Here is a 121896-nt window from a genome sequence, read left to right on the forward strand (position 1 = left end):
GAAGAGGAAGAGGAAGAGGTAGAGGTAGAGGAGGAGGAGGAAGAGGAGGAGGAGGCCGAAGAGGCCATGCACGGACCCATATTTCTGATGAAATAAGAGCAACTTTGGTGGACCATGTCATCAACCATGGCCTGACTATGAGGGAAGCTGGGCAGAGAGTCCACCCACATCTAAGCCGCTTCACAGTGGCATCTGTAATACGAACATTCCGACTAGAAAACAGGTATGTCTTCACCTCCATACCTTCTGCTCTACTCAGATGGTTTTATAGCACTGTTCTACAGTATATCACATTACCATATCAAGTGTACGGGGTGCTAATGCTCCTTTTGCAGCCAAAGTGGCTGATTCCTTATATTGAAGTACAGTGTTGTACAGTGGATGACACAGTACATACAGTAAAGTACTGTAAGAAAAATAAGCAAACCGATGACAATATGTCGTTGTATTTCTCCAGAATGACTCGAAGACCTTCTGGGGGAGGACGGCAATGCCTGTTCACACAACAGCAGGAACTTGCCGTTGTGGACCTAGTGAGGGTAGACAATGCCATCCGTCTCCACCAGCTACGACGGAAAATACTTGCAGACAGGCGAGTGTTCAGCAACATAGACCATGTGAGCATCACCACCATCAGACGCATCTTGGGTAAACACAGCATCACCATGAAGCAGCTCTACAGAGTCCCATTCGAGAGGAACAGTGACAGGGTCAAAGGACTTCGAGCTGAATATGTACGGGTACGTGTAACTGTCCCTTACATTTACAATAGAGTATTGGTGAAGTCCAGTAGCAGCTGAATATGTACCATATCAGTACCACTTGGATCTATTCTGAGAGCTACACAGGTACCTGTGTGATGGGGTGAGGGTGCTGTATGTGTAGCACTGTAGTACAGTGATATAAGATCAATCTCGGAGCTGCGGACGGTGACCTGGAGCTGGCAGAGGAGCTGAATATCTTCTTTGCCCGCTTTGAGACCAGGGTACCGGAGGTATTGGAGCCACAGCAGCAACACGCCACCCATAGCAGCACCACCCTCACCCTGGAAGAGCACGAGGTGAGGCGCATGCTGCAGGCTGTTAACCCGAGGAAGGCGGCGGGTCCTGATGGTGTGCCAGGTCGAATATTGAGGGATTGTGCAGGACAGCTGGCTGGGATCTTCACCAGGATTTTCAACAAATCCCTCGCACAGGCGACTGTCCCACTCTGCCTGAAGTCCTCCACCATAGTCCCCTTGCCTAAGAAGCCCCACATCACCGGCCTGAATGACTACAGACCAGTGGCACTCACCCCAGTGGTAATGAAATGCTTTGAGAAGCTGGTCCGCAGACACATCACAGCAGCCCTGCCCCGCAGCCTGGATCCACACCAGTTTGCCTACAGAGCAAACCGATCCACGGAAGACGCTGTAGCCACAGCACTCCATGCTGCATTAACTCACCTGGAAGAGCATGGTAGCTATGTGCGGATGCTCTTCGTGGATTACTGCTCAGCTTTTAACACCATCCTTCCACACAAACTGGTGGCCAAGCTACAAGACCTGGGGCTTCCATACAGCACCTGCATGTGGATCAATAGCTTCCTCTCGGGCCGTAGACAGAGAGTCAGAGTTGGCCATCACACATCCTCAGCCCTGAGTCTCAGCACTGGCTCACCCCAGGGCTGTGTGCTCAGTCCACTGCTCTACTCTCTCTACACACACGACTGCACTCCTCGCCACCACAGCAACATCTTTGTGAAATTTGCAGATGACACCACAGTGGTGGGGCTCATTTCCAAGGGAGACGAGTCTACGTACAGAGACGAGGTGGAGCAGCTGACGTCATGGTGTAAGGCCAATAACCTCCTCCTCAACACTTCAAAAACCAAAGAACTCATAATAGACTTCAGAAGGAAAAAGGCAGAGATCCAACCACTATTCATAAATGGGGACTGTGTAGAAAGGGTGGCAAGCTTCCGCTTCCTGGGAGTCAATATAGAGGAGAACCTTTCCTGGAGTGTGAACACCTCCGAGCTGCTGAAAAAGGCCCAACAGAGACTGTACTTCCTGAGAATTCTCAGGAGGAATAACATCACACAGAGACTGCTGGTGTCCTTCTACAGAGCCACCATTGAGAGTGTTCTAACTTACTGCATATGCATCTGGTACACTAGCTGCACAGGGGCTCAGAGGAAAGCACTCCAAGGGATCATTAACACCGCCCAAAAGATCACTGGCTGCCCTCTCCCCACACTGGAAGTTCTACACAACGCCCACTGTTTTAAAAAGGCCCAAAACATCATAAAAGACACCTCACATCCTGGCCACTCCCTGTTCGAACTGTTGCCCTCAGGCAGACGGTACAGGGCAATCAGAGCAAGGACTAATAGACTCAAACACAGCTGTTATCCAACTGCAATAACACATCTGAATACTACAAAAAAATGTCCATCACGCCACTCTTGTGTTAATCTATGCACGGTCTGAAGCATGTGTGTGGGAATGTATGTGAATGTTTTACTGTTATATCTTATTAGTATTTTAAGTATTCTATCTATTTTATTTATTGAATTTTATTGTTTTATTTATATTTTGATATTGCTAGGGATGATGCAATGATCGGGGACCATTCTTAATTTCGTTGTTCTCATGACAATGACAATAAAGTTTCTGATTCTGATTCTGATTCTGATATGATCCCCTTTTTTTCAGAGAATCTTGGCCATGGATGGAGCTGCACAGCCTCATGAATACATTTTCATTGATGAAGCTGGATTCGACCTGAGCAAAACAAGACGACGGGGTCGTAATGTAATTGGCCAAAGGGCAATTGTGCACGTCCCAGGGCAGCGCGGGGGAAACATCACATTATGTGCCGCCATATGCCTTCGAGGGCTTCTGCACCATCATGCAATACTAGGTCCATACAATAGCCAGCACATACTCACATTTCTAGATGCTCTCCATGATATAGTTGTACAGAACAGACCAGATCAGCCCAGGTTTGTGGTGATATGGGATAATGTCAGTTTCCATCGGGCTGCTCTGGTCCAGGCCTGGTTCTCCAACCACAATCAATTTGAAGTGGTATACTTGCCCCCTTACTCACCATTTTTAAACCCTATAGAGGAATTTTTTTCGGCTTGGAGATGGCGTGTATATGACCGCCAACTACATTTCTCCCACAAAACGCTACGTCCAGATGAACAGAATCAACTTTTGGAGATGTGTCTTGTCATGTTTTCCTGTTTATTTTGAAAGTCCAGTTTTCATGTCGTTGTGTTTTAGTTTACATTTCCTGTGCATCGTTATGTTCATCCTAGTCAGCTGTTTCCTCATGTGTCTCCACTCCCCCTGATCACCTCATGTGTGTATTTAAGTCCTTTGTCTCTTACTGTTCATTGTCAGGATGTCTGCGAATTTCCCTCATGTCATCTAGTCACAGTCATAGTTTTACCTTTTGTTATCATGGTCAGTCATAGGTTCGTCATAGTTTATCATAGTTATGCTTGGTGTTTCATAGTTTCATGTTTTCAGCCGAAATAAAGGCTCGCCTTCAGTTTGCAAACCAGCTCCTTGCCTCCAGTGTCTGCTTTTGGGTCCGCTCCAACAAACACACCGACGCACCCCGCCGTGACAAAGATAATTATAGTTATTAATATTTTAGTAGAAGTAGTGGTATTTTTTTCCTAATTAGAGGAAGTGGTGTGAATTCCAGTCCATTTATAGATCTTTTGGGATGTTTTAGCATTATTTATACTCTTTGCTAGTGTTATTACATTCTGGAATTTATTATTTAAATTATGCTACTAGCAACCATTACTAGCCCCAATTTTGTATATCTGAGCTGAGTGTGTCAAAATAGGATAGGTTGTTTATCTCATATTGCTAAGATGTTATTGAAGCCCAGGTCACTTTTGATTTTTGGCTCAGATGTCCTTCCTCTGGACAATGCCCCACAGATTCTCTATGGGCTTCAGGTCATAGAGGCGGATTGGCTGGCCAGTCAAGCACTTGGTAGTAATTTTGACACATTTTTGTCTGTTTTATATTTGTCTATGTTTTACAGTTTTTGCCCGTTGCCTGAACACATTTTGCAAAACTTTGCTCATTGTGCCAAAACCCTAAACACAAGTAAACATGACACAACACTGGGAAATATACCATTCACATCTGCACCAAATTGAAACTCTACTCTCAAAACCTAAACTCTGCTATCAAAACCTAACATTCCTTTGTCAAAATGTAACTCTGTTGACAAAATGACACATACTTGCATCATATGCAAACACTTACAGAGCAGGAGGAACACACTAGTCTACTTTATATAAAGCACTGCAGTCTTTGATTTCCATTGTTCATTCAGAAGGCATATTTTCAGGAGACACATTTGCAAACAACCAAAAAAGCAAATAGACCTACTCAATATTGTACATTGCAGTACTATGAATTCAGATAAAGCAAAAAAAAAAAAACCAAAAAAAAAACCATAATACAGTAATAGAAAAAACACTATACTGTAAACAAAAAATCATGACAATTGTGCATACGTGGGCTCATGGATCCCGCCGTCTGTTGGGGTCTGGCCACAGGACCTCATCAACATCGCAAGCAATGTCTTCTCCCGCTAGGCACCGGGGAAAATATCCTCTTCCATGTCAAAACCATCCATGGATTGCTGTCACCTGAATGTTGCCGCAGGCCTGTTCCATTGCCTGCAGAAGAGGCATGCAGGCATGTAGTTGGCGGTCATATACACGCCATCTCCAAGCCGAAAAAAATTCCTCTATAGGGTTTAAAAATGGTGAGTAAGGGGGCAAAAGCATACCACTTCAAGTTGACTGTGGTTGGAGAACCAGGCCTGGACCAGAGCAGCCCGATGGAAACTGACATTATCCCATATCACCACAAACCTGGGCTGATCTGGTCTGTTCTGTACAACTATATCATGGAGAGCATCTAGAAATGTGAGTATGTGCTGGCTATTGTATGGACCTAGTATTGCATGATGGTGCAGAAGCCCTCGAAGGCATATGGCGGCACATAATGTGATGTTTCCCCCGCGCTGCCCTGGGACGTGCACAATTGCCCTTTGGCCAATTACATTACGACCCCGTCGTCTTGTTTTGCTCAGGTCGAATCCAGCTTCATCAATGAAAATGTATTCATGAGGCTGTGCAGCTCCATCCATGGCCAAGATTCTCTGAAAAAAAGGGGAACATATCACTGTACTACAGTGCTACACATACAGCACCCTCACCCCATCACACAGGTACCTGTGTAGCTCTCAGAATAGATCCAAGTGGTACTGATATGGTACATATTCAGCTGCTACTGGACTTCACCAATACTCTATTGTAAATGTAAGGGACAGTTACACGTACCCGTACATATTCAGCTCGAAGTCCTTTGACCCTGTCACTGTTCCTCTCGAATGGGACTCTGTAGAGCTGCTTCATGGTGATGCTGTGTTTACCCAAGATGCGTCTGATGGTGGTGATGCTCACATGGTCTATGTTGCTGAACACTCGCCTGTCTGCAAGTATTTTCCGTCGTAGCTGGTGGAGACGGATGGCATTGTCTGCCCTCACTAGGTCCACAACAGCAAGTTCCTGCCGTTGTGTGAACAGGTGTTGGCGTCCTCCCCCAGAAGGTCTTCGAGTCATTCTAGAGAAATACAACCACATATTGTCATCGGTTTGCTTATTTTTCTTACAGTACTTCACTGTATATACTGTATCATCCACTGTACAACACTGTACTTCAATATAAGTAATCATGGTATGTTTCACAGAAACTACCACTTTGGCTGCAAAAGCAGCATTAGCACCCTGCAATACCCTGTACACTTGATATGGTAACTTTAGAACAGTACTATGAAAACCATCTGAGTAGAGTAGAAGGCAGTGAGATGAAGACAGACCTGTTTTCTAGTCGGAATTTTCTTACAGTTTTTTCTGATTGCTTAAGCACATTTTTTGTAACTATTGGCTAATTTTGCAAAACTCTTCACACAAATAAGAAAACCTGTCACCCAATCATCAAAACATTGTAGTTCTCTTGCAAAAGCGAACACAGCTAGACTAACTCTTCACACCTTCGTAAAAGTGGTGTTTCCGTATCAAACAGTACACACAAGCCATCATCTACTAAGCACACAATGCGCCAACTGCACACTGATGGTATGAATACAAAACACATCTGGCTTTTGCTTTCTCTGTGCACAAGGTAGGCTATGTCAGTTTGAGCTCATACTTCTGTCATAGATCCATAAGCATAGAGGGATCCAAACTTCAAGTACTGGTGTTTATTCAAACACATCAAAACAAACACAAGTGTTCATTTCCAAGTATAGGATTATTTGCAATCGCCATAATGACTATATGGGTTACTTGGTCTGCAGTGAACATGCTTCCTCTGCCCCCAGCATCTGGTCATCTAGCAATTCTGTAAAGTAACAATTTCAGTATTTTTACATCAATGGTATTGGTGTGTTTCTCATTGGCATATGGCAGTGCTACAAGTCTTTGTGCGAAGTGACTGTACTAACCGATTCTCATTTCAAGATGTCCCTATGGTACTTGCTACAGTGTAGCGGCTCGAGTTAGGCTGGACCCGTTGGCCAGCTACCCTCAGGGTCATTCCACGGTTGATTACATGGTCCACTATTGTAGCTCTGATGTCATCAGTAATTCTATTTCTTACTCTTCCTACCCTTCCTCTCCCCCCTCCTCATTTTCCTCTCCCCCCTCCTCATTTTCCTCTTGCTCCTCCTTGTCCTTGTCATCCTCTTCATCCTACTTCTTCACCTCCACGTCCTCTTCCTCGGCCTCCTCTTCTTCTCACTCTTTCTGCTCCCTCCATTGTACTCCGCACACACAGCTTACCTGTATTATAGTGCTTAGGCAGATTGCAAAGTGAACGAATTATCTAAAAAAGTTTTCACATGTGAAAGTGTGCCAGACAGTTGGCAAATTAGTGTTAATGATAGCCATACATGTGTATACTTTTGCTAGGAGTGTGTTGGAAATTTGGTAATTGAGTGTTGTGCAGTGAATTGTGCCTACAGTTTTGCAAAGTGTGTGTTACAAAATTGCAAACTGAGTGCAAAGCAGTTTTTGTGCTTTTAGTTTTGCAAACTCAGTGAGTGGTTTTGCTATAAGTCTGAATAGTTTTAGAGATTGTGCTACAGGAATCACAGTTAGGGTTTAAGCATTCAGAAAAAACTGTATTACAGATGCCACTGTGAAGCGGCTTAGATGTGGGTGGACTCTCTGCCCAGCTTCCCTCATAGTCAGGCCGTGGTTGATGACATGGTCCACCAAAGTTGCTCTTATATCATCAGAAATATGGGTCCGTGCATGGCCTCTTTGACCCCCTCCTCCTCTTCCTCTTGCTCTCCCTCCATCCATGCTTGCAAAGTTCTTGAAATGGCTAAACTGAGGGCTTTTTGTGGTTGGCTAATTGGTGTTCAGTTTTGCAAGTAAGTGCCTTCAGGTGTATATTTGAGTGGTTGCAATTACCCGATGTGTTTTGTATTTTGGATACATGTGTTTTCCAAATGGCACCCTGAAATTTCATTTTTGAACGAAGTGTCTTATGTATGAAATAGAGTGTAGTATGCAGGACCATGTGTGTTGCATAATTGCAACCAGAGTGCAAAGCAGCACTTTTGTTTAAGGTATGGGTACATGTGTTTGGGGTATGGTAACAAAAGCTTCAAGTTGTGTTACTTTAGTCTAAGCATGGGTTTATAGTGTTCAAGCAATGAGCAAAAACTGTAAAATCTATCAGTTGAGCCCTTGGATCCAGGATTTGCTGAATTACATTATTTTCTGCTTCCACGATTACAACCATATTCTTCAAATTTGTCCCCTTGTTTCATGATGGTCCATCAGCCATCAGTGAATAACGGAAACATTTAATTATCCCAAACTGATGATCAGCATGCCAGTAGCAGAGTAGCAATTACAGTTTTTTCTGAATGCTTAAACCCTAACTGTGATTCCTGTAGCACAATCTCGAAAACTATTCAGACTTATAGCAAAACCACTCACTGAGTTTGCAAAACTAAAAGCACAAAAACTGCTTTGCACTCAGTTTGCAATTTTGTAACACACACTTTGCAAAACTGTAGGCACAATTCACTGCACAACACTCAATTACCAAATTTCCAACACACTCCTAGCAAAAGTATACACATGTATGGCTATCATTAACACTAACTTGCCAACTGTCTGGCACACTTTCACATGTGAAAACTTTTCTAGATAATTAGTTCACTTTGCAATCAGCCTAAGCACTATAATACAGGTAAGCTGTGTGTGCGGAGTACAATGGAGGGAGCAGAAAGAGTGAGAAGTAGAGGAGGCCGAGGAAGAGGACGTGGAGGTGAAGAAGTAGGATGAAGAGGACGACAAGGACAAGGAGGAGCAAGAGGAAGACGAGGAGGGGGGAGAGGAAGATGAGGAGGGGGGAGAGGAAGGGTAGGAAGAGTAAGAAATAGAATTGCTGATGACATCAGAGCTACAATAGTGGACCATGTAATCAACCGTGGAATGATCCTGAGGGTAGCTGGCCAACGGGTCCAGCCTAACTCGAGCCGCTACACTGTAGCAAGTACCATAAGGACATCTTGAAATGAGAATCGGTTAGTACAGTCACTTCGCACAAAGACTTGTAGCACTGCCATATGCCAATGAGAAACACACCAATACCATTGATGTAAAAATACTGAAATTGTTACTTTACAGAATTGCTAGATGACCAGATGCTGGGGCAGAGGAAGCATGTTCACTGCAGACCAAGTAACCCATATAGTCATTATGGCGATTGCAAATAATCCTATACTTGGAAATGAACACTTGTGTTTGTTTTGATGTGTTTGAATAAACACCAGTACTTGAAGTTTGGATCCCTCTATGCTTATGGATCTATGACAGAAGTATGAGCTCAAACTGACATAGCCTACCTTGTGCACAGAGAAAGCAAAAGCCAGATGTGTTTTGTATTCATACCATCAGTGTGCAGTTGGCGCATTGTGTGCTTAGTAGATGTTGGCTTGTGTGTACTGTTTGATACGGAAACACCATTTTTACGAAGGTGTGAAGAGTTAATCTAGCTGTGTTTGCTTTTGCAAGAGAACTACAATGTTTTGATTATTGGGTGACAGGTTTTCTTATTTGTGTGAAGAGTTTTGCAAAATTAGCCAATAGTTACAATAAATGTGCTTAAGCAATCAGAAAAAACTGTAAGTGGAGAAATACTAGATAGACTCTATAGAAATGTATTTCTATACCTTTGTTTCAGGGGTTGTCTAGTGTGCTCAAAGTGCCTTAGTTCCATCGTTTCTCATTGAGATGAATCCAGGTGTGGCATAACTTCAATGAAAAAACATTTTAAGCATGGCACTAACAGCAGACACTAAAGTAGACTTTGGCTAGGATTTACTCAAATTGCAAAACAAAAGGAAAAAAAAAGAAAAGAAAATTGTCCAGTGTAAACTCTTCTGCAAAAACCTTAACACTTTTGATTCTACAGTTTTTGATTGATAATATAATTAAAAAATCACCTGAATTAAAAAGCTTGGCCAGTCTATGACATGGGAAATTGTCCATATCTACAGTGGGGATTAAAATATGAATGAAAAATAAAGGCGGAGTGTTGGAAAAATTGTTGGTTAAACATATTACATTAGGACAATTTTTTAATAGATCCTAATCTGAAAAAAGCTTTGACCTGATCAACTTGCCTACTTAGATAGAATGGTCAGAGCTGCAATCATCTTTCTATTATTGTCACAGATTTTATTGCTAATGTATTATCTTAGTTAATAATAACTTTTTCAGACTCCATTCTCTACATCACACATGTTGTACAAGCTGTTCACGAAGATGAAGCTCCTCTGTTACAGTGATAAATCGCTAAAGCTCTTTCACTTGCTAATGCTAGCTGTGTTTCCACACAAAGGGCATAACGTAACTGACCTCAGAGCAATGAAAGCTGAGCCAGCAGAAGCTTGTCTTGCAGACTGATCTCCCATCAATTAACCGTGAAAGATCAGAAGTTTATCCACAATGTACAAGTGCAATCACCAGAAAATGCTCCTGGACTCAGATTGTCCAGAATTGAGACAGCTGCAGTTTCCTATGAACACAAAACAAGTGCAGCTTTCAGCGCAATAGCCAACTGTGGCTACAAGATGGCAGTAATGTAAAGGATAGATGCAAACAGGCGAGACGTTTTATGACAACACTGTCCAAGATGAGGGAGCGATTGATTTGCTTTGGTACCTTTTATTAATATCTATTTTTAGATTTGTCAAGCCTTTCTTGTCCTGACAGAACACCACTAGCTAGTGCTGTTCCCACAAATGGACAGAAATTATCCAGCCTTCTCTGAAACAAACGTCCTGATTAGAACTGGATTACAAAGTACTCTCACAAACAGGTCTACACCTATTGTAGCCCATGTTACATATGCTGATCAGAAGTTCCTCTTTCTGCTATATTAATGGGTGTCTTAAAGCTTACTACTGTACATTTACATTAAGAGACTCCTTTACCAGCAAGTCAGACTCCACACAAAGTCACACTTGTCATTGAGTGGGGGGTATAGAACCCAATTTGGAATTGTTCCAGTGTGTCTATGGACATAAGCTTAAGTAAAAGGTGTTCTAAATTACCACAGATGTCATCTGCTCCACAGACATAGTGTTACTATTCTTCACACTGTCCATCAATCAGTTAATTAATCTTCTCCAATTCAGGAATACTAGGTGGGGGAGGGGGAAGTGGAGCCTACGCTACTACGCTATATGTGGAGATGTGGAGAACATGTGAATATCACACAGAAAAGCCCCAGTCAGATGCGGATTCAAACCCAGGACCTTCTTGAAATAAGGCAACTGCACTAACCACCACACCACCATGCACATGAACTCTATGCTATGGGTTTGCTGTTACAGAAGTAGACATCATATGCTAAGAGTCATAATCAACAGCCTCCTATTAGTATATATATTCTTTTGTTAATAAACAGCCTTTTGTGTGACTGTGTTTTATATGGAGAGAATAGCAACGATCACATCCACGATCACAACTCTACTCAGGTTCCTGTTACTAGATCTCAAAGATTCATGTTTGTTTGAATAAAAAAAAAAAACCACTTCATATTAATTTTCCCATTTTTGTAGTCTAAGTGCCAGTTGGTGCTGGTAAACTATATAATCCTTTTCTGGTTTGTGTACATTTTGTGGGGGGCAGGATATATTGAAAAATAACTAATGTCACTAAGATCTCTGGACAAGTACTAAGGGAAGGTTTGCAGTATATGCTGACTCATGAGTGCCCATATGCACTTGAAGACTTGAGAGTAGGACAGGCCCCATACATTTGGCAGGAATGAACCTCAGATTCTGTGAGTTTGCAGATTGGGATTGCGCCACTGAAGAGCAGGTGCATTCATTGAAATTTGCTGTGACGAGTTCTAATACTGCGCCAAAAAAAAATAATGCCATGGCACCTGCGTCTCATGATTATACACATGGTTTCCTTTGGCACAGATGTCTTGATGCACCAGCATCTACAATATTAAGTCCTTGAGAGATAACTGTCGCCCTAAGATCTGAGATGGCAGGAACTAGCGCAGGTTATTGGCTGGTTGGAAGGTTGGTGGTTTAATTCCTGGCTGTTGCTCCAGGATGCATGCCAAAGCATCCTTTGGCAAGATACTAAACCATCGATTGTAACTGTGTGTGAATGTTAAATATAAAGCACTTAGGCATAGAAAAAAGTGTTTTTGTGAATGAGGCATGTTGTTTAAAGAGTGCTTCAGTGGAGTAGAAAAGCCCTACACAGGAACCAATTAATTTACCAAGACAACCTGCCATTTGGTCTTGTTGGACCTTTGCTCCCTTTAGCATGTCTATACCAATTCTAAGAAAAGGATGAATCAAGGTCATTTCTGAGAACTGCAGTCCATGTTAGTGTCCATCCAAATATAAAGATATATCAAGAAATATCTTTATGCACTTCTCAAATGTCCATTTAAATTGTGGAGGATTTTGGCAATATGAACGTGAATAACTGGACAACTTACAAAGACATACTTTAAAAAAAAACATCAGGGAGGTCTGTGCTGAATGATCCATTTACACCACCATGCCTGGCCTGCACAAACCACTCAGCGTGAAGCACTGCACAAGTTGGGTTTTCCCCATTCATGAAGCTAACACTGACTCATTTCTCCAAGTGCTGCTGGTCATTCAGCCACCTGCGGGAGCATTTCACAACTATCATGTTGCCTCCCCGGTTCCCAAAAATAACCACGGGTCACCCCTCTCCTCCCTCCCGCCACATCCATCCTTCCTCTTCAACCCCGCCACATGGTTACAGTTAAGTACATAAATCAGGCGCCACCGCTGGTGTGAGAGCTGTAGAGGCAGACAGAAGGCATACACACACATACTCACACACACATGCACATCCCACTGCCGCGGCTCGTCGCTGCTACTGCAGCCGGTGCAGAGCAGGAGACTCGCAGCATTCTCTCCATCACACGCAGGCGGAATGGCTTGAGATCAGACATCGTGGACTCGTCTCGTTCGGCTCACGCACTATGATTTTGTGACTGTCTGAGTATGCGTGCGTGTATGTGCGTGCGCGCGCGCGCGTTAGCCCGCCTTGCCGCGAATTGCTGCAGTGCTGTTTTCCAGGTGTGCGAGTGCGTGTGTGTGAGAGTGTGTAAGCGTGTGTGCATGTAAGAGTGTGTGCATGGTGTTGTAGCCTGGTGTAATTCTCTTACGAATTGTACTAAGCCGGGGAACGGAGTCTGATGTCACATGTGCTTCATCGGAGGACACGGGGCATCTGCAAGCTGGATTTTGTGGAGGATGCTGCGGCAAGTGATACACAGAGGGCTCAAGGCTTCGTTCTACTGGCTGGGCTTATTCGTTAGCAGACATCCCGTTTTCTTCCTCACCGTCCCTGCGGTGCTCACCATCATTTTCGGATCTACAGTGCTGAGCCGATTCAAGCCGGAGACGGACCTGGAGGTACTGGTCGCCCCGACTCACAGCCTCGCCAAGATCGAGCGGAGTCTCGCTAACAGCTTGTTTCAAATCGACCAGTCAAAGCACAAGCTGTACTCGGATTTGCACACCCCGGGCAGATATGGCAGGCTGATCCTGCTCGCCAAGTCCGGGGGGAACATCCTGGAGCTGGCCGATCAGGTCCTGCAGGTCCACAAGCAGGTGTTGGATCTGCGCGTCAATTACAAGGGATTCAATTTCACGTTCGCGCACCTCTGCGTCTTGAGCCACAGGGACAAGCGCTGCCTACTGGATGATATCATCACCATCTTCGAAGACATCAGGCAGGCTGTGCTTTCCAACAGCACTTTCCACAAGGTGCCCATTAGTTATCCGAACACAACATTAAAGGTGAGGGTTTTTTTTTCTCTCTTTCTCCCTCTCAGCCAGGCCCTTCACGTGCGCATACACGCTCCCCAAACCCATCTCCATCAGAGCAGCAGCCCCAGCAGTCAGCATGTGAAGCTCTGAGGCTGGCCCTCGGAGCTTGCTATAATTTCTGAATGAACAGAAAACACTTGTATACCAGACTGTAATTTGGGGCTGCACAGTGCCTCATATATCAGCCAGCGAAGGGGAAGCCTCTCCATAACACACACACAGCCGGCTTTTCAGTTTTCACCCTCCCTTTTTGGTGCAGGTGAATTGATTGGCTGCATGCCGCTTGCCCTGATCTGCTCCTCCACCTTCACTCACTCACATCACAAACGCACACACACACACACACACACACACACACACACACACACACACACACACACACACAGGGATATCCTGACTATATGACTTTTTTTTTTGATGCAGTGTCTCCCTCCTGGCTGCACAATCATTGGCCACAGTAGCTATGGCCTTACAGGTATCCCATCTTGGTTGCCTGTAGCTTCACCTGTACTGGATCTGCAGCTGTATTTATTACAGGCCACCCACCACAACATAAAAAAAGAATTCTAGATGCAACATGTAGACATTAAGGTATATTGGAGCTCAGAAGGCTCACATATATATGAGCTGTAAATCTGCTGCACTCTTGCATGATTTTCAATAAGGAATATTCATTTCCATTTGTTGTTGATAGAGATTAGCACACTTTGCAGTATTGTCACTCCACAAGGCAGGCAGTGGAGTGCATTGTGGGTTCAAAGTATAGACTGGATATAAAAAATGGACAGATCACTCTGACATCATCTATTAGTTAGCAAATGACTTGTTGTAAACATTCAAGCTGAGCGTTTTGGTTGTCAACATTAGTGACATCTTAGTGTTTTGAAACTGGTAATGTCAAGTCAGCATTAGTATTATGGCCACAACCATGCTAATCAGCTAATGCTAGCTTTGTTAGCAAGCCATATCAATAAACATAACTACCGCGATGCACAGACATAGAAAATGCTAATTAACACTAAATAATAGACTAATTCTGAAATTTCACTCATTAAAACTGCAAACTTTGGCTTTGAGTATTTGTCAGGTATTTCCAATAAAAATCTCTATAACAGCACAAACATGGTGGAGAGGTCTATCTCCCTAAATATTGGACTTCGAATAGATGTGCATATTGGGTCTGTTGGTCCATGATCAATTCTGGACATCTATATGGCGTCCAAACTAGGTTCACAATTTGGACGTCCAACCATGGCCTATCTTGGACGTGAATAAGACGTTCAGCATTTGAACTTTACAACTGGGCAATTCTTTTGGAGGTCATGGGGATGTCTATGGCAGGTGCAAGAAATTTACATTGTTAGTAAATGTTATATTTTTTTATTTACAAATATCAGTATTGTGTTATCAACATGATATGCATGAATACAAATTATTTATAAACAAACACAATCTATTAATCTATTATGTGTTAGTCTATTGATTTATTCAGTACCTTTTTTTGTTATTTTACATATTCCTGTTTTTTTAACTGGTTTATCTGCTTCAATTAAACAATTTAATTGTTTGTAACCAGGTTAAATCTGTCATATCTGTGATTCCTGAGATTAGGGACAAAACAGGTTTTAATTTTCTAAAATATAATTTTTGATTTTTCAAAAACATATTTACATATAATTGTTACACAAAGTTTTGGCTGTCTCACCATGTTTTGGTACAATCTCCCAGGTGTAACATTTTTTAATAATTTATGTTTTTGCTGGAGAAGTGCAAGGTTTTTGTCAACACCGTCAGACACAAAGAAATGCAAAAATATATATTTTAAATTAAGTTGTTTCAGCTATTTTGACTATTAGCAGCTTCTCTGTTCTATTGTTTATGCACATATGTTTTCAAAGTAATTATACCACATTTAAAAGTAAGATTGTTTTGGCTTTTTATTATTAGAGTTACAGTCATACATATTTTCAGAAGCTTGTATTTAATCTGTATAAGAAACAATCATATTAAGCAACATGCAAATTACACATTTATTGAGAAAATTACATATTTTTATTGGAAGATCATGAGGGAGGAAACTATATGGTTCTCCAAAAGAGAAAAATAAACAAAAACTCCATATTATGGAGTTGACAAGGTGCTGACGGTGGTGACACAAATCTGACGGTGGTGACACACTAGTAGAAAACAAGATATTATTTCTTTCAAAATGACAATTAAACCTTAACAACCTTTGTAATATCACAAGACACATCATAACAATTCTGTTTTTGCACATGTCAAGTTCTACATCTTAATAGTTCACCAGCTACCTACTACTCCTTGATTCCTAAAGTTCTCTGTGGTTGTGTGTTTAGACCTTGCTGGACTTTCTCTCCTTTAGACTCTCTGTGCTTGTTTCCAAAACCTTCTCTTCTGACTTTTTTCTCTTCCTTTCAGATCACTGGTGTTCTTTATTTTTCCCTCTTTCACTCTATTTCTCCATCTTTCCCTTTCCTTTATGAAAAACTCTTTCTTCAACTCAGGCTGGCTGTTATTTTTTTCTCTCTTTCTTTTTTGATCATCCCTGTTCCTTCTCTTTCGTTCCTCTGCTGACAGGTTCCCCTTTGCTATTCTAGCCTGAAATGTACCATTTTTTTAATTACTATAATTCTTCTGAACCTTGTGCTTTTTCACAGATTAAGGATGAATATTCACAACACAATTATGCATTAAGCAATAGAAATGCTATCCAGCCATTAAGTTTGATGTCATTAGCCATTTCCAGGTCCAAACTCTGCTGCAGATCCCAAAGCAAAGGAACTCTGCGGCATCACTGAGAGTCACAAACTGTCTAAATTCTTTCATCTTTAATAAAATGATCAGTGTGGCTGCACTAGCAGGTGTAACATCCAGGCATCCATGAAAACAGAATATATGAAATTTAAAGTTAAAGTTAGATTGCTTGTTTCCACCTGAACATGATATACCAGCTCTGCTACCACTTCCAACATAAATGGAGACAGAAAACTAAACAGCAGTGACTATTGTCAGGTTACTGAAGTTGGGCTAGCTGGTATATAGTGATGTGCTACGTGATCGCTAGCGACACAGCTGTGTTAGCATAACATAAACACAGTGAAGCTGGAGGATGAATGCTAACTTTTTTCCACTTGATAAAAGTTAACGTGAGGGTTTCCGATGGTTAGGCTGACAGTGATCACTGGCTGTTTTTAGGGGCTTGTTCAGATGTAATAGAACAAGATAAAAAGCATTAAAACATTTTAACAGCACAACAGGCTTAACAAACACAGAGTAGTTTGGGCCTGGAAGCAGGATTCATACATCATCACTTAAAGAATAGCTCTCGGGGGACAGCTAGCTCAGTAGATGCCACATGATCGAAAGGTTGGGCGTTCAAATCCAACAAACAGAGGCTATCCTGGATTGGTAGCTGCCCACTGCATCACTGAGTGAATGGGTTAAATGCAGAGGACTAAGCATTTTCCTACAGGATTAATAATGTATACATACACAATGAGATTCAAGATAAGGCAAATTTGATAATATTTGACACATCCGTGAAGCAGAAATATCAGTAAAATACACAAGAAGTAATATGACTGAAATATTAGTAAAAAATAACTTAATATAAATGGTGAATAGCACACTTTTGTGACATTTGTCAACATCATTAGAAAAAGGGTCAACACCGTCAGACAAAAATCCTGATGGTGTTGACATCTGATGGTGTTGACAAAATACCCTACTTTCTCTAAAGATTAGATCAGCAGACATCTCCAAGATGTCTGCTGATCTCTGTACAGAAAACATGCCCTCCACCCTCTGGAAACATTAGACTGCAGATACTATAGAAGCAGTATAAAAATGATGTCTAAGTTGTTTGATATTAATAAGACATCCACAATGGCCACGTTTGGATTATAGGTAGCCTGTAACACAGAGGTCAGACAGACGGCAACATAACATTCATAAACAATTCCTTCAGTGGACCAAAATTGTACATCCAAAAACAATTTATAAAAGATGTCACTCCAAGTCACTTTGCGCAGTGGGCATAGACTGCTTTGACTACCTAACTTGAAGTGCTACGAGTATATACCAGAGTCTATGAGGATTGACTTCCTGTTGGAGCCAGCCAAGTAGCTAGTAGAAGAACTAGAGTTTCGTGTTTCGTGTCAGCTCCAAAGTTTGTTGCTTACAGTAGGTAAAGCATATGCTGCTTTACTGTCCTGCTGGACACTAATGTTATCCATAATTTACAAAATGTACTTACTATTGTGTTCAGCGTGGCTTGAAAAAGTGACTAGGCCTGAAATCTAACCAGAAGAGTATTTACAGAGGTAGGACAGCAAAGAAGTTGAGGATCAGTTTCCCATAGAACCACAGGTCTTTGTCAACTACCGTTAACCAGTGATGGGAATAACGGCGTTACAAGTAACGGCTTTACTAACGGCAAGTAATCTAACTAATTACTCTTTCTATCATTACAACGCCGTTACCATTACTAACAAGAAAATGTAGTGCGGTTGCGTTAATATTTTTCAACAAACAGACGGTTGAAGCTGTGTTCAGCTTACCACATCTTATATCAGTTGCACGGAAGTAGCTGTCTACATAAGTAATCTGGGCACTACAGCTTTAAGCAGCTGCGCACGCTCCAGCGGACGGGAATCACTTTCTGGCAGACGATCACTTTTTGGCACACAGAAATAGTCACTCTAATATCCATTTTATACACCACTAGTTAATTTCATTGTGATGTACAGGCCACTTTACACTTTCTCTATCTGCAGCACATGTACAGTGGGCTCAGACTGAACACAAATTCAGAGTATCACATGCTTGGATTCCAGGATGGTGGGTTGTAACTTCCTCCAAGAGCTGCCACAGCAGAGCCATCCGAGCAGCATCAGTGTCTGAGCACAGTGATGAGGCCATCCATCGCGCTGTTACAGACTGTTTGGCTCCTAATATTCAGTTAGATAGACAGACAGTGTATTCTTCTTTTGGATGTCAAGTTGTAGCCCAGCGTGGTTTTAGAATTTGTGTTTTCTCTTCATTGAGCCGTTTTATTCAGCGTCATGTCATTTCCCAAAAAGAATGATAAAGCACTCTTTTAGAAGGTGGAAAACCATGTACCTGCCGATGTGGTACTTTAAAAAAGACATCATTTTGGCATTGAAGATCATCATAATTTGATCTCATTGCTTTGCTGTATTAGAATTTGTGTTGTAGATTGACATAGGCAAGTGCTAAATATCACATAAAGCAACACGTCATATTAGCAATATGTCACCATAAACCTCATGCAGACACTGATTCCTGCTAACTATTGTTTTGTCATATACAAATAAAGTAGTTGGAATTTCATTCACCAAAAACTGAAACACTGACAGGCTGTTACAACAAATAATAATACATGAAGCAATTCTTCAGATAACTGCATCCAAAATGATTCAAAAGGCACCAACAAGAGGCACACAGTCAAAAAGTCAAGGTTCACTTCAATTAGCAGGGGTGACACATAAGCAAACAGCTGCAGCCAGATGTTTCAGAACCCACCACAGATTCAAAGTAACCATGTTTCTAATAATCCATAATTCTTCAAGTCTTAATACGATTAATACAAGTTGTTTTAAGTCTAAAAAAATGGAAGAGAAAAACAAGCTATAACAAATTTTAGTATCAGGCTGTTTGTTTTCTGCTTTAAAGTTTTCCAATCCCCATGAACTTAAAATTTGGCAGTCTATGGGGGTTGACTGCCTTTTTCAGTTAGACTCAAGAGGACACTTTAGGAACTGCACTGGCTTCAGTTTTTAGCCCTGGAGGCTGATTTTTGGATGTTCAATCCCTCTACCCCATGTTTTTCCCTTTGCTGGCCTTCATCTTTTTCCTATTATAGTTCCTACAGCCACAAGAATCTGCTGTTGCACAAAAGTAAATAGAAAAAAAAAGATCTTTTGAGGCTGTTTTCTGAATGACAGCTACTGCTCTACATAAATGATCAATGTAATGCTAAAAGAAAATAAATGGTAGTACTGAAGAGCCACTAAATTAGAATGAGTCATTTCACTGTCATTTGCCACTTCAGAGTGAGGTAGTTTATTACATTCTTTATTACATACATTTTTTTTCAGTGCCATTTCCTACCTTGCCATCGTGCTGTGCCACTTAATATAAACATGTGAACGTGTTAACGTGGGGTACAGCTTCAGTAAAACAGTAATTTAATGTTTTTGTACATTCCTATAGCTGCAAGTTTATACCTTATATGGACAAAAGTACTGGGGCACCTACACATTACACCTCAAGGAGATCCTCAGCCATTAAAGTCCCATGCTGTGAAGCTTCTGGCACACAGTTTTTGTGCTGCTGTTAATGACAGAAGAGGTTTGGAACTGTTAATAACTGAACTGAGCTCTGGCAACTTTTATACACTACCAATCTCAGCACTCTGCCACCCTACTGTTTGGTGTGTTGGAGTGTTGTGCTGTGATGGAGATACCACACTTCCTGGGGAGCTGAACAAGTTCTACACACGGTTTGATGCACTGAACAACACGCAGGTGAAGAAAGCCATGCCCCCCACCACTGACCAGACCATCTCTCTGCCTGCAGCCGACGTGAGGAGAATTTTCACCAAGGTCAACCCACGGAAAGCTGCTGGACCAGACAACATCCCAGGTCGTGTGCTGCGAGACTATGCTGATCAGCTGGCTGATGTCTTCACAGACATCTTCAAGTCTTCACTGAGCCAGATGATCGTCCCAGCGTGCTTCAAGTTCACCACCATCATCATGGTGCCAAAGAAATCCTCAGTACCCCAAAAACTGTTTGACAAACTCAGCAAGTTGGGACTCAGCACCTCTGTTTGAAACTGGATACTAGATTTCCTGTCAGAGAGGCCTCGGTCCGTCCGAATCTGCGACAACATCACCAGCACCATCAGGCTTAGCACAGGAGCTCCTCAGGGCTGTGTTCTCAGCCCACTTTTATTCACCCTCCTGACACACGACTGCACCACACTACACAGCTCTAACCACATCATCAAGTTCGCTGAAAACACAACTGTGGTTGGACTCATCAGCAGCAACGACAAGTCACCATACAGAGATGAGATTCAACAGCTGGCGTCCAGGTGCTGCAAGAACAACGTGTCACTGAATGTGGAGAAAAACCAAGGAGATGATCGTTGACTCGGTCCACCCACACTCAGCATGCGCGGTTCCATGGTAGAGACCATTAACAGCATCAAGTTCCTGAGAGTTCACATCTCAGACGACCTCACCTGGACCACCAACACCTCCACCATCATCAAAAAGGCCCAGCAGCGCCTCCACTTCCTGAGACGCCTGAAACGGGCTAACCTCTCTCCTCCCATTCTCACCACATTCTACAGGGGCACCATAGAGAGCGTTCTGACCAGCTGCATCTCCGTGTGGTTCGGCAACTGCAATTTTGGCGATCTCAGCAAACTACAACGAATTGTTAAAGTAGCTGCCAAGATCATCGGAAATCTCTCCGTTTGCTAAAGGACATCTACCACAACCGCTGATATAATAATAAGGCCTCTGGCATCATGCTTGACCCCTCACACCCCTCACATGGACTCTTTTCTCTCCTTCCATCCAGCAGACGCTATCGCAGCATTGGGGCCCGATCCTCCAGACTGTGGAATATGTTTTTCCCACAAGCCATCAGACTCCTGAACTCACTACCAGACCTCCCCCCCACCACACACACCCACACAAACTGTTAACCAACTCTTTTGCACTTTACATACCACTGCCTCTGTAAGACATGCTGCTCTATGGACAATTTTGTTTTACTCCATTTTATAAGCTGCTACACTGGTCACTTTAAACCACTCCAAACTGTAAATTGTAAATTCTAATTGTAACTTCTCTTGATCCCCTAAGACTTAAGTGTATATTTATTTTCCTCTCTTTTTATATCTATTTATTAGCTTTTTTTTAAACTGATGTAACCGGAGACTTGTCGCCTCATCTCTCTGTATGCTGCAATGGATATAGCAGAGATGACATTAAAGTTTAGTTTGACTTTGACTTTGACTTTGGTGGAATTACCGTGGCTCCTAAACATTTCTACTTTGCCTTAACATCACTTACAACCACTGAATGTGGAATATCTTGGAGGGAAGAAATTTTACGAACTGAGATGGGTTGCAAAGCAGTTTGCAGAACAACAACTACACAACAACTTTGAGCAAGTTAAAACAGCTCAAATAGATAGTGTGCTCTATATGGCCAATTGGATCTGCAGAATGTTGGCTTACTCTACTATGTGGGCTGGGCACTGAGATAAGATAATCTGCTGGGATTGTGGTTGAACTTGACTTCATGCCCTCCTGAACTGTGCTGAATTTTTTCACTTTGTGCTAACACTAGAAAGTACACAGCATTTGAAAGATTTCAGCTTTCTTCAGTATCATAAAATACTTTCTTTAGAGAGCGTCTTCAACTATTTGACTTTTGATAGGAACAACAAAACAAAACCAAATTCAGTGTCAATTATCAAATTTTCTCATCTTGAAAATTCACCATACCATCGTCCAGCCTTGTCTTCAGTCTTGTTTTTAGGTGAAAAGAATATGTAAATTACATACAAGTTTCCAAGTTTTCTTATAATTTCTTATAATATAATGAATTTAATGTAATATATTTTCAGTCTTACTCCCATCACTCTCTCGAACTAAAATATCGAACTACAATATTACCGTCTTGAAGGTTTATGTGACCTCCAGCTCTCCCTGCACTGTGTCAGTCACTCTGCACTCTCCGTGTTCCTGAATCCTCCCCCTTGCTGTTTGCCAGTGTGACGAGCTGTCTGGGCTAATTAATTTTTCGGACTTCTAATGCCTTATCCTACTCTTTGATGTTACAACCAGGGTTATTTCTGTACATACTTGTATACAGAAATAACCTATGAAAAAAACTTTTTGCCAAGTTTTATTCCCAGGAGAAAAAGCTTAAAATAGATGTTGCTATTTTAATCTGTCTGCTATATTTGAATTTTCTAAATAAAAACACAAAATATTATGAAAAAAATGTAGAAATGTAGCCACTGAAACAACAGGAGAAATGTTCATGATACTTAAGTTGTCTATAATAATGTCAGTAGAATTACACTCTCAGTACTTATTCTAATATTTAAAAAAATGATTTTCCCATGTAGTTAAACATAAACTGCTTGATTAGAAACTTGTACTAATTTAAAATGTTAAAATTCTATTTTGTTGACAGGACAGATTAAGATGTTGGGAAGGCTAGAAGGAACTAGGGATGGGAATTGAGAACGGGTTTTTGGAGAGAACCGAATCCTGGTAGTTCAGTTTGAATTGTTAATCTGCTTCAGAACAGCCGCACTAGATGCCATCTTTCATGTTTGCTGTGCTTGTGGGCATCATTCTTCTTTTTTAGCCTAAACTAGAACACCTGTCAGCATATTGTAGCCTTGGCATATATGCTTCCTATGTGCCTGTGGTAAAGAAAAAAAAAGTTTGACAAGTATTGTAAGTATTAGTTCCAGTGACATCCCTTGAAATACATACTTTTCTATTTAACCCCTAACCTTAAGCAATACACCATTACCCAAATACTTGGGTGTACCTAAAACTAAATTTTGTCCAAGGTCATACAGATATTAACTGCTGCTCTCCAGCTCATTAGTAATTATAGGTTAACACTTGTTTATTGGATAAGAAGCATGGAGCAGTAATGACAGTAACAGATTTCACAACTCTTAGAGAAATTATCTTTTGCTCAAGGGTTTACATGGTTAATGTTTTTGAATTATGCACACAATAAAATCACTGCCTCAATAAATCAGTATTTTGTACTTGAAAAATGACCTTGGTATTTAATTATAAAACTGTCAATTCCCATACAATATTTCCCCAAATTCATTATCAAAATAAATAAATAATAGATAAGAAATAATAATAATGGCCTTTTCAATAATGGGCCATTATTGAAAAGGCCCATTATCTTTAATGGGCCTTTTCAATAATGCAATCTGTTGTTATAACAGCTTATGTATAAAATGAAGAATACATTTTATAAAATGAATATTAGCTTGTAATGTTTGAGCAAATACTGACTTCTTCCTAGCAGCACGGCGGTTAGCACTGTTGCCGCACAGCAAGAAGGTCCTGAGTTCAATTCCACCATCAGGCCGGGGTCTTTCTGTGTGGAGTTTGCATGTTCTCCGGCTTCCTCCCACTGTCCAAAGACATGCAACTTGTGGGGATAGGTTAATTGGATAACTAGGTGTGAATGGTTGTCTGTCCCTGTGTGTTGGCCCTGCGACAGACTGGCGACCTGTCCAGGGTGTACCCCGCCTCTCGCCCTATGACAGCTGGGATAGGCTCCAGCGCCCCCCGCGACCCTGAAAAGGATAAGCGGAAGTGAATGAATGAATGGATGGACCTTTTTAAAATTATGTGAAAAATAACTAACTTATGAAATCCTTATGATTTTTCATTATATCATAGGAACATGTAAAAAATAGTATAAATAAAGGTTCAAGGTTCAAGGTTCTTTATTTGTCACATGCATAGTTATACAAGTATAACACACAGTGAAATGTAGCCTGACACGCTCCTCGACATGTGCAAAAATTGGGGGGGGGGGGGGGGGGGGGGTGTAGAGGAAGAACACTATATATATATATACATACATATAGTATATACACTGGGTGAATGTGCAGTAGTAGCAGCAAGCAGGTGAATTCTGTACATTAATATGAATAGACATCTGACTATTTTACAGGATAGACAATATAAACATATTTAAAATTAAAGGAATTGAAATGTACATTGTGCCTTGGTTTAGAGTGTCTGGAAGAGAGTCCTGTCTCAGTCAATTATAGATGATGTGAGAGGGCGGGTGTGTGTGTTTAGGGCACGGATGGCTTGGGGATAGAGGCTCCTCTTGAGTCTCTCTGTCCTTGCCCGGAAGATGCGGAACCTTCTACCAGATTGCAGAAGTTGGAACAGTTTGTTGCCTGGATGGGACGGGTCCTTCAGTATCTGCGCTGCTCTAGTCCGGCATCTCCTGGTGTAGGTGTCCTGAAGCGGGGGGAGAGCAATCCTGAACCTTGAACCTTGAACCTTGAACCTTGAATGTATAAACCACTGCATTACATATACATATATCAGTATAGGGTTGCCTAGAAAACTGATACTAAGCTATTAATTAAGATTAAAATAATAATAATGGATTGCATTTATATAGCACTTTTCGGGGCCCTCAAAGCGCTTTACAATTCTACTATTCATTCACTCTCACATTCACACACTGGTGGAGGCAAGCTACAGTAGTAGCCACAGCTGCCCTGGGACAGACTGACAGAAGCGAGGCTGCCATATTGCGCCATCGGCCCCTCTGGCCATCACCAGTAGGCGGTAGGTCAAGTGTCTTGCTCAAGGACACAACGACTAAGACTGTCCGAGCCAGGGCTCGAACTGGCAACCTTCCGGTTACGAGACGAACACCCAACTCTTGAGCCATGAATAAATAATATTGATTTAGGCACTCATTTCAAAGAATATAATAATAGACAGGTCTGTTTTTGCCTCCTTGAGCTTATACACAACTTAACACAGCACTACTGTGGACAGACGGAAACACAGCTCCTCCTCTCACTGAAGTAGTTAATGTTCATAATGATTATTATGATGACGGTATCATATGAAGGTCAGTAGAGCTCCCATTTAAACCACAGTTATTATAATTTTTTTATTTTCTAATTAGCTTTTAATTTGTCTTGACATTCTGTTTTTATGTCACTTTAGTTTCCACAGTAGATTTTTTTTATTTCAGATTATTATTTTTTATCATTTGAAAATGTTTAGTTTTAATTTAGTTTAAGTTTTTTTCAGTGTACGTTTTATTCATTTCTTTTTTAGTGACAGGCAAGATTTATGAAAATTAGTGCATGTGTTACAATAAAAACACAACTTTTTGGAAACAGTGGACTCGCAGTCTTATAAGCATTCAGACTCAAAAAAGTCTATCAGTGACTCACTAATAGAGAAGTTGTAATGTTTATTTATTTTTACATAGCTAACAGATACCAAAACTAGGGATACTTCCTCTACATTTGTATTTCATTTTGGTTAGTTTTAGAAGTGGACAAAATTGTTTCAGTTAGTTTCAAAAATATTGTAGAAGTATAGTTTTTATTTTAATTTGACTTAACCTCTAGTTCTAGTTTTGTTTTAGAAACTATACTAACCTAAGTTTGAGCAACATTTAAGTAATAAAAATATAATTAATGTTAACCTTTCAGCTTAGACATTTACCATTTAACTGTTAGTTTTCGTGATAGCCACATTACATTGGGTGACATTAACGTAGGAGCTAGCACATTACAGGCTGGGGATATAATATTAAGCTCAGTATTGTATAGTGATGAAATCTGAAAAGTCTTGTACATAATTATAAGCAGTCTGCTTTCCCTGATAGCCTTTTACCATATCTGCAAACATTCCTGTTTTGCTGTTTTCTACCAGAAAACTCTTGTAATTTATATGACTGTTAAATTTTATTATGAATAACTGTAGCATCCCTGAGTTTTAAGTGTTCATTTGCACCAATGGGAACCCCATTGGTGGTTGTGGGGGTTGAGCTGAATGGGGTTAAAAGTGTTTCAGCAGTCAACTTCTGTACAGAAATGAAGACTTTTGCCATCTTAGCTGTTCTTAGCTAAGAACAGCCATCTTAGCTGTTCTTAGCTAAAATGGCAAAAGTTTCTTTAACTCTTATTGCAAAGACACAGTAAAGAGCAAGAGTTAAAGAAACCCCAAACTAGCAAGATGAGCTTTTCAACAGACAAAAGCAAACCATGACAAGAAATATACCGTAGGACCTCCAAAACACAGGTTTAGGATCCAGGAATATGGTTTGGTTTGTTTATGGAACTACACGTCAGGTTGATTCAGTCTGCAACAACTTGAATGGCGTGGAAGGTTGTGGTGTAGGGTTAAGAAGGTTTTCTGGTTACATCGTAAGTTAGAATTCAGAGTTCCCACAGAAGTCTAAATCCAGTCGTATGTTTCACCTCAGAAGGTCACTATGAGTGAAAACATGTTTGGGTCAGGTTTTACTTTCTACTCCTCAGTAATTTTGACTTGGACATCTTTTTGCACGTCCAATCACTTTAATTTCAATAATGACTACTGTTAGGTTTATATTGTTGGATTGTGATGTATGTTTAGAAATATATACTCATATATGCTTATATGAGTATATATAATCGATTGCATATTGATAGGCTGTCTGATCCTTAGTAGTGTGCCTTCCAGAGGGTTCTGGCATGCACACACACCCTAAGGTCATGAGAGAGGTCGTACCTTCTCTTACTGATTTATGGTATAGGAGGACACCTACTCTGTATCTGTTTAATTATAAGAGCCCTTTGTTTAGGTGGACCGCTAGACTCCTGGCACCAGCTCTGGGGAGTCGTTCACAGGGTCACATCTTGACACACACACAAAAACACACACGCATACCTACACATACACACAGATGGTACTCTTTGTTCACGTGTATGCCTATGTAAGATGTCATATGTTAATGAACCTATGCATATTCATGTAACCACAACAAAGAGCAGTGCTACGGGGGAGCTAACTGAGAGTGACTGGGGTTCGAGCGTCAGGAGCAGCGCTCGTCACAGTTCTCTCCCTCGTGCACGAGATCACACAAAGAGCTCTGCCTGGTGTCCAGTGCTTTTTGCCATTGTAGTAGAATTGTCTCTAATTGTTCCAGCGAGGGGTTTGTGCTAAACAAACCTATCAACTACCTGTCTTAGGTGTAGGATTTGGTTTAGGTTACTATCTTAAAATCCACCCGGTCAGTGCCAAACCAGCTACAATTAGGTTTGCCAACAAATATTCTGCATTTTATTCTGCAATCAAATATTTAAAACATTCGCTCGATCACAAAATTTGTGAGTGGGGTGTGGGGGTTATACCCTTGGCAGAACATAATGCAAAGCTGGATTTTCACAACAAACGTTGTTAGAGACTGTGCTGCTGGGGAGCTAACAGAGTACTAGCCACCTTTACTTTTAATACCAGAATAGGTGTGTGGTGTAGGACAAGGTGTAGCTCTCACTGCACCAGTAAGAGGGAAAAGCGAGAGAGTGGTGAGTGATTACTATATCACCTAACACATAAGCTGTGAGAGACATAAGCTATAAGCTGATGTAAGCAGAACAACTGAAGGTAGATGGTTTTCAGAAATCTCATCTGTCTGAGTCTTTTAGAATACAAGTCTTTAGTTCTATTAACTCCTTTAGGCTGTATTTATCATTTATGTAAAACTATCCCAACGTAACAGGTGGCTAATAACAAACCTGGGCTAGCATAATGGTTGTAGCATATGTTTGAAAATTCAAACCTTCCTGATTCTTACTGTAGGTCTTCTTACCCATTTTTTTTTACCTTTTGCTTATTTAATAATGTGTTGGTTTGAACCTAATGTGGACTTATTGAACATAGTGAAAAATTAGGTATTTTAAAGAAAACTCAAATACTAGTAGGGGTTGGACCAGGAAAGCTCTTTCTCCACCTCTTCCACCATCACCACCTCCATCTCACCTCAGACAGCAGTGAGGTGTCACCTCCCTCTTTCACACATCACTCAGCACATTTATCACACACAGTTCCTTTTTTGTCTCTCTGTGCTCACCTGGCCTCACTCTCATACGCAAGTATATTTTGTCTTATAAGGACTGCCACAAAAAAGAATAGAGAACAAAGCTGATAATTCTGCAGGCACAGAAATTGTTGCCCCGATTATGTCTCATTACTCACTTTCTTTAAAGCTTCAAAGGCACGCATGTTTAAGACTGCACACACTCTGAGCATGTATTGGCTCAGTGCAGATATTTATACACAAGTGTGCTGTGACTGTTGAGATTCATTTGAAATGCTTTAGTGAAACCAAGAAGTGAGTGTGATAGAGTAATTTGAGCTTTGCGAAATTACACAAGTGAAATTGGAGCAAAAGCTTTTTGAGCTCCCTCAGCAATGTAATGTGATTACATTACATAAACATGTTCGTACACTGTCACGAAATGACAAATCTGAAGCACCGAGTTGGGATTGTTTTCGAAGAATGATAAAGCTCAAAAATAACATGCAGATCTCGCTCTTATAAATGGATCGATTTGAAGCAGACAGTAATAAAAGTCTCAGACTCTGACAGAAAACCTGACTTTTGAGTTATGGATGAGCTCAATCATGTGACTTCAAAATGCAGTGTCCACCACCAGTTTATTCTGCTGTTCACATAATCCCAGAGTGGAATAACTCCTTTCTCCTCACACTGAAGTAAATTGTTTACTGAAAATGAAGCAAACAATTGCAGGGATTTATTTATCTAGAAGCCTCAGATTTTTATCAAGCTCCCTGCTGTGAAACAGTACATTGCGACTATTTGATTGTGCTGGATTATTGTGTTTGTGACAAGATAAAGCACATCTACAATAAGCTGCAAATTAAAACTGAAACTGTTCTGGTTGCGGAAACCAGGCAGGAGTTTCACAGTTTCACTGGTGCGTGTCTTGATTTAGTGATTAAATAGACCAATACAATATTTGCGCTGCAGCTTTAAATAATTGTATAATTACTTTTGAGGCATAAGCTTATAGCTATAATGTGTGCATTATTAGTTTAATGACTTTACCATACAGTCACAATAAATACACATATTTGGACACATTACCTAAAAATCTAAACCAGGCAAGGGAAATAAATGATGAACAACAAAAACTATACTATTTTTTTATGTCTTTCATATATACTTTCAATGCAGGATCCTCATATAAAAAAGAAAGCCCACCCTCTTTTATGTATCAGGGTAAAATGAGAAATTATCTGGTTCTAAAACAATTTAAAGAGAACATCAGCTGAAGAATAACATGAAATATTTTACTATGTAATTGTTGTGCTGTTTTTCAAAAACTAAACCAAAATCCAGAAACAGGGTGGGCAGTATAGTCTCAAAATTGGAGGAAGATATTTCAAGAAAATCTGCAATAACAATATTTCTGATGATATAGAGAAAAAAATTGTGAACATTTCATGGACTCGAGTTTATAGCCTTTATAAGTGCAAGTAAATGAAGACTATTTTCGATCCATCTTTCCCAAACATCTACTGTCACTGAGGACAGATTTCCTCATTTGAATTTGAATTTCCATTGAAATAAGGTCCCATTGTAGTGCAATATTAGTCGCAATATTAGTTTTAAATAAAAAATGTAGATGGATAACATGAGTGTGTGTAAAACTTTGGTTTAATTATAACTAAAGTAAATACTGTATCTAGTAACTCTGAGCCGACAATATTATGACAGAATACAACTGAAAAATATTTTCTATTTTCTGCTTTTCCACCATTTAACTGCATTATTATTGTCCATCCAGCATTTTTTCTTCGTGTCATCTAGAGTGTCAGTAGCACGTGTAACCAGTGAGGCTGCTAGTTTTTTGTCTTTCACAGCCTGGTTCTATGCAGCAGTATGTTTTTGCCTCAAGTAATGAAACATGTTAGCTAAGTTGTGCTGCCGTGCTCTGTTTAAAGAAAGGACCTTTCAGACCCTTCCAAACAGACTCTACTTGTTCAGTCTTTTTCTAACTGTTCTTTAATCTCCTAGGACCTGGCGTCCACATATGTGGATATCACATTTTGGGTTGTCTAGACCAAAATAGTCAATTTTGCTCTACAAGCCCATATGGAAAAGAAATAGTAAAAACTTATAAAAGACTTGCATAAGATGTGGCCTACTTCATATAGTGAATCATACAAGGCTTTTATGATTTACTCATGAAAGTGGCCAATTTCTCATTACTTTCATATATTGTTTTAGTAAGTATCCAAAACATACAAGTTTCATTTATATAATTTTTCAAGGGATCTTATATCTGTTTTCACTTTTGTATGCTTTTCATACAGGTTTCACACAAGACAGATACAAACTTTATAAGTTTTATATATATCTTTTCCATATGGGAGGACCTGATATCCATTTACGAGGATGTTATACTGCCACTGTTCTGTCAAAATTTACAGTGAATGTCCTCTTATGTGGATCTCGTTTTTTCTCAAAAATAAAATCAGGTAAAAAAAATAAAATCACGCAATTCTTTGTTTTTACATTCATCAGGTCCCAATCAGCCCAAATAGCAAAGAGAAATTAAAAATGCATGCCATGAAAGAGTTTGGGTCTTAGGAGGTTAACAGTGAAGTTTAACATCTGAAAAGTAACTTTTGATTCATTTCCTTTATTCTATTTATTTTTGTGCTTTTTCTTTGATCATTGCACAATCTTACCTTGGGGTGAAAATGCCAGAACACCCTCTTCTGGGAAGATTAATAGCTGTGTTAAATGTTTTCCACTTATGAATAATTAAATAATTAAAATAATTAATCTTAATGTTCTATTAATGAATTTTGTTGTCATTGCCTTTTTTTTCAGAATTGCTTTTAATTTCGTTTTTAGTTTGCTTGACATCATCACTGGTGTGATAACTTTGACCTACCTCAGGATGCCTTCAGCAGCCATTCCTGAAAAGAAAAAAAGTTATAATGTACCAGTGGCATTATAACTTTTTTTTGATGTAGTCTGTGGCGCAGTAATGGCTAATATAACAGGAACAGGTTTAAGGTAATTGTGGAAACCCCATTACCCAGTGACACATCTTTTTATTTCTCATTTGGAACAGTTAAATTTTTCTCAACGAGTCACCTTTTACCTGGGTGAAGCCAAGAGATTGATGCATATTTTTCATGCTTCTGTTTGCATCAGACCCTTATAGCATGTAGCATTATTTGGTCATCCCTTGCCTTTGCTGGGCTGCACTGCTGTATCATTTGGCACCTTATACATCAGTAGTTCTGCCAATACTTTCAACTTAATAATGAATGGTTGTGTAACAACAACCAACAGGCTTCTATTATAATCTGACTTCTGTGTGATAGACTAATGCTTACTCACTTTTATTGTTCCAGCAGGCTTATTGAATTCCTCCTGTGCAATTCTTCTTGGACTTATCTCCATGCTCTTGTCACTGTGACGTCTTGTTTGTGCTGTACAATCTGATTAATGAAAAAATTAGTACAGAGCAGCATCAGTCCTGTCCGCAGCTGTGAGGTGGGTTCATATTAAAAAGTAAAGCAAATAGAACAAAAATGAAAGCTGGTATCAAAGAACGTATAGTGAGAAGCAGGACATTTGCTTTGAAGTTACTGGACTCCTGTGCCTTCCATGGTATGCTACTTTAATTGCAGCTAATATCTAATACCTCTGAATTCTGTGCAGGATGGCCGTGTGGCCTTCATCGGGCACCAGCTGGGCGGTGTGTCCTTCTCACCCAACAGCCGTGACCAGCAGGTCAAGTTTGCTCGTGCTGTCCAAATCACATACTACCTCCGAAATCATGGACCCGTGGTGCAGGATGCTATTGCAGAGCGCTGGGAGAATGAGTTCTGTGCCCTGGCCAGTCGACTGTCCACAGCCGAGGTCCCCCATGCAGCAGACCAGCTCCACATCCAGTCACTCACATCCTTCAGTCTGTGGCGGGACTTCCACCAGACGGGCCTGCTGGCCAAGGGTGAGGTGTTGGTCAGTCTGGTGCTGGTGCTCCTGGCCGCCACCATCTCCAGCTCTATGCGGGACTGCCTAAGGGGGAAACCTTTCCTGGGACTCCTGGGTGTGCTGACCATCTGCATTGCCAATGTGACGGCTGCAGGGATCTTCTTCATATCAGATGGGAAGTTCAACTCTACACTACTGGGGATACCATTCTTTGCAATGGGTGAGTGGCAATATGGGTCATAACAGAAAATGTGTGTTCATGTGTGTGTGTGTATACAGTTGTTTGGGTAAAAATGCTTATCTTAGGTTCACACTGATAGTGAGTTGATTGTGGTTTGCAAATTGTGATGGGCAACACTGCTGCAAAGTAATAAGCATGATATGTGTTTGTTTGGCTGATCTTTATCACCACAACCTTTCTCAAGGCAATCCTATCCTTACTGAACAGAATTTCAGGTTGAACTCCATCAACATCCAAACCAAAATTTACCATGAAGTCACGTCCAATATAATTAAAATCTAAATTTGAATTCAAAGTTATGTTTAACTTATGGCACATTTCAGTCATTTGATAGTCTTGATTCACTGCAGGAACTCCTTTTTGTGTTTTTTAAATTTTTTTTGTCTGAATCATGAATGCCCAAGTCATCAAAATTCACGAGTTTCTACTGCAGTGATGTTGTGGGTTTTTATTTTTAAGTGAATGAGTTATTGTTTGCAAATGTATACATACCACCGTGTACAGTAAAAAAAAAAAAAAAAGACATTTACTCTTTTCTCTGTAGAGATCACACTGAAGTCCCATCCAAACTAGAGGGCAAAGCAAGTTCACTGAAATACTGTGAAGGTGCATCCTTATCTGGTAGCACAAGACTAATTAACGCCTTAAAGCTTTTGTGTGATGAGACTCACTACCAATAAGTTATGCCCATGAGGTCCAAGTCATCCTTGGTGATGACTCTATCCTATGGGATTATGTCTTTATTTTAAAAATTGTGTTCCAGAGTCTTAGCAATGAGACAAAAAACATTCTAACATTCTAACTGAAAATCAAAAATGTATTTCCTTTTATTTTTATTTTTTTACAAAAAAACCCTACAAAAATCAAACAGTTTGCTAACATACTAGCTTGCTGTTCCTGTTAGCTAAGGCCATATACATCTTTCAAATAACAAACTATAGTATAGGATGCCAATGCAGTAAAATGTTAATGCAATGTAAATCTAAGATCTAATCTAAGAAAAACATTTACTCAGTATTTCATGGTATCGTAAGTTACATGTTGTAGAGGAGAATTTTCCCCTCCAGCAGGCTTGTTTTTGTTTTGTATTTTTTATTTGTTTGTTATTTTTTGTTTTTTTAGAAAATTACAGAATATGCCTCGATTGCATAAAGTGTCATAAGATTTTTTTTTCCCCTGTTCAATCCTTTCAATTTTATTAGAAAAATAGAAAGCAGTACAATACAATATCAGTATTTTAATCCTTGACATTGACAACTAAAAATGCAGGTACTGAACATTGCAAATTAACATAAATATTACTTCAAAAAATGACCTGAATCACATTGTTTCTTAATAACCAGTTATCAGTATAAACCTTAAGCTACAGTCCCACACACCAACACAAATCCCTATCCTTATGAAGACACACATATGATCTTTGTTTTCAAACTTACCTATGAACACAAAGTCGACAACACCAAGCAAAGATGAAAACCAGCACAAAGAGACTTCAAAGCGATTGCCACACTGACTCTACTTTAGAAATATGAACAGGTAGAATTGGAGGCTGTGGCCTGACTTCTAATCAGTCTGTTACCTGTTGAAGTTCACTCTGGCTGCTGGCTGTTGGGTATACACTTAGCTTTATCATCACTCATTTTTGGCTAGCTTTGCGTTGGTGTGCAGATAACTAAAGAAACTTTGTAACATGATTAATGATAGAAATGTAAGTGTAATTTTAGTAATGAATTTAGTTCAGTAATGGGTTGCTGTGTTATTGAAAAATGTAGTGTGATTACAATAACTCAACAGTGTTTGCCAGTAGAAAACCTGCTGAATCAGCAACATGCTAGCAGTGAGATGTGCATTTTCAGGTATTCTTGATGCCAAATTGGTTATCAGTTTTGGATGATGTGGCAAAGAAGAAAGATTCTTTTTGGTTTGTAAAGGTAGGAGTAGGGCTGGGCAATATGGCCTAAAATCCATATCACTGTATAATTTGAAGCATGTATCAGGGTCATCAGCATCCTTATGTATGAATTCTGACCTCGAACCGATTTTATGTAGTACAAGGCGCGCAGAAATCTGTCAAAAAATGTTTTAGTACAACTTTAGTAAGCTATGAAGGATCAGTGTTGCCAACTCTTCAGTAAGGAAAATCGCTATTGGTTGTCCTAAAAGTCGCTAGAATTCGCTAAATGACGTCATTGCCTAATTTGCATAATTGGTCATGCTAATGTAATTGCAACCTATGTTGTTGGAGAGAGAAATAAAATAGTGGAAGAGACAAGAAGTGAGTAAAAAACATTGTAAATGCATTTAGAATTTATTTAGAACTATAAATTTAATTTCTTTTAGCAATTATTGTTTTTTAATGTCACAATTCCAACCCTGCTCCTTTACCCGGGCTTGGACCGGCATAAGTGACCCAAAATAGACGCTCTGGTGGAGTTACTTTGTGTGTGTGTGTTTATAAGTAAATGGCCTGTATTTGTATAGCACTTTTCTAGTCCCTAAGGACCCCAAAGCGCTTTACACAACCTGTCATCCACCCATTCACACACACATTCACACACTGGTGATGGCAAGCTACAATGTAGCCACAGCCACCCTGGGGCGCACTGACAGAGGCGAGGCTGCCGGACACTGGCGCCACCGGGCCCTCTGACCACCACCAGTAGGCAACGGGTGAAGTGTCTTGCCCAAGGACACAACGACCGAGACTGTCCAAGCTGGGCCTCGAACCGGCAACCTTCCGATTACAAGGCGAACTCCCAACTCTTGAGCCACGATCACCCCAGTAGTTTTAAACATTGTGATCCACAAAACAGAATCACAGTAAAAGAAAAACTGACTGCGTTACAGTCAGTGCGGAAGCAGCGGCTTCGCTTATACGCGATTCATTTGCAGTTTGGACGCATGGGTGTGAACGTCTCCTGCCCTCAAAAAGTTGTCATAAATAAGTCTCCAATAATACCAGAAAAAGTCACCAGATTTGTCGCTAGTCACTTTTTAGAAAAAAAGTCGCTAAGGGGGTCTGAAAACTCGCTAAATATAGCGACAAAGTCGCTAAGTTGGCAACACTGTGAAGGATGGATTGCCAGAGCATTACGGCTGCCGTAGTCAGAAGCCTTGCAGAGTAATCTGGGTCCAAAACTCCGTCTGCTTCAGGCCCCAAAATCAAACGAACACTGCGGCATCACTGAGAGTTATAAACTGTCTAAATTCTTTCATCTCTATTAAAATAATAAGCATTGCTGCTTTACCAGGTGTAACAATTAAGTTTAACATCCAGGCATCCATGAAAACAGAATTTATTACAGGGAGTGCAGAATTATTAGGCAAATGAGTATTTTGTCCACATCATCCTCTTCATGCATGTTGTCTTACTCCAAGCTGCATAGGCTCGAAAGCCTACTACCAATTAAGCATATTAGGTGATGTGCATCTCTGTAATGAGAAGGGGTCTAATGACATCAACACCCTATATCAGGTGTGCATAATTATTAGGCAACGTCCTTTCCTTTGGCAAAATGGGTCAAAAGAAGGACTTGACAGGCTCAGAAAAGTCAAAAATAGTGAGATACCTTGCAGAGGGATGCAGCAGTCTCAAAATTGCAAAGCTTCTGAAGCGTGATCATCGAACAATCAAGCATTTCATTCAAAATACTCAACAGGGTCGCAAGAAGCGTGTGGAAAAACCAAGGCACAAAATAACTGCCCATGAACTGAGAAAAGTCAAGCGTGCAGCTGCCAAGATGCCACTTGCCACCAGTTTGGCCATATTTCAGAGCTGCAACATCACTGGAGTGCCCAAAAGCACAAGGTGTGCAATACTCAGAGACATGGCCAAGGCAAGAAAGGCTGAAAGACGACCACCACTGAACAAGACACACAAGCTGAAACGTCAAGACTGGGCCAAGAAATATCTCAAGACTGATTTTTCTAAGGTTTTATGGACTGATGAAATGAGAGTGAGTCTTGATGGGCCAGATGGATGGGCCCGTGGCTGAATTGGTAAAGGGCAGAGAGCTCCAGTCCGACTCAGACGCCAGCAAGGTGGAGGTGGAGTACTGGTTTGGGCTGGTATCATCAAAGATGAGCTTGTGGGGCCTTTTCGGGTTGAGGATGGAGTCAAGCTCAACTCCCAGTCCTACTGCCAGTTTCTGGAAGACACCTTCTTCAAGCAGTGGTACAGGAAGAAGTCTGCATCTGATAGGTTTGTAGCTTGAACCTATTCGCTGGAACGTTGAAGGCAATATAATTACACAGCAAGCAAGACACGAAGTAGGCAAAGTTCTTCTTGTTACTCATGCATGAGGGAGACCTGCCTGGAGCCAAGTGTTGTTCCACCACTTGACCTCCATCAGACTCTCAGCCAGGTTCCCCATAGCACTCCTTTTATTGTGGTTACATGAATATGCATAGGGTCATTAACATATAGCATCTTACATAGGTATACATGTGAACAAAGAATACTCTGTGTGTGTGTGTGTGTGTGTGTGTGTGTGTGTGTGTGTGTGTGTGTGTGTGTGTGTGTGTGGGTGGGGTACTGCTGATCAAAGGGTCATATAACATGAAAGCACAAAAGCAAACATCCTTGGTCAGGAAGAGGGTAGTCTCCCCCTCACCCTAGATGGTTCACCCTAGATAACATGGTGAGGAAGTCCAGCAGTTCATCTAAACAAAAAGTACTTAGACTAGAACAGACGTAGCTACGTTAATCCTACTGTAAAACAATAAGACAAGGTACGACCTCTCTCGTGCTCCCAGAGTGCTCTCTAATGCACACAAAGTTTGCAGACTATTAAGGATCAAACCTCTACCAATCTACAACTAATTATAAAACTCTAAGCATATATAAGTAGATATTTCTAAGCATAAATGACAATCAACAATACAAAACCTAACAGCATCCTTCAAGAAAAACACGATTTTCATGCAGAAACAATGCTCCATCACACGCGTCCAAGTACTCCACAGCGTGGCTGGCAAGAAAGGGTATAAAAGAAGAAAAACTAATGACATGCCCACCTTGTTCACCTGATCTGAACCCCATTGAGAACCTGTGGTCCATCAACAAATGTGAGATTTACAAGGAGGGAAAACAGTACACATTTAACACAGCCTCCCAGAACAGTGTCTGGGAGGCTGTGGTTGCTGCTGCATGCAATGTTGATGGTGAACAGATCCAAACACTGACAGAATCCATGGATGGCAGGCTTTTGAGTGTCCTTGCAAAGAAAGGTGGCTATATTGGTTGCTGATTTGTTTTTGTTTTGTTTTTGAATGTCAGAAATGTATATTTGTGAATGTGGAGATTAGGGGTGGGTTTTTATAATCGATTTATCGATTAAAATAGATTCTGGCTTGGATAACGTAAAATCGATTCATTAAAATCCTGAATCGATTTTTTAATATTAATTTATTTTGCCCGAAATGCCAGAATCTCAGGTGAAAGATCACAAAATTTCAACAACCACCAAACAGCTAACACAGTAAATGAGAGCAGGTACACGGCTTCTGCACAAAGACGTAAACACACAGCGCGGACCCGCGGATCAGAATCAGTGAGATGTCGCCTTTCTCAGCTGACGGTCGGGGCTGAAAGCCGACAGCTCGCTGATTCTGATCCGCGGGTCCGCGCTTTTTGTTTATGCCCTTTTTGCACTGATCATATGGCTGTTAGTTTTATCTCTCTCCAAACAATATTGACCGAACCAGCAGCAAAAGAAGATCCAAACTACGCTTCACATAAACATCGTCATGAATTCCCTCTGACTTTTGCTGACTTTTCAGGATAAAAAACAAAAACAAATCACACTTCATGCACAGCTCTCTCTCTCTCTCTCTTTTCTGCATTATTCGCTTGCTTGTTACGCACAAGTCTACCGTTGTTTACAGCGCTGTCGGACGACGTTTTTTTTTCCCTTTTACTTACTTCCGAAAAGTAAACCTAATTTCTGCCGTTCAATATTGAACAAATTTTAATTTTTTAAAATTAAGCAAAATGCAAAACGCTTAGCCGTGTCTCTAATAAAACCGCTGTAACTTCAGAGGTAATGTTCATGTGTTGATTAATGGTTTTCTTTCGTTTTTGATGTACTGCAGATTATTTTTATAAAATCCCAGGCCAGGAAAATCACCTTCATGTTTTTCTGTGTTTTATCTTCAGCTACTTTGACACAAAGGCCTCTGCTGTGATGCTCACACCTCTGATAAAGTCTTGCGTGTGTCAGCTTCCTTTTAATAGATACAAAAATATGTAAACGTACTGATCTGAATTATAATATTTCTGACTGTCAAAATTTCCCAGATTCAAATCGAATCGAATCGAATTAAATTGAATCGTGGATCGAATCGATTCGGGACCTTGTGAATCGGAATTGAATCGATTCTAGAAATCAGTGACGATACCCAGCCCTAGTGGAGATGTTATATTGGTTTCACTGGTAAAAATAAATAATTGAAATGGGTATATATTTGTTTTTTGTTAAGTTGCCTAATAATTATGCACAGTAATAGTCACCTGCACACACAGATATCCCCCTAAAATAGCTAAAAGTAAAAACAAACTAAAAACTACTTCCAAAAACATTCAGCTTTGATATTAATGAGTTTTTTGGGTTCATTGAGAACATGGTTGTTGTTCAATAATAAGATTATTCCTCAAAAATACAACTTGCCTAATAATTCTGCACTCCCTGTAAATTCAACTTTGTTAGAAGTTAGCAGGAAGTTAGCTTGCTAGTTTCCACCTAAACATGATATGCCATGTTCTGACTGAGAGATTTCTGAAAAAATTAAACCATACAGCTCTGCTATCACTTCAAACATAAATGACGACAGAAAACTAAACAGCAGTGACTTTTGTAGGGTTACTGAAGTTGGACTAGCTGGTATGTAATGATGTCCTACGTGATCGCTAGAAAAACAGCTATGTTAGCATAACATTAGCGCATTGAAGCTGAAGGATGGACGCTAACTTTTTTCCACTCAATAAAAGTTAACGTGAGGGTTTCTGGTGGTTAGGGACAAATGCACTTGCATGGCAGGATGCTATAAATGGACCAAACTTCAGTTAGGAGAACAACTGAGATAATCCATCCACAATATGAGGTTAGTCGTTAATATGCTGCAACAACATGGGAATAAAGCAGCTGCGAGAGAATTCAGCATTAAAGAATCAATGGTACAGAAGTGGAGGAAGTGCAGTTTTTGGATTTCCCCATATTCCAAAAATGCTTTGTCTCTTTGCTATTACTGTCACCCGGCATAATTTGCAGATGATGTTGTTTACATACGCTGCAATGCTTTCGACCAAAACAGGCGCAGTCTGATGATATGCGCTATCAACATGCACTATTGCGGTACACTGTAAAACCTGACAAGTTAAGTTAACTCAAATGATTTGGGGAAACCGATTGCACCAATTGATTCAAGTTTTATAACTTAAACAGTTTGGGGTTATTTAAGTACTTTATTAGAGTCCCAAGAACCCAAAGCAAATATGATAATGTAACTCAAATGCATTATGTTTATTTACTCATTGTATTTAGTATGTTTCAACTTAAACCATTAAATTTCTTGTACTAAGATGCTGTATTTATTCAAACTTATTTAAAGTGTTACATGCTCATATTCAAATTAAGTTAAATTAACTTAAATAGTTGTATTTAAACAACTTAATCCAATTGGGGAAACCGATTGCACCAAATGGTTCAAGTACTATTAACACAAAACCAAGCTATTATTCTTTCCATTCAGTTTTTATTAACTTTAACTGCAGAGAAAATACAGAATGAATACAACCATACTTTCAGTCATAACCTATGACTGCTAAAGCCATTATCAAATAACAAATAATTAGGCATTTTAAAACTTGCACTTTTAGGGAATTTTGAATGTTTTTTGTAGCATTTTGAAAATCGATTAAATGTACAAAACACAAATTTAGTCATGTAGACCTGATACATAGGTGTACATCATAAAAAAACAATAGTCTAGAGGCAATTAGAGCCATAACAATCACAATTTTAAGTAACATTTAGTATAATAATGAAATCACATGCACTACAGCAATGCAACTATAGAAAACAGCTGAACTAAGGATGTCACTAACAAAAAGTATTCTCAAAGGTATTTGTGGCTTCGCAACAGTTTTGCCCAGACCTCGAGTGAACTGGCACTCATCACACAATTAAAAAATAAAGCATGAAAGTATACTGTACATATTGACTAATTATCAGTTATCTCGCAAAAGATTTCCATGTAACTAAAATATGTTTTTAGAAATAAGCTTAAGATTACACACTATGTGAAGATTTTTTTCAATCACAAACAAAACGTCAAATATGGATTTTCTCCTTATTCTTAGCTTTCTCCACATTGCCTTTTAGAAAGCTAATTACCCAGAACAAATAAAACTATTGAAGCCATTCACAGATAACTGAAAAAGCACGAATATAGTGACCAGTGAAAAACAAACATCATCTGCACAAGCTCATTTTTTAGTGTCTGCAATTTTGGTTTTAGTTGCTTTCTCTCATCGTCTAGCTTCAGCAACACTACTTGAATGAACTCAAAAAAGCCAGTATACTTCATAGGATAGCTCAGATGCAGAGCATAGATTAGCCCAAACAAAGACACCAGGGCATCAGTCCATGAGTGATGAGTCATAACAAACTGATCTTCAAGTTCTATGAACACTTGGCGTGGTGAGAAAGGAACTCCTCCAGGCACCTCCTCTTCATCGACATCAGCAACCAGAGCAATTCTATGGCTTCATAGAACTCAATTTCACCCTAAGATATAATACAGAGTGCACAATTATTCATCTGTAATATCTCTGTTAAAAGCATAAATACAAATGTTCAGGCACCTTTCTTCAGTTTTTCAAATTCTATATATCATAACATGTTTTAAGTTGACAGTGAAGGTTCATTTTTCATTCATCCAGGTAGTCAAATCAAGGATGAAAGAAGTTTATAAGTCATTCAACTTCACGTCTTCAACTTTCAACCCAAGTCCAGATGACTTATAAACTCCTTTCAACCTTTTTTAAATTCAAATGTGCAAATTATTGTAATACCAAAGTACCTTGCATGTTTTGAAAATCTCTGAGGTACATTGGTAGGCCGGCCAGAACTGCTGTTCTAGTTGCATAGATGTCGTTTGTGTCCTTATACATATATATATATATATATATATATATATATATATATATATATATATATATATATATAGGTTCGGTTCGGTTCGATACTTTGGTGTCACGGTTCGATATTTTTTCCATACAAAAAAATGTTCATGCCTTTTTAATTTGTCATTTATTAAAATTATAAATATATATTTTAACTCAAAAGTACAGTTTTTAAATTTAACCCTAACCCTTGTGCGTGTTTTTTATTTTGACAGCGAATGCGCACCTGCGGACCACTTATGTGCAGCCCTGGTTATTTAGCTCATCATATTGCAGCCACAGAAATTCTTTTGTCCATGAAACCATAAAGCTGCACTTTCTTTTTGCCTTATAGTCTGATTTGTCATAACTTCTCCGTTTTGTGGTAAGCTTTTCTTTGGCTGTCACTTCTTCACCCTGACCTGTCTTATTTGGCTCAGCAGAACTGAAATGCTTTTACACACTCACTCACATAAGCTCAGCGATTCTCTGCGCGATCAACCTCTCACATGTTTAAGCTTGCTGCGGGAGATTTCACTTGTCATGTTTGCATAGTAAGCTAACGATTAATAAGACGATGTCAGAGGAATTGGTGCACAAATTATCATCACTCACAGATCAGTGCTGTCGCTCTCTATACACAGTTCGCGCGATTGCAAAGTGAAAGCAAAAAAACAAGCGCAAATTCAAACGCGACTTCAATATGTCACATATTGACAGTGGCTCACCGACGCCAATGACATAATTACCCAGCTACATTTCTGAAAGAATGCAGAAGCATTGACATATATTTTTCCTACAATAGCCCGACGGGCAGGGAAGAGATAGATTTTGGTAGCCCGACTGAAAAAAATCGCTAGCCCCAGGACGTCGGGCTAGCGATATTGCAAGCCCTGTATCTGATTGAGGAATCACTCATCTTTGGAAAAGAGAGTTTATTACAGAGAAATGTCTCTTTCCAAAATAAAAGCTATACTATCCGCTTCTTCTGGGCTATATTCTCAGCAGCATAAGGAGAATCATGTGCTAACAGCTGTCTAAATGACTCGGCTAAAGTTAGTAGCATGCTTGCTTTTTTTGTCTGCTTCCACTTGTCTTTGCACTAGGATGATGTCGGCGTAAATGTGCAGTCATATTCGTTGTGTTCCCACTAGTGCTTTCAGGTTAATCTCGTTGAAATGACCTTAACGCCACAACACAGCAAATCTCCGTTAACGAGCTACCGCCGATCGCTCCGTGCATGGGGCTAGACAGCTAACACGTTAACGAGCTAACTGCGCTAACACACTAGTTCACACCAATGTAATTGAGCATTGCATGGCACATCCAACATACTGTTTTACTTTAGTCCATGACTCGCTTACCTTCAGGGTCATACGTCACATGAAAACCAAAATAATTCCAAACGCCAGATCTGAATGACGTTCAATTTGCCTGTTGCAAGTAGAGCTTAACTTCTGTCTCGCTAGCTTGCCCTGCGCTCTTCCTTCTGACTATGCTGTCTGTGTTGAGCGCTCAGTGGATCTGCGCTCGACAGTGCAGCCTAGGCGGAGTAGTCGAACACAGATTCACTGAGCGCTCCACACAGACAGCATCGTCAGAAGGAAAATTGATAAAATAAATTACAAATGTTGTATTGTTCGATACATATGCGTACCGAACCGAAAGCACTGTATCGAACGGTTCAATATCGATACGAATATCGTTGCACCCCTAATATATATATATATATATATATATATATATATATATATATATAAAAATAAACAAACACATAACAATGGCAACTGCCAAGCAAGCAGAATAATAATTAGTATCTTTTAAATACCTGTTTTCCATATGCCGACAAAAGCTGCTCCATCCTTTCACCGACCCGTCCAGTTTTCCTCTTTTTGTAAAGTCCAGTCAGCTGAGGAGCATAATCATCCAGCGCAGCATAAAACACATGTGGCAGATTCTGATTGGTGATCCGATGAAATTCAAAGTAGAGCTGAAGAGAATTCCAAAAATATTATAAGCAAAACACAGCATACTATATGAGCAGCAAATGTTATATACGTAGTTGTACTTACCTGTGTCTCATGAAAGAGTGCTGGCCATGGTCCCTCACCTGGCAAAATTTGAGGTTATTGGATGAGGGCGATTAACTTTGTCAGAATGTTGGTATGGAAAGGGCAGAATTGCTCTGTTTAAGTCTTCTAAGTTAAAATATCTCTTAGAAATCAAACCTTTAAACAATGTGCCAACTCCACTGAAATGACACCTTCAAACAGGTCGTGTAGGAAGTCAGGTGGGAAGCCTGTGACAGGATGAAAGAAAGAGAGATGGTCAGAAGGAACACAGGTGTTTTTAACACCATAGTTTTCCTTAATGTCATCATTCTGAAGCTCTTGCACAATAATTATCATGAGCATCTTTTGTTCTCATTACATAATTCCCTGTAACAGCATTTTCTGTTTGCATTTCTGTTTGGGTGGCATGACAAAACCTACAGAAATATGTAGACCTGAAACTCTCATTGAAACCAGCAAGTCCATGGGCAGAAGGTTGTCTGCCACAACAGAGTAGACAGTGCCTTTAAGACATTCACCAAGAGTCTCAATGTAGGCACCTACTTCTTCAAGAGTTTTCAGATCATTTAAGAGTGGTGACAGCATTTCCTTACACCCAAACTGGCGTACATCATTGGAATTGCACAGCAGAGCAAGCTGGGTGCAGTGTAGAGCAGAACAAGATTTAACTGGAAAGTTTTCCAGTGTCCAATAAACTGCAAAGACTTTATGTATTTTCTTTGAGGTACCAAGTGGGTTTGTGATCAAAATCATCCACATAAAGTATCATTGACAATTTCTGTCCCTCTTGTGACAGTAGAACATTTTCCTGGTAGTAGGATCCATCACAAAATGACATGAAATGTCCAGGAATCTGTGTGGGTGCTTGTTTAATTTCTTCAAGCACATCATTTTTTTTCAACAACAATTGCAAAGATGTGAGAATAGGCACATACATATAAGTGTGCTTTGACGATTCAATTAAATACTCCACAGGTTTGACATATGGAAAATTTTCTTCATAATATGATTTCCTCCTCTTTGCTGTAGATAGTGGTCCTTCAGATGTGACACATTTATGTAAAACATTACTATCAGAAACTGCCTGACAAATCTCATCCACCAGTTTGTCCGTATATGTACAGTTGTGCTTTTTCAGTATATCTACAACTGATTTTCTAACCAAAGGTTGTGATAACAAAAACAACTGATCAATATGCTCAATAATCTCCTGTGTTGCTCTCTGGGACACATGGAGAAGGGTCTGCATTTTCAAGAAAAATCCAGCCAGATTGTATTGCAACTGCTCTTCTAAACCCTCAATTCCACTGATTTCACTGGTGGATGCCACTTGATTGTCATCTGATGACTCTATTGAATCAAGCTGCATGTCATCTTTTTGTTCTACATTTATAACACTTTGCACAATGCCTTCATTGTAACTTGTTGAATTTTGGTGGTCTCTGCATTTGTGGGCATTGAAGGTTGAGTAGACATTGGTTTTAAAATTGCAGTTCTTGAAAGGACATGGAACAGTTTCTTTTCGTTTTAAATGCCCCCTCAGATGGATAAACATTTGGCTTTCAATAAATGGCTGCTTAAAATTACACATAGAGCAACAAAATCCATAATTATTCAAATCTGGATAAGAACCGTCTTTTCTTTGCGTGGGAGTGTGCATTGTTGACATGTGTATCTTTAATGAATTAAATGTATTAAATGTACACATGCATGTGTTGTAGAGACAGGGTAAGGGTGAAATTGTGGAGTACTGACCATGGTTGAGCCGATAATGCTTCAACAACATGACTTTTATGGCAGTAGAAAAACTAGACAAACTACACAACTTGCAATTCCACATTTTGATACCAAATCGTTTTAAAATCACCTTTACTGGTTGTCTTTAGTGCAGTGCTGGATGATCTCTCGGCATGCTACTGCTCCTTCAATCGTCAGACTGTAATAACACAAAAGCCATGAGGACAGAAAGCTAGCAGAACAGTTTTTACTTTTACTTCACTTAAAAACAGTCAATCTGAATAACACAAGCTTGGAAAACAGTAAGATTTATTCTTGCACTACAGTTCATTTTCAATTCAGGTTGGTCAACTACTCTATACGTTATAAAATAATAAAGCAATTTTACACAAGTGAAGTACACAATAGGCTAACCCTTGGAAAGTACAGAGTCAGAAACGTTTAGGTTTGGTGCAGTGCAGCTTTGAAAAGGTAAATTATTTCGCGACTAAAATGCCACTAACCATCATATTCAAAATTTGTGAAGGCGAACTTGTCCGTTAAACTCTTAAAATTAACACTAAATAAATTTTCTACTATTTTCACTGTGTCAAAAGTAGGCTACATTTGAACTTGATAAAGGTCAGAGTCAGAAAAGCGTAAACACTGATTTTACCAAAGGTTTTGTGGCATGCAGTTTGCAAAAATCAGACTACTTACCAACTATTGATTGAAACAAGCCACCAACCGTTAATTTTTTAAATTGTGAAGGCAGACTCCATACAGCGCTAGGCGGGAATTGTGTGCTGGCAAGCTAAGTTACGAGCTACTACAACAAAGTAGTCTGATAAATTACAACGAAGTACAACTAAAACAAAGCAGTCTGATAAATGTACGTTTTGTATGCTAGAAGTAAGCATTAACAAAAAAACATAAAAATAACTTTATCTTGTACTTTCCACTCTCTTGACGAGGCTCCTGTCTCATGGCCGACAAGTCCAGGCAAAACACTGGGGGCGGGGCTGTGGATGATGACTAATACAAATGAATTAGCACAACTTAAACAGTTTAAAGCAACAGTACTTAAAACGTTACAAAAACATAATGTGTACTTATTACAATAAAGTTATTATATCATATGTATACTTTTGGGTCTACCTAACACACTTCATGAAAGTTACTTTAACTATTTTTCAGAACTGAGTAAGAACAACTTACTTCTTTTAGTAAGATGCACTGTTGGGTTTTACAGTGTAGAACAATATAGTCAAAATCTCTACCGTTGGCCAAATTTATATAGTTTCTACCGTATACCGTTTATACCGCCCACCCCTAGGTGGGAGGTGGTCTAGATGTGTGGAGGTTAAAATGAAGGCTGGCAAAATAAGAACTGACTGAGAATTTATTTAAGGTAGTTTTCAGGATTACAAGCTTAATAACATGTGTCACATTCAAACATACATTAAATGTACATTTTCCACATTTTCCTCCATCATATCCTCTCTTTCCTTATCTGTCTCCCTTTCGTTCTTTAAATATACCTTGTCTATTTACTCTACAGTATATCTTTCTTCTCTATGTATTACTAAGGTCACCAGATCCCCAGAGCTTTGGTAGAGCTTGGCTGCATGCCAGCTGACATAACTTAAGTTTAAGTAAGACTCAGGAACAAGAGACTGGCTCAGCTCCCTCCTTATGACCTAGAGGCAGAGGAGAAGGACAGGAGAGGAGATGAAGGGCTAGAGGTGTGAAAGAAGCTAAAAAAAATCAAAGAGAAAAAAAAAGACTGATTTATTGGAAAGAAAAAGGTCCCTTTTTTCTTTCCAATAAATCACATTCTATTTTTGTCTCTTTCCTTTTCCTCTTTTACTCTGCAGAAAGGTAGGACAGAGACTGAATTTTAGGAGGGAGGAGAGAGGGGAAGAGGAGAATGGAAGATGAAGAGGAAGAGGCAGGAGGTGGAGACAGAAGAAGGAGATGGAGAGGAGTTGATGAAGTCTGTAATTTCATGTGACAGGACCTCAGAGGTAGCAGATGTCCACCCTCCTTTTGGGAGGTTCTGACTGAGGCACACCCCTATCACTATATCAGTGCCACATCAGGACAGACACTGAGAACTGTAATAGAAACTGATACCAAATGTGTCATGCCAGTGTAGCACCCCCTGTGGACATATTTTAGTTAATTCAATTTTATTTATACAGCGTCAAATCAAAACAAGAGTATCTTATATTGTAAGGTAGACCCTACAATAATACATACAGAGAAAAACCCAACAATCAAGTGAGCCCTGTGTGTAAGCACTCTGGCGACAGTGGGAAGGAAAAACTCTGTTTTCACAGGAAAAAACCTCCAGTAGAACCAGGCTCATGGAGGGACAGCCATCTACACACTGCTCCCGTGGCGTCCAATGGCTGCCCACTGCTTCACAGAGTGAATAGGTTAAATGCAGAGAGGAATCAGTGTTGCCAACTCCTCAGTAAGGAAAATCGCTAGGCACATTAGGGGCTTAATATGAGGGCCCAACTGAAATCAAAATGAGATATCCCCTTTTGCAGTCAAAAACTTTTGAAGAACCAGAAAGCATATATGATTTACATACAGGATTTACACATGTGGTTACACATGCATCTACAGAGAAACAGTGTGTGGTCCATGTGGTAATAGAGCTCCCAGAAAACTCTCTAATTGCCTGCGAATGACCAAAACTTCTCTCTCTTTGTGCTGGTAGAGTGGCCAGATGAAAGCCATTCCTGCATAAAAGCCAAAAATCTCTTCGTCTGTCTGATGGGATGGAAATTGATCTCTGACCTACTATAAAGGCAGAATGCTATGCATGATGAGGCACCAATCTTCATTGTGAAACGTAGCAGTTACACATAGTAATGCAATTTGGAAACTTATCAGGGCTAGAAAACGCTAAGGTTTGAGAGAATGATGGTTAAGGTCAACTAAAAACTACATAAAGGAATTTAAGGTGACATAATTTGTAGTACAAGACGCGTGTAACAAGGGCAGCACTTTCTTTGGAAATGTAGTACTGTAACACTGGTAAAATAACATGGTATAAAATTAGCACAAAAGGCCCAATCATTATAACACAAGACTATGAAGACAACAGCTGAATTTCACATAAATGTAGCAGAGAACAAAGTAAATGATTTTTGAAATAGTTTCAAAAAAGTCCCATCCTATCCAAATAATACAAAAGAGATGTCGCTCCTCTCTAAAGTTGTATTGGCTTGTTAAGTGTAAAGCTGTGTCATGGTTTCTCTTTATCTGTTTCATCAAAGCCTCCCTTCACACTGTAGTAAAATTAATCCATTATTCTCTCTCAAATGTCTAACTAATGTCATCTGTGGCCTTTGAATCATGTAGTGGAAGCAGATTTGCACAGGGCAGGTACCGTCAGATGTCTTTGGACCTTTGTTTAATATGGAGCACCCTCTCCTCTTGTCTGTCTCCCTTGTGCCTATCTGCCGTGTCATATGCGAGCTGGCCAATTACTGCTGAGTTGAGCTTGTCACTTTCTTCTCTCTCTGGATATGTGATGGCTGTTAGAAGTGTAAAAACAGGCAGGGGGAAAGAAAAGAAAGCAGAACAGCACTCATGAAACATACATGCTGGGACGTTGCAGAGGTAGTGCTGGCACTTTTTTCCTTTCTCTTGCTGACAGGTTTATATAAATTCAGGATATCGACCATCCAGACCTGCATTTTATTTAGTTAATACAACAGGCTGCTATTGTTTGTTTCTCTGGTGCATGATGAAGCTCCACAATGCCAGTCTGTATTCATCAGCCTTGTATGAGTCATAATGGAAGTATGTTGGAAGAATGTGTTCCTTTTAGGTCAACCGAGAAATCTCAAAACCAGCGAGACCAGTCACAATACTAAACTCTAATACTAAAATCCAGATAGCAATGAGGTCTTACTCTGTATACTATGGAGACCAACTGTGAAGTTGGAGTCAGTACTAACTTCAGCTGTGAGATCTTTGTTTTTCCTCTCATGGACACAGTGTTTATGTGGGATCTACTTGTTTAACAGTTCCTGCGTAAGTTCAGTCAGCGTAAGAGGCATCATAGAATGGAATAGAAAATAGTGGGAGTGAAAGGAGACCTTACATTTAGAATGTTAAACAAGCAAGTGGTTCTTTTGTAGGCACAACAACATAAGCCATGGCTGTCCAAGAAGGTAAGAGGAATATTACAACCGTGTACACACCACTACACACCACTCTCAGCCACGTGGACAAGAAACAGGGTAACTATGTGCGAATGCTGTTTGTTGATTACAGTTCAGCGTTTAACACAATAGTGCCCTGCAGACTGTTCACAAAGCTGAGGGATCTGGGACTTAACAGCCGTCTGTGTGCATGGGTGTTGGACTTCCTCACTGGCAGAACTCAGGTGGTGAGGGTGGGTAGATGCGTCTTAAACAGCATCACCATCAACACAGGAGCACCTCAGGGATGTGTCCTCTCGCCCCTGCTCTACTCCCTCTACACTTCAGACTGTGTGGCCACCCATGGCTCCAACACCATTGGGAAGTTTGCTGACGACACAGTGGTGTTGGGTGCCATCTCCAACAACGATGAGATGGCTTACATGGATGAAGTGAAGAATCTGGCATCATGGTGCCAGGACAACCACCTCCAGCTGAACGTCGGCAAGACCAAGGAGCTGGTGGTGGACTTCAGAAGGGGTCAGCACAGAGACTACAAGCCCATTATCATCAATGGAGCTCCAGTGGAGAGGGTGCAGTCCTTCAAGTATCTTGGTGTCCACATCTCCTCAGACCTGACATGGGCTGCCCACATTCAGGTCCAGACCAAAAAGGCTAGGCAGCGCCTGTATCACCTACAACAACTGAGGAAGTTCAGGGTCTCTCCAAAGATCCTCAGGATTTTCTATACAGGCGCTGTGGAGAGCATCCTCACACAGAACATGACATCGTGGTTCGGGACCAGCTGTGTGAAGGACCAAAAAGCTCTCCAGAGAGTGATCCGTACAGCAGAACGCTGCTGCAGGATTGCTCTCCCCCCGCTTCAGGACACCTACACCACGAGATGCCGGACTAGAGCAGCGCAGATACTGAAGGACCCGTCCCATCCTGGCAACAAACTGTTCCAACTTCTGCAATCTGGTAGAAGGTTCCGCATCATCCAGGCAAGGACAGAGAGAGGAGCCTCTATCCCCAAGCAATCCGGGCCCTAAACACACACACCCGCCCTCTCACATCATCTATAATTGTCTGAGACAGGACTCTCTTCCAGACACTTTAAACCAAGGCACAATGTACATTCCAAATTCCTTTAATTTTAAATATGTTTATATTGTCTATCCTGTAAAATAGTCAGATGTCTATTCATATTAATGTACAGAATTCACCTGCTTGCTGCTACTACTGCACATTCACCCAATGTGTATATATATATATATATATATATATACACACACACACACATATATATATATATATATATATATATATATATACATATATATATATATATAATGTTCCTCCCCCAATTTTTGCACATGTCGAGGAGCGTGTCAGGCTACATTTCACTGTGTGTTACACTTGTATAACTATACATGTGACAAATAAGGAACCTTGAACCTTGAGCCTTGAAGTGTAGCTTTTTTTTTTTAATATTTATGCTTTTAATTGTCTGTAGGGTGAGCGGTGCTACCTCTGCTACTGCTCAAACAACATAACTGGTTAATGGTGTTAGCATTTAAAATAACATAATGATACAGTTCCAGTTTAGGAATCATAAGGTGTTACTCAGTAATTATAGACTTTTAAACCTCTTCTGGCATTAACATCAGCACAAAAGCTGTGCTGGTAGCGTCCTGATTTCCTGAAGCTCGTGTAGATTCAGATTTTACACTCCAAACAGCTGAGATGACTCTTTAAAATTCAGCAATTAAAGATAGTTGCCTGAATTAAATGGAAAGTATTGATTGGTGAGCTTCAGTGCTAATGGGCTGGTGTTATTACCTTCAACAGAACAAGGTTGGCTGCTTGCCAGCTGTTTTCACCGTTGCTGTCTTGACTGAAGTTTTTGACTTAGAAACTAAGCGATAATTCATGTGCTCAAAAGCTATAGACTGATACTATAAAGTCTACCATGTTTTATCTACTTTTTTCCTCTAATTTGTACAAAATTTACAAATTTAACATCATGTTCTTTTCATTCTGACTTTAAAGTAGCAACTGATCTCATAATCCCAACAAGTGTTTACTAAGGTCATAGAGCAAAGAAGCTGAAGGGTCATGTTTTCCCTCGACTTTTATACAATCAGAGTAGTCTTCCCCTACTGGGCACAGAAATACAGATCTAAGGCAGTTCAGTAATGGCTTCACTACCTCGTATCTATTTCCAGTTTTGTTTATGGGTATAGTATTAGGATTACCTTGCTAATTACATTATTTTAACCTGATAAATAAGTTTTAAAAAGTGTCCACAAATCCATCAGATTATAATTTTAAAGTTTGCTGCTGAGGTTCTTATTTTGTGATCTTAAACTGACAATAAAGAAATTCTAGTTTCTGACCTATAAGGTCCCATGTAAGGAATATCAGTATATTCTGGCTTCGCCTATGGGGAACTGTCATGTCATGTCTAGCCTGTGGTCTTTCCATCTGCCAATATGTCAATCAAAGCTTTATTCGTCACATGCAGGTTGCCCTGCAGTGAAATGGGACCCCCCCCCCCCCCCCCGACCTTACACATATAGCACAAACATTACATGGGGATACAGGTCGGAGATTGGTAGAATCAGAGAAAAACATTGAAATGTACATTACAGTGGGGAAGTACAAGAGGAAAAAAGAGACCCCTACTCATGCTGTGCTTCCATGGTAGGACAGCATGAGAACAGGAAACAAAAAAACTCCTTTGCACAAAAAAGCACATAAATGTCCACAGCACAACATTGTGAAGACATGACAAGCCACAGGGGTGGGTGGGGGGTGAGGAGTAATCCGAAGAAACACAGCAGCCACCCTGCACAGCGCTATCATTCCAGCGCGGCACACAGACCCGCCGTGTTCCCTCGCCGGAAACAAGCATCGAAGGCGTTGGAAAGGGAGGGGGGATGAGTGAGTGCCTATCAGTGTAAGTGTATGTGTGTGCGTGTCCATAGTTCAGCGGAGACAGTGTCCTTCGCTCTATCAGGCTAAGTAAACAGTCTGCCAGCCAACCCAGGTGGCCTTCATGGGACGGGAAGAATAGTCATCACACAGTCGTTATCAGGGAGTTGTTTTGGTGGGCTCCAGCCTTGGGCCTAGCAGCTGGAGCCGAGGTGTCCAAATGTTGAATATTGTTGATTGTCCATCTGCTTCCTCTCAGAATATGTATACAATAATGGATATAATGCGTTTACCTGAAAGTTATCTGGTTGCCAAACTGGTGAGCTGCTTTTGCAAGCTCGTCCAGAGCACATGAGTGGGTGAAGTTCAAGGTTCAAGGTTCAAGGTTCTTTATTTGTCACACGCATAGTTATACAAGTATAACACACAGTGAAATGTAGCCTGACACGCTCCACGACATGTGCAAAAATAGGGGGGGGGGGTTCTGTAGAGGAATATATATATATATATATATATATATATATATATATATATATATATATATATATATATATATATATATATACAGTATACATAGTATGTACATTGGGTGAATGTGCAGTAGTAGCTGCAAGCAGGTGAATTCTGTACATTAATAAGAATAGACATCTGACTATTTTACAGGAAATACAGAAATACTGGTTATTAAATTTTTTTCATGAAAAGTTCTTAACCATGCTCTCAATCCTCATCAATCCAGGCAGTGATGTTCCTGTCAGCGCCGCTGCATGATTTACAAGGTGGTTGGAGCTTTCTCTTTCTGGACCTTGATGCTTTTATGGACTGATATTTTCTTATCCTGTGAGGGCAAGATGGATAGTGACACTTAACATTCGCAGCCAGTCACGCGCTATGGCCGTCTCTGCTGATGGTGAAAAGCCTTCTAGGAATTCTTGCCTGTTTCTATAAGTAGGGCTGGATGACTGATGATCGATCTGTGGATGTTATTGCCATGAGTACCTCTGGAATGGTGGTAGCATGACAGCTTCAAGGTCGTTATTAAAGCCTGCACAAAGGAGTCATAAACCACTTCTGCACATCAATTAATACTCCTCCATGATGATATGACTTAATGGAAAAATACACTGTTTCTGGGAGAGCGAGCCATTTGGAGTGTATATAATATACTTCTTTATATGTTTCTAGCATAATTGGATCTTGCTTTGGGGAAAAGAAATTTCTACTTGGAGTTGTGTATATTCCTTGTCTTTTCCTTGGATTTATCTTTAATACTTATCTTTAGGTTTTCAACTGATTGCTTCCCGTTCTCATAACATCATCTCTCAGTATTCAGAACCACGAGCCTCTTGGTGTGCCTCTAATTGGCTGTGTGAAATTTTACACCTTACTGCATTTACAGTGTAAGAAGCCTCCATGTTTCCTGCAGCTAAAACTGACTGCAATGGTAGCAGTGAGTGTTAAGTTGAAGTAGACAGCAAAAAGAATAATACAGTTCGTGACTGCAGCGTTTCTCTCCCTCTATACAATACATCATATCTACTCGGCTTCTTTGAAAAAATGCTTTGTATACACAAAATAGGCCAACTGTAAAATAGGTTATGGACAAGACACACGAAAAAAGAAAAAACTATATATCAAGCAGTTTTTTTTCTTAAATAAAATGACAAGTTCTTCAATATGTTGAATTTTGTAAATTCTGTCACTATGCAAAACAGCTTGAGATGTTTTCAGAGACATTTGTTGTAAGTAAGTTAAAATTCGGTTGGAACAGATTTCCAGGGGTCTGAATGACTAAAGGGAGCTGAATATGTGTAACAGCGTGTTTGTGCAGATTTAAAGAGAGATGTTATGGTGCAGCTGCTCCTTTTGACGTCAAATAGTATTGATCTTCACATCACTGTCAGGGTAATGTCGTTTAGGAAATAGCAGACCTAGAAACACACAAACAACACTTGTCATGTGAAGTGATATGTGCATGTGGAATATCCTTTTATAAACATGCGTGCTCTTCAAGTTCGATTCCTGCCTGGGGCGTCTGTATCCAGTAAGGGTCCTACGGCTAGACCTCCTATGCTAAGCAAGCCTACCGCAGACATGAGCGAGACAGATAAATATGAAGGCATGCCAGCTCGGACGTCGCCCGGATCAACAAGGTCCGCGTCAGGTGTTGAGGAACCAGGGCACCCTGACGAAAAGTGGGCTACTGGAACAAGAAGGCATCGGTGGGCAAGAGACGAAAACAGGGCGTTGTTGGAATGCTACTACGCAAGTAACCCCGGCGGAAGGGGCTACATGAGGGACCTATGGATTCTTCGATACCCAACATCCACAATGAATGCGAAACAACTAGTAGCTCAGTGTTCAAACATTCGAAAGAAGGGACTGCTCTCACAGCTAGAGATTGACGAGGTACAACACAAATGCTACGGCAAGGAGGAGTCAGGACGCCAGGTCAGGGGGGCGATATCATCACCCCCACCCGAGATTGGGTACATAGCCCCAAGTGCGATAGGAGAAGGATCGTTGAGTGCGAGAGGAACTGACCTGAAAAATAGGATCATGGCCAAGCTTGAAACCTGGATCCCCCGTAGCCGGTTACCAAGATTACGTGAAGTACCCTCAGAAGGTCTGCTAGATGATGTTAATACAGCACTACGGGCAATACCTACAACCACGATTACCGACACTAACAAGCTGATCTACAATACAGCTTGGATGATCAGTGAGATGCTTGGCTACAAGTTGAACAGCGACAAGGGGCAGTACCCTCCATGGAGAAGGAGGCTAGAGGGCAAGATCAAAGTAGCATGGAGGGAGGTTAGCCAACTAACGGAGTTGCAGAAAGGTGCGACAAATAAGGTGCCTAAGAAATACAGCAAGCTGTCCATACCTGAGGCCTTGGAAACTGCCAAGCAAAGACTCACAGCCTTGGCCAGCCGCTTGAGGAGGTACACCAGAGAGATAGAAGGCAGGAGAATAAACCAGCTGTTCTCCACAGAACCAGCAAAGGTGTACTCTCAGTGGCAAGGGAACAATAAGAGAACAGCACCACCAAGGCTGGAGACGGAGCAATACTGGAAGAGCATACGGGAGAAGGATGCAACCCATAACGGCAATGCTCAGTGGCTAGAGGATCTGAGGGCAGACCACAGCGACCTCCCTGAACAGGGTCCAGTAACCATCACAGTGGCAGATATCCAAGAAAGGGTCTCCAGTATGAAGAGTTGGACAGCACCAGGGCCCGACATGGTTCACGCCTACTGGCTGAAGAAGCTGACTGCACTCCACGAGCGTCTGGCAGCACAAATGAACCAGCTGCTAGTTGACGAGAGACACCCGGAATGGCTAACCGAAGGCCGGACGGTCCTGATCCCCAAGGACCCCAAGAAGGGACCGGTCCCCTCCAACTACCGACCAATAACCTGCCTCAGTACTACATGGAAGCTCCTGTCAGGCATCATATCGGCTAAGATGAACAGGCACATGGGTCAATACATGAGCGGGACACAGAAAGGAATTGGCAAGAATACGAGAGGCGCAAAACACCAGCTACTGGTAGACAGAACAATCAGCCGAGACTGCAAGACCAGACTGACCAACCTGTGCACTGCCTGGATTGATTACAAGAAGGCCTATGAGTCAGTGCCCCACAGCTGGATACTGGAATGCCTAGAATTGTACAAGATCAATGGGACCCTAAGAGCCTTCATCAGGAACTCAATGGGGATGTGGCGTACAACACTAGAGGCCAACTCCAAGCCCATAGCACAAGTCACCATCAAGTGCGGGATCTACCAAGGAGATGCTCTGTCCCCACTGCTGTTCTGCATAGGCCTGAACCCCCTCAGTGAGATCATTAACAAGACTGGCTACGGATACCGACTACGGAACGGAGCAGTTGTCAGCCACCTCCTGTACATGGATGACATCAAGCTGTATGCCAAGAGTGAACGAGACATCGATTAACTGATCCACACTACCAGGCTATACTGCAATGACATTGGAATGTCGTTCGGACTGGAGAAGTGTAGTCGGATGGTAACAAAGAGAGGGAAGGTAGTCAGAACTGAGGGGATTGAACTACCAGAAGGCAACATTGCAGACATAGAGGACAGTTACAAGTACCTGGGGATCCCGCAGGCGAATGGGAACCATGAAGAGGCCGCTAGAAAAGCTGCAACCACCAAGTACCTGCAGAGGGTCAGGCAAGTCCTGAGGAGTCAGCTGAATGGTAAGAACAAGATCCGGGCCATCAACACGTACGCCCTGCCCGTGATCAGGTACCCTGCTGGGGTAATAGGCTGGCCAAAGGAGGAGATAGAAGCCACTGACATAAAGACAAGAAAGCTCCTTACCATGCATGGAGGGTTTCACCCCAAGTCCAGCACCCTGAGGCTGTATGCTAAGCGGAAGGAAGGGGGCCGGGGACTGGTGAGTGTCAGCACCACAGTCCAGGATGAGACAAGGAACATCCAAGAATACATTGGGAAGATGGCCCCAACTGACCGAGTGCTCAGTGAATACCTCAGGCAGCAGAAACCCAAGAAAGAGGAGGGAGACGAGGAACCATCATGGAAGGACAGGCCCCTGCACGGTATGTACCACCGGCAGATAGAGGAGGTGGCTGATATCCAGAAATCCTACCAGTGGCTGGACAAAGCTGGACTGAAAGACAGCACAGAGGCACTAATCATGGCAGCACAAGAACAAGCTCTGAGTACAAGATCCATAGAGGCTGGGGTCTATCACACCAGGCAAGACCCCAGGTGCAGGCTGTGTAAAGATGCCCCAGAGACAATCCAGCACATAACAGCAGGGTGCAAGATGCTAGCAGGCAAGGCATACATGGAACGCCATAACCAAGTGGCCGGCATAGTGTACAGGAACATCTGTGCCGAGTATAACCTGGAAGTCCCGAGGTCAAAATGGGAGATGCCCCCAAGGGTGGTGGAGAATGACCGAGCTAAGATCCTGTGGGACTTCCAGATACAGACGGACAAAATGGTGGTGGCTAACCAACCGGACATAGTGGTGGTAGACAAACAGAAGAAGACGGCTGTAGTGATCGATGTAGCGGTTCCGAATGACAGCAATATCAGGAAGAAGGAACACGAGAAGCTGGAGAAATACCAAGGGCTCAGAGAAGAGCTCGAGAGGATGTGGAGGGTGAAGGTAACGGTGGTCCCCGTGCTAATCGGAGCACTAGGTGCGGTGACTCCCAAGCTAGGCGAGTGGCTCCAGCAGATCCCGGGAACAACATCGGAGATCTCTGTCCAGAAGAGCGCAGTCCTGGGAACAGCTAAGATACTGCGCAGGACCCTCAAGCTCCCAGGCCTCTGGTAGAAGACCCGAGCTTGAAGGATAAACCGCCCGCAGGGGCGTGCTGGGTGTTTTTTATATATATATATATATATATATAGAGAGAGAGAGAGAGAGAGATGAAATGAGCTTCAGGTAAGAAGTTATGACCTGCAGTCTCTGGGTCAGATATAAACCAAGTTTAGGTGGAATTTATTTTCGTTGTGCTAATGTCACGACCGGGCGGCCAGACACAGGTAAGTGGACTCAAATGCAGACACCACATGGAGGTATAGTGCAAACTAGCAATTTATTTGGCACTCAAAAATGGCACAAGAAACCAAAATGTTAATCGTGAACTAAGTGCGAGAGGGAAAACAAACCTCTGAACATTGGCTACCTACTAACATAAAGTTTCTGATTATGGTACTAAGAAGTAGGGGTGGGTTTTTATAATCGATTCATCGATTAAAATCGATTCTGGCTTGGATAACGTAAAATCGATTCATTAAAATCCTGAATCGATTTTTTAATATAAATTTATTTTGTCCGAAATGCCAGAATCTCTGGTGACATCTCACAAAATTTCAAGAACCACCAAACAGTAAATGAGAGCAGGTACAGGGATTCTGCACATAGACTTAAACACACAGCGCGACCCGCGGATCAGAATCAGTTAGATGTCGCCTTTCTCACAGTCGGGGCTGAAAGCCGACAGCTCGCTGATCCAGGTCCGCGCTTTGTGTTCACGCCCTTTATGCGCTGATTCTAAGGCTGTTAGTTTGATCTCTCTCCAAACAATATTGACCGAATCAGCAGCAAAAGAAGATCCAAACGCTTCACATAAACATCGTCATGAATTCACTCTTTTACTGTTTTGCTTCCATTGCGATGCGCAGCTCTCTCTCTCTCCCTCTCTCCCTCCCCCTCTCCCCCCCCCCCCCCCCTCTCTCGAACAGTTTCGCTTTCTTCATTATTCGCTTGCTTGTTACACAAGTCTACTGTTGCTTACAGCGCTGTCGGCCGCTGTTTTTTCCCCTTTTACATTCTTCCGAAAAGAAAACCTCATTTCTGCTGTTCAATACTGAACAAATTGAAACTTTTTAAAATGATTCAAAATGCAAAATGCTTAGCCATGTCTCTAATAAAACCGCTGTAACGTCAGAGGTAATGTTCATTAATTAATGGTTTTCTTTCGTTTTTGATGTACTGCAGAATATTTTTATAAAATCCCAGGCCAGGAAAATCACCTACATGTTTTTCTGTGTTTTATCTTCAGCTACTTTGACACAAAGGCATCTGCTGTGATGCTCACACCTTGGATAAAGTCTTGAGAGTGTCAGCTTCCTTTTTATAGATACAAAAATATGTAAATGTCCTGATCTGAATTATATCTCTGACTGTCAAAATTTCCCAGATTTAAATCGAATCGAATCGAATTAAATCGAATCGTGGATCGAATCGATTCGGGACCTTGTGAATCGGAATTGAATCGATTCTAGAAATCAGTGACGATACCCAGCCCTACTAAGAAGCTATAAACACACTGTGATTAGCAAGGGCTAGCAGATAAGCTTTTACCAGGAATGCTGAGAAAGTAAACAAGTCTAGGCTAGACCATCTCCAAAATAATTGTTTAACCAAATAAACAGGAATCACACTGCGTGTGCAGCAGCAAAGCCAAAAGGAAATAGTCTCTTTATCGGGCTGGGCACGTTATTTGGGATTTTCCGGAGCAGGCATACAAGGTACAGGGTCACAGGGTTTCTCTGAGTCACTGTAATGAAAGGAGTGTAGAGTCAATGCGTGCCCCACGCAGCAGTGCAAGAATTGGTGGCAACAAAATACATAGTCTTACTTGTCTGGGTTGACGGCGAGGCTAGGAGGTGTTGTGAAATCTGTTTATGTTGTCCTAGTAAGGCTACCATGAGGGCAGCCACTAGAGGTCGCTAGGAGACCGGTGGTATATGTGTTTTTCCAGAAATTGATGTAGCGACGGACACTGCTGCTACAATTGAATAAAAAGTGGTTCGTGCTTGAGAACCCTGCGTCTTATTGCCTCCGAACATGACATGGTGTCAGAATTGAGGACTTCACGCCGAGTTACACAAAGAAATGGCTAAATTTGGACCTCCGGAGCCGTTCGACTTTACACAGCCGGCAGAGTGGCCGATATGGCGGCAGAGATTCTCCCGTTTTCGAGTGGCGTCCAAGCTAGGGATGGAGAGCGGCGAAGTGCAGGTGAACTCACTTCTTTACTCCATGGGGAGAGATGCCGAACCAATATATGGCTCGTTTGTGTTTCCTGCTGCTATGGAGGCCAGGCCAAGTCCGCAGTTTGAGTATGATCTGGTTATACAAAAGTTCGATGAGCACTTTGTCCCAAAGAGAAACGTTATCCACGACCGCACGTGTTTTCACAAACGGAGCCAGAGGGCCGGGGAGACGGTCGAGGCTTTCGTGCGGAGCCTGTACGAGCTCGCGCAGCACTGCGAGTTCGGCGGCAGTAAAGACGAGCAGATCCGGGATCGTATCGTCATTGGATTAATTGACAAAGATGTTTCACAAAAACTCCAGCTCGAGGCGGACTTAACTTTGGATAGAGCCATTCAACAAGCACGCCAGAGCGAACAAGTCAAACAGCAAAGTGCAGACCGAGTGGAAAACACGGTGAATGAGGTGAAACAGAGGCATTATAACAGCATGAGAAGGCGTTACTACCAACCTCATCAGGTACGTGAGCAACAACATGGTGAGAGTAAACCAAAATGCCAAAGATGCAACAGGGTGCATGACAAAAGAGAAAACTGCCCAGCCCGCAATAAAAGATGCAGAAAGTGCAATAAGTTGGGACACTTTGAAGTTGTATGCAAAACCAAAATGCTAAAAGAGGTCAGGGCTGAGGCTGTAGAGGACTCAGATGAGGATTCATTCTTCATAGGGGAGCTTTTCCTGGGAGCAGTAATTGAGCCAAAAACAACAGTCATTGAGGAGTCAGGCTCAGATGGCAATTGGGACATTGAGCTATTGGTAAATGGCAGTCCAGTTGATTTCAAAATTGATACAGGCGCAGACACCACTGTTATGACAGAAACGACCCTTAATAAGCTACAGCAGAGACCCAAACTTATCCAGTGTAAGCCAACTGTGTACAGCCCTGGTGGAAAAGTCAAGTGCATGGGTAAATTCCTTGCTACTACAGAGTACAAAGGCCAAAAGTACCAGTACTGGATTACAGTTATAAAAGGGCAATATGCAAGTAACCTACTGGGGAAGACAGTGGCAAAGCGCATGGGATTAGTCACTAGAGTTAACAAAATCAGTAGTGACTTAACAGAGGATGTGTTCGGAGAAATTGGCCTGCTGAACTGTGAACCTGTAAAAATCGAGCTGACCGAAGATGCAGTGCCGTACAGTGTAACCACCCCACGCCGGGTGCCTTTTCCTCTCCTCCCAAAAGTGGAAAAGGAAATAAAGCGCATGCTCAAACTTGGCATCATTGAGGAAGTCACCGAGCCAACAGACTGGTGTGCACCAATGGTGCCTGCTCCAAAGCGCAACAAGGATGAGGTCAGGGTGTGTGTGGACTTAAAACGTCTGAATAAGGGAGTAAAGCGTGAACGGTACATCTTGCCCACATTGGATGACATAACTCCTAAGTTAGCAAGGGCTAAAGTTTTCTCCACTTTGGATGCCTCCAGTGGGTTCTGGCAAATACCACTGGATCCCAGCTGCCAAAAACTAACCACGTTCATAACTCCCATGGGCAGGTTTTGCTTCAGACGCCTGCCATTTGGCATAACTTCAGCACCCGAGATCTTCCAGCGGCTCATGAGCACCTTGCTCAAGGGCCTAGAGGGGACTGTCGTCGTGATGGACGACATATTGGTTTTCGGGGCTAACAAAGAGGAACATGACCAACGCTTAGGTGCAGTATTACAGACAATCAAAGCATCAGGACTTAAGCTCAACAGGTCCAAGTGCCACTTTGGAAAGAATGAACTACAGTTCTTCGGTCACATCATCAGTGCGGATGGTGTGAAACCTGATGGTGGCAAGGTGGAGGCTATTGCCAGGATGCCCAGCCCCACCAATGTAGAACAACTCAGGCAGGTACTCGGATTAATAAACTATGTTGGAAAATTCCTGCCAGGCCTGTCCACAGTGCTGCACCCCCTCTCCAATCTACTCAAAAAAGAGACTGTATGGGTGTGGGGTGAGCCTCAGGAGCAAGCATTCAACAAAGCAAAAGCAATGCTCGTGGCTGCACCAGCACTTTGTTATTATGATGCAGGCCGACCAACAGTTGTCAGTGCGGATGCCAGCAGCTATGGCCTGGGTGCTGCACTGTTACAGGACAATGACGGGGAGTTACGGCCTGTTGCCTTTTGTTCTCGCACGCTCACAGACGCAGAGAAAAGATATTCGCAGATCGAAAAAGAGTGTTTAGCATCTGTCTGGGCCTGCGAACATTTTACCCGCTACATCCAAGGCATGGGTCATGTACGTCTACAAACTGACCATAAGCCCTTGGTGCCTTTGATCAACTCATACGACCTTGATAAAACGCCACTGAGATGTCAGAGATTGCTGATGCGACTGATGCGATTCAATGTCACTGCTGAGCATGTTCCCGGTAAACAGTTAGTGGTGGCGGACGCACTCTCCAGACATCCACTGCACGGATGCTACCCGTCCGAGACAGACAGCCATGTCAAGGCATATGTGAGTAACGTAGTGACAAGCAAACCTATCAAGTCACATAAGTTGGAGGAAATTCGTAGAGCTACACAGAGGGACCCAGAGCTTCAAAAAGCAATCATCTTCATCAGACAAGGGTGGCCTCGGAGAATGGCAAAGAGCTCACCACTCCAAGGCTTTTATGCAGCCAGAAGCCACCTTTCAGAATCAGATGGTCTAGTGCTCTACCACGATCGCATCGTAATTCCCACGGCACTTAGACCCAGTGTCCTTGACCAATTACATGAAGGCCACCAAGGACTAACTAAATGTAGAGAGCGCGCAAGATCAACAGTGTGGTGGCCCAACATTGGACTTCAAATAACACATAAGGTGAGGTCATGCAACTTTTGCAGAAAGCACAAGCCTACACAGCGACGGGAACCTCTCGTGACTACTCCTCTGCCCAATGGCCCCTGGCAAAAGATTGATCTTTGCGAGCTTGAAGGTAAGAACTTTCTTGTCGTTGTTGACTATTTTTCAAGAGACATTGAGATTGCTTCCCTCACTACAACAACCAGCAGACAGGTCATTAACAAGCTTAAACACATGTTCGTTAGATGGGGCATCCCGTTAGAACTGGTCAGTGATAATGGGACGCAGTTCACATCATCAGAGTTCCAAGACTTCAAACTGAGTTATGGCTTCACCCACACTACGTCGAGCCCTCATTACCCCCAGTCAAATGGAGCTGCTGAAAGAGCTGTCCAAACGGCCAAGTACATTCTCAAACAGCCTGACCCCTGCTTAGCCTTAATGAGTTACCGCTCTACACCAATTGCAGCAACCGGTGCAAGCCCAGCTCAACTTATGACAGGACGTCAAATCCGCACCACCGTCCCAGTACTCGAAAAGACATTGCTGCCCAGTCCAGTCAATAGGGACACAGTGTGCCAAAGAGATGCTGCAGCTAAGGACTCTTACAGATTCTTCTACAACCGCAGACATTCAGCTCGTCCACTTCCTGAGCTTCTCCCAGGCCAGGATGTTGTAGTGAAGCTTGACGGGGAAAAGGGGTGGACGACTCCAGCCAAGGTCATCAGTAAGTCTAAGGAGCCGAGATCCTACTTAGTGGAGATGGCGAATGGGAACGTGACTCGCCGCAACAGACGACACCTTCAGCCTGTCCCAGGCACCGCTGATCCTGAGGAGCAGCAGCAGAGCACTGTTCCAGCTACACCGACTACTCCAACTAAATGGTAAAAATGGTAAATGGCCTGTATTTGTATAGCGCTTTTCTAGTCCCTAAGGACCCCAAAGCGCTTTACACAACCTGTCATCCACCCATTCACACACACATTCACACACTGGTGGGTGTGCCGCCCCCACTAAAGGGGCGGCTGCTTCCCAAGAACCACCAGTAAGGCAGACGTCGCCAATCCCTGTCCCGGGGTCTCCTCTCCGCCCTACCACACCTGTGAGAGTGACTTCCAGGGGGCGGGAAATTAAAGTACCTCTCAGATTCAGAGACTGAGGACTATCTCCTTTCTATGTTCTAAGGGCAGAATAATCCCTTATCAGGACTGAGGGTAGTCTATCCCCGTGATGTCCTGCGTTCTGACAACACTGTTTTATGTTTAAAGTACCTTTGTTAAAAGGGGAGATGTTGTGAAATCTGTTTATGTTGTCCTAGTAAGGCTACCATGAGGGCAGCCACTAGAGGTCGCCAGGAGACCGGTGGTATATGTGTTTTTCCAGAAATTGATGTAGCGACGGACACTGCTGCTACAATTGAATAAAAAGTGGTTCGTGCTTGAGAACCCTGCGTCTTATTGCCTCCGAACATGACAGGAGGGGATTAATGGTCCGAGTGAGGCTAATAGTGATGGGTCGTTCGCGAACGAAATGGCTCTTAGAGCCGGCTCTTTGACGTGAACGACGCGAGCCGGCTCCTTATTGCGAGCTGTTGCGTGGGTTATATTTTTTTTTCTCTTTCTCTCAGCCTCTCTCTCTCGCACTTTTTTCTGCTTCACTCAGCACGCAGCCTTGTGCTTTACGCTGGGCAGAGGGGGGGGGGGGGTAGTTACACTCAGTAGCACAGGAACAGAGCCAGAGGGAGAGAAAGAGAGCCAGGGACAACAACACAGTGTTGCCAATTTAGCGACTTAGTCGCTATATTTAGCGACTTTTTGTTTTAGAAAAAAGACATGAAAGCGCGTATCGCTTTTACTCTCAACAAGCAGCGGCTCTTTTTAGTGAGCTGAACCGAAAGAGCCGGATCTCTAAAAAGAGCCGGAAATCCCATCACTAGAGGCTAAAACCAGTTCGTGTACACTCACTGTGAAGTGTAGGGCAGGGAGGCAGGCAGGTGAATAGCGCCGAGAATAGTAGCAGGCCAGCGACGGGGAGTTGAGTGGTTACAGGCAGCAAGATCCAATCCACTGTGAAGCTGCAGAGGTAAGTAGACAGGGTTAGCGAGACAAAAACAGCAAAACACAGTTTACCGAGCACAAAGAAATACTTTTCTTTCTTATTCTCATTTAAAATTTCTAGCTTTTAACAAATAATTATCCGAATCTTACAACCAAAGTTTTCATCTGATGTCAAATTTATAGAAATCCATTATTGTACATAGTAAGTTTTTTTCAGGGTCCCAACATAATTTCTTCAGAAGAAAGTACTGTACATGATGCCAGTATTTTCCCACATTTTCTAGATACTGTACTAGTACTTTGTGTAAAATGCCATCAAAAAGTCAGTTAAGTTTTATTCTTTCTCACCCGTCTTTCTGTCTCCTTTCACTTTTAAAAGGTTGCCATGTTAGAAAAAATATTTTGCCCTGCCATGCTGTTTATTGATGTGGTAAATAAATAGTTTATGAAAATACCACTAAATCTGTCATTTATTATTTTTAATATTCAGTAATGATCATGTCTCACCTCTAGTCTTCTCTGTCTTAATTTCAGGTTTCCACCATATGTTGTAGATAGTTCAGGAAGTTAACTCAACCAAGCAGTCTTTGGGTTTCGGCTAAGTACTGTTTAGAATACCAGAATAGGGAGGATGGTGTAGGTTTAAGTTTATTAGATTGATACATATATACCAACAAGACAGTGTACATCACTGTCACAACGACGTTTGTTTTCATTCAAAGGCTTTATGGTTTTTCCTATAATACCTGGTTGGCTGGTCTCTAGTCAAAATGCCCGGGCTGATTTTTTTGTCCCAGTCCAGCCCTGGTCCCTCCTGCGATGGACCAAAAAATCAGTCAGACTCTGCCATTAGGTAAAGCCAAGCCAATGTAAATTGACTTGTTCAAGTTTATGACATTACAAATATGGCAGAGACTTAATCCTTGAACATTGACAGGCCTTAATATGGAAATAATAAAATAAATAAAAAATATGAAGCTGTATTTTAAAAAATACCCAGCCCATTCTGAACTTAGGATGACACTGTCCCGTGTAATGAGAAAGTTTACACAGTTTCTCACCTCGTTTTCCTGTTATGTAGAACTGAGTGTTTAAATAGCTACGTTACTACAGTTCAGGACAATCAGTGTCCTGAAATCATAGTAGGAGTATGGCACTGCTTTAAACACATCCTCCTGAGCTGCCCTAAGGTGTGAAATGGCAAATTTGGTCTTTTGCATTTTCAAAGCCCTCTCCTTCTCAGTGTGTTCCTGCTGCTTGGCTGCTGCAAAATGCATGTATATTTTATATGTATATGTGTTTGACAGCCTGTATTTGTTGAAGCCAATGAGAATAGGCACTTCACTGTGTGTGAGTGAGCTCCTTGCATCTATGTGCATGAATATCTGCATCTGACCATTTCTTTTATGTTGTGTTTGCATGAAAATAAATACAGTTGGGTAAAAAAAAGTCTCATCCAGGGTTGGAAGTCGTTGTCATTTCAGTGTTACACCAGGTAAAAATTCTGTAAAGCTCTAACCCTAGATTGATCACCACTTACCTGATGTCAGCATGTTTTCCTAAGAAGACGACTGTGCTGTTGGATTGTTATTAGATTCTAAAAAATTTAATGAGATGACTGTATATCATTATAACCAGTCTGAGTGATGCAGTCACTGCTTGCAAGAAGAAATCCTTTGAATTTTGCTTCACGTTGACTCTTTCAGAAAGGTTTGTGATGTAATCACAGCAAGTGTATGTTTTTGTTGGTGTTGTGCTGAATTGTTAATCTGGCAAAGTGAAAATGAACTTTTGGGATTCATAAATTGAAGAAAGTGCTTTAATGTTTCTGAAAATGTCTGAAGTGATTATTTGTCAGAAACACCCATGTTTGAGTACCATTCCTAAAATAACACAAGAAAAAACAAATCCCATCACTCGTTCATCTTTGATGTGAAAAAATTAGACTTTTTTCCCTCTGTGCATTTTTAATAGATCAACAATCTTATGGCTCTTTGATGCTATATTTAGAACAGTTATGCGGGGTCCTTTCAAGACTCCACTTCCTGCTGAATATTGCAATTAAAAATTACCCCCTACCTTTAAACACACCTGCTTATTGACTTGTATCTTTAAACGTGGCTCTCAACCCCCAACCGTCCTCACTATTCACAGTCACACAAATGAGAGAGTTGAATAAAGATGGTAATGTTGTGTCCCAATTATACACTACAGGATTGGAAATATAGGTACAAATATAAGAAAAACCACATACAATATACCCTGCATCTCACCTTGATAAGTGCTGGGATATGTTATAGCACTGTTTGCCCAACTTTTGGAGCACCGATTTTCACATTTGAAAAATACCACCAAACAAAAATGTCACAAAAAAGCATATTGATAATTTCCCCCTGCGCACCAGGCATAGGTTGGTTCGGTTTGTCCCCAGTAGGGATGGGTATCGTTTAGGTTTTATCCGATACCAGTGCCAAATCGGTACTTTTGAAACGGTGCCGGTGCTCAAACGGTGCTCAAACCGGTGCTTAAAGAATGGAGAACACAAAATTGGTCCAAAAACCTCTCATGTTCAGCTGTTTTTTTGTAAAAATATAACAATGTTAGCCTTTTCTGCAGCTATGGGGCATATATGGTATCACTCTTGGCTGGAAGCAGTGCTTAAACAATGGAAAAAACACAAACTTTGTCCAAAAACCTCTCATGTTCAGCTGTTTCCCTCTTTTTCTTTGGTCATTTTAGCCTTTTTGGCCAGGGTGGAGGGAGTATCTGCCATCAAACAAGAAGACAACCGCATGTAACTATGATGATGTTTGCTAGTTGACCTTAGGGGATGTTGCTAACTCCGGGTCCGATAACAGGCACCACACCCGCAGCAGATGTGCTCGGTGTGAGGTCTCACAGCAAGCTATCAAATACGGCGCATTTTTCGGCTTTTTAAAAAAACGCTATGCGTCGCCAGGTGTTTCATCAGATTTGAGGTGTTACCTCCTTTGACAGTATCAGCTTAAAGCACTTGTTGCAGACTGCTGAGTTTGCATCTTTTGCTGTGAAGTACAGCCAGACTTTTGACCGCTTCGCCATGGGCATTTTTAATCTGTAGCTCTGCTCTAAAAGAACGTACGTACCTGGACCCGCCTACTATCCTCGGAAACGTAAAATGATTGGCTAGAAGTGTATCACAGCTCAGGAAAAAAAAGCACCGAAATAAAGCACCGAAATGTGCGCTGCTTTTCGGTCTGGTTACTGCCGTTTATGTCAGAACTGGTGCCATGATGGCACCGGACACCGGTACCCATCCCTAGTCCCCAGTATACCTTTTTAGCTTTTTGCTCACCACTACTCATGCTAGGGCCTTTATCTGGGTTGGAATTTTCTCCAGGACGCAAATCACACTGACTGCTTGTTCTTTTCAGATATTTATCTATTGCTATTAAGTGCTGCCTCGTCTCACAGCATGACTATTATGTAAATTCTTCTTCGTCTTCTTCTGTTTTACTGCCAGTTGGAAACCCATTTAATTAGAGTGGGTAATTGTACTGCCCTCTAGTGGAAAAGAATGTAATTGTTCTTCTCATTACTCACGTTGATAGCTTAGAGCAGGGGTGCCCAATCCCAGTCCTCGAGATCTACTATCCTGCAGCTTTTAGATGCATCCCTACTCCAACACAGCTGAATCAAATGGTGTGATTACCTCTTCAGCATGCCATCAAGTTTGGCAAAGGCCTGATAACAAGCCATTCAGTTGATTCAGGTGTGTCAGAAGAAGGATGCGTCTAAAAGCTGCAGGACGGTAGCTCTTGAGGACTGGGATTGGGCACCCCTGGCTTAGAGTACTAATCAGGTGGAACCAGAAAATCTTCCACGGCACAGCTGATCATTGGGGTGCCACGGCACAGTGGTTAGGAAACGCTAGGCTACAGCATCCTACTGACCGTGAACTGGATAAGTGGGGGAAAAAATGAGTGGATGGAGTCAAATGCGACTGGCTTGCATTTGAAACCAAATAATTGTTCAGGAAAACTTTCGCAATTTCACAGAAACTGCTTTTTTTTTTTAGAGGAAAACATGGCTCAGGGTGGTGAAATACATGTGTATTTGGGGGCATGAGGTTTGAAAGTAGCCAATCCAAAAGTGTTATTCGTGTCTCCTTATTGCATCCCCGGTGTCAGGGTTCCTGGGTCGTTGACCCAGTGTTTTCTGTTTTGTCATGTTCAGTTTATTTTCACATCTGTGTTTTCTGTGCCAGCATACCGCCTGCGTATTGTGTTCCAGTTATTTCCATGTATCATTAGTCAGACTAAGTTCAGCTGCGTACTCACCGGTTTCTAATCATTCATCACCCAGCGTGTATTTAAGTCCTCAGTTCCATCCGATCCTTGTCGTGTCATTGATGTACGTCTGATGTTAGTGTCGTCTGTATGTTCAGTTAGCCAGCCAGTCCTTTGTTCATTCATTCATTCATTCATTCAGCCAGCCAGCCAGCCAGCCATTTCCTCCCTCTGTACTGTTTGCTCACTCCTTCGGCAATAAACATCCACCTTCACCTACCTGCCTGTGAGTCCAGCGATTGGGTCCTCCTTCTCTCGTCCACGACACTACTCCTGACAGAATGACACGACCACGCGTTGTGGACCCAGCGGACTCTGAACTTTTCGAGCGGCAGGAGGCAGCGCTCCTTCGCTGGACGGAGGGGCTTCGGGGAAAACAGCGGCTCTTCGCGGAGAGAGAGCACGTCTTCGAGGGGACTCGCCTGGCTCTGGGCGGGCCTCGGAGACGCCGCGTTCCCCCACCTGCTGCCTCACCTGCACCGGAGCATTCGCCGCGGAGATTGGGCGTCACAGGCCAAGTTTCGGCCGCTCGTTCTCCCGCCGCTCCGCTCCTCGCTCGCCCGCCAGCCGTTTTACTCACCGGACCTTCACCCTCGCCATGGCACAGCGGCTCCGCCTACCACCTCGGCTCAATGGAGGCTCCCGCGCCAGAGGCTCGGCTGTGTACCCCACCCGCTTCCTCTTCCCGGAAAAAGCGGCGCACACGCCGCCATAACAAGGACTATTTTCAGCTACTCCCGGTGGTGAGTTCTAGTGACTGTTTTAAACCCTCCTCATTTGATTCTTCACCTCAAATAACTAATAGACTTATCTCTGATTCATGGGGAGTCTCCCTCCTAGACGAGGACGTAGACTGGGACGAATTTTTCTGCTCTGCTCCCCCAAAAACTGTTCAGTCAAAGACTGTAAATAGTGGTGGCAGGAGGACCAGAACTATCCCAGAGAAACCTGCCAGTATCACACACCCGGTCGTTATCTCCACTCCCGTCAGTCAGGCTACACCCACTCCAGTGCCAGCTCCCAGGAGGAGGGCAGCTGCGACCCAGTCTACCTCCACGCCCGCTCCTGTTTCTCGGGTGGGGGTGACTGGTGTCCAGCCACCTCCCGTGCCTGTCCCAGCGCCCAGGCTGAGGGCAGCCAGAACCCAGCCAGAACTCCCTAGCGGCTTGGAAGAGCTAACCAGTTCACCTGCTACCTCACCACTTCATCCACCTCCTGACCCAGCCTTTCACGCCCTCGCACTATCCCTAGTTAGATTAGCTGAACTGTCCCCTGCCCAGGCACCAGCCTTACTAGCCCAAGCTGTAGCCTTATCTCCATCACTAGCTCAGTCTGTAGCTCAACCATTAGCCACGCCAACCTCAGCTCCGTCGTCAGCCTCGCCTACCTCTGTTCATCCCTTAGCATCTCCACTCCAGTCAGTTCCCTCACCTGCTGTTCAGCTTCCACTCCAGTCCCCTGTAGTCCAGTCTCCTGCCCTTCAGTCCCCTGTAGTCCAGTCCGCTCCTGCCCTCCAGTCCCCTGTAGTCCAGTCCGCTCCTGTCCTCCAGTCCCCTGTAGTCCAGTCTGCTCCTGTCCTCCAGTCAGTAGTCCAGTCGCCTCCTGTCCTCCAGTCAGTAGTCCAGTCGTCCGTCCACCATCCTGTTCAGTTCCCGGACCTGCAGCCACAGCACCCAGAGCCAGCTGTGAGCTACCCTGCTTCTCAGCCAGGGGTTTCCGCACCCGCTGGCCCGGCCGCTCCTCAGCCAGGGGTTTCCGCACCCGCTGGCCCGGCCACTTCCCTGCCAGAGGTCCCCGCACCTGCTGGTTCTGCCCTGTGTGTGCCAGGGGCTCCAGTGCCCACTGGTTCTGAGATCGTTTTCGCTGGAGGGCCCGAGGAGCCCGTCCAGCCTCATGCCTCGTCAGCTGGAGGGCCCGAGGAGCCCGTCCAGCAACCTTCCTCGTCAGCTGGGTGTTCAGGAGAACCGCACCAGCCTCATGCCTCGTCAGCTGGAGGGCCCGAGGAGCCCGTTCAGCCTCCCGTCTCCGCTGGAGGGTCCGAGGGGCCCGTTCAGCCTCCCGTCTCCGCTGGAGGGTCCGAGGGGCACGTTCAGCCTCCCGTCTCCGCTGGAGGGTCCGAGGGGCCCGTTCAGCCTCCCATCTCCGCTGGAGGGTCCGAGGGGCCCGCTCAGCCTCCTGCTACGTCAGCTGGAGGGTCCGAGGGGCCCGTCCAGCCTCCTACCACGTCAGCTGGAGGGCCCGAGGAGCCCGTCCAGCCACCACCTGCGGCTGCCTCGCTGTCACCTAGCTCTGCTTCTGCTTCGCCTGGTCCAGCTTCAGCCTGTGCCTCGCCTGGTCCAGCCTCTGCTTCTGCCTCGCCTGGTCCAGCCTCTGCTTCTGCTACGCCTGGTCCAGCCTCTGCTTCTGCTTCGCCTGGTCCGGCCTCAGACTCTGCCTCTGCTTCTGCTTCGCCTGGTCCGGCCTCAGACTCTGCCTCGGCCTCTGCTTCGCCTGGTCCGGCCTCAGACTCTGCCTCGGCCTCTGCTTCGCCTGGTCCGGCCTCAGACTCTGCCTCGGCCTCTGCCTCTGGCCTCTCCTCAGTCTCCGCCGGCTCCCGCGCCGCCTTCTGCAGCTGCTCCTTGGCCGCCTTCTCCTCGTCACCGGCGTGGTTGACCACCGCACCGGCTCAGTGGCCGCCGCCGTCTTCCTCGCTGCCGCCCACCGGATTGACTTCAGCGTCTCTGCCGGCCGCGTGGCCGCCCACCTGAACTGTATGGGCTCAGCCACTGGCCGCGTGGCCGCCCACCTGAACTGTATGGGCTCAGCCACTGGCCGCGTGGCCGCCCACCTGAACTGTATGGGCTCAGCCACTGGCCGCGTGGCCGCCTGCCTGAACTGGCTCTGTGTGGACTCCGTCCCTCCGTCCTGGGCCCCCTCCGCCCGCCCTGTTCTGTTTTTTTTTTCTTTTGGCCGTTGGGTGCCGGCCTTTGGAGGGGGGGGGTACTGTCAGGGTTCCTGGGTCGTTGACCCAGTGTTTTCTGTTTTGTCATGTTCAGTTTATTTTCACATCTGTGTTTTCTGTGCCAGCATACCGCCTGCGTATTGTGTTCCAGTTATTTCCATGTATCATTAGTCAGACTAAGTTCAGCTGCGTACTCACCGGTTTCTAATCATTCATCACCCAGCGTGTATTTAAGTCCTCAGTTCCATCCGATCCTTGTCGTGTCATTGATGTACGTCTGATGTTAGTGTCGTCTGTATGTTCAGTTAGCCAGCCAGTCCTTTGTTCATTCATTCATTCATTCATTCAGCCAGCCAGCCAGCCAGCCAGCCATTTCCTCCCTCTGTACTGTTTGCTCACTCCTTCGGCAATAAACATCCACCTTCACCTACCTGCCTGTGAGTCCAGCGATTGGGTCCTCCTTCTCTCGTCCATGACACTACTCCTGACACCCGGCAGATGCAGTCCAGCATTCCCACATCATAACAGTTTACTGCGTGTACCTATCTCGAGTGTTTTTGTGTTTTTGGTTTTGTTGTTCTTAAAGCCCTAAGATGCCACCCAACAATAAGCATTTACAGGATTTTTTTTTTTTTTACCACATCAAAGATTTGCAGAACGCTCCAGGAATATTTTCACTTTTTTCATTTGAACAGGGTTGAGCTCACATCTAAGTAAAACACAGCATGGGCAACCAGTTGCAATTAGCCAAGCAGGTACTATAGAGGTTAAACTTGGGAGAAATTTACCTGTTGCTTGCAAAAAAAGCAAAGTGGTGTTTATTGCTATTGTCATCACCTAGATATTGATTTGGATGTGAAGATTGCCCCTGGGTTCCCCAGTGTTCGTCCTCACTTTCATTCCGCTCATCCGTTTTTATTGAGTTTGGGTCACTTTTCTTGTCTGAGACCTCCTCCTTGTGATATTGGCTCCTCTGTCATCTCCACCTGCGTGATAAGCCAGTACGTTTAACAGTCATCCTGATTGGGAGAATCCACGGTGGGCGGGAGCAGCTGGCATGCTCTCTCAGTATGTGATGGATGTGTTTTGGAAGTGTGTGTGCCCCAGAAGTTTTAGAGCAGTAATTTGGTGTAATTACTCGATAGCTTTTTGGTATGGGCCAGAGGAGGAGAGGGCAAATGCAGCCGAGACCTTCATTATAGGAGACCAATGGTCAGACTGTGGGACAATAGGACTGTTATTTTTTACCCTTACGCCTCCCTTTTCAGCAGAAAATAGCCTGCTGGACAGCTGGTGACAAACTGCCCTCTTACAATCCATTAAGGATTGTACCTGGAGCCTGGGAGAGGCTTGAGATACAACACCACTCACCTCTTCATCCTTTTATTCTGAGCTACAGCTTCTCATCTGTTGCCCTCTCTTTATCCCTCTCTGATTCCTGACTAACTGCTGTAGTGGTTGGCAGGCAGCACAGGCTGTACCACATTAGACAGAAAGGTAAAAGGTGAGTACATGCAAGTGTTCAGAGGGTGTATAGATGTGTCGAAGCTGCTGTCTCAGTGCAAAAGTTGATCACTGTTGTCAAAACAAATTATTAAAGATGATCACATCACAAATTAGTAATTGTGACCAGAAACCGGCCTGAACGAAACAGCCAGTGCTAGAGACAGGAAAGTCATGAGTGTAAGTACCAGCTTACAGCAGATAAAAGCTTGCCTGACCTCTTTTGGTTCTACAAAAAATAAGATTATGACCTGATTTTCGTGATTTGCCTTAATTGAAACAAAAGAAGACTGCAATGCTTTAGTGATCTGAATGTCACACTAGTGCTCAGAATCAAAAATCTACAATATAACATGCTTCTCTTTTAAATAGACTAGACATTAGAAAATATTGCAGGTACTGCACACCAGTACATCTGTGCAATGACTGAGGACAAATACACACCCACCTTTAGTTATGCCGGCCAAGGGAATTATGTTTTTTGTAGGATTTGCGTTCGTGTATGCATGTCATGTTTTCTGTCTATGAACACAATGAATTATGATAACACTTTATAGGAGTGTGGACTGTAGTATTTTAATCATTCATTAAATTTTGGTTTATATCCACCAAGATCTTCAAGGTCAACTTAATTATTTTTTATAGAATCAACATAAAGCCTTATAACTTAGAAACTGTGATTCTTACAAGTTTGGTGTGTACTGTGATCATATAGAAAGTATTGCGTGAAGAATTAAAATATGATTTCACTCTTGACTTTCACTCTTCAAGGTCAACAGGTTGATCTGAAGGTCAAAGTGACAGTACTATATAGAGGAATTTTCAAACTTACTACCAGTGTTTGTATTGACATCATATAGACTAATAGGGAATGATAAATGTGGAATGGTTGTCCGTGTTAGCCCTGCGATGGACTGGTGATCTGTCCAGGATGTACCATGCCTTTCACCCTGTGGTAGCTTGGATAGGCTCTGGCCCTCCCACGACCCTGATAAGGTTAAGCGGAAGAGAATAGATAGATGGATGGACATTACTTTAAACTGCTGACCTTTTCTTTAAGGTCACATAAGGTCACATTTTCATAAAATGTGCTATTTTAAAAACTATGATTAAAATTCTGCTGCCATTTAGGTAATTATATTGGTATATGGAGGATTCTAAATATTAGATTATAGTTTGCGTCCACACATCATGTCATATTTGAAATCTAAGAAAACAAAATGAATATATACAAAACACAATACTATTCCTTTAAAACTGCCTGAGTGGGGTGCCTTTATGAGTACTTCTTGTTGCTGTCTGTTTCCCCATTAAAAAAAATTGCATCTAGGTAGATATAAACTAACAAGGGATCTAGGATTAACCTCATTGGTAACCCCACTATCCCAAAGGTCTAAGTTGTCATCAGTGACCATCCCTTCCTTTAATCTAACCCCAGGCAATCCAAATATTTAAATTTAGATTTTGATACACTGTTTTTCCAAGTCATTCCAATTAGGAACAGGAAAATAATCATGCTAACTTAGCGGTCCCCAACCCCCGGGCCTCGGACCGGTACCGGTCTGTGAATCGTTTGGGCCGCGAGAGTTGAGGCTCAGGTGTGAAATGTATGGTTTTCAGGGTTTTTATCGGTTTTCAGCGTTATTTTGTTATCGTTTTTATCGTTAACTCGGTTTTCCTGGGTCTTTTCACATGTGTTATGAATAAATCTTCTTTTTTTCGGTACCAGTACTAGTTTTATTCTGTTGTATTTATCCGCGACACCTTAAAGGCCCGTTCGTGAAAATATTGTCGGGCATAAACCGGTCTGTGGCGCAAAAAAGGTTGGGGACTGCTGTGCTAACTGACTAAAAAAAAAATTCTAATTTTTTTCCAAAGACGTCCATTATGCTCTATTTCATAATATAGGGTTGTATAGGGAACAGTTGGGGTTAGGGTTACCACCTATAATCATTTAGAACTCCAAAAGTTAATTGCCTTTGCTGGTTGAAATTGGTTCTAAGAAGCTGTTATTCTCCACTTTCAGTCATTATACTTAGCTGTTCAGATACTGCATAAGAACCAAGTACTGAAGTTCCTCACTGTAGTTACCAAATGTATGTTAAACCACCTGCAGACTCTGAGAAAAGAGGGAGATGAAAAAAGCCAGAGTCACTTTTTTTTTGCCATTTCTATTTGCCGTGCTTGTTCTGTAGTTCGTCTGTGTGTAGGTGTGTTTGTGTGTGGGTGAAGATGGCGAGAGCAAACAGCAAATGAGAGTGTGGTCTTTTCTGCAGACTTGCAGTCATAGCTCTAAAAAGATGGGAGTCACAGTGTTATTGTGTAGAGCAGCGGTCCCCCACCCCCGGGACATGGACCAATACCGGTCCGTGAGTCGTTTGGTACCGGGCCGTCAGAGTTCCTCTGCTGATGTGTTACCTCTCACCAATCAGCCTTTGTCATCCATTTGTATTAGCAGGGATGCACACATTAAAATTTGGACATTCAATTTTGCATAATTCACCATCGAGACAGTGAGAGAATTGTCAGTTTCCTTCAAAGATGATTAGCATTGAGCGACAGTCATGCTTCCAGCCATGTGCTATTCTCCCTCCTGCTTCTACATTCATTGAATAAATTCCCCCCGCTGCCTGCTCATAGAAAATCTCTAACCACAAAAAAGAAAGTTTGGAGTTTGAAAACAGTGGCTGGCTGGGGAAGTTTTCTGAATGGCATCTTGGATTTTCTCTCACAGTCCGAAGACATGGGCTCGTTGTTCATGAAATTGGAATGAGTAATGACTAACCCAATCCTATAGCTATACCTCCAAACCCTAAACAAAAAGAGAGAGAAGCAAAAGGGAATGTAGTGATAGTGTGAATATTGCTTCATACAAATCAGTTAGATTAATTATTTTTTCCCCACTGATTCTCAAGACTTTTTTGCTTTGTTTTGTTTTTAACTCTCTGAGGTCTAAGTCTAAGTCATCAGTGGTGATGACCACTTAGGTCCAAACTCTAAACTGATGTTTTTGAGAAAGCAAATGGGAAAATTTTGGAATAGATAGAATTTATTGAGTGAATGGAGGCATAATATGGTTTGACATGGTGACGAGTCGTAGTTACAGAGGACTCACAATTAAAGAACCATTAAAAAACCATTAAAATACAGTTTCCCCCCCCCCTTATTGTAGTTTTACTTTCAGAAACAAACCAAAAGAAGCAACAGGACACATGCATGCAAAAAAACAGATTTGAAATGTAACATCTTTTACTTTGTAAATGAGTCTTGCTAGCATGTGGCTTTAACAAAAAACAACTTTAACTCTAAATGCCTTTACACACTGAGCACACGGCAGAAAAAATGACATGAAATTTTGAATTTTTCAAATGAAAACTTGTCGTTTAAAGTATATACACATCAGAAGTATTTTGCGAAAATATATTCCCAAAACATAAACTACGGGGGGAAAAGGGAGCTGTAGCTGCCTTTAGAGATATTGAAATATCTCTAGCTCATTTTTTTTGTCAGTTGGGCAGTTTGAGCTCTTGTTGGCAGAGTTGGGACCACATCTGAAGAGGCAGAGAAAGGATTGACCCTGAGCAGCGTTTAGTGATGTGTCTGAGGTACAAACAGGATTATTTTATTGTTTCCCTATCATTGTATATTCAGTAAAGTATTGAGCTATGAGTGCACTTGTTGCCAAATGAAGGGTGTCTGATTGGTCACACCTGTTTATTTGCTTGCAAAATCAGGAAAATCGAGAAAATAATTGCTGCAAATTTGTCACGTGAAATTATGGTGTCTGTGTAAATGGCTGAAGAAAACGTGAGTCAGAAAAATACTTTTTTTCAAAGGCCTCAACCCCATACAAGTCTCTGCTAAGCCAGTCGCTGCTAGGAGTTTTACAAGTTCCTCAATAAATCCTGATCAATTTTCGTTGTGTTAAAAAAGCAGGTCTTCGGAGGTATTCATCAATGCAACTGTTTTATCACCTCTGAGATAAAGTCAGTGTAGAAAAAGAGTAGATAAAAAGGCTTGCATTCACCCAGATGTTCAAAGTCAAATGTCATGAGTTTGACATCATAGTTTTGTGCTGTGCAACTGTTATCAGAACATTTATGAGAAGAATTGATACGCTTGGAGACGTACGATTTCAATGGACTGGACAGTTTTCAGGTGAAACCAGTACATCCCTGTTCACGCCACATGAAGTGTCTGACTTGGTTTGACATGGCTGTGAACACCCATTACCTCAGCGAGCATGTCACTGTTTTTGATCTTTCCATGCACTCTGCTACATCATTTCTACCTTCTAATTGGGATTCTTCTCACATTGGAGCAGCACAAGCTTTCAAAGACAAAGGCATTTTCACAGAGACAGGTGTGAAGCCTCCCAAGTGTTTGTCAGTGATAAAATGAATTATACTCTTACTAGAAAGCAGCCTTGATCATAACACTGCCAAACTTACTTTCTTAATGCTTCTTAAATCTGAACTGTTTGAAGAGTCTTACCAGTGTGCACTACATCAGAACACCACATGCTTTTTAGACTGTTATTTTAAGCAGACAGCTGCTGGTGTTTGACCATGTTGGTTTAGCATGAGATAAAATATGGGACTGAAACCAAGATTTTTGGTGTTTACTCGTAAACTGTAGATGGATTTTGTCTTGTTGTGCTGATTTGGAAATAAAGGTTTAATCATATGTGTGTAATGTACATTGGAATTGACATTAGATTGAACAGATGATTCTAGATATACAGTGTGTTAAAAGGAAGGTCTGGGGCACCAGTTCAGCTCAGTGCGTTGAGCATGCGACCACATGCCATATGGCCGAGAGTGGCCGGCCTGGGTTCATAGTCCGACCTGCGGCCCTTTGCTGCATGTCTGCCCCTGCTTTCCTATCCTCTCTTCACTTTATCTGTCAAATAAAGCTGAAGATATGGATCCCTGATTTTAAATAAGAATAAATTTACTGTTAGGTACTTACAGTGCGTTCTACATATTCTCTCTCTCTCTTACTCATATGACAGTTTTGTTCTCTGCTTTTTTTTCTGATAAAATAAAATGATCCACCAGCAAAGATTGTTCAAAACAAAAATGCAAATTTGTGCAGTCATGAAAATATCTTGGTTAGAAATGTTCTCTTTCAATGTTAGTACTGCTACTAACCAGGGACGCTTTACCAGATGGGCTCATTATTTTTATCCACTTCCACCTGCCAGCAATCAGTCACCGTAATGAATCCCAGAGCTTTTCCAATCACGTCTAGAAAATGACACAGTATTTAACATCCTATTTGGTAACTGGTGAGGGGTAACGTATGTGGACTCCCTCAGTTTAATGCTGTAAAAACCAAGGGAGTAAATTTGCTCTCTCTCTCCACCTCTAAACCAGCTGACACTAACTAATTGACTTGCTGTACGGCATAATAATACTAAAAGCAGGAAGAGCCATCTAGCCAACTCATTACATAGGACTAATCCTTTATAGTTAATTAACTTTTATTTTTCCAGTGTGTCAAACACGGGAAAATGTATAATGCTGTCAAGGGTGGCAATTTTTCTTACTTCTATATCCACCTGCTACATGTGAGAGAGACATTTTAATGCCAATGTTGGCACAGAAATGTACAAATAGGCTAAATGCAGTATGCTGAGATATTTTCATGCTGGAAAAACACTAAGTTGATTCTCATGTTCAGAAATTCATAACACATTTGCTTGTAGCATTCCAGCTCCAGCATCTTACAAATAAATGAACAGCATGCGTGGGTGGGCGGGTGTTCCAGCGTGGGAGGTTTTGCACTGTGGCTTTTCTCATGCCTTTGAAGGTTGTGCATTCATGGCTGTATTTTTGACTGGTGAAAATCCCACAGATTTGACTCACATGAATGGGCCTGCTGCAGACATATGTGGATGCTGTTTAGTGATGTGTGGTAAAGAGGATGGTGTAAAACTCTATCTCATAAATGAAGAGAGATGGAAGAGCGATTACCATATTCAGATTTGAATTTGAACTTTTATTCTGGTTTGCCAAAATAAGAGTGTACTAATAATCATGGTCTCTCTCTCTCTCTTTCACGAGGCCGGCGTGGACACCCAAGTTTGTGTATGTAATCCTACGTCATTTCAGAATGAGGTGACGTAGAATTTTGAAATTGATACAATAGTACTACTAAAAATATCGAGTTTGAGGTTTTCGAAAAAGGGGGCAACACAGAGTTTTCAAATTGATACCATAGCTTCATCTATTCGAAGGCTGGCGCCTGTACATTATTTTAATACTGAGTTTAGGGATTATTGTCAATTGCTCTTATTTGGCTTTTTCAAACACTGACATTTTTAAGGAAGAAATACAGAAAAATGATGACAACTGCAGACGTCTGTCCAATGCATGTGTATATAACCAAGTTCCAAGTACCTCATTGCATATTTAAAGATTTTAAAGATTTAAAGTCCTTCCATCCTAGACCCCTGGTTTAGTGTCTGAAAATGTTTAAATAAAAGCTTTGTGAATATTCTGTCAAGTCATTACATCCAAAGCAGATGCATCCATATATAGCTTTTGTGTGTGCAAAAATTAACAATGATTGCGATAACTGTCTTTTGTTGTTTATCTTTTTATCTATGAAGTTGGATTTTGCATTGGTGGTTGTTGCAGAAAAAACACATACGTGAACATTCAACAAGTCCCATGCTAGAAGTACCAGTACATTGTGAGAATTTTCAAGGTCACCTTGATTGGATTGTTCTTTGGTTCACATCAAACAGAACTTGAATGAAAAATATTAATGCATACTTTCAAAAGCTCTTAATCTGTCACAAATCTTACTTGCTGTCAAGGTTTCACAGAAACACAGATAAATAAATAAACTGATGTAATCATTTCGGTGTATGTATTATTTCTGCAATATTTTTAGTTCTTCAAATTAAATTTTTGTTGTGGGTTTGTTGTTTTTCAATTCGGTCTAATCACACAAATTACACCATTAACCACATTGCTTAGAGGTAAAAAAAAAAAAAAAGGTACTTTTAAAATCTTTATATAATGCAAGTAGAGTAGTCGTAGCCTGCTTTGGTAGCATGTACATATTAGAATTTACACATTTCTCTTTCTTGCTTCTAGGTCATGGAACCAAAGGGGTGTTTGAGCTCTTGGCGGGCTGGAGGAGAACCAGGGAAAACCTCCCCTTCAAGGAGCGAGTTGCAGACGCGTTTGCCGACGTGATGGTGTGCTACACTATGACCAGTTCACTCTACATCATAACGTTTGGCATGGGAGCTAGCCCTTTTACTAACATCGAGTCAGTGAAAATCTTCTGCCAGAGCATGTGTGTGGCCATCCTGGTCAACTACTTCTATGTTTTCTCTTTCTATGGCTCCTGCCTGGTGTTTGCTGGACAGCTTGAGCAGAACCGCTACCACAGTGTTTTCTGCTGTAAAATCCCCTCAGTGGAGTACCTGGACCGCCAGCCCACATGGTTTAAAACCATGATGAGTGATGGCCATGACCTGTCCACACACCATGACAGTGTACCATACCAGAATCACTTCATCCAACACTTTCTGCGAGAGCACTACACAGAATGGATTACCAACACCTATGTCAAACCATTTGTGGTCATTCTCTATCTTATTTATGCTTCTTTCTCATTCATGGGATGTTTACAAATCAGTGATGGATCAAATATTGTGAACCTGTTGGCGAGTAACTCTCCAAGTGTTTCGTACGCTCTAACTCAGCAGAAGTACTTTAGTAACTACAGTCCAGTGATTGGATTTTATATTTATGAACCCATTGAGTACTGGAACTCCACAGTGCAGGAGCACTTGAAGACTTTGAGTCACGGTTTCAACAAGATCTCCTGGATGGACAACTTTTTCCACTACTTGCGGGTAGTGAATGTGAGTGCATCAACTAAGAACGACTTCATCACCATCCTTAAAGGTTCCTTCTTGCGTAGCCCAGAGTACCAGCACTTCACAGAGGATATCATATTTTCCAAGAACAGCGAGACTGACGAGTATGACATCATTGCTTCAAGGATGTACTTGGTAGCACGAACCACTGAGAAGAAACGTGAGGAGGTGGTGGAGCTTTTGGAAAAGCTTCGGCCCTTGATGCTGATCAACAGCATCAAATTCATTGCCTTCAATCCAACGTTTGTGTTCATGGACCGGTATAGCTCCTCTGTCATCTCCCCCATTCTGACCTCAGGCTTCAGCGTACTCACCATCCTCATCCTCACTTTCTTCCTGGTCATCAACCCATTGGGAAACTTTTGGCTCATCCTCACAGTTACATCCGTGGAGCTGGGTGTCTTGGGTTTGATGACTCTCTGGAATGTCGGCATGGACAGCATCTCAATCCTGTGCCTTATTTATACCCTCAACTTCGCCATGGATCACTGTGCACCACACCTGTACACTTTTGTGCTGGCCACCGAGCACACTAGGACGCAGTGCATCAAGTTGGCACTGGAGGAGCACGGGGCTGCCATCCTGCAGAACACATCTTGCTTTGTGATTGGGATCATGCCCCTGGTGTTTGTGCCTTCCAATCTGACCTACACACTGTTCAAGTGCTCCCTCCTCACTGCGGGCTGCACTGTGCTGCACTGCTTTGTCATTTTGCCTGTCTTCCTGACCTTCTTCCCGCCGTCCAAAAAGAGGCACAAGAAAAAGAAACGGGCCAAGCGGAAAGAGCGGGAGAGGGAGCGGGAAAGAGAAAGGGAAAGGGAAAGGGAGGAGATAGAGTGCATTGAAGTCAGGGAGAATCCGGATCACGTGACAAACGTCTGAACAGTTTGTAAGGATAGCAGTCAATAGTAGTGCTGGATGCTGAGGTACCTCTTGAGGTGCAGGGGAATATGACATTACCCCTGAGGAGTGAGAGGTCATCACTCCTAGCCAATAGCAGCTAAGCTGGCCAGAATCGAGTACAGCCCTACTGGTCAGTTGTGTAGTCCTTCAGTCTGGACAGTGTATCTCATTTGCACAAACTGCAACACGGTCATGGTTCTAAGGCTCTTTTCCAACTCTTTGGTATATAGAAACAAGTTAGCTAGCAGAACACATGCTTGCTCAATCTGTAAGTAAATCTTGAACACACAGTATGTTATTCCATTTAAATATTAGTAATTATGTGTTTGTCTCCTGCAGCCCTCTTCTCAAAATGAGTGAGGATCATAGCAGTCTATTAAGCCAAGGACATTCAAACAAGTTGGCAAAAGCAGCAAGAGCGATAAAGAGTGTACAAATTAAAACTGTGCAAACAATGACTGTGCACACACATTACTCCTCACACCTTGATAAAGGTGAAAAGAAACAAAGCCAAATTGCGTGGAAAGAGAGAAACAGTGGGCTGAAAGCACACTGCATGCTTTTCTGTATCATTATAAATAACCGAACAGCTGAACTGGGCAGATGGCATACACTGTGTCCATTATGAAGAATTATCTTGCACATTGCAGTGTGTGATTAGAACTGTCAAGGTTTATATAAGCGGGAAGCAAATATTTCTGCTTTAATTCAGAGGTTGTATCAGGTCTTAGGCAACAGCAGAAGGAACTGCAGTGGGCTGCAGCATATGAAGAGGAAGTGATAAGTGACAGTCATGCAGGAGTCTTTGAGAAGGCAGTAAGCCTGATTCTTAGAGTATGACTTAACTAAATCCTAAACTGCTTTTGAACCCAAGCAGCAAAACCAAAAGTAAAGAGTGTTTCCGTGGCTTGAAACGTCGAACTTCCTACCAGAAAATGTTCCCAAAAAAAGTGTGTGACTGTCCCCAAAAGCTTACTGTTACTGAAATTGGAAGGTCTGAATATGAGTCAGTACAGCAGTGGTGCCAAACAGTGTACAGAACAAAAGTATTGGCAAGATTGAACATTTACATGAAGTCACAAGTTATTTGAGCTTATTTAAAGGATTGCTGGTTGATGTTGCTCAGGTTGTGATGTGAATTATAGCACAGGCTGTAAAGTATAGTATCAGTGTGAAAAGAAGACAAAGGAATCTAGCTTTTGTTGCACAAGTAGGAAAACAGAAATCAGGAAAGCAAGAGTTATTCAGAGGTCAAGTTAAAGAAATCGTTAATGAGTTATTCCATCAAGGTTACAGAAAATAGTGGGCAACAGTTAGCATGGGAAGTGACAACAACACTGTAAAAGTGAGGGTGAAGACCATTACTGCCACCTGCAGGGTTAAAGCTGGTCTTGTCAATATAGTATCAGTGCATTTGGATCTAATCCTTCAAAATAAAATTCCATCAAAAACTTGAGTTGTCCTCTGCAAATACCCTTTTCAAAATTCACTTTTTGAAGTGCAAAAATGGCTCCCGTCTCCCCCAGAAGGTAAACAGAATTATCTACGTGTGCCAAGGCCCGATAAGGATCTCTGTTGCAGCCCCAAAACAAACACACCCAAGGTCAGCTGCCCTCAAAGATACCAATCACACTCTGACCTCTAGCAGGCAGGTCTTAGCTGGTGGCATGTGATAGAGAGACCCCATATGTGAGCAGATGTGGCTGATTAAAGGCCAATACCTTCTTAGGGGACGAGCTGCTTCTTACAGGGCTGTCATTGAGGGGACACTGCTGTTTCATCCCTTTGTGCTGCCATCAAGAAAGTGACTCACACAGGGAAAATAATCGGGCAGCTTGGGGGTGGGGAGGTAAGAATGTTCATTTGGACCAAATGTCAGTGTGAAATATGTGCATATGTTCGCAAAATGAGTGCATACATCTGTGTGATGAATGGCTCGTTCTCAAAAACACTATTAAAATGACTTAATGTGTAAATCAGTGAACGAATGATAGACAATTGTGGAAAGGAGACTTCAGCCTGTATTAATTTACCATGAATGGATTATTTAAAGTTTCTGCTATTTGAAAATTGGTGTAGTTTCACTTTCATCAACCAGGCCCTACTAAGAAATGATGAGTTTTATACAAGCTACTTGCTGCAGCAGCTGCAGTCTTATGTAAAAGCCATGGTGTGTATGTATAGCAAGAAGGCATGAAACGTTGACAGAAATGCAAATGAAATGGGAAAGAAATGCAAATCCTAAACAATTTACTTCCCAGACTGGACTGTGTTTGCATGGCACTGTATTGTATGTATGCATGTATTTAATTTCTCTCTATGAAGACTATGTATTTTTTTCTTTTTTCTATTATTTTGCTACACTGTAGTGACTTACGTTTGTTGTTTGGATGCATACTCTGTAACACCATGTGCTGCAAAAGAACAAAATGTGTCATACTTGTTTCAAAACAAAAGCCAGAGGATATTTGTGTAATATAGCTGTAAATTACTCTTTTCTATATTTTCTAAGAAAACAAATATACTATAGAAAGATTTTTAATGACAAATTTTCTTAAAACAAGCAAATAAAAAAATTAAAAAAAAGGGGGGGGGGATGTTGAACACAGTAGGCCAGTAATAAACAGTGGAATGTTACCAGTATACTAGATCGTGTTTCTTGCAAACTGCAGTGTCAATGTTGATGATTCACGTTTTTATATGGGAAACTGTGGCCACCATTTATTGTTTATGTGTCTTGACTCCATTATAATCTTTACTTGGTACTCACATTTAAGGAAATTGAACCTTAAACAGCCCTTTGTCAGTCTTCTGAACAATCTATCAAGCTTTGTAATGATTACTTTGAACAGAAAACCTAGATTAGAAATTTACAGAATATTGGGAATAATGTTGTGATGAACATCTATTATAGTTTGCTATATGACAAGTCAAGCTTAGCAGCAAAAATATAAATATCTAGCTTAACTCTTCTGGAACTTTGGTCCTAATTATTAGTGTCCTCTTACTGTATGGAACCTGCCATCACTGCCTGACGAGCTGTTGTTTGCATCATATCCACATTCAACGCTTTTTGGCTTTTTTGTAATGACTTTAATACCTAGTGCCATCTGTTTCAGCTAAAGTCTGCTCAAAAGGGATACTAAAACAAATAGAAATGAATCTTCTATGACAACATGTAGAGTCTTTCCAGTTGAATGCTGTATCTTAATAGTTTCGTTTTTGAAGAAGGAAACCTGAGAGGAGCCCTGCGTTATTTTGATAATGTAAAAAATCCTTTGAAAACACCAAAGCAACAGTCTCTGATGTTCTTACACTATCTGGGCACATTCTCATATATACAGCCCCATTTACGAAATGCAAAATAATGACCTGTAAATATTTAGGGCTGGGTTTGGGTTTTGTTTTAGCAAAATACTGAATAGACAAAATTTTAAATATATATATATAAATTAAATATATGCTAGATGGAAAAAAAAAAGCCAACCCCAGCCCTAATCATAAATGGGTCACAGGCTGACCACTTGGGGTTAGGTTCCATTTTAGTTGATGTTACAGTTCAAATAAATTCCCTTATTCTGGTATGAGAGCTCTATATGCCCAAGATAGGGTCTTGCAATATTCCATTTAAGGGGTAGATGTGAACCTAGGTATAATCTTACTTGTAAACAGATTGTCAACAGCTTTGTGGATGTAGAAGGTCAGCATTCTGAAGTCTAAGCCATCATCAGTGATCACCCTAAATCTATACTATCAGAATGCCATTTTTGTTCTTTCAAAAAATTGTTCTCTCAAACTTGGCTATCAAAGGAACAACAAGAAACTAAAAACTGTCTGATTCAAATATTAGCTTGTTCCCTAACTCCCAGGCTTGGAGGACAAGTTGATGATGGCTTGAACCTCAAAGGGTTATTGTGTGGCTCATTCAAGTTGTTGATAGTTTCTGGACATTGGTGGCGCTCAGTGGCACAGAAGAAATAAATGAATTAGTGCTTGGATACAATATATGGATTGCTTTTTATAATTTTGGTTTGCATTGAGTTTGATTAGAAAAGATACAGAACTTTGCTAGTCTTGGTCTCTTATTAATAAACTCACACAGGATATGCTCTTAAAGATAGTGCACACTATGTGTTTATTCACTTTTTGATCTGAGCACATGTGCCTGCGTATATATAATTAATTTGTAATATTATTTAAAATGCAGGAGTGTTGTGTATTTTCTAATATTCGCATCAGTGCTTTTCTATAACCTTGTGCTATATGTGTGCTTTTGTCCATGTTGTCATTTACGTGATACTGTGACATTACAGGAAAATATCAATATGACAAATTAACCTCAAACACTTTATGTTAGAGGAGTATGATGCACAAAAGCAATTCAAAAAGAAAAAAGTATTTGACAAAAATCTTTGATTATTTTAAGAGTCAGTATTTAGGCAGGTAGATGAGTCTACTGTAAGTCTCATGGAATCCCTTGACCATGCACCAGCACATTTTCAGTTTCTATAACCAGGGACAGCACAATATTTCCACAATACAGGGCAATAAAATTATGCAATCACCACTTTGCTTGCTGAATAATCTACATGGCAAATCAGCCTCAGAGGAAAAAAATTCTAATTTTACTGCAAGTCATTGATCTTGTACGTCAAGTAACTAAGTCATAAGAATAGGGTGTTGTTGGCCCCGTTCATCAAACCTGGTAATTACAAGTTTCATATTTTATGTTAAACTTCAACATTTTGCAGGAAATCAAATGAAAGTGAGGTTATTTGGGTAAATTGGGGCCCCTTAAGTTTCTTTTTGTGAAGTATCTCTCTCTCCCTCTCTCTCTCTGTCTATCTATCTATCTATCAGAAAGCTATTTTTTGCTACTGTTTCTCTGTCCACATCCATACAGTGCTGTCAGCTGAGGGTGTATAACTTGCTTAAAATGTCTAGAACAAGGACCAATATTGAGTAGAATAATGCATACATTTGGCTGATTGTTAGAGTTAATATAAATGTGTAAGCAGAGGATTCTGGTTAGTTTTTACCAAAGTCTAAGACTACTGTGTCTTAAAAGATGACACCACTTAGATTAAGAAGGCATATATTCTTTAGATTGATGTGGGCTATGCAGTCATGATGTTAGCAGAATCAGATCTTCTTCAAATCAAAGACTATTTTAGATTTTTTTGTGTGCAGCTAGATCTACATTAAACTACTGTGTAAGACTTGCAGTAACAAACTAACTGTTTAAACAAAACTCTGTGAGTTACAATAACAGAATAAATGTAAAAACTAAAAGCTAAAAGCTAAAAAAGTAGCTTATGAACAATTTTTCAAGTTATTAAACTGGTAACTTCAGCTATACAGAAAGCTTTGATCAGGAAACATTAGCTTGACTAATTTGTAAGAAGAAGAATGTGTTATTTGGCTTTAGAAATACGCATAGTATGTGAGGTAACATAACAATATCATGGTTTCCTTATCATCAGTGATGGCTTTCAATTTATGCTATCAGAGTATGATGTTTTTTCTTAAACTGGGTGGTGTTCTCTTTTAAGTGTTGTTAAGCGCCTGTTAGTGATGTAAATCTGTGCTTTTTACATAGGGGGTGTCATTGCCTTACATATATTTTTCAATATTCAAGTGCAGATGTTGATATTGTTAATGTGGAGTCTTTTTCTTAGATTGTGACTGCATTTCATACATCTTTAGAACCAGGTGTAGTAAAGATACACTGTGATGAGATGACAATGCTGTCAAGTAGATTTTAAAGTGCTTTTCGTTCTTATTGACCTTTCATACATCGGACATACAACAATAAAAGTAAGAGACAAAAATACACGTTTGTGCCCAAAAAGGCTGTAAGAATGGGCACAATCCCCTTGCCACCACCTGGAGTCACTGCTAAACATTTTCTATTTTATGTAAATGCTAACATCACCCAGATATTAGATCAGTGTACAGCTTTGCATGGCTTTACATTTTGGGTGCATTCCTTAAAAAAGACCAGGAAGTTACAAGCTCTAGCCTTATGTTGCTTGTTTTTCTTGTTGCCTTGCTAGGTGTTGGCAGAGCTTTAATTCTCTTTTGCTAATTTATGCCTCTTGCCAAGCAGCTGGAAGATTTAACTTCATTTGACTGCAGCAACAGAGAAAGAAATCAAGGGAGGAAAAGAGCAGAAGCAGGAATGAGGAAGATGTTTGAGGGAGGAAGAGGTAGAGAAAAAAAACGGATGCAGGCAAAACAGGAGGTAAGCTCTTATTTGAATTTGAGAAGATTTGTGCAGCAGGAATGATGGGAAGGTTTCCGGTGAAGGGAAATGTTATATGAATCCAGGGTGATTGCAGTGCTTTGAAAAATGTTCCCTTTGAGTGCTTTGCTGGTGTAATGAGACTTACCGGCTTAGTTTACTCACAGAGCTTCAAAAGTTCCTGCCTGCGGTGACAAATGCAGATATTTCTTGCTTCAGAGGAAACTGATTCTATCTTGCGAACACAGATCTTTGTAAGTACTCTTTCCTGAAAAGAAAATGGTATTACAACAAGGCGTCAGAATAGTCACATAAATAGTGTTCCATTTCATCGAAAAGAGAAAAGGTATGCTGGGACAAAGCACTCAGGTGACTTAAATCTCTGAACTTGCAACCAAAAACTTTATGTTCACTCTCAGATGGCATGACACTAAATAATTTATTAATTTTATCTCAGAATTAGATTGGGGTTTTACTTCAGTGACATGGTGGTGAAGCAAGAAGGTTTAGGATTCAAACCCATTGGCCAACCTGGGATTTTTTTCATGTTCTCCGTGTTTTGTGCAGGCTCTCTGTTCCTTCGTACTTCCCACAATTTTTGTGTTTTAGATTAACTTTTCTATAATTGAATGGTTCTTCTCTGTATTGGCTGTACTCGGTCCCTTAATACAAAATTAAGGGTAGTTAAACTATCAAAGAGCTGCAAGGAATTATCTTTTCATTCAGTGATTTGAAGCACCACTTTGGGCCAAACAGAAATACCTTAGCTATCGAATAGATTACTAATGTTGTGTTGAAGCAGTCCAGTTCCATTAAGGATGTACCCTACTGACGTGAGTGGCTCTCTAGCACCATCAAAGGATCATGCCACCAGGTCTTCAGTCATAGGACTCATATCATTTCCAGTAAAACTATATTAATGACTTTAGGTGATCAACAAATGTTTCAGTACATATGTGTATTATCATCTATCAAACTCCACACTAGATGGTTAGATAGCTTTAGATAATCAGCCATTACCACTGTTCACGTGCTGTCACGCTCATATTAGCAAAACACCATTGTGTTGCTGCCTGATGAATCTAGTAGCAGAATTTTCTTGTTTATTTTGCTCTGTGGACCTAACCACCACTGGAACCACTGAGGGTATAGGACCCCAGGAAACCTCAATTCATTAACATCTTTCAGTAGATTGAATAGTAATTTGTTAACACTGTGATGTCTAAGTTAGTCATCAGTGGTAACCCTAAGCCAGTCTTGGCAGTCAGAAGACAAAGAATGTAATAATTAGTTCATCAAAAGTTATTTATACTAAGTCATTAAGTATTACATTAAGTAAGACAGTTAGAGCTGTCATTGATGATGACTTAGACCTCACAGGTGGTTATTTCACAAATTCTACCAAAAATAGGTTGGATCTTTGCAAAGATATGTCAAAGGCAGCAGAATGCTACTTATTGACCTCGATATATCAAACTGCTGGAGTGCCCTTTTAAGGCTCATTAAATTACTTTTTTTTTTTTGCATTGGGACGTGAGGCTTCAGTTAGAGGGACAGTTTTTCTTCTAAATGTCTGTTATATACAGGCTGAAGAGAAAATCTATGTCAATTGATACTGGGGTTTTTACTGTATACGGCAACATCACAGTAGCATTTTGTAATCCCCTCCCATTTTACTTCCTGAGCTGACAGAGGCTGGCAGTAGGAGTGGCTGCTGTCGTGTTGTGCTCCATTGCAGCGTTGTTGCGCCAAGCTGCCTTGGCTGGGGTTATTTTTGGCTCACACCTAGTTTTAATCCTGTCGTGATTCTCCTACGGATTATTCCTGCTTCCTCTCCCATCCACACCATCTCCCGCTTCTACTTTCACCCCACCTCCTCTCTTTCTCACCTCCTCTTCTCCCTCTCTCTTTTGCACTTTCTCACCCTCTCCTCCTGTGTGTCTTCTTTTAACACCACCACCAGTCTTCCTCTGTATGTATCTGTGTCATCATTAATATAATATCTTCAGCCATGCTGCTGACCAGTCGCGTCAATGATTAATTCATTCATTAGGTTTTATACATGCTGTTGTCCCTATACACTCCAAATATACAAAGAAAAAACATTATTAGTAATCCTGTTAACACCACTGTTTGCTGTGTAGTGTGTCCCTTCACTCTCTCCTTTCTCCTATAGATGAATATATGTTTGACACAACAGAGACAGAAAGTCTGCTGGAATAAGTGACTGCACTGTGAAATGAATTAGTGTTTTGGTGTGTTTGGGGTTGGCTGCAGTTTGTGACTATCACTGTGCAAAGTTGTTAACAACTGACAGACTGATAAAAGTGTTTCTCTTGTAGAAAAAGACTGTGAGGTTTTTGTGTTTTGTTTTTTTTTAACATAAATGAATGCTCCTTGAAACGTCCTGTTATGTTACCCGAGCATTAGTGCCTATGGAACCTGGTCTGTGGCGCTGCCGACACACACCAACAGTGGAAGTCAAAGCTGTTTTAACCCTCCATGATGACTGCAATCCCAAAGAGTTTTGGGGGAAAAATTCTGGCCTTGGTTTTTACTCTTGAACTCTGCTAGAATAGATTTGCACAATTCACAGTTCAAAATAATTATGTATTTTATGCTTTAATCTGTCCTCAGTTCATCCTCTGTACAAGATAACTTAATTACTTACCTTAATCTGATTGGAGTTTTGAAACACATATATGTAGGGCTTCTGTCCTCATGCCTCAGATGACCATGTGAACAAATCATCTCTGTTTGACAGCATTTAGATTTAGAGTATTTAGATAAGTCTGGGTTTTTGGTTCAGGCTGGTATTCTCACACGGACCATGTCTTTAATGCGCACGTGACAGAAAAATAAAGATAAAGCATAATAGGGCCACTCTAAAAAAGCAGCACACATTATGAATCAGGTGCTATAGGCAAGGTGTTTGGATAAAATAACTGTGTTTCTGTTTAAAAACTTGTTTTGCTAGGTTACTCTTTAGCATGAAAGAGGGAATTACAAAGGAAATATCTGCTTTCAAAAATCTGGCTGACTTAGTTTTGATAGACCGGTTGTTGGAGTGGCTGGTAGGTAAATTTGGAGGTCTGCTATATACAGAGTTTCGAGCTGAACCAAATGAATCTAAAATTTTGCCTAGGACATTTAGAAAGGAGTCTCAGTGACCTTTGCACACATGTTTCGAGTCTCTGATAGAAGTAAATGTTCTTTGAACACGTTACCCAGTAAGCATTAAACTATGTACATTATATCAGCTTGCGTGTTTTCCGTGACTTGTGTGACTTAAATGCAGCTTACCTCTCAGATAACACAAACCTTCCCGGCAGCAGAAAAAGGAACAAGTAGTCTTCCATAAATGCAGACATATAGGTGTACCGCTGTCGACAAAACTCTAGTTAGCCATGTCAGCTGTGACTAAAAATAGACAGACAAACTTTTAATTTTTTTTAGCTTTTTTGTGGTATGTCAAAATGATATTACCCGGGCCAAAATATTATCCTGAATCCTTTTCCAAAAGTCTTTCACACTAACTGATGGAGCGCACACACCACATTTGCAGCCCAGCTCTGGCACTGACAGCCGATTTTAAAATGCTCTGGACATGAACAGAAGGATTTTGGATAGACTTTGAGCCCAGGCTTGCATACTGTACACGTGTCTCTTGTAGCTGAGGAGCTGAACAACACTGATCAGACCAGCTAAAACTACAACCGTTAGTAAGAGGACAATGTACGGGAATGTCTCAGTTTCAATTTATTAGAAGACATATGCTTTTGAATGCTCTGAATATTTTAAATGTAAACTCCTTTTCTACTGCCTGCTGTTGACTCTATAAATAGTATGCATATGATGAACTTTTTTTACTTGACAAAAAAGATTTTCATTAAAAAAGCTTTTGTCTATGAGTAGCCTGCGTCTTTTTTGTTGTCTGCATTATTTTTAAAGTCAAGGTCAGAAAAAAATGTCATACTTTAGTGTTTTAGTCGTTTATTCTTATGATTAATTGTTAGAGAAGTCCAGTATTTTTATGTTTTTTCTTTTTTAATATGATACAAAATGGAGAACTCAGTTTGCTAATAATGTAAAAATACTTTTTTTAATTAGTTAGCCATAGCATTATAATTGTAGTCAGATTTTTCAGTCTTTGATGACACACTTAACTGCAACATCGGTCAATGAGTAAATGTTATAGATAATTAGATTAAAAATAGATAGTAATAGATGATTAATAATAAAAAAAAACATGCTGCTTAAATGGGGAGGTTGGTATCTTCCTGTGTGTCACGGCAGTGGAACGGACTCAGGCGCAGACTGAGAAAGCAGGGTTCAAACAGTTCTTTATCAATCACACTGGTGCGCTATATACACGTGAAGGGGGGGAAACATCAGGGTCTCGGGGTTCAACAAGTTGGGGAAACACACGCCTTCATACTCGCTCCGCTCCTCGTCCAAACAATCTCCACACAAGCAGATCCACTCTCACTCACGGGGTCCAGGGGTCACAAAGAGGGTAGATCCAGATAAACCTATTTACAGAGACGAGGATTAATCCGAGGCAAGCACGGGGACAACAGAATCGTTATAGAGCCAGGCAGTACTAACAAGAGTTACTTAATATTCCAGCAACGAGTAGCTCAGAGCCCCTGCCTTAAGCACAGCCAGCGATCAACTGCAAATCACCGGTGATCAGCTGCAGGTGCGTAGGCCAAAGGCGGGAGCCCAATCTGAGCTCCGCCCAGGCCAGGGGTTGGCAACCTGCGGATTTGCAGCTGCCAGTGTTTTCTTTTGCATGGAAACCAGGTCCAAATGGCTCTTTGGGTCTTAAAGGTCGCTGACCCCTGGCCCAGGCAGACAGGCAAGAGAGAGAGAGCAAGGCAAGGAGAGCAGAGAGAGCAAAACAACAAACACTTGTGGCCACACTGGGCTGGCCGGGGAGGCACATGGACCATGACACTGTGTGTTTTCGTGTTTTATGTGTGAACACTGTTGCTTGACTAATCTGTCTTTATTAGCAAGATAGGTCCTGAGTGGCTGGTGTCCTTTTGCCCTTTAGCTCAGTGTTGCAGTCTCAGAAGCAGAATAAACAACCCTGACAGCACTTCACAAAGAAACTGAGTTGAATTAGAAAGGTGAGTCAAAGTCAAACATGCACCAGTGGCCCTCGCCTACAGAAAAGATACTGGCCTGAACAAATTAGTCAGAAACAGGCTGTGTGCTGTGGGATAGCAGTGGTGGGGGGTGGTGAGGTGGGCTGGGGGGACAAACAGCAAAAGATACTTGGAAAGGAAAAGACAATATAAGCTTTTTTTAAAAGTACTTCACTAAAAAAAAGGACTGGCTGCAAAGACCACTTAAATAAATGAACCAAATTCCCCAGTGTGCCTTTAAGGGGGCAGGATGCCAAGCCTATTGTTACTGCTTTAATGCCGTTTATTGATTAGGTGCATATTTACATCAAGGTGAACTCTCGGAGAGATTACAAGCTGCTCTAAAGTGGACCTTACATTCAGTGCCTTTCTTCTCTTTTTTGGTGGCAGAAAGAGGTTTCTGATGTCATGACAGGAAACTCTGAGATAATGAATAATACAGGTAAGCATGGGGGATGTGAAAGGTTTGGAAGCAGATGTGGCACAATTAGAGCAGAATATCGAGGGGACAAGAGAGTAATTGTAACTGTAAATGGCTACTCTGGAGACACATAACCTCAGTAGAGTTTTCTCTCTGTGTCTTCTTTGAGCAAACTGCTGATGCAGCAAGGCTCTGCCCTGCACAGATTTGCCCTGATTCTAACTGCCACACTGAGAAAGACACTCTGGTACATCTTTTCTTTGCTGCTACAATCCCAAAGGCTCAGAAACATTGCAGTCAACACTCATTGAGAAACACACTCTGAACAAATAAAGCCACACTGACAGATATTCGGTCAAGTGCAAAAAATTACAACGCCCGTCTCTGCATATTTCTCTCTGCTGGAGGGAGCATTGCTGTGACTTTGCAGCAAGCCTTGCTTGCTCACTCAGGTGATGCTTCACAAGATCATTGCTTTCTGTTTGCCAGGTCCCTAATCGGGTTCTCTATAGTCTGTCACATTGTATACAAACAGCAATGCTGCAGGTGATACAGAAGCGATACAGAGATGCCACTAGTAAAACCACAGGAATTACCCGGTACAAAAACAGGATGTTGTAGCGTTAGGGGACATGTGGATATACATCTGCAGGTTCGACTCACTCTGGCAAATTTCTTTTTATTGTCCCATAAGAAATATTTATGAACTTTTTAACCCTCTGAGGTCTGAATCATTACCAGCGATGGCTCCAACACAAAACCTAGTGTTGCCATTTTTGTTGTTGCACCTCCCTTAACTTAGATAGTTAAGTGCATGCTGATGCTTTGTGTTACAATAATTGTGAGGTCTGCATTTATTTGAGTGCTCATTAAAGTCTGGCAAAAAACACGAACCATCTTAACACATTGTTTGCACAGGGGAGAAGCAGATCCACACAAATACTTGGTAATGTCAACACTCCAGACTCAAGACATCTTGAATCTATACATGTCTATGAGTGTGTCTCCTTTGCCTGTCTCTACAGTCATTCATCCAATGGACTTTAGTCTGCAGCTGTACTGCCCAAGTAAGTGCACTTTCATCCTGAATTGATGTCTGTTTGCATAACTCTGTGGCTGTGCATACAGAGAGACTGAGAATTCAACCATAAAGGAGGCTGCAGGGGATTCCATGCAGAATTGACTCTACTGGTTCAGTGGAGATGTAGCTGATGGATGTTTTTGACTCATGATTGTGTCAGTTTTCTGTGTAATTAGTACTAAATTAAATTTTAATTAATCACAACCACCTAACTGGGCAATAATTGGTTTTCACATGAAAACAGTGGGCCAGTTAAAATAAAATATTACTGTGTTTATATAAATTACACTGAAGGTACGTTGTCTTGCACAACGTGCTTTCCCTCTCTAAATATCTCTCTTTTTTTTTTTTTTAGCTTCTAAGCTTATTTCTTTCCCAAAAAGGCAAAGTAATGAATAAACTGAAAGGGAAAAAAACACAAAAGTCCATCTTGGGTGTCAGATGTCACAGCCCCACAGTTTCTGCTTGCAGACAAAGAGCCAAAGAGGATGAACAACTCCAGGCTCAAACGACATTCTTTTGATCAGTGATTCATCTTTAACACAGAGCAGTGTGGAATCCTTCATAGGCTTTTCTGCAATACATGCCTCTAGCAGGAGTACATTATATTATCCACTATCTGTATCTGCATCTTTAGTATCAACTGGCAGGTTGTCTCTATATCTTGTATGTTGGACAGTTCCCACAGGACATAGCTGACAGGAAGCTTGATAAGATAAAAAATGTTATGATAAATCCATCAACTGTGAAAGCAAAGAAATTAAAGACTGCCATCTGGTGGTGAGGATGAAAATTAACCTGGGGAAAAAGGTTGAAAGCAATAATGAACATTTGCTTCGTTGGACAGCTAGGCACAAATTTGTCTTTAGGATAAAACTGTATAAATAGCTGCTTCCGGATTCTTCCTGATTTAAACAGAACCGGTATCAAGAGGGAGCCCCACTGAAAGAAATCACAGGAAAATGTCTTTTTTTCTTTTTTTAGAAATGATGATATATTTTAACTTTTTCTCCCACCAAGTCTCTTATGTTAATTTGACCATTATATTGATCAAAATTTCAATTTAGCTTTACCCATGGGTCCAGACTTTGCATAAAGAGGTGGGTGTCAGGATAACCCTACTCTGAAACTTATCATTAGCATGTTAACTCTATGATGTGATGACCCAGCCCTATGGAATCATGTTAACAATGCATTAAAATTTAGTTTAAGGTCCTCAAAGAGAAATTAGTGATTTATTGGTTTAAAATTGACAAAAAGCCTTATAAGTTAAAAGTATGATTCGAGTGTGTGTGTACTGTCAACATATAGAAATAACTGTATAAAGATTTAAATATCATGTCACATTTGATCTCTGACCTCTCCTCCATTTATCCTTCAAGCTCAGGTCCTCTACCAGAGGCCTAGGAGCTTGAGGGTCCTGCGCAGTATCTTTGCTGTTCCTAGGGCCGCACTGTTCTGGCCAGAGATGTTGGATGTTGTTCCTGGGATCTGCTGAAGCCACTTGTCTATATATGCCTTTAGCTTGGGGGTCATTGCACAGAGTGCCCCTCCACATCTTCTCGAGTTCTTCTTCTCCCGCTCGTGTTCCTTCTTCCTGATGTTACTGTCACTCAGTATAGCTACATCTGTCACTACGGCCGCCTTCCTCTGCTTGTCGATTCCTCTACTTGTTTGTTAGCCATCACCATTTTGTCCATCTGTATCTGGAAGTCTCACAGGATCTTAGCTCGGTCATTCTCGACCACCCTAGGGGACGTCTCACATTGTGACCTCAGGATCCTGTATACTTAATGAAAAGGTGTGTCCAAATTTTTGGCTGGTATATAATCACCTTTTATGACTAATCACTGACTATCCATCCATCTATCCATCCATTTTCTTCTTCCCCGCTTATCCGGGCACGGTTCACGGGGGCAGCAGCCCAAGCAGAGAAGCCCAGACCTCCTCTACCCAGCCACCTCCTCCAGCTTATCCGGGGGAACACCAAGGCACCTGCTGGAGAGATATCTCTCCAGCAGGTCCTGGGTCTGCCCGGGGCCTCCTCCCGGTGGAACATGCCCGGAAAACCTCGCCCAGGAGGCGCCCAGGGGGCATGCTTGTCAGATGCTCAAACCACCTCAACTGGCTCTACACTGAACCCTACCTCTAAGGGAGAGGCCAGCTACCCTTCGGAGGAAACCCATTTCCACCGCTTGTATTCGCGATCTCGTTCTTTCGGTCACTACCCACAGCTCCTGGCCATAGGTGAGGGTAGGGACGTAGATTGACCAGTAAATTCAGAGCTTCGCTTTTACACTCCGCTCTCTCTTCACCACAACAGACTGGTACAGCATCCGCATCACTGCAGCTGCTGCACCAATCCGTCTGTCGATCTCCCGCTCCCTTCTCCCATCACTCGTGAACAAGACCCCCAAACTCCTCCACTTGGGGCAGGGTCTTGTCCCTGACCCGGAGTGGGCACTCAACCCTTTTCCGGTTGAGGACTATGGCCTCAAATTTGGAGGTGCTGATTCTCAATCCCACCGCTTCACGCTCGGCTGCAAACCGTTCCAAGGCAAGCTGGAGGCGATCACCGGATGAAGCCAACAGGACCACATCATCTGCGAAAAGCAGAGATGAGATCCTGAGACCACCGAAGTGAAAGCATTCTGGCACTTGGCTATGCCTAGCAATTCTGTCCATAAAAATTATGAACAGAATCGGTGACAAAGGGCAGCCCATCACCCACCAGGAATGAGTCTGACTTACTGCCAGCTATGCAGACCAAACTCTTGCAACGGTCGTATAAGGACTGAATGGCCCGTAGCAATGGGCCAGACACCCCATACTCCCAGAGCACCCCCCACAGGACCCTCCGAGGGACACGGTTGAATGTCTTCTCCGAGTCCACAAAACACACGTAGACTGGTTGGGCAAACTCCCATGCGCCCTCGAGTATCCTTGAGAGGATAAAGAGCTGGTCCAGGGTTCCACTACCAGGACGAAAACCGGATTGTTCCTCCTGTATCTGAGGTTCGACTAATGGACGAACTCTCCTCTCCAGAACCCTGGCATAGACTTTCCCAGGGAGGCTGAGGAGTGTGATTTCCCTGTAGTTGAAACACACCCTTCGGTCCCCTTTCTTAAAGATGGGGACCACCACCCCGGTCTGCCAGTCCAGGGGTACTGTCCCTGATCTCCAAGCAACATTGCAGAGTGTCAACCAAGACAGCCCTACAACATCCGGAGCCTTCAGGAACACGGGGCGGACCTCATCCACCCCAGGGGCTCTGCCACCAAGGTGTTGTTTTACTGCATCTGTGACCTCGCCCCCAGAGATTGGCAGATCATCCCCTTCATCCTGTGAGATTATTCTGTTATCATATGTTATCTTATATCTGTAGTTAAAGTAGTTGAATTATGATAACAGCTGTAGGACATATAATTTCCTTTAGTCTAGATTGTGTGCGATGTATGTAGCTTAGTTCTCATTATACTTTTGGGTTAAAAGAACATATTCATTTTGTAGTTCATTAGATAAGCGTGCATCACTCTGTATCCTTGATCTGCTGTGAATGTCTCACACTGTGTTCTTGACATGTTTTACGGCTGAATCATGAAAAGAAAGGTTGTATGCAGGAGACTCTGTGTCTAGGACAGGGGAGACAGACCACATTCCATACCCCCACCTTTACAGAGAGCAGAAAGACAGGGAGCCGAGGTCATAACTTAGGCGCCGTGACAGAAAAAGAATGTGAATGTTTAGGCTTTTATTACTAGGTGGGGGCCACTAAAGGCTATAAAAGCTTGAGTAACCCTCCACCATGTTGAGAAATGCGGCTAACCCTCTGTCAGCATCTCTCCCGTCCGGACGTTCTAATGCTCTTAAGTGTTGAATTGTATGGAAATAAATGATTGTTGATTGAGCATTTATACATTGTCCTTCCTTCAGCCCAAAGATTAAAAGAATTGGGAGATTTCAACAACTTGGTGCTGTGACCGGGATCTTTGGTGTGCTGAGGAGGGGCAGATTTGGCCTGCGGTGAGATCACGAGGCGAGGCGAACAGAGGACCGGTCCAAATATAAAAAGGTAAGCACAGCCTGTTGTATTATAAATACCAAATGTGCATATTGGGCTTTCCAAATTAATCTGTTCGCTGAGTTACAATCCCCAGACTCTGCTTCCGCCACGGAAGACGTGACAGTGGGATTGAGGAGGTCCTCGAAGTATTCCTTCCACCGCCTGACGATTTTCTCAGTCGAAGTCAGCAACACTCCACCCGCACTATAAACAGTGCAGGTAGAACACTGCTTTCCCCTCCTGAGTCACCTGACGGTTTGCCAGAATCTCTTCGAAGCAGTCCGAAAGTCTTTTTCCATGGCCTCTCCGAACTCCTCCCTAGGGATGGGTACCGGTGTCCGGTGGTTCTGACATAAACGGTAGTAACCAGACCGAAAAGCAGCGCACATTTCGGTGCTTTATTTCGGTGCTTTTTTTTCCTGAGCTGTGATACACTTTTAGCCAATCGTTTTATGTTTCCGAGGATAGTAGGCGGGGCCAGGTACGTACGTTCTGTTAGCGCAGAGCTACAGATTAAAAATGTCCAAGGCCAAGCGGTTAAAAGTCTGGCTGTACTTCACAGCAAAATATGCAAACTCAGCAGCCTGCAACAAGTGCTTTAAGCTGATACTGTGATACTGTCAAAGGAGGTAACACCTCGAATCTCATGAAACACCTGGCGACGCATAGCGTTTTTTTAAAAGCCGAGAAATGCGCCGTATTTGATGGCAGCAGCAGCCGTTCTTCTCTGCGTGAGTAGCTTAATGTTGTTCTTGTGTGATTTACGTTGAGTAGGCTAACCACGTTATTACATTAATGCATGTAAGGTGAACTAGCAAACATCATCATAGCTACATGCGGCTGTCTTCTTGTTTGATGGCAGATACTCCCTTCACCCTGGCCAAAAAGGCTAAAATGACCAAAGAAAAAGTGGAAAACAGTTAAACATGAGAGGTTTTTGGACAAAGTTTGTGTTTTTTCCATTGTTTAAGCACTGCTTCCAGCCAAGAGTGATACCATATATGCCCCATAGCTGCAGAAAAGGCTAACATTGTTATCTTTTTACAAAAAAACAGCTGAACATGAGAGGTTTTTGGACCAATTTTGTGTTCTCCATTCTTTAAGCACCGGTTTGAGCACCGTTTGAGCACCAGCACCGTTTCAAAAGTACCAATTTGGCACCGGTATCGGATAAAACCTAAACGATACCCATCCCTACTCCTCCCACACCCGAGTTTGCGCCGCATTCCGCTTGGCCTGACGGTACCTATTAGCTGCCTCGGGAGTCACCATTTGGTTCGAGGGTTACCACCACGACAGGCACCAACTACCGTGCGGCCGCAGCTCTGTGCAGTGGCTTCGGCAATTTCTGATCATGGTCGTTTTGGACTCAGTGTCCTCAGTCTCCCTCGGAATGCTGTTGAAGCTCTGCCGGAGATGTGCGTTGAAGATCTCGCGGACCGGGGCCTCTGCTAGATGTTCCCAGCACACCCTCACTGTACGTTTGGGTGCGCCAGGTCTGTCCAGTATCCTCCCTCACCACCTGATCCAACTCAACACCAGGTGGTGTTCAGTTGACAGCTCAGCCCCTCTCTTTACCTGAGTGTCCAAAACATATGGCCTCAGGTCTGGTGATACGATTACAAAATCAATCATCGACCTGTGGCCTAGAATGTCCTGGTGCCACGTGCACTTATGGACACTCTTATGTTCAACCATGGTGTTCGTTTTGGCCAAACTATGGTTTGCACAGCAGAAGTCCAATAACAAAACACCGCTCGGGTTCAGATCCGGGAGGGCGTTCCTCCACAAGCCCTGTGTTTCTCTTTATCAGTGTTGTAGTCTCCCTCATGGCTGTGTTTCCTTGCGTGTCAGTTTATCCATGTCCCAGTTTAGTTCAGTTTTCCATGCCATTCTGCAATAAAGCAGCTTTTTGAGTTTAATTTTGTTGTCGTGAGTTTTGTGTTTGGGTCCTTCTCCTGCCTGTACACAGCCGAAACATGACAGCAAGCTGATTTGCTACACAACACTATAATTTGCATATCAATTTCCTCATAGTGAATACCACTTTTTATATCCACCATTAGGCCACAAATGCTATTATTTGTGATAATAGTTCTTGCATTGGAACAATAGCCATATGTAGGGGTAAAATTCTTGCCCATATACTGTAAGTGTGGACTTCCTGCTACAATGCATTCTTCCATGTAAAGTTTCTTCAGCTGATGTTTAAGCTTTCTCCTCCATCCACTACCTGTTTTAAAAACCTAGATCCTACTCTTTGATTTTTTTCCTTGTCTAACCCTCTCGTGGGTGATTTTTACACTTAAAAGGTCATATGCAAATCATATTTATGCAGTCTATTTCTTTGAGTCCAAAAAGGTGGCACATAGGCTTTTTTTTCAGGGTAATAATAACACTCATGATGAAAAAGAAACTTTTTCTTTTTCAAGCTAAACAGCTTAATATTGACCCTCTCAGAATAATCACATATTATCAAAAATTGGTGTCAGATCCTGGAAAGCCACTGAAATCAACATTAGTACGTATAATATCCAGCTGGATTTCCTCGCATTTCCACTGGTGTGCTATGAAAGGATGAGCAACAAGGTGTTTGAATTTTGGCTTATCGAGAAAGCCTGGGCTCTCTACTTGATTACCTCTGATCTGGTGTCCCTCTCTAATTATATACAAATCCTTGGATTTGTTTGATATTTGCAAGCATTTAATGTGTGTCTTCCTGCTGTTGCTAATGGGTGACTAAAAATATAAAAAATATATGTCCCATTTTCTGGTTTGTGACAGAAACCAAATCACAACAACAGTTGCCTCAAGCTGCTTTATATTGTAAGATAGACCCTACAATAATACATACAAAGTAAAACCCAACAATCAAATGACCCCCTATGAGCAAGCACTTTGGTAGATAGAAGACATGCTGTGGAAGAGAGACAGAGATTAATAACAAGTACGATTCAATGCAGAGAGGTCTATAGGTCATAGTGAGAAAGGTGACTGAAAAGGAAAAACTCAATGCATCATGGGAATCCCCCAGCAGCCTATGCCTATTGCAGCATAACTAAGGGAGCATTCAGGGTCACCTGAATTCCAAGTATTAAAACTGTTGGTGAACTTCTTCAAATGTATGTTGTTATTTTTGTGCCACTTTTCTGAGCACACGTAAAAAAAAAAAAATTTGAGCGCACATAAAAAGATTTGCAAGTACAAGTGTTGCATTTTGAGGAGAAATTTATTTTGAGCGAAGAGAAGCTAAATTTGAGTGAACAAAATTCACTGCTGCATGCAAAAAATGTATTTCAGTGTTTGATATTATCCATATACACACAAAATAACAGCGCCTCTCGCTCAGTTTTTGCATTTGCTCATGCTCAGATCTCTGCGGACCTGCTCACAATGTGTTGCTCGCGCTCTCAACATCTCGGCCCCTGCGCGTTCAACTCTCTGTACAGTCAAAGGAGCTTGCAAAGAAAAGCGTCTGGACTTCTTTAAGTTGCTTGAAGACGTTTCACCTCTCATCCGAGAAGCTTCTTCAGTTCTAAGGTCAAATGGTGGAGAGTCCCAGATATAAACCTAGTGGGAGAAACCCCCCACAGAGGGACAAAAGGACCCCCTGATGATCCTCTAATCGCCTGAGCCAAGGTGTGAAACTGGGTGTGGGTCCCAATCAGCCAGAGTTTCGGGTGTGTTCATTGTGAAACCTGGCCCCACCTTATCATGCGAATTCCTGAGGTCAGATGGCCCAGGATGTGAGTGGGCGTTAAGGCGTCTGGGAAGGGATCTCAAAACTGGATTATAGATGGCAGAGAGTTGGTGTCGTAAACCCCCGCCTCTGTTCAAAGATGGTCGCTCACAGTGGACATAGATGGCTTCTTTCACTCCTCTTTCAAACCATCTGTCCTCTCTGTCCAAAATGTGAACATTGGCATCCTCGAAAGAGTGTCCTTTATCCTTAAGATGCAGATGGACTGCTGAGTCTTGTCCTGTGGAGGTGGCTCCACCATTTGACCTTAGAACTGAAGAAGCTTCTCGGATGAGAGGAGAAACGTCTTCAAGCAACTTAAAGAAGTCCAGACGCTTTTCTTTGCAAGCTCCTTTGACTACGATGACCTGGATGACTGAGAACCTTCACAGACAACTCTCTGTACAGCGTAATATTTGTGCCACAAAACCAACCAATCACAGACTTGGATGTAAAAATTCTGATTGGCTGTTTTGGCCTCCAATCAGCTCACTAGCTACTGTAGCCAAACCCAGGCAAATATCCCAGAATGCATTTCGTCCAAAACTCAAACGAGTCTTGTGTATTCTTTGTCCACCTGTTGACATTTTCATAGAAAATGACAATGAAAGACATTTGATGTTCTGACATTTATTAAGAACAAAGTGATGCCCAGACAAGAACCTCAAAAGATTACCTTTGAGAAATCAGCGATACAGAGCAAACCATTCTGCATACCAGTTTTGAAAAACCGCAAATATCATGGTAGACGGGTGTGGCGGGCATGGTTCGTGGTGCAGCTGCGGGGACGGCTGACACTCCTGAGCTGCATCAGCTCGTGACGCCTTCCCTGCCTATGAGAGCAAACAAGGGGTCCGTTCCTCGTACCTCCAAGATCAAATGACACATCCAAGATCAAATCATCGCGCTAACTTTGAGCTCGCTATTCCGGTTCTCCGAACACACCTGTTGTTGACGATTAGTATAGCTGGATGAAGTAATGTGAGATCACTGGGTGGCTTAACAGGGGCTACGCATCGATAGTAGAAACATTGATCGGCAACCCTTTGATTGGTCGGCGAAAATGTCGAAGGAGCGCGCTCAGTATTTTACGGCAGCAGAGCAAGAACTCTTGATTGAGGGATTTCAGGAGTTTCAGAGTTTAATTAAAACGCAAGGGAACACTGCAAAGGCTGCAAAAGCAAGGAGAGAGGGCTGGCATATAGCGCTTCTCAAGGCACCCAAAGCGCTTTACAATGCCACTATTCATTCACTCTCACATTCACACACTGGTGGAGGCAGCTACAGTTGTAGCCACAGCTGCCCTGGGGCAGACTGACAGAAGCCAGGCTGCCATCGGCCCCACTGGCCATCACCAGTAGGCGGTAGGGTAAATTTATTATATTACATTATATTACATTATATCCTCTTTCACATTAGAACCACAACAGGACCCACTAGAACATGGGAACAAGTAAAAGTGAAATATAAGAATATTCTACAGAATGGTAATATTTATCACTTATATTGCTTTTAGTCTCTTGAAAAGAGACCCTGAAATAATCTGTTTGTTTATAACAGCAACCAAGAAAAGGGCAGAGCAAAAAAAGACAGGTGGTGGTCCTGCACCCCCTCGTCAACAAGTTGGTTAAGTAAATAATACCCTCACGGGAAAATCGATATCTCTCTATGAGCACACTGTTGCGCTGAGCTAAAGGATCCTGTCTATCCCGCAATATACGCTGAATTCTGAAAACTCTCCTTATCAATCTTGCACCTTCCGCAATGGGTGGCTCGCGTATACGGACAGGACATGGCTGCGACAGACTTCCCAAATCCACCTTCGCTTTTATAGCCGTGGTCTCTCATCTTGATTACATGAAGTAATTTACTATTACTACTCTAAAATATGAATTACATCTGAAATAATCAAATACATGAAATAGAATGATTAATAGTACATTTCCCTTTTTTTAGGAAATGACCTGTATGTATCTGTATGAAATCAAAGAATCAAGTACTGCATTATCTTTAGTTACATTGATAATATTTATTTATGGAAAAACAGTGGAAGAATATCGCTGTTGCTTTCGTATAAATGAAGCGGACATACCAGAGTGGCCGCGATCTAATCCTGTTTACATAAAGTAAGCCTGCTCCCAAGCAGGTTTACGCTTACGGATCTGTTGCTATGACAGCAAGTCCCGGATGAGCTTCGGAGAACCGAACGATCCAAGATCACGCGAAATCGTCAATCAAATCCAGCTAACTTACTTAGCGAGGTACGAAGAACGGACCCAAGATCCTGAATGTTGTTGTTGTCGTTGTTGTGTACATGTGGCTGCAAGCTGGAAAGCTGCAGCCAGGAGTGTTTGAACAAGCAACCTGGAATAAAGATGTTAAAAAGCATTGAATTGTGGTCTGTTCCATCCTTACTGCCACATTGGTACCGAAACCCCAGAGGCACAATGGCGGAACCATGACGGGACCAGCCAGGGAAGGAGCTGGCCCAAATGGTGGCCGAGCTGGTCACACAGAGGTAGCACAGAAACCAGATCGAGCGCAGGATGCAGGTGATTGAGAATCTGGAAACTCAGATTTGGTCCCAGCCGACACTGGAACACGCTGGTGGGGAACCCCCACCGGCGTTCCCCACCAGCGTGTTCCAGCACCCATGCGGATGGCTTGGGGATAGAAGCCCCTCTTGAGTCTCTCTGTCCTTGCCTGGATGGTGCGGAACCTTCTGCCGGATTGCAGAAGTTTCAACACTATTGTGTTAAACGTTGTATTGTAATCAATAAACAGCAGTCTCATATAGTTGATTGATTGATCATACTTTATTCATCCCGAGGGAAATTGGGTTAAGGCTGCCAGCTGTGCCAGCGCTGTCTTACCCTTCCGACCATACATTCATTACACAAACATCACATGGGAAAGACAGGTCAGAGGGGTATAACATGGAAAAATCACAACATGAGCAAAGATAAGGAGAAAAAAATAACTCCTCCCCCCCAGGGAGATCAGTTTAAGAACAGAAAAAAACACCTCTGCACATAGCACATGAAAAAACTCTTAATACACCAAAGAAACACATGACAAGCAACAGGGACGGGTAAAGGGTGCATCCGGGCCTGCAGCATAAGCGCTGGTCTCCTTGATCCACCGTCAGCATCGGAGAGGAATAAGCATAGAAGGCGTTTGGAGGGGGAGGGGGGATGAGTGTACAATCCTTCATTCCTGACCCTTGGCTAATCTCCTCACAGGTCAGTGTGATCTGTCGCCAAGAGGCAACCCTTGAGGGGGGAATCTGTCATGAGTATCATGAGTGCCCCATGGCAGGGTGTGAGGAATGGGGATGCTCCTGAGCCAGTCGTTGGCCGGATCTGTCCTTCTGGGGGTAGTCCTCTACCTTCCGGTCTTACCGGTCCCTGCCCTCTCCCTCATACAACACCTTACTCACACAAAGGGTCACCCATATGAGGGCTCCCTTCTTGTCCTGCTGGCATGGGCACGCACATGTCACTGAGATGTGTGGCCTCACGTCTTTAGTACTCATAGAAGCTGCGGACGGCATGGTTGTCCTGGTTCTCTTTGTGCCTAACCCTGACCCTTACCTTAATCCTAACCATAACCAGATTGCAACCCCGACACTAAAACCACATTTTGAGACTCAAAAATGCCTTCAAACTCGTGGGGACCAGGATTTTGGTCCCCACAAGGGCTGCTGGTCTCCACAACTATAGTAAATTCAAATTTTTGGTCACCACAAAGATGTTAATAGCCATCCACATACACTATAGGAAGATTGTTGATTTTTGTATCTGTTATGAAGGAAGGAAGGCTCAGGGTTTAAGTAATCAGCATCATGGGCTCATCCGATTAGAATAAGAATAAGCAGTCATCTAATCATTCACAGGGTTCTCCCTTTATTCTCAAATCAATAAAGCAAAGAAGGAAGGAAGGAAAGACACACATGGACTGCCAATGCTGAAAGAAAACAGAGATTTAAGTTACTCATTACCTTAAACAATACATAAAATAAAAAACCCAAAAAAGAACCTCACCTCTGCTGCCGCCCCGTGTGGGAGTGAAGAAAGAGTGAGCCAAAAGTGAATGCAGTCCTTATATAATGTGTGACAGGTGAGTGCAATTAAGGACAAGCACCACACCCAATCAAAGGTGAGAGAACTAAACAAGGTGCATCTGGTGAAGTGAGTGGGTGTGCTGGGATGTGCTAAAAGGTGGGTCTTTACAACAGTATCTGTATTTTTTTTGTGTGTTTTGGGTGTTTAAGTGTGTTTGCTTTGTTTTGACTCTTACCGGTCAAGTTGAGGCAGCAGTTGGCGATACATTGTGCGTTTCTATTTGTTTTCCCCATTTCTAGATTTTTATTTAAAAAAACTTTTAAAAAATCAAATAAAACTAATAATAAATAAAAAAAAAAACATATCACTTTCACATAGTTTGTGTTAAGGCCAGGAGGCTAGGACGTGTGACTCAACGTGCCCAGTCTTTGTAATCAAATTGTAATCTAATCAAAATATTGACGTTCTTATAGGTTTTAGCTTTTAAGTTCATCAACTTCAAAAACTTAAGGATCTTGGCTGCATAAATTTTTTCAAACTTTTGCTAACTTCTTTGGGTTTACAGTGCTGTGAGAGTCTGTGGATACTGTTATGTTCAGAATTTTTGGAAGGAATCTCAGAAGACAGGTTTGTCTTTTAAAAATGTATTTGCTTTTGGCAGTTGAAATTACAAGTTTACACAGCGCTGTGGACCTCTATGTGAACCTGCAGCATGTTTCACAAAAAGGATGACCCTCAAGTGGGCTGTACAACATTATATAGTGAGAGAAAAACAGATTATAACAGCTATCTTCTTCCCGCACAGACGTGGCAGTCTTGGTGTCTGCTCCGAAGGATCCTCCTATCTCCATGACCTCATCTGGTATTCGCTCCCTCCTCTGTAAGAGACAGAAAAGCAAAACTCCCCTCTGCCTAGCCTTGATAATCTTATGTTATTATCCATTGTTCTTCTAGTGATTCAAAGTTGGTTTAGAATATCATATTCGGAACTCTCTGACCCAGAGACTTATTCTAATTATTATCTATGTGTGTAAGCGTGTTTGCAATTACCCCTCTGCACTCTAAGTCATTTCTTACAATATATCAGTCCGGACAGTCACGCTGAACGAAGCTTATAACCTTCAGAAGACTGAGTGCCAACTCATTATGAGCACATTTGCAGTAAATGTATGAAAATGATTATAACCACTTATTTTAGTAAGAGAAATCAAACATTTTCAACCCTAACAGTACACAAGGTATCTGTCATGGCCAGGGTATTTTCTGTTTCTTGCTCTTTGTGGGGTTTTTTTCTCCATTTGGCAACGGTGGACATGTCTTTGGTTTGGTCGCATTTCGCACTCGGACACTTATCCTTGCACCTTATATGCAGTCTGTGGTTGAACTGTATTTAACTGTAGTGTGCACAACAGTTCACCCCTCTGGTGGTAATCAGACTCCTTCATTAGCAGGTATCCACAATCATCCGGTTGTTCAGTGATGACGCGACGAATCCGACGAATCCTACTTCCGGGTCTAAACGCTCCTGTGTTCAATATGACACAATGCTGTGTTCCTGGTTGTTTTAACCAATCTGGCTCAAAACAACAGTCTAATCTGTCATTTTACCGGTTTCCTTGTGAAAAGAGAGAGAAGAGGAAGTGGCTGAAGTTGATAAGGTATGTTACAACTCGTAAGTGAATGAATAAATTTGTAAGATAAGAGCTAGTGGGCTCTTACTTTAGTTAGCTAATATAGCTAGTGATGAACAATTAAAACCCGCTACTAAAAGACAAACTGGCTTTTACCAGTAATTGTACTTATATAGACAATGGATTTTATTGTGTTTTTTTTTAATACAAAGACGTTGTTGCATTTTTGAAGTCATTTTTATTTCTCCAAGCAAAGATTGAGAGCTAAGGGTCACTTCGCTATATATATGAACCTTAGTTAGCTTTCGACGCTCAGAGGAATAAAAATTACGTCCAAAAAGCGATGTCTATGTAAGAAAATACATTACAATCCCCAGCCTATGTGCCAGTTAATTACCAAAATAAAGACCTAACCAACAAATAGCTAGCAAAGGTTGCCAGTACTTATCTTTCTGGTAAGCTTAAAAGCAAATTAGTACAACGATGTGTAAGAAAAGCATCTGGACTTCTTTAAGTTTTAAGTTTCTTGAAGCTTCTCTCATCTGGATGAAAGAAGCTTCTCTCTATTATTTATCTCTATTTTTTTTTTTTGTATTAATCATAACTAATGGAGGGCTAGCGTATGATCTGAAATTTCTCTCTGTCTTTTTAAACACTTCCACAGACGTGAAAACTTCACCCCAAACTGCAACTCAAGAGTCTGCAGTTGGCACTTCCCTCAAGGAAAAGCTGAGGGGCCAACAAGATTTGCATGGAACGACGGGAAGTCTTTTCAGTTCCCAGATGACCACAACCCTGTTAGAAAAAAGAAGAAAAAAGAGCAGGTCCCAGCTATTGGTGAAAATCAAAGTGAAATATCAGATGAGCCACATCATTCCAACAATGCAGCTACACAGACAGATACTGCAAGTTCCACAAGTTCTTCCCAAAGTCTTCTGGTGCTAGAGATTCAGAATGACATGCTAAGAATAGAGAATGAAAAACTTAAAAAACAAGTAGAGAAGCAGAAGCAGACTTTCTCATTCAGTCAAATATCTGACAATCCTGAAAGGGTCCAGTACTATACTGGATTGCCCGATGCTGCTTCTGTCCTGTTTTTAGAAGCGCTTCTTTCCAGATTTGATCTTAAATATCATTCTGATTGGACTGTCCAAATGATGCCCCTAATTGACCAGTTATTTCTAACCCTGATCAAGCTCAAACTTAATTTTGGTCATGAAGACCTTTCAATAAGGTTTAACTGCAGCAGAGGCACAGTAACTAATATTTTTACAACAATTGTTAGTGCACTGCATGACATTTTGTATGTTGGCATGCTGGAAAACAACATTCCCTCGAGAGCCAAGAATCAAACATCGCTGCCAGATTGCTTCCAACCATTTCCTAACTGCAGGATTGTGCTTGACTGCACGGAAGTTTCTGTTTGTAACACAGAGAGACTTGACACACAAAGTCATTTGTACAGCCAGTACAAAGGACGGACCACACTAAAGGCTCTAATTGGTGTGGCTCCTAATGGTGTAATAACCTTTGTAAGCAACTTGTACGGTGGAAGTGCCTCAGATAAGGCCATAACAGCTGACTGTGGAGTACTGCAACATCTACAACCAGGTGACATGGTCATTGCAGATAAGGGCTTCACAATTCGGGACATCCTACCAGAAGGGGTCTCACTGAACATTCCGTCCTTCCTCACCAACGGACAATTCACACAGGAGGAAGTGAACAACAACAGGAAGATTTCCTGTGCAAGAATACATGTAGAGCGTTCCATTCAAAGACTGAAACTTTTCTCAATTTTGCATCACATCCCACATCAGTTAAAAAAAAATATTAATAAGATCTTGAAAGCATGTGTGTGTCTTACAAATTTACAAACACCTATTCTCCGTGAAATTGAATAAATTATACCTGTGAGAGTTCAGAGGTAAAAGTACATTGTGTCATTTTCTAACTACTTGTGGACCAGAAAATACAACTGTTGAATAAGTTTACTTTTATTATTTATAACTCCTAAGTGTTCTGGATTGTTTTGTGTGTATACTCAGGATGTTACAACATAAAAACAACTTAGTTGCATAGTTTCAAATTGAGAATGGTCTCATTTGTGATTCGTATAATGTTTTACTCTGTTTTTATCAATGGCTTGTTACATTTTTCATTCCATTCCAGCTTCCTGATTACTGCCTAGTTTTCTTGCTATGCATTTTCAATTAAAATGAAGAATACCAGATACATGTGTTACTCTTTATTTTCAGGAACAGTTTGTCCAAAACATTTTATTTTTTCAAATCAAAAATTAATATAATTTAAGAATTTATCTGAATATATTTACAAAGTTACAATGACAAAAAATGTACAATTTCCAAATAGTTTTAAAATTAACTATAAACATTTGGACTGATAAATTACTCATGCTGATATGAATTCAAAGCTGCGATAAAATATGGGGTAAAAAAACTTCCCGGTAGAACGTTTCCAACGCTTCAATGTTAACAGCCCAAGTTTGTTCTCTATCCACATGCAAGATGAAAAAGTCACATGGAGTCCAAACAATAAAGTGACAGCTTTTCGCCCCTGTGAGATAGAGGTTGCCCTGGATCTGATGCCAGTAGTTGTGATTCTTTTTTAATACCAGGGAACCACTTGCCTCATCCAGCTGTAGGAAAAAGTCCTTACTTTCTGCAGCCTCCAATACAGTTTTGGCTCTGGCTGACCATGGGCATTTCACCTCAATGATGCACTCATTAGAGACAGTCCCATCTGGAGAACCACCAAGCAGGCCACTGTTAGATAAAAACAGTCCCCTCTCCTTGATAGCTGCACCAGTACAGTCAGTGTACAACTGCTTGGCCTTTGGCTCATGAAGGATCCCCCAATCACATGCCTTTGGGGATGAAAATACAACTTAGTCATAAAGGAATTCTTAGATGCACAGACCCTTTTTACTAACAACTTACTTTAGATCCTTCTGTCAGGTTGTACTGTCCAAGCAGAGTCTTAAATAAGGAAGGGGGGTATGAGCGCCGCTGGACTGCACTCAGGACCAAACCGAAGTTGCTGGCTGTGATTCTCTTCTTGCGATATGCTGACCTTTTATAAAGAAACACAAATTAAGAGACACAGTTAACTAAAATTTCCTACTTAACACTTAACAGAATAAATTTCAAAGCACTTTCTTTTTTTAAGGTTTTAATGGAACCAAGAAATTTTGACCACAGAATAGACAAAGTCAGGTACAGAGTATATAAAATACATGTAAAAAATAAAGTGGGGACAGTGGAAGCAAACAGTCTGCTGTATGTAGTTTACAAGAGTTTACATACATGTACAATTTATACCACATGTTAAAGTAAATATCAAAGTACCTGAGAGCATTCAGGACTCAAAATCCAACCCATCCCAGTAAAACGTTGCAATTTCGATAGGGATGCCACTGCCCATTCCTTGTCCTCCTGGGAGACAGGTCTTTCGATTCCAGCTGAAAAAAAAAAACTTTTAGTAATCTGTATAAATAATAATTTTAGCATATAAAACATAATGCTTTTTAAAAAGTTAAGAAAATAATTATTATAATTAATTCAAAGGACAAATTTTAAATAAATAACTGACCTTGTGTTGTTGAGGGTGTCATCACAGACACTCTCTTGGCAGTAATTTCTTCTGCTTTGCATGATTTTACCCTCTTCCACACACATTCCACGTCAGTGCGAGACACATTCTTCTCCACCCAAATCAACAATGCCGCCATATGATGGCACTTATCATTGCCAATCGGGCACTCACAGGAGCTGAACCTGACTGACTGACCCTCAACATGCACCTACATTGAAAGAAAGTTAATGCTTACCCTAAACATTCTAACAAACACTTGCAGCGCTGCTCTGTGTACTGGTACTAGGTTAACTAGGCTAATATAACTGGTACTAGGCTAACATTACTAACTCTCCAAAACCTCCATGTTATGTAGATTTTCATCTTCGTTTACTTCCACTGTTATAGCATTGCTGTACGTGTGTGTGCTTTATGAAATACATCAGAATACAGAATATCTCATGTTTAATCGTCGGCTAGCTAGCTTACTCCTAGCTCACCTCAACATTGTAAATCTTCTTTTTCATGGATGCCTGGACACTTCCCTTTATAATTCCGCCTGGGAGAACGGTTACACTGACCACTTTACTAGAGTTGAAGGAATTAAGACCCTTTTTAACCCTAATTGGTACTTCGCTAAAGAAGGAGATAATCGTGAACAAAGTCACTGGCTCCACCATCGTTGTTTCTTGAGGAGCACTTAGACCCGGAAATACCTGCAACGTCATCCGTGACGTCTGACTGAACAACCGGATAGCTTACTGTGTGAAGAAAGGTTGGTTCATAGAAAGTAGCACAAAAGTTTAAAAATAAATTTAAAAAAAGCTGCTTACATATCATCTAAGATATACAGAAGATGTACCAGCAGCAGCAGGGTGTGTGATATTGAAACAGTAATTCTGCTTTATTCTGCTGGCCTGAGGGGCCTTGGGGCAAATTGATTAAATCATTATCACAACATTGGTCTGTTCAGATCAGTGAAATAGCCAGCATATAGCCAGCATAGGGTGCCTCGGTCCTGGTTATTGCTGTGACCATATATTATTAAAGGAGAGACTTGAATGGTATTGAACTGGCTTAAATGAATATAAAGCTGATCATTTAAAATGAATTACAATGAGCTAAGGCAGAGACAAAGAGCCTCTTTGGGCTAAGCGAAACCGCAAGTAGGTCAATAATGCTGACAAATTTCCCGATTAATGAGCTATGTAATCACTTTTATATTCTAGTATCTAAAAACATATACAAAACACCCCATTTATATCAGTCTATATGTATCTATAACTATTTTTCTATGTTTTCCTTTTGTCTAATAATTAACTAAAAATACAAGTGCATGGAGGTAGCGAGAAAGTGGGTGGACATTACAAAAGCATACAAAAAGAACAATTACACAATATTTATATTATCATTTGTGTATTACTGATTTGATGATATTATATTATATCAGTGTTTCATTTTTAATTAAAGTTATTTCGAATACACATAATATTATGTTTTTTTTGTTAATTGTTTTGGGAAACAATATTTGTAAATAACTCAAATAGATAAAATAATTAACTACTGTGTGGTCAAATCTATTCAAAGAGCATATAGAGTTTTGTGTTTCATAATGACTCAGAGGCTTCTATTTTTTATATTATTGCTGTTGTTCTAAAAACATTATTTGTTATATATAATAAATATGGAAAAACTCCTTGAATGTGTAAACATATTTTTAAAAAAAGCCAAATTGTTGAGGTACCCTTGGACAAGCTACAGTCTCTGCACACTGCTCCCCTAGCGCTGGATTGGTGGCTGCCCACTGCTTCACTGAGTGAATGGGTTAAATGCAGAGGGCTCATTTCCTACGGGATTAATAAAGTATACGTTATTATTAATATGAATTGAACTCTGAATTGTTAAATATAAAAATTCAAATTTCTGTGTTTACAGATTATTTTTATATGGTAAATGGACTAGTACTCAGAAAGGCTCTATCCTTTGAAGCCCTATTCACCCAACCACACATACATTTAGCACTTTTTTCTGTATCTGTGTGTTGTCTAACATTTACACAGACACTCATACTATTGTGGAGTCATTGAGCAAAACTCATGGTTTATTGTGTTGTTCAAAGATACTTCCATTAAAAAGACTGGAGTAGCTGGGGAATCAGTCCAAATTTTCACAACACTTATGAGAGTAAAAAGAGAAAGAAACATGGATGTGCCCTTTGGGAAGATGTTTTGACCATTTTCTAATCTGATTACATCAAGAAGAACATCTGTGGCTCAGGTGGTCATCCGATCACCTACAGATCACCTACTAATTGGAAGGTTGGTGGTTCGATCCTTGGCTTCCCCGGTCTGCATGTCAAATATCCTTGAGCAACATACTAACCCACGCGTTCATCGGAGTGTGAATGTGTATGAAGTGTTAGTTTGCACTTGTGTTTAGACGTAGATGGGTGAATGAGGCATGTTGTATACAGTGCTTTGAGTATTCTGGGAGAGTAGAAAAGCGCTATATAAGAATAAGATCATTTATCATCTGTACAGCAACAGAAGACCACACTGGGTGACACTCCTCTGAACTAAGGAGTCAGATTTGGTGTAAACAATACAAAAGTGTGGATCCATTCTGCCTTATCATTACTTAAGGCTACTGGTGGAAGTGTAGCATTTAAACACCTCAGCCTACTTACATGCCAGGTCCAAAATATTTCTCCAGAATATTCAATTCAGTTCAATTTTATTTATATAGCGCCAAATCACAACAAAAGTCGCCTCAATGCGCTTTATATTGTACAGTAGATACAGAGAAAAACCCAACAATCATATGACCCCCATGAGCAAGCACTTTGGCGACAGTGGGATGGAAAAAATCCCTTTTAACAGGAAGAAACCTCCAGCTGAACCAGCCTCAGGGAAGGGCGGCCATCTGCTGCAACCGGTTGGGGTGAGAGAAGGAAAACAGGATGAAAGACATGGTGTGGAAGAGAGACAGAGATTAATAACAGATATGATTCAATGCAGAGAGGTCTATTAACTCATAGTGAGTGAGAAAGGTGATTGGAAAGGAAAAACTCAATGCGTCATGGGAATCCCCGGCAGCCTACGTCTAGTGCAGCATAACTAAGGGAGGATCCAGGGTCATCTGGTCCAGCCCTAACTATATGCTTTAGCAAAAAGGAAAGTTTTAAGCCTAATATTGAAAGTAGAGATAGTGTCTGTCTCCCGAATCCAAACAGGAAGCTCGTTCCACAGAAAACTGAAGGCTCTCCCTCCCATTCTACTTTTAAATACCCCAAGACAGGGGTCAGCAACCTTTAAGACCCAAAGAGCCATTTGGACCTGGTTTCCATGCAAAAGAAAACACTGGGAGCTGCAAATCCTTTTTGACATCTAAAATGAAGATAACACTGTATATATTGTTTTTTACCTTTATGCTTTGTGTGAACAACTAAGGTGTGTTGCTTATAAAATCCATGAAGTGCTACAGAGAAAATTACATTTTATTTATGTAATTAACACATTTTGAACTCTTAAAGAAATATAACAAAAGGACAGACACCAACCTGAACTAAAATGATCCATGTAGCAAACAGAAACGCCACCCTTATATCGCCTTTGGGCTTTTGGAGCCTTGACCTGACTTTTAAAAATAATTGGGGAAAAAAGCACTATGCTGCTAAAAAATGAAAAACAGATATTTGCAAAATTCTGCCTAAATATGTATTATACCAGGTTAATGTGTGTAGCGGGGCGTCGTCTGCAGTGACGCTGCAGGTGAGGCGGACGCACCTGAGTGGCACCCGCAATCACGCCTCCCCGCCTTAACGTCTGTGCTATCTATGCTGTTGTTGGTATATGTCTGGCTGTGAGCTGAAAAGCTACAGCCGGCTGCATGCGTACAGCAACCGTGTGTGAAAAGTGGTCAATAAAGAGATGCTGAAAAGCATGTTCATGCAAACATCGTAGGGTCTGCCGTGATATGTTTACAATGGGACTTCTGCTCCTGAACCTCGATGTGCACACATCGTCTGCAAATCGGGGCTGTACGAAGTCACTTTCATCTTAATGCAGGACTGTAAGCTGTCATCTGTGAGGCGTGAGCGGTGTTTGTTTTTAACATAGTTCATGTTGGAGAATACCTGCGGACATAATGTGGCTCCGAAGATCCATAATTGGCCTACCTGGGGTTGAAAGACTCAATAAATGCACGGCGTTTCGGCTGGTATACCGGCTTCCACGTGCGTGACGCTTATTTTGAGCAATGAAAAAATAATAAAATATAATTTTATTTTTATATTTCAATATCACAATCTTCCAATTTAGAACTACAAGTTTGGTTTGTTTTTTAAAAAAGAACTAACATAAATAAAATACACTTCAGCTAAATACTTCTAATTTATTTTCCCAAACCACTATAAGGACTAAAGAGCCGCAGGTTGCCGACCCCTGCCCTAGGATCAACAAGTAGGCCTGCAGTGCGAGAGCAAAGTGCTCTAATAGGGTGATTTGGTACTACAAGGTCATTAAGATAAGATGGGGCCTGATTATTTAAGACCTTGTATGTGAGGAGCAGGATTTTGAATTCAATTCTGGATTTAACAGGAAGCCAGTGAAGGGAAGCCAAAACAGGAGAAATATGCTCTCTCTTTCTAGTCCCTGTCAATACTCTTGCTGCAGCATTTTGGATTAACTAAAGACTTTTCAGCGAGTTTTTTGGACATCCTGATAATAATGAATTGCAGTAGTCCAGCCTGGAAGGAATAAATGCATGAACTAGTTTTTCAGCGTCACTCTGAGACAGGATATTTCTAACTTTAGAGATGTTGCGCAAATGGAAGAAAGCAGTCTTACGTATTTGTTTAATATGTGAGTTGAAGGACATATCTGTGGTGTTTCGACAGAAGAACGGAGACGACTTGGTTTATAATGGAATGTGTATTCAGCAGTAGTTAGCCATCCAAAACATATCACAATACCCTTCTCTTCTTCTATCCTTCTATCACTATTAGTCACAGAGCCCCCTACTGGTAACTGAGTATATGTTCATATTCAGTCCCCCTTGTAAAGCAACCCTTCACCATCTTAGCAGTGTATAACATCTCTCCTCATTCTCACAGAATTCTACTACCTCAGTATTACTTACTTAGCATGGTAACATTACTATTTGCACATAACATTATCAGTAGTAAACTTTGCAACCAGACAGCATTTTCAATACTGCTTGCTGAACCTATTTCACTTATAACATTACTGGGTGTTTGAACTATACCTGTGGTCTATACCCATCTTGTTATGGTGCCTAAATCGTCCTTTATAATGAATACTTGTACAGTTAAGGTTACTGTAGTAACGTAACAACCTTAAGTCACAAAACTTCACAAATAAATCACAGTAAATCAATCATCTATTATACTTGGACCTCAGAACTAGCAGTATGGAACTTAACATTAGCATCCAACAGCTCAAGCGTGTTATTTCCCACTTTTTTTTTAAACTCATTTCATTACGTAATCCTTGGTCCAAGCTGGTAACTGTCTCAGTCTGTTAGGAACATTAGGAGTTTCTCTTGTGTTGTTTTCAACCTCTTCACCAGCCTGCAACGGCTCAGCATTCTCTGCTCGGCAGAGTGAGAGACCGGCTGCATTCCATCTCTTTCCATCACTCAAGATGAAGGTGCTCAGTCCAGTCTGTTGCTGCACTGACAGTGGATCAGTGAACTGTCTCTCTCCCTTCCCCACTCGGAAAGGCTTACGTATCCGCACCCTGTCACCGACCACAAGCTGGGGAGGTTTTGCCCCCCTCTTAGCATCAGTGTAGCGTTTACTCTTAGGTGTGTTCACACCGAACGCGATGGACGCGAATAGAGCGTCAGGTTTACATGTAAAGTCAATGGAAAGGCGCGATGACGCGCGATTGCGGGTCCCGCGAAAATTCGGAAGCAGATTTGCGTCGCGAAAACGCGAAAACGCGTGAAACGCGCGTCAGTGTAGCGCGTCTGGCGCATTTGACTCGCGAATAAAACCACGCGCGTGAGTTTTTGTGTTGCATTTTGTGCATATGCGCGTTTCGCGTCTACCGCTCGAGTTGGAAAAATCTGAACTCCAGCGTCAAATCGCGCCGCGACAACCAATCAGGAGCCTGGTGACGTGGCTGTTACCTAGGTCAAAGGGGCAGATCCAGCCAAAGCCTTTCATACTTCAATGGAGGGGAAGGCTAATCAATGCGGTAGCAAACAACTCGGAGCTGTACAACACCAGCTGCTTTCAGTACCGAGACAGGAATAAAAAGGACCGAGCTTGGAGGAAGATATGTGAAGAGATCGGGCAACCTGGTAAGTTCATTCATTTCTCTTTTGAAAGTTTTCACTGACCCGGGGAAGGCGCACAAAAGCTAGCAAGCCACCGCTATTTTCCCACTGACGTACAAATACCGTTCTGCTTTTATGCATGTTATCATTTAGGAATATATTTTATTGTTTATTAATAAACAGCACACAGTGGTCCCGCTGTTCATCCGTCACTGCTTTGCTTTTTCGCTGATTTTTTATTGCACAGTACAGCATTGCATTCTGCAGCCTGATTGACAAATCTCCTGCGCTTGCCAAATTTATCACGTTTGGTTTTGATAACCATCGCGTCCAATAGAAAAAACAGCACAAAAACACCCATAACTATGAGCCTCATTCGGAAATAGACACCTGCACCGTGAGGGAAAAAGGCGCATGAAAGTGGCGGGCAGATGAAGACAAACCGCGGCATAATAATACTTTTACGTTTTGCAATCTACAAAGGTTTGCACTTTGAGAATCAATTGTGAGAACTGTGACCAGGGGCTAGTTATTCTGAGAACCCCTGCAATAAATGAGGGACCACTGTCTACTCTACGATTATTATATCCAACCTGTTAACATTTAATACTGTATTGATAGAACCAACTGATTCTGCAGCAGAGCATCCCCAGTCCCTGAGCTCCTGCTGCTGCACCCACAGATATGTACAGCAAGCACTGATACCTTTTTAGTTGGTGGGATTCCCTTGTGATCACCTTTACTAAATATCTACAACCAATCTGATTATATCCTGTTATTGTTTTTTTTTTTTTTTCAATGTTGAAATTAAAATCTAGTAGCAGCCTTCTCATTTCTTTGTGTTTTGTGCTGTTTTACAGGCCCACAGAGGAGGACGGCTCCGAGGCAGATGAGGGACGGGTCCCAGGACGGTCCATCGGCGGTGGAGCTGGCCATCCTGGAGTCCCTGAAGAGGCCACACCAGTCTCCAATGGAGCATTTCCTCCTCAGCCTTGTTCCTGCTCTGGAGAGCAGCTGGTCCTTTTTATTCCTGTCTCTCTGTAAATTCTTATATTTTATATATTTATGTTTAATGTTTTTCTGTTTGAGACTTTTAATATTATTTCAAATACATTTTTATAATGACTAATGTCTCAGTTCTACTACACAGCAAATGTTGGCACACAACTTGACACATGTAGAATTTATTTCATATTATACTAATGACAAAATATACTAATACAGTGGGATGCAGAAGTTTGGGCAACCTTGTTAATAGACATTATTTTCCTGTATAAATTGTTGGTTGTTACAATAAAAAATGTCAGTTAAATATCATACAGGAGACACACACAATGATATTTGAGAAGTGAAAAGAAGTTTACTGGATTTACAGAAAGTGTGCAATAATTGTTTAAACAAAATCAAGCAGGTGCATCAATTTGGGCACCACAAAAAATAAATGAAATGAATATTTAGTGTATATCAATGTGTGTGTCTCCTATATGATATATGGGGTGCCTTTGTCTGGATGTGCTTCCCATCCAGAGCTGCACAGCACAGAGGAAAGTTCCAGCGCTCCTGGAATCCCTCTGTGATGGAGCGCCAGTCTCCAGGTGAAGGCACAGCCATGAAGTCGTCCACTAGACAGTCCCAGATGGACGTCGCTGCCTGGGGGGTGATCTGGCTCACCGTGGACACACCGACTCTGAAACTGAACGCGATGGTCCTGAAGGAGTCCCCGGTGACAAGGAACCTGGACAAAATTGTTCAAAATCAGTATTATGTGTACTGCAGTTACAAAATACATCATTCAAATTCCAAAATACTTTTGTGATGTCAGATTTAAATCACAAAACATGAATCTTACATAAAACCTTTTGTAATTATAAGGATAATTACAAAATGTATATTAGATAATATCTAAAACAGTTGTGTTTTGTTTTAACTTTAACATATCATAATTTGATTGGTAGCAACTTTCACAACTACAGTGAGCCAATCACTCATAATTCCTAAACATGTCAATCAGGTAGGAATGAAGTAAGACATTAATAGAAATAAAGAGTTGTGTGTTGACATGTAGCCCTTTCCTTGCTTAAATCATTAATAATTTTGAAAAATTAATCTGTGATAAGACAGCTTATCAAGATAGAACCATGTAACTAGAGATGAACCAAACTGTTCACAGTTTTATCTAACTCTGTTTTAATAAAGGCTGGTGACCCCTGCTATAGAGTCTGACAGCTGCAGGGATTATATACAAATATTCAACTATCCCAGAATTAAACCAGGTCTAAATAAAAAGGAGTGAGTATCACTACAAAGGTTAACTCAGTGGTCCTAATGCTACAGTTTGATATCAGCAAACACCGAGCGCATACATTGATGTGACACCACAGCCATGCTATCATTCAAACACTGATAACAGCATAAATCGAATTAAATCGGGACTTGATGAGAGCTTCTGAGTATCACTAGAAATATTATAAAGAGTCGTCTCTGTACCACAGTTTGCTTTCAGTAAACACCGACAGCATTCACTGTTAGCATAGCACATCCATGTTAGCAGTGTATAACTGGATGGATTAGCATATTAGCACAGATATCAATAAAGGACTACCGTATTAAATAGTTTTACTAACCTCAGGCAGACGGACAGGCGCTCTGCAGGTGGGATTGAGCGTCTGTAGTTGGTGTCTAGGCGGGCAATGCTGGGACCGACGAGGGAAAGCAGGTCCTCAAACTGGCCGACGGTGATAGCGCTGGAATCGGCCGTCATCCAGGCGCAGCTCCTGGAGCAAGTGGTGAAACTCACCAAACTGCTCATGCCTCTGGAGGACCTGATGGACCCAGGTACGGCGAGGACGTCTTTTACGCTGCTGCTCTGCTCTCCACAGTACATAGAGAAGGGAGACTCTCTCTTCAATCAAGCGCTAGCTCGATAGCTGCCATCTTGCAAAACCAGGTCTGGCACAACTCCCTCCCACATTCCTCCCACATTTCCGGATATTTTGACGCGCGATGGATTTTTCTTGGACACGCGTTGAGACGCGAATGTACACGCGTCAAATTAGGGGCGTTTGGGGCGTTTTATTCGCGTCCATCGCGTTCGGTGTGAACACACTGTTACATTGCTGGTGAAAGACTCTGGCCCTGCATTGGTCATACTGTCCTGTGTCTTTGGGAAATGGCAGGACATTTAGCTTTGTTCTCATTGGTCTCCCTCTGAGAAGCTGAAACGGAGCTGCTCC

The 121896-nt window shown here is 41.8% G+C and overlaps 3 protein-coding genes and 1 long non-coding RNA gene across 6 annotated transcripts; 2 read left to right on the forward strand and 2 right to left on the reverse strand.

Annotated features, from left to right (window-relative positions):
- The first annotated feature begins 12392 nt into the window (after nucleotides 1-12392).
- Nucleotides 12393-85386, forward strand: ptchd4 (patched domain containing 4). Its single transcript, XM_082505292.1, has 3 exons — nucleotides 12393-13424; nucleotides 31811-32306; nucleotides 80673-85386. Exons 1-3 carry the CDS (start codon nucleotides 12825-12827, stop codon nucleotides 82346-82348), a joined length of 2772 nt encoding a protein of 923 aa, XP_082361418.1. The 5' UTR covers nucleotides 12393-12824; the 3' UTR covers nucleotides 82349-85386.
- On the reverse strand, nucleotides 43283-46534 carry LOC309689735. 3 transcript variants are annotated; one of them, XR_014271513.1, is made up of 5 exons: nucleotides 46497-46534; nucleotides 45430-46313; nucleotides 43719-43789; nucleotides 43563-43600; nucleotides 43283-43480 (listed from the first exon to the last, which is right to left on the reverse strand). It is a non-coding gene; the product is annotated as an uncharacterized lncRNA (long non-coding RNA). The 3 variants fall into 3 exon arrangements; XR_014271514.1 differs by having other exon boundaries at nucleotides 43285-43480; nucleotides 45430-45498; nucleotides 45999-46529; XR_014271515.1 differs by having other exon boundaries at nucleotides 43285-43480; nucleotides 45430-46529.
- Nucleotides 55097-56601, forward strand: LOC309689743 (LINE-1 reverse transcriptase homolog; the record flags this gene model as incomplete). The annotated part of the gene is made up of 2 exons (XM_082506364.1): nucleotides 55097-56391; nucleotides 56551-56601. One exon carries the CDS (start codon nucleotides 55097-55099, stop codon nucleotides 56345-56347), a length of 1251 nt encoding a protein of 416 aa, XP_082362490.1. The 3' UTR covers nucleotides 56348-56391; nucleotides 56551-56601.
- A 34445-nt stretch (nucleotides 85387-119831) lies between the features above and the next one.
- Nucleotides 119832-121624, reverse strand: LOC309689045 (uncharacterized protein). Its single transcript, XM_082505189.1, has 2 exons — nucleotides 121288-121624; nucleotides 119832-120398 (listed from the first exon to the last, which is right to left on the reverse strand). The coding sequence occupies exons 1-2, from the start codon at nucleotides 121545-121547 to the stop codon at nucleotides 120128-120130; spliced, it is 531 nt and encodes a 176-aa protein (XP_082361315.1). The 5' UTR covers nucleotides 121548-121624; the 3' UTR covers nucleotides 119832-120127.
- Nucleotides 121625-121896: the final 272 nt, after the last annotated feature.

This window comes from Aulonocara stuartgranti, assembly GCF_965226115.1.
Source record: "Aulonocara stuartgranti genome assembly, chromosome: 15".
Classification (NCBI taxonomy): Eukaryota; Metazoa; Chordata; class Actinopteri; order Cichliformes; family Cichlidae; genus Aulonocara; species Aulonocara stuartgranti.

Bases quoted from the DNA above. Each gene is read 5' to 3' on its own strand.
- ptchd4 (XM_082505292.1), top strand. From the start codon at position 12,825: ATGTGCTTCATCGGAGGACACGGGGCATCTGCAAGCTGGATTTTGTGG. The intron at 13,425-31,810 runs GTGAGGGTTTTT...AATTCTGTGCAG, and splicing joins ATCCGAACACAACATTAAAG to GATGGCCGTGTGGCCTTCAT. The intron at 32,307-80,672 runs GTGAGTGGCAAT...TCTTGCTTCTAG, and splicing joins GATACCATTCTTTGCAATGG to GTCATGGAACCAAAGGGGTG.
- LOC309689045 (XM_082505189.1), bottom strand. From the start codon at position 121,547: ATGTACTGTGGAGAGCAGAGCAGCAGCGTAAAAGACGTCCTCGCCGTA. The intron at 120,399-121,287 runs GTTAGTAAAACT...AATTTTGTCCAG, and splicing joins CGCCTGTCCGTCTGCCTGAG to GTTCCTTGTCACCGGGGACT.